This window comes from Eublepharis macularius, chromosome 5 (assembly GCF_028583425.1).
Source record: "Eublepharis macularius isolate TG4126 chromosome 5, MPM_Emac_v1.0, whole genome shotgun sequence".
NCBI classification, from domain to species: Eukaryota; Metazoa; Chordata; class Lepidosauria; order Squamata; family Eublepharidae; genus Eublepharis; species Eublepharis macularius.
The window spans coordinates 110,196,760-110,340,938 of NC_072794.1; the positions used below are offsets into that span (position 1 = coordinate 110,196,760).

A 144,179-nucleotide genomic window follows, 5' to 3' on the forward strand; every position below is an offset into this window, starting at 1 on the left:
AATTATTGCCATTTAGCACAAGTTTACAAATCGCACTTAGATGCCAGTTGGAAAAAGGACAAGAAATCATCATCATTAACTATCAATTGATCTAAAGTAGAAATTCACTTATCTGTCCAAGCCTTCCATAAGAAAGACTTTTTCTCAATTTTTATATCTGGATTTGACCATAATGTTAGGTTAGGATGTGAGAATGGGTCAAATTGATATTGTTGTGATGTTATGTATCATACTTCTCTAGCTGCAGAAATTGTTGGAGGAACAAAATCCATTTTAACACAAGTAGACCCTAATACATTCCACTTTAAAAAGCCTCCAAAATGAGGCCTCCAAAAGAGCACAAGATGGATACTCCAAGTCAGGGGAGGGATCTCAATAATTTGTACATGCTAACAAAAACGCTACTTAGTACTAAGGTCCAGAAAACCAAATCCTCCTTCATTAATTGAAAGTTGCATTCCCTTTAAAGAAATCGTGGGTGGTGTTGAACTCTACATAAATTTCTGGGGAAAAGTATTCATTTTATTAATATATCAGCAAGGTCTATAAAAAGGGATTGCATGCATAACATGCAATCGAGGTGTAATATTCATTTTGAGTGTATTTACTTTACCCCATAATGACAGGTTTAGGCTTGTCCATCTATCCAAATACAAGGATATATCCGAGATCGATTTATTAAAATTCAATGAAATCATATCCTTAATAATTGATAGCATCTAGGCACCATCAAAAATGTCTCAAGAATTACACTCTGATATATTTTCTCCCAATGGCATCAAATCTGATTTTACCCAGTTAACTGAATAACCAGACAGATCACCAAAATTATTAATCATTAATTCAGGAATGGAAGACTGAGGTTCTGAAATAAATAATAAAAGATCATCTACATATAATATTATTTTAAATTCTAAATAAATATGTATAAAGCCATGCATATTGTTACTTATAGCACATACCAGAGGTTCCAAACATAAATAAAAAATGAGAAGAGAAAGAGGACAACCTTGCCTAGTACCTCTTTCAAGAGGAAATGGTACAGAAAAAATACCATTGGTCAGTACCCTAGATTAGGGAATGAATACAGAATTCTAACTCATTTCAAAAATTCATGAGGGAAGCCAAATGTAATCACTGTAGAGAAAATAAATTTCCAATATATTTTGTCAAAAGCTTTTTCAGTGTCAAGTGAAAGAATAGCAACTTGATCAGATTGCTTTCTATTTAATGCGATCAAATCAGCTACCAATCTAAGATTATCAGATCCTTGCCTACTTTACACAAATTCTACCTGGTCTACATGCACCAAGGTTCTAATAACCTTTTGAAGTCTGTTAGCAAGAATAGCAGTTAATACCTTAGTGTCCACATTCATCAAAGAAATAGGTCAAAAATTTGCACATTGAGTGTGGTCTTTGCCCGGCTTTGGAATGACAGTAATATAAGCATCCTGCGGTGATGCTGAAATACACCAGATTCAAAAATCTCATTGTATAACTGATATAATTTTGGAATAATTTTTTTTGAAAAGGTTTTGTACCTTGCCTATAGGGAACCTTGTACCTATAGGGAACCCATCCAGTCCTGGAGATTCACCAGTGCTCATTCATTATCACAGCCTTAATTTCATACATATGCAAAGGCTCAGCGAGTAGCTGTTGCTGAGCCATATCTAAATATGAAAGATTAAGATGAGAGAAAAATGTTTCCAAGTCTTCTTCTGATAGTTCTTTCCCCTTACTATACAATTTAAAACTTTTGAAATAGCAAATTTAGTTCAGTTGAGGTAGTATTCATGCATTACATTCAACTCATCCTCAATCATAGGAATATAATTCTTGTTCTTTCACTGCCTTAAATGATGGATCAATAATCTGCTAGCTCGCTCTCCTTGTTCCCAATATGACTTTTGGAAGCATGTCAAAGTATGCTCTGCTTTCATTGACAATATAATATTTAACTTTTGCAACTCTCAATGGAGATCTGGATCAGGACAAGAGATGTAGCAAACTGAGTTAACAAGTATATTAACCTATTTTAAGGCCATTCCTTCCCTTTCTCTAAGCTTGTTCTTGTGAGATGCATATGCAATAATCCTTCCTCTGATAAAAGCTTTACAAGTTTCCCATTCAATAGTATGAGTATTCGCAATTCCTTGGTTAATATACTCTGCAAGCTCAGCTATCATCTGTGTTTCAAAAGTTTTGTCATTGAGCAAAGAAACATTAAGATGCCATAAGCTTGGTTGTCTAACCCAATCAGGAAAATGAAGAACTAATGAAATAGGAGGATAATCAGACATAACAATTACATCTATATCACATGCTTTAATCTGCAGCTGGAAGAAGAAAATAATCTAGTCAAAAATGTTATGATGTACAGAAGAAATAAAGTCTCTGTCCTTTGGGTGTAACTCATGCCAAAGATCAATCAAACCTAGTTCAACAATAAAGGCTTTAAGTGTAGATCTTACCAATGAACGTTCCTTATGTGGGGGGATACTGTGATGTAAAGATGTATTTAGTATTTCATTAAAATCTCCCCCCACTAACAAATAATCATATCTAAGATCTAACCAGACATGAATTCTTGTATTTTACTTTACTTGTACTTTAGAAAGTTACAAATTGTGTTATTGTTATATTTCATTATGTATTGTTTATTGTTATATATCTTTATCTTATTGTAATTTTGAGTGTTATAAAGTTTCAATAAAATTTTAAAAAATTAAGATCTACCGACATACTGGAACTTTGATGAAACATATCTGGAGAATCCACATTTGGACCATATACATTAATCATAACCATAACAGAATAAAAGCTTTTCACTACCAAAATAATAAAGCAACCCCTTTTATTGAAGATATAGTTCAGGGCTTGAAACCACAAGGGTGGAGATCTGGATGTTTTGCAACCCCTCAGGATCTAAAAAGGGAGTAGGGTCGTGCAGTGCTGGGACATCTGAATTTTTTGTTTAGCTTTCCTGTGGGATTCTAGGCAAAACAAATAATAAGACAGATTATGAATCAGGATCTACTGCTAGAGGACAGCAATAAATGCCGTGTTGGGACAAGAGCCTTTATGGGTACATCCACTTGGAGATTCTAAAAAACAACAGACAGTAATATTCTAAGGAGTGCATTCTGAACTGCCTTAACCCCTAATCCACAATGCAGAGAATGGCAGCTACAGGTTCACTTGGTATGATGTGACGTCCAAGACTGGATTAATCATCATGCTTTATACACTGTGGAGTTGGGCTCCCAAATATGATGACAAAATTAGCTGGAAATTTCTTAGAATCAGAAAGATTCCCCCCCCCTTTTATTAAACTCCCTTCAAGAATGCTGTTCTCTTAACCGAACACATGGAAAAGACAGCCACTTTTTGAAGTGAAGGAGAAGCATGGTATCCATATGAGGAGGAGGACTTCTGTGTGCTTCAGAGGATTTTAGGGGCAGCTGTGGTACTTGTCTAGCATCAGCAGCCAACTTTCTTCCTTTAAGAATCCATATTCCACACAGACTCAACTCCCAGGGAACCCCAGCACCCTTCAGTGACTGGGGTGGGGGGCATGTTCTGGGTCTTACAATACAGTGTCCATGTGGAGTGATGGACACATGAGGAAGGGGTCATGGGTATTTTAACAGAACCATCACAGAATAATTAGTCCACATTAGGAAATGTCAACATTGAGCCAATAATATAACAAAAAAAAGGCCAGCAAGTAGCCACAATAGTATGCTTTGATGTACTGATTACTCCAGTGATCAAAATCGTTTCCATTCTTCATTTCCCTAACCTTTATTCTCACCTTGATAATTTAGTGCCATCCTACATGAACGTATCTACTGTTACCATGAACCCCCTTCCTAGACATGTGCCCCTGATTCCATTTTAGCTAAACTCACACCTCAGTAGCCATTTTAGGAGCTAGCAATGCCTCATTATAGAGAAGGAGAGGCCAGGGGTCTCTTTAGTCTGGCTATGCTAACAAGTGGCCAACACCTTGGCTCACTGATGGGATATCTGCATGTCTACTCATCACTGCAAGGACCTGCAAAGCCAAGTGCCCACCTCGGGCTATCAATGCCATTTTGTCAGCAAATGCAAGCCCTCTTGAGTGCAAAATCTAGTCACTATTGAGCCACCAAGAGGGTTTGATAACGCTTGCTGACTTTGTCTGAATTTCTCCTACCAACCTACCTTGTGCATGGGTGAAGCCTCTACCCTGCCAGGCCTTTTTGACCACCCAGGATATTTTCTTGCATGGATACAATCACCTTTTGTTGCCCTTCTAGGAAGACACCCCCCCCCATGCGTACATTATTCAAAATCCAGTAAAGCCATATCAATATACTCACTGTTTCAATTCATTTCTAGGCATAGAACTAGTCTGGAGCCAATGTATCGACAATTCTCTCTGGATGCTCCCTAAGTGTTTCCTGATCCTATATTGGTGCCTATGCATCCTTTCCTCTGTTAACTGTTATGTTCTTAAAGGAAACATGACAAATCCCATTCACCATTCAGACCCATAGGTTCTCTACTGTTCAAATAAAAAATCCAAAACATTTCTCTTTGAAGTAGCTGATTAGCCATAAACAACCCCTCCTTATTTCTAACCACCTCCAGTACTGAGAATTTAAAATCTAGTTCTTTATGTTGTGCCTGTAGAAAATGGGCCGTTAGAGGTGCTTCCAAGTTACGTCTTCTAATTTTAGACTGATGTTCTTGAATGCGTATTCTCAGCGCACGGGAGGTACTCCCTATGTAATATTTCTTGCATGGGCATTCAATTATATATATTACCCCTTGAGTATTACATGTCGAAAAGTGTTTCAATTCGATACTATCGTATTGAACTATCAGATTACTGCTAGGATAATGTATTTGTGAGCAGCCCCCATCTCCCAAAATAACCCTATACATACATTGTGTACATAACAATGTGTTTGCTGCAGTCATTGGGCACTAACAATTTCTATACATAACCCAGGACAAGCTGGTTATTTTGTGTACGAAGGACCCAAGGTGAGCCACTTTCATATCTTAAAAAATGCAAAGAAATGCCCCCCCCCCAAATATTCAACAGGATCTCATGCCTATCTTATGACAAGTTATTAATCTTCAGTATGACTTGCCCTATCATGTAACTGGGATAGTAAATAAAACAAAGGTCGTGCTAGTACAAATAATAATTTGTTGTGTTTCATGTAATTGTAAAGTTGCAGCAAGCATAAGTGTTTGAAGGAATAAGTTACAGACTCTTCTCCCCCACCTTCCTTTCCAACTTCAGCCAAATCTTTTCTTCACACTGGGCCAAGCTACAAGTGATGAATGACACAGGTTGGACACTTGTCAGCTTCCCTCAAGTTTTGATGGGAAATGTAGTCATCCTGGTCTTGCAGCTTGACTCTCCAACTGGTGTCCAATTGTCTTTTCAACTGTCACTTGTCCAACATTCTGCCAAGCTGCCTACATTTCCCATCAAAACTTGAGGGAAGCTGACAAATGTCCAACCTGTCATTCATCACTTGTAGTTTGGCCCTATCATAAGTTCAGCAGCATCTAAGGGTCACTGCAGAAGTACATTCCACTCTAAGCCTATTTTGCGAGCACAGCCCCACCCCCAACTTCAAGGAGAAGTCATCTGGAGATATGAACTGAAATGTCATCAGCATCCTAGGGACAACTGGCTTTGTTTCTTCTTTTCAGCTGAGTCAGGCGAAACTGTGGATGTTCTGAATCATTTTTTGGAGGCAGTAACAGGCTGGATGAGGACCACTAAATCAAAGCTCAACCCAGACAAAATTTAGGTGCTGTCAGTCAATTGTAATACTGACGAAGTTGAAGAAGACAATGAATTCTCAATGGGGTTGCACGCCCCTTGAAGGCGCAGAATTTAATAGCAATCCAGGGATGCTATTAGACCTGGGTCTACAGATGAAAGTTCAAGAATCCTCTTGTCTTTGCTTAACTTTACCAGCTGTGGCCATTTCTTAATTGACAAGATTTTGGTACAGTTCTTCATCTTTTGATTACATCGAGATTAGATTTGCAATACGCTGTATGTGTAACTACCTCTGAAGACTCAGAGCCAAGCTACAAGTGATGCCTGACACAGGTTGGACACTTGTCAGCTTCCCTCAAGTTTTGATGGGAAATGTAGGCATCCTGGTCTCGCAGCTTGGCTCTCCATTTAATTGAAGTTTACAGAGTGGCAGTCTATGGGAGGGAGAACTTGCGGTTGGGAGGGGAGTGCAGGCATTGGGCTCTCGCTGGGTGCCTCCCTTCCCCTCTGCTGTGTGTGTGTGTGGGGGGGGGGTCTGTAAACTTCAATTAAATGGAGAGCCAAGCTGTAAGACCAGGACACCTACATTTCCCATCAAAACTTGAGGTAAGCTGACAAGTGCCCAACCTGTGTCAGGCGTCACTTGTAGCTTGGCTCTTAGAGGCATAGAATAGATTTAGAATACACTACACTTCTGACAGACATACCTGCCCAGTATTAAAAGAGCCATACTGGTTACCTATTCATGAACAGACTCAACTGAAAGATTAATTGCCTTTAGAGTTCTAAATGGTATGGGATCAGAGTACATAAGGACCACTATCCCTTATACATGCCTACCCAGGAACTTAGGTAACCTGCCAAGGCTCTTCTGTGTGTACCCACCCCCAATCATAAGTAGATGGGTGGTCACCAGCAAAAGGGCCTTTTTCTGTAGTGACTACTTGCTTATGTAATAACCCCTGTCTGTGCCAGTTAAAGTTCTTCTTGGGCAATGTGTATCTATGGGTCCATCTCAATGTGACAAGCATCCCCAAGTTTGCCCCAGGGACACCCTCCCGAAAAAGTGAGTCCCTTTAAACTGCACCATGGGAGCCCAATACTGGTTGGGACTACTTTGGGGGGGGGGAGAGGAGGGGATCCTGCCACCCCCCTGTACCATTTCTGCTCCTAGAAATGGTGCCTGTGGGAATTATTTGCTCACATGTTCCCCACAGTGCTATTTTGGGGAGAGAAAATGGTGCAGGGGGAATGCAGGACTGGCCCCCATGGCCCCCATGGTACAGTTTAAACAAATTCCTGTCTTAGACCTCACTTTTTAAAATGGCAGTGTGGCTCCCAGGGTGAACCTGGGGATGCCTGTTACATAGATGGGTCCTATGAGGAACCAAATCTCTCACTTCAATCTGAGATATAAGAAGAATCTTCTCTCCAGCAGTTCAGGGCATGGCTGCTCGGCAGTCAATCTAGTTCAGCTCTGCATTTTGTCTTCTTCTCCCACCCAGTGCCCTTGTTGATCATTCATAACAGGTACAAGCACGGTCACCAGCAAGGTTTTTTCTGGCACCCCTGGTATCACTGAGACACACTAAAAAAATCGTCTAGGTCTGTATGTATGCTGTAAACCACTTCAAGCACTAAATGTGGTGGAGAGGCGGTATATAATTAAATAAAATAATTAAATTAAATAAGGCCAAGCCAGCTTTGTAGCCCCTCTCTTTTTCCGCTTTGGCTTACCTGTCTTGTTTGGCCTAGTCTCATTTAGACTACTGCAACTCACTCTATGTAGGGCTACCCTTAAAGACATTCAGGAGATTTCATGCAGTGCAGAATGTGGCTGTTAAATTGCTGACCAAGTCACTATGGTCAGCTTATATAACAACGATTTTGTAGCAGTTGCCATGTTACCAATTAGCCTCTGGATCCAATTCAAGGTATTGGTCCTCACCCGTGATGGACTGCATGTTTTGAAGAAGCCTGGTTGATTACACACACATTCACAGAACTATTAAATTAATCCCTCTCAGAATCAGAGAGCTGTGAGTGACAGGCTGCTCCAGGGACACTGATTGGGTAGCTGAGCTGAGAGAGGAGGGTTGAGCCCTGGCACAGATAGGGAGATTGGAGTATGTGAAGGAGTAGAGAGACAGAGTGCTCAGGTAAAGCAGTTCAGCACTGGCAGGAGAACTGGGGAAGTTGGCAGGAGGTTTGGGTAGCAAGTACAGACTCCCAATCACACTAAAAAGAAAGGGGTAGATCTTCTGAGGGAGAGGAGATGTTCCCTTCCCAGTTGAATCAAGGAGACAGCTCTTGAGAGAGGAGAAACCCCTGCTCAGATGCGGTGGATAACTTCCTGAGGAGACTTCCCGATGCAGTTGACGACTGTGTGCAGAGAGGGGGCTTGAGGTACTAAAAAGAGGGTACCAACCTTCCTAATCCCAGAAGTGAAGGAGATTACTAAAAAGGAAGTATATTCAAGTGCTTAGAGGAAGAAACAAAGGAAACAAAGACTAACAACAGAAGCCTTAAGTAACAGTGAAAAACCTAAAAAAACTGATGCCTGTGCATGTTCTGAATGTTAACACAGTGATCTAGATGTTGAATTTTATCTCAGCTTCAATTCCTGACTTCACCTAACCTTTCCTCATTAATGTAAATAAACTCCTTAATTATGTTTCAGTTTTTAAAATGCCTCTGGTGCCATTTCTGTGGTTTAAGGGCAAGGAAACATCATATCACCTTTAAAGCCCTTCACAGTCTGGGACCTTCATACCTTCGAGTCAGTCTCTCCCATTATGATACCCACCCCCCCAAGCCTACATCGTTCATCTTCTTCACAGGGCTTGCTGGTGGTCCCTGGGCCTGGGGTGGCACAACTTTCTTCAACCAGGAAGACAGCCTTTATGATTATGGTAATGCACAGTCCTTTGTAATGCACAGTCAGAAGGCATTCATGCTCAGCAGGACCTGTTGATGTTTTCGAAATTCTGTTATCAGAACTACTCCCGTGCCCCTTGGCTATCTAATATTCTTTTGTGAAGCAGAGCACATTCCTGTGCATTTTATCTACTTGCAATGTTTATGTTATTTGCAAGATTTTGTAGGCTGGGGTTGAGACTAGAGTGGTTTTTAATTATCTGTATTAGGCTGTTGTTTTATTGTGATTTTATTGGATATTATATTTTTCTATTGGTTTTAACTGTTGTAATTGTTGTGAACCACTTCAAAATCTTAATTAAAGAGAACCGGTATAAAAATTAAATAAATAAATAAATAAGCCGGGGGTGTCATAACAGAAAATAATCCATTATGTAGAATAAAGGCAAATGTTCAAACTTTGCATAAATACATTGCACAATCCAATTTTTCTTGGTGCAGAGTCTTTATTTATTTTGCAGTACTTAGACAGCCCTGGCCATGATAGACAAGACTCTCCAGTTCTTTGAAGACTGTTCAGCCAAATAGTTACCTAGGAAAGAAATGAGTCACAGGATCACACACTTTAATTCTCTTTCATAGAGCCTAGGTAACTGGGCAATGATCTCTTCCATGCTCCACATCATCTTTTGGCTTTCACAATTCAGACCTTTCACTGCAGGGTGAACTGAGTCCAGTATGAATGAAAGAAGACTTTCTTTGTGTTGAGATTCTGCCTGAGGAACTCAGTACCACTGGAAATCTATTCGTGGCTCTGAGCACAATCTTCAGATATGGTACCAATCTACTTTTAGGTGAAACTAATAACTTCTGAAATTTATTTGTGATTTTAAATTGCCTAAACAGCTCTAAGTTTACAATGCACTCTGCCCCATGGTGCTCAAGAGCTCTACATACATTTAGAAACAGCATATGTGATTCCTAGTTCTCAATTGTTAACATTTTGGAGTTGCCCTTCTGTGCATACATGTGAATTGGTAGACTAGGATAATGATTGCCTTTAGTTTATGGAACAACCCTGAATAGTTACAGTTGTAATCCTATACTCATTTACTTGGGAGTAAGCCTTCTTGAACAAAGTGGTACTTCTGAGTAAACATGAAGAGGCTTGTACTGATTGTATTACAAAGCAAGTAATTTGGATAATCACAGAATGGACCCTGTACTAAATTCCCAGCCTTCCCAATGATTTCACACCTGACCTTGGACAGCCCACTTAGTTCTCCTGTGTTACCCATCTATAAACCTTGACTGACTGACAGCTGTGCCCTCCCTTGCAGTGGGGCCAGGAGGCTTAATTAGTGGCGCTAGAAACTCAGATAAAAGATGCTCTCTCATCATTTTAAGCAAAAATGACTTAAAAACACCCACTTTACTTTCAGCATAAATAAAGAACCATCAGGCAAAAGGGGAGGGAAGAAGGGGAAACCCTATCACACCTGCCTGGGAGCATGAATCTTAATGGGGAGATGAAAGAGATGAGCAGGCATTTCATCATCAAAGAACCAGCTTTCCTTCTTGTGGACCTGGGCCACCTCCTGTCTGCAGAGAGCGACCAAGGAGCGGGTGGCAAGGTGGGTGGGGTGAAAAGGTCAGCATTCCCAGATGAGTGCCAGAAAGATAAATGGGGGATCTGGGCTGTGATGTGTTTTTATGAAACTGACCTCCTCCGCATACAATCCACACTTCCCATCTGTGGAATCTGTGTGTTTTTTTTTGGGGGGGGGCAGACAGATACAAAAAATCACATCAGCTACACAGGGCCAATAAGTAAGCAAACAAGAAGTAGAAGCTGCCAAAGTGGCTGTACTGACATGTTTTGAGGGTGATTCACAGCCACACTGCCTAGTAGTCAGGAAATCCAAGGCACGCCCAGTGAGACATACTTGCAGCCAGGCTCACTAGGTGTCACAAGTCATGCCAGCTTTTCTGTCATAGTTGGTCAATGAGGCCTTGTGAAAAAACTGGCAGGGACTTTTTGGTGGCCTTGATGGACTGGAGAAGCTCAGTGGCAGATGAACACCGGCTCTGTCTCTCAAAGCAAAGTGGTGGGAATTTCCAAAGTCAGTTCCCTTACAAGCCCAGGGGGAGGGGAGAACCCTATAAAGCCAGTGAACTTGAAACCACAGAATGCACATAGACCGAAGTACTGAGTGGGTTGAAATAAAGTCACTGACTAGACTCTTTGCTCTTCCTTATGCCTGTTACCAACCCCCCACCCTCCATTCTCCTAGGTAGACTGACTCCACTGTGCAGTCATTCACAGCCCCAGGATCAGCCCCTTTCCTTCATTCTCTGATTTGTTGTTCTTTTGAGAGTATACCATCAGTGAGGTCAGTTACACAAACAACAGAAACATCACAAAAACACTTCAAATCATGAATGAACAGTAAAGTGTTGCCCTTTAAAAATTAAGCATTAACTAATTTAGAGCTTATTTAGGGGAAAAAATTATGCCACTTCTCCAGGAAACCTGCCCTAATGCATCATATTGTTACACAACATAAACATCTTCAAAGGTTTGCTCTGAACAGGTGGTGCCACTGTTGTAACAAATCATTCCCATTATGAATAATTTGTTTCGTAATTGCCCAAACTGCTTCTTCATACTTGTTTTATGCCAGCTCCTCAGCTGTTCTGAATGTGTATGGTTGTTTCTTCTGTAATTGCATATATATGACCTATTGTCATTTATTTACTGATTGCAATCTTTTGGAACGATTCTCCTAATGGTCCTTTTGCTAGCTGTACTTCATTTTTCCTTGTTTAACCTGTAGAGAGGGGTGATGTATAGAGGATCTTGTCATATGTCAAAAGAGAGGCCTGTTCTTACATCTTTATATTTCTATAATCTGGTCTGTAAGTACTGAACATGCTGAGAAAGAGATGGGGTAGTCTTCCCTGAAATATCATGAACTTGCCACATATTGCAAGCTGTTTTCCATCAGTTGCATTGCCACTTTATGGTAGCCCTAATTCTGTCATTCACTTTACAGTTCTATGTGACAGTCATCCAGGTATCAAAAACTTTGCTGAGGAAATATACCTTGTCAAAGATGAAAATCAGACTGTTTGGAAATACTTGCTGTTCACAAATTGCATTCACATTGACTATTAGATATTCCTGTAGATGCTTTTCAGTTACTTGGTTTATGATTTAATACCTTCCTATGGGAAGAATCTTAAGTGGATATAATTACCTGTTTTCTGACTCACTGGAACATCTCCAGCTTTATACTGCTACAGATGACTGCTGTTGGGGCAAAAAAGAATGCAATTTTCAGCGTGCATATTGATGTGAATTTAGAATTAGTGGATGCCAGAACCTGGGTAACTAACACTGAAATGATCATCTTTTCTTCTCAGATTTAGAATGATGGTATAGTACAAACAAACATCTTTGAGGGAAGCATCCCCAATAGCAACCTGTGGTCACATCCCCCCCCCTTTTGCTTGTGTGTGTGTATTATGTGCAGTCAAGTCACTAATGACTTACCATGACCCTATGAATTAACAACTTCCAAAACATCCTGACATCCTTGCTCAGGTCTTGCAAACTGAAGACCATGGCCTTGGTTGAGTCAAACTATCTCATGTTGGGTCTTCCTCTTTCCCTACTGCCTTCAACTTTTCCTAGCGTTATATTGCTATCTTTTCTAGTGAGTTTTGTCTTCTCATGATTTGACCAATGTACAATAGCCTCAGTTTAATCATTTTAATTTCTAGAGAGAATTCAGTCTTGATGTGGTCTAGAACCCACTTTTTTGTCTTTTTGGCAGTCCGTAGTATCTCTCCTCCAACACCACATTGCAAATGGATCAATTTTCTTCCTGTCTGCCTTCTTCATTGCCCAGTTTTTACATCCATACATAGTAATGGAGAACGCCATAGTGTCCATTAGTTTGATCTTGGTCCCCAGTGACACTTCCTTATCCTTAAAGCTCATTTTCTACCAAGTCTCCATCTCCTTCTGATTTTTTTGGTTGCAGTCATCCTTTTGGTTGATGATTGAGCCAAGGAATAGAAAATCTTTAATCATTTCAATTTCTTTAATCATTTCTATTTCATTAACATTGTATAATTCCCTTTTGCATGACTAGTGCCTAGAAGAGTTGTACAGTGGTTAGCATGTCAGACTAGGATCTGGGAAACCTAGGTTCGAACCCCCACTTTACCACAGGAGCTTGCTTGATAACCTTGGGCCTGTCACACACTCTCAGCCTAACCTACCTTACAAGTTTGTTCTGATGAGAAAATGAAGGAGAAGAGCATAGTGCAATCTACTTTGAGTCCCCATTGGGGGAAAAGGGAGGGTATAAATGAAGTAAATAAATAAATAGTTGTCCAGCTTCATTTAGCAGTCAAGAGAATACAGGATCAGTGTTGTACTGGGGTAGGAGACAATTTATGCATTTTGCATGCTGCAGCTAGGGCTACCACGATGTGCCCAGTTTTATACTAACCCATTCATGGGGAGGGAGGATAGAACCAGATCTGTTTTCAGTAGTGAAGCACTGCCTAGAATGCAACATTTAACACTGAGAAGTTACCCATAGTGAATAGCAATAATAAAAATCTTCCAACCATTTTCTGACAGTTGTCATGAGTCCTCAGCAGGCATACTTTCCCATCACCATCTCATAACTTAAAACATGTCAACTTGTAAGTAAAGATCCGAGAACCCAGTGCTCAATAGCTTTTCAAGCACTTTCCTCAAGGCAATAAACATGTGAATTCACTTGGAAAGAGTTATTGTTTCAGCAAAGAGTAACTTATACTTCACTTGAAACATCATGATTTATCAGTGAAGTCAAATTCCTTCTACATACAAGCTACAGTCGGGTTAGAACGGATAAAAGGAAGTACTTCTTCCCCCAAAGGGTGATTAACACATGGAATTCGCTGCCTCAGGAGGTGGTGGCAGCTTCAAGCATAGACAGCTTCAAGAGGGGACTGGATAAACATATGGAGCAGAGGTCCATCAGTGGCTATTAGCCACAAGGTATAGATGGAACTCTCTGTCTAGGGCAGTGATGCTCTGTATTCTTGGTGTTTGGGGGGGGGGTGCAATCAAAGGGAAGGCTTCTAGTGTCCCTTCCCCACTAGCAGACCTTCTGAGGACACCTGGGTTTTGGCCACTGTGTGACACAGAGGGTTGGACTGGATGGGCCATTGGCCTGATCCAACATGGCTTCTCTTATGTTCTTATGTACACAAATTCTAAAATTCTGCAGTATTATATCTCCTGCCACTGTTGTTTCTCTCAAAAACCATTTTTGCAAAAAATTGAGTGAATTATGAGAGCCTGTGTATTATAATGGTTATAATGTCAGACTAGGACTAGGGAGCTCAGAGTTTAGCCATGTTGAAGCTCACTGATAGTGCAATCCTAAGAACACTTTCCAGGGAATAAGCCACATTGCACAGACCTGAGGGGGGTTCTGAACAAACCTGCTTCGAATGGCTCTGTGAGCTGCCTTGGCCCAGTCCTGGTTATTGTAAGCCCAATCTACCTCACAGGGGTTTTGTGAAGGAATAATCCGCTGGAGATCCGGGCCCTGCAGGACCTGTTACAGTTCCGCAGGGGCTGTGAAATGGAGATGTTCTGCCGGGCCTTCAGCTGAGTGCCAGCGGGCGTCCTCCTTCTTCCATCTAAGACCACCACTTGTTCTGGGGCTGCCCTCAGCCTTCTGCTATGCTCATATACGGACTCCCAATATTTGTTCAAATAGCCTGCTCCTGGACTATTTTAATGATTTTTAAAAAAATTATTATTGATTTTATGTTTTTGTGATTTTAATGTATTTTTTAATGTTGTTAGCCGCCCTGAGCCCATCTGTGGGGAGGGCGGGGTATAAATTGAATAAAATAAATAAATAAATAAATAAATAATAAACCATGTATGCAGCCCGGAACTCCTTGGAGGAAGGCCAGGATAAAATGAAAAGACAAACAATGTTGGCATAAAACGTTACTGTTAAGACCTGCCACAAGTAAATGTGAATTATATTTATGGCACTCCGATGGTTGGGAATCAGCTCCCCACCACTTTGCCCCACCCCCAATCCCCTGTTCTCCTGTCCCTTTTCTGTTTTAAAATGGGGTCGGAGGGGTGTTGGGGTTTTTTCATCGCTTGTTTATTTTGCTGCTTTTTAAAACCTCAGCACCAAGCAACTTATTATAGATGAGCTCCAAATATCTCTTGCTTGAAGGAAACTGAGTAATCAAGGCCGAATGCAATTTCCTGTGTAAGAGGCTGGAGGCAGTGTTCTTGAGAGGGGGGGGGCAGAAACATCCATAGAAACTTGCCCATTTGGACTCAACATTACAATAAAGGAGAAGCTGCAGCAGCGACGCGCGTTTTGCCTCTTCCCTTCCCCCTTAATACGGTAAACTTTATGGTGTCTATGTACATAGAAGTGGGGGAGGCGGCTAAAGTTTTCTTCGTTGAAAAAGTCCGGTCTAGAGAGTGCTGTAGACGAGGCGGGCGGAGACAGAGCGGCGGGAGAGAACTTCTCATGGAGGAGACAATGAGATGACACTCCGCTTGTGGGAGCGTCGTTAAAGACTCGCCAAAAAGTAAGTTCCCTTGGCAAATCTCTTCTCTGCTGGGCAGGGCGAGGGCGGGGGGGAGAGGGCTGAATCGGGCAGGGGCGGAAAGGTGCCTGGCTCGGGCGTTCGTTCGTGCTGGAATGTCTTGACGAGGGGAACGACCTTTGGGGCGAGAGGCTCCAGAGAGCCCTGGCTGCTTGGCGCGCTGCGGTTTCTCCACCTCAGACCGCCTGATTCATCCCCAGGGGAGAGCGCCTGGTGGCCCAGCCGGGGAGGGCGCGTCGCCTTCAATGAGTCTCTCTCTCTTTCTTTGCGTGTGGCGTCTCCCGCAGGGCTCAGTCCGATGTCCCAGGTGAGAAACGAGCTCCCCAGCCGCTCAGACACGCTCCATGGAGACCCCCAGGTGGACCCGGCACCCTTTCCAGCCCCTAGCACAGGTAAGCACCCAGAGCGCCTGCTCCCGAAACTTCAAGACGCTTCTGAAGTCTCTCTTCCTCTCTCTCTCTTTTTCATCCTTAAAAAAATAAATCGCTCGTTCTTCGGTTTTGAAAGAGAAATGCGGACCTGCGTTTGTGTGGGAGAGCGAGTTGTAGTAGTGGCGGCCAGATTCGCATCGGCTTTAAACGCGCTCAGCTCTGGCGAGGAGAGGTTGAATTCCCCCCGCCGTGGCTCTGTTGCTTTCCCCCCACTCCTTCTCGGTCGAGACTTCGCGTGTATGTATGAAGTTTTAAACGCTACTGGGATCGACGCTGTCGCCAGCTGTCCCCCGTTGTTCGTATGGTAGATGAAGAGTCTGGCGCGGCAGATCCACACCGCGCCCCCCCCAGCATAATTACCGCGGAAAGGTCGCTTCGAGCCCCCCCCCCTCCCCCAGGTGTTGGCCTTGCATTTGTGCTTCTGAGCCTCTCTTTTGCAAAGCCGTGTAACTTTTGGACTAGACGACTGCACGTACAAGATCGGGTACCTTCTCTGCTCTGTTGGGCTAGGAGGCTCTCTCCTGGAAAACTGACCCTGCACCTTTGTTTTGTGGATTGTAAGGCTCTCTTTTTCTAAGATTAAACCCACCATTTGCTTTTCTCTCCAAAGCCATTTTCTTGTGTACCACTCCCACCCCCCACCCAAGGTTCTGCTTTGCAGGCAGCAAACACTGCACAAGGGAGAAGGGGGCTTGTATTTCTTGCTGCCTCTGCTTTGTTGCAAACTTTTTAGAGCGGGGAGGGGGACCAGTTGCTCAACCAGAACTTTATGACATGGTGTGTTCTTGAGCCTGGGCCAACTCCTTGTGGGATTCAGCCTCCTTCTCCACCCCCACCCCTGCTCCCTGCTGGGTCTTGAGTATATTTAATAACATCCTCTAGACCTCGTTGCATCCAGGAAAGAGTTTTCTTCTTTGTTCCATCTAATCCTTTCCACAGATCTAGCTTCAGGCACTCTGTAGCTGGGGGTGGGGGTGGGTGGGGCTGTACTATGAAGTTAAGACTGTGCATTCCAGCATCCATGCAGCAGCCTTGGCAACATATACTCATTTGGATTTGGAGAGGAAACTGGAGAGATGCTCCTTGCTGGTGTAGACACGTTAACTTGCAGCCAATGGACATGACCCTAGAACCTGGTATTTTTAAAAAAGAGTGTGGGTTGAGATTAGGCACATGCTGAACAATTAATTCTATATGCAGCAACCAAATTCCACTTTTTTCAAGGGTAGGAGGAGGTTATTTTTATAGAACCTGCTGATGTGCAGTTCTCAGGAGTTACAATACTTGCAGTACAAACTTATACACAGTTACTCCATCCGGTCCAAACCCATTAATTTTGGTGCATTTACACTGCAGTAACTCTTCATAGTGCTCTTAGTAGTACTCTTAGTAACTTTTCAAGTGCACAAAGCACTTAATGAACATTATCTTTGAAATCCATAGAAGAACCTCATAAAACTGGTCACCCCCAATTTACTAACAGGAGGCTGTGAAAGTGGCTTGTGTAATGTGCTCAGGGACTTCCTAGAAGCACAGTTTGCATTCTTAACCACTACAGTACACCAGCTCTGTGGTATGTATGGCAAAACATCAGCATTTGTTGAAGCATTGGGGTTTGAATGTTTGGAGAAGTGATAACACCATCTTTTCAAACCACATCCCCACCTGCTTTTAGTGTCTTACACGGATCAGAGTATGTGGTCAGCCAGCTTGTAGTTGTCCTTCCCCCTCTGTTCTCATGACTACCAGGTTGTTTGATTCTGATAAGAGCTAGTAGTTTTTCTGTACCATCACAGACCACCAGGACATGCTTATTGCGAACAGCAAGCCAAATTGGCTAAGGAAAAAAATATTGACTATGAACACACTGGTCATGTGAATTGGCACTGAAGGACCTTCTGGAGTCCTGTGGGTGGACAATGATGGCCCTGTGATCACTGCAGTGTGGACAGACAAACCTTTCTGCAGATCAAACCTTGCAGATGTCAGATTTACCGGAAGAATATTCCCAAGGAATCACTTGCCCAGATTCACTTTGAGGTGACCTCTGAAGAACATCCAGTGAACATTAGTTTCATCTTTGTGTTCAGATTTACACTGTATTCAAATTTCTACAACCCATACCGTGTTTTTATTTGTTCATTGAATGTTTTGTCTGTTGCTTTCATTGGCCATTTCCACACTACTCACCTTCATCCGGAATGGGGCGCAACGTCGTGAAAAAAACGCAGAAGATAGTATCTTCTCGCGTGAATTTTGCACAACGTCACATAAAACTCGCGCGAGAAGACACTATCTTCCACATTTTTTTTTTGCGATGTTGTGCCCCGTTCCAGATGAAGGTGAGTAGCGTGGAAACGGCCATTGACTTTTACTATGTAATCCACCTTGGGTCTCAGTGAGAAAAGGGGATTATTTAATAAATAAATAATATCACATGTGTCTGTGAGTAATACCAAATTTGATCTTAAGGATTACAATCCTGTGCTCATATATTGGAGAGTAAACCCCACTGAACATAGTGGTATTTGCTTCATGGCAAGCAAGCAGTGCAGTCCTAGCTGTGTTTATATGTAAGTTGTATTAAACCTTCAGGTGCAGTTCCACTGTATCTCAGTGGAACTTCCAAATAAACATGACTTTGAAGGGTTCTTTCAAAATATGTACTGTAGTCCTAAACGAATAATCATGTCACATGCAGTCCATAGGATGAGTTTTGTGCAGCACCAGTCTTGAAGGCAGGCAGTGGTGGATTTTGCTTACCATCCCTCCTCTAGTAAGCATGAAAATGAAAGAGCAAAGGAAGCTTATAGTATGAGGAAAATAGTAAAGAGTCCAGTAGCACCTTTTAGACTAACCAACTTAACTGTAGCATAAGCTTTCGAGAATGACAGTTCTGTTCATCAGATGACGAAGCTTATGCTTCGTCAAAAGCTTATGCTACAGTTAAATTGGTTAGTCTTAAAGGTGCTACTGGACTCTTTACTATTTTGCTGCTACAGACTAACACGGCTAACTCCTGGATTTATAGTATGAGGGAATCAAAGGAACTGCCCTTCAGTTTACTGTGTTTCTGCCGAGTCTGTTTATCCCCGTGGTAAATGTTACTGTTTCAAATAGCATGGTTTAAGAGGACATGTAGATTTACATGGCATGTTCAGACTTCATATGAATACCTGCCATCCCTTCACATAAACAGTACACACACAAAAATCCTCACAGGCAACTTAAGTGTTAGATATGAACCCATTCATACAGTTGGCGGGTTAGTGTGTTGCAATGTGGCAGCAGCTTTTCTTGGAATGTCATTGTGGGCATAGAGAAAATTGACTGGACCAGCTTGCTAAATGACCGCAGGCTAGATATTAGGTATTGTAAATGTAAAAAGCATGTTTCTGACTTATTCTCACCAGCAGCTTAACATTGGAGGGAGCCCAAGGCTTCACCTTGGTTGAGTGTTGCATCTGAACCAAGCTAATGGGAGGATAATGATTTTCACTACAGGTTTATTGTAGAGAGTGCTCAGATAAAACAGCACACAGAACATTCATAGGACGAGATATTTGCCAAGCTTGTGGTGGTCTAAGAGATTAACTTCATGAGTTGATGTATGTGATTGGCTCTCCCGATCATCTTTATTGATCATGGGACTTTCCAGTGAGACTGCAAGATGGGCCTGTTTAAAGAGTTTACAAGGCAGTTTGAGGGCTAAAGACATGGGCTGTGGCTTATCTGTTTTAATGATTTTACTGGACTTTTATTTTTGTATTGCATTTATTGTGGTTATCCACCCTGAGTCCTGTTTGTGTTGGGAGAAACATGGAGTATATTTAAATACTCTAAATAAATAGATGGCTGCTAGAAGTAGTGGGAGAGAGTGGGTCCTTGACTGAATTTGGGTCATGCCATGTGGGATGGATTAACCTTTTCCTGCCCCATGCTATTGAACACCCCTTCCCACAAGAGGTGCTATTTGTTCTGTTGGGGAAATACATAGGAAACATGTTTCTCTCAACAGGGCAAACAACAGCTTCAAGGGGGCATTTGATGGAAAAAAAATTATGTATGTGAGGGAGAAAATGGCTGCTTTGGAGGGTAGATTCTGTGGCATTCTACCCCACAGAGGTCCCTCCCCTCTCCAGGTTCCACCCCCCAAATGTCAGGAATTTCCCAACCTGCAGCTGACAACCCTGCTGTTCATGAAGATGAACAATATATGGAATTTATATGCTTTTGTGAATGGTGTTATTTATCAAGGGTAAGGTTGGAGATTCCTGACTGGAATGTTTGGGGCTTTGGAAAGCTGTAGAGAATGTATATGTAGGATAACGGGTCAATGGATGATTTTCATTTGTGAATGCCAAGATGGAGGCTATCACATCATTTAGGTGGGCCAATTAAAGAAGCATGGTCAGTGTTGTCCTCTGTCTGCTCTGAAGAATGTTTAGGGGGTAAAGGAATGGATGGTTATAAAAGCCTCCATATCACAATGGTTTTAAACTACCATAATCCTAAAGAGCTTTGGCAGACTTACTGCAGACTTTGGCAAACTCAAGATCATCTCTGGAATACCAAGGAAGACTTTTTGTTTCCTGTTTTTTGGTACAGAATTTCGGTGCAGTCTAGAGATCCTTTCTTCTGCAGCATCCATTGGCAAGAATTTGTTCATCTGATGTCTGGTGTTTGTTTCTTCACATTTGAGAAAGTTGTCAGTTTTTACACTTGCTTTGGGCAATTACAGAAACTTTTTATAAAATATCTTTGGTGAGCAAATGAGTTGGCAGGTTGGTTGATTTTTTATTTATTTACATTATTTATAGTCCATTTTTCTCACTGAGACTCAAGGCGGTTTACACAGCACGAGTCAATGCGATCAATGGCTCAGAAATTGTGTGTACCTACTGGTAGCTTCTGCATAATTTAATATGCCAAGCAATTAGATTAAATGACACAGGAGCTATCAAGTAGGTACAAAGTAATGTAGTCCACAGCTCCAGTCCCTTAGCCAAAATCTCTCTGAACCATTTACTTATAGTACAGACCTCCAACCTGTGTTAAAAAAAGCTCTCCTGAATAATACAGTTTTGAATAGTTTGTGGAAAGCTAGGAGAGTGGGAGCCATTCTAACCTCATCAGGTATAATGTGGGTGTCTTGACAGAGAATGCACATGTATGGACAGCTGTTGATTGTGCCCATTTGCAAGGTGGCAGCTGCAGAAGACCCAGTTCAAATGAGTGAAGCTGCTGTGATGGAGTATAGGGAAAGAGGTGAACCTGCAGATATGAGGGACCAAGGTCATGAAGGGTTTTGTATGTGATAGCCAATACCTCGAATTGATCCTGGTAACTGTTAGATAGCCAGTGGAGTGACTGCAGAATGGGAATATTATGCATGCTCCACCTAGCTCCTGATAATGACCAAGCTGCGGCGTTCTGTACCAATTGGAGTCTCTGAACTGACTTCAAGAGGAGATCTATGCAAAGTGCATTACAGTAGTCTAGTCTTGACATTAACGTGGTGTAGATCCAGGTGGCTAGATCTGCTGTGTCAAAGTAGAGGGCCATCTTCCAAACTAGACTGTGTTGGAAGAAGGCCATTCTTCAGCTGCATTAACTTGCTTATCTGGCAGTAGTGCTGGACCCAGTATAACTGAAAGGCTCTTAACCAAGTCAGCAAGGGTCAACAGAACCTCAAGTGAGGAATATGATGTCCTTCAATATATCCACCTTCCCAACCAGCATCACTTCTGCCTTGTTTGGTTCAGTTTCAGTTTGTTTGGAGCTATTTGACCACAGCTGTCAGTGACCAATGATCTCTAATGTATCACCCAGTGATTTGATAGAGCTGGGTGTCATCTGTATATTGAGGACATTCAATTCCATAGCTGCAAATGATTTCCTCTAAAGGTTTTACATAGAGGTTGAATTACATGGAGATATGAGATTGCACCCAGTGGAACCCCACAAGGTAATTTCCATGCTGAAGACTGCTGATCCCCAACAGCAACTTGAGTCCATTTGATGTGGAACTGTTGAAACAGTGCAAGACACATCCCAGGATAATAGAGTTGCCAGGTCCTCCTGGCAACTGCCGGGAGGTTGATAGTGCAGGTGGGACAGGCACCTACTTTACCCTGTCATTCTCATGTGCGCAGAGTGATGACACTACTTCTGATTGCACTAGAAGGAATATTGTTGCACCTAATATTTTGAGATTTATTCTTAAAGAATTGGTCTTCATATGATTCGGTCGCTTCTGGTATAACTGAAAGTGACATCATCATATCATCATGCAGCACATTGGAGTGTGAACAGGCAGCCATTTGCCCGGGCTTCTTACCCATGGTGGGTGATCTTTGGGCGGCCTGCCTCCTCCTGGTGATCACCAGCAATATGCAGGGAGAGAGGCAAATTAACAGGAATTTGTCTACCACCAGTGGGCATGTGGCAAGCCTACCTACTTCTGCCTCTAAACACCTCAACAGGATGGCATGGTCTGCTCTATCAAAGGCTGCAGATAGATCCAGGAGGAGCAACAAGGAAGCATGCCCCTTGTCTACATTCAGATGGAGGTCATCAACTAAAGCCCCCAGAGCCATCTCCATCCCATATCCTAGTCTGAAACCAGACTGAAAAGGGCCCAGAGCACCTGAGTTATCCAAGAAGATCAGACATTGATCCACTACTGCTTTCTCAATCATTTTGCCTAGAAAGGGAAAATTACAGTGAAGTAATGGCAAAATGGCTCCAGCAGACATAGCCGGGCAGAGAGGTTGTTTGGATGTAAAATCTGCTCCTTTCCCTGCTCAGTAGATTCCACAATGTCTTTTTACCCATGACAAAATACTCAGGGGGCGAACTACACTTACTGAAGATCAGCATTCTTGTCTCCCCCCTCCCCCTTCCTGAATAGATTTAATGTGCACAGTATGGGTAAAGACACTACTGAATGTCATACTCTTTTAAAAGTAAAGTCCTAGATGCACATTCACAGTTTTTCCTTTGAACTACATGAGCTAAACACTATTTAAAACAAGGCCTAGAGTAAGCCAAGTAGGCCAAATCCTGGATCCACTGCAGAGCAGTGTATGGATCATTCTTTGCTCAAATGTTTTCATCCTTAATATTTTTCTTGCACACCACCATCATCTCTCTCTCCCCCTCCTGTTTCCAGTCCCTCACTTTCATCTGCTCCCTTTCCCTCCCAGTGCCACTTTTGCATTCTGTAGAACTCAAAAAAAAGAAGCTAAACTGTAAAGTGCACATTCTTCACAAGCAACCATGCTGTTTTGCCCATGGTGCTTTACTCTTTTGACTGCCTTCTTGCTCCTGTTTCTTTAATTTGCTCTACCATAGAGCCAAAAGGCACAATGGTTTCTTCACTCTGCTTTTGTAGAGAAGAGCAGGGAGCACAATCTTGTTGCAGTCATACACAGCAGCATTCTAAATGTTCCCACCAAGTTTGCCCTGAAGTATAATGTGGGATTGAAAGCTGTTCTGTTTCCAGGTCCTGGCTTAGCTGTGCTGCACCACATACCCCAGCCCCTTAGGTGGTTTCAAACAAAGCATCTTTCACAAGGGAGCTCAACTGATGCTTTGCTGAGAACTCAACCTATCCAGCCAGTAGAGTGCTGCAGTTGGCCTCCCTGCCATCCATTGTACTTCCTAAATGCTCAGGCCTTTCCATCTGGAGACATTTCTATAATATATGAAATCCATACTTCCATGTGTCACTAATTTGCCTCTCAATTTTGGCCCAACTTTTGAGACCCACTTTCTGATCTAGTGGCGGATAAAGTTGGAAAACATGAACCAAGGAAGAAAGAGTGGTTGGGTTTATTTTGTTTTTCCTCAGAGACCAAGATTGTTGTTGTCCATGAGGGAAACGTTTTCTCTTGTACTGAAGACAGCTTCTGATCAAAGTGTTGTGCCAGTGCAAACAGAGGCTTTGCCTATTTGTGGGCTTTATGTTGGAGCTGGAGTTTATGTAGCCCCTCAGGGTACATGAGAATTGAGGGGGAGGGAAAAGTCAAGATTTCAGGGCCAAAACAAATCCAGTGCAGGATACCTGTGATCAAATCACATGAAATTTTGATTTTTTAAAAACTTAAAAAGTAGCTAGGGGCTGCAAATTAGAATGGGCAGTAGTGCTGGTGGAGCAGGAATTTAGCTTTTCTCCTGTGTATCATTTTCCAAATCCAAATTGACTTCCTGAATTTGCTGCTCTTTGTGCTGGAGAAAAAGATTCCTGTATTTTCCCCCCAGCAGGGCAATTGAGATTAGGGAGAAAGTTGAAACACATACCTTAACACTGCTGCTCCAATATAATCTGCAGCCCCAGTGACTGACTTTAAGAAAAATAAAATAGAAGTGATGATCCAATCACAATTCTTCCATAACACAATATGTTTTGGCCCTCTCTGCCTGCTTCCAGATTGGTGTATGAATATGCACTGCCACCACAGCTGCAAGTAGGAGAGGAATGGCATCCCCATTCCCCATTCCTGAGCTACTCACTCTGCTGTTGCCCCACCCCCTGCTTCTTCCTGTTGTGCCTGTGCTTACCCACAACAGCACAAACTTGGCCTTCTCTGTATGTAAAACTTAATTACTAGGACTAGAGTTAAAGGTAAACCATAGAATTGCAAGGTCCAACAGGAACTTAGTCTTATTTTGGTCTATTTTATTCCAGGAAGAGGAAATGTGCTTTAATCAGAACTAAGCCATGCAAAAATTGTCAAGTAGTTATGGCAATCCACTCATGCTGGTCAAGATGACTTCTTCATAGAAATCTGGAATGTCATTGATGCACGGCTGATTGGCAATTACAGATTTATACTTCAGCAAATGAATAATTGTTCTTGAATACATCACTAAATGGTGCACATAAAAAGAAACCCATTAAAATGACTGGTTTTCATATGTCCTTTGACAACAACTGTTTTCTCTTTTTTGTCCTAAGATAAAACCAAAAAGCTCTTTTTTAGCATTATTTCATTCATTCTTCAGATTTTTTCTTTTTTAAAAAAATGGTTAATTTACTTACTAAGAGTGTGTGACTGGCCCAAGGTCACCCAGCAAGCTTCCATGAGAGAGTGGGAATTCAAACTTGGTTCTTCCAGATCCCTGGTCTGACACTCTAACCACTACACTGCCTCTCTAGTTTCACAATGGAGACAAACATATACACTGGATCTTTTTCATATGAATTCATAATAATGTGTTAACTTTGTCTGATAGAATTGGGTGGCTCTATCATGCAGAGCAAAAAATCTTCAAAGGGGAGCAACACTCAGGGCAAGGTAGAGGTTGCTGCAAGGGAGGGAACCCTTGGGTTTTCAGAAAAGACCTGAAACTTTTTTTAAATGTAGGAGGGTTAGAAATCCTTCAGAGTGGGACCAGTGATGTCTATGCATGTGCAGACATTGTGGGCATCCCAAATGTTGCCATACATTGCCTTGCTGGACTCTTCTGCAGTGGGTCTGAAAGTTCACAGGATGTACTTTCAGACTAAGCTACCACTGATGACTTGGCTGGTGGGCCCCGGCATCATGGGGCAAGTAGGTTGAAGGGAGAATAGGATGCCCCTTCCCTTATGGGCCCTGACCTGGATAGCCCAGTCAAGGCCAATTTTGGCCTTGGTTAGCAATTGGATGAGAACCCTCCAAGAAGACCAGGATTGCTATGTGGAGGCAGACAATGGCAAACCACCTCTGCTAGTTCCTTGCCTTGAAAACCTCAGCAAGGGTTGCTGCGATGTGATGGTACTTTCTATCACAAGATCCCTTGCAGGTATCCACTTGTAAATTGTATGTCCAATGACTGAAATCTGTATAGTCATATGATATTCACATACACTTTTTCTCAAATATCAGTTGATCCATTTTTGAATGGAACACAATCCTACTCTGAAAAATTCAAATTCTTTATAATTCTGTTTCTCCATCAAATGTCCCTATCATGAGTATTGCTTTTCTTTTCATATAGTAGAAAGGCAGCATATCAATGGCCTAAATAAATAAAAATGTCGTACTTTATATGCGTGCATTTCGTTCTGTCAACAACAAATATCAGTGTTTTGATCAACCTAAAGGAATGTTTTCATTAGAATTTATTGAAAGAGATAGTATAAACTGGCTCTACTTATTGTAATAATGCCTTCTGTTATTTACTACTCATCCTTTCATCAAATATTACCTTTTAAACTAGTCTGTTGATTCAGTTTTCTATTCACTAGCTAATCCTTGCTATAGTATTTAATAGGTTAACGTTTCTTCATTTTTTTTTGTACTTGTTACATTTTGTTAGGTTCTTTTTATATCTTTGTACCTCTTTCCATTTTTCCATAAAAAAAAGTATATGCCTGAATAAAACCTTATTGGAGGCAGAAGTAGCAATCAGATATAATGACAAACCTGGCACTTATCCTTCTTAAATTACATCTTATTCAGATCCACCCACTTTTCCAGTGTGTTCAGATTTCATTGACTTTTATCTCTATCTTTAAGGGTGTTTGCTACTCCTCCCAGTTTTGTGTCATCTGCAGATTTAATGAATAATCCCTTCACACCCTCTTCCAGATCACTTAAAAATACTTAAATAGACTAGGCCCAGAACTGAGCCCTGTTGTACTCCACTGGACACCTCCCTCCGATCAGACGTGATGTCATTGATAATTACTCTTTGGGTGCAGTTATCTAGCCAGTTACCTATCCATCTAATCAACCTAGAGTCCAGTCCTCAGTCCTCCAGTTTATCCATTAGAACTTTATGAGGTATGAAAAAGGGGGGAGGGAAAGGGTGGGGGGAAATGATATTGAGATGTTATTTGAAAGTTGTATGTATTAATATTCTCACCTAATAAAAAAAAATTCAAAAAAAGAAGAAGAAGAACTTTATGAGGTATCTTGCCAAAAGCCTTTGTGAAATCCAGATAAACTACATTGGCAGCACTCCTGCAATCCAGTAAACCTGTCACTGATCCCAAAGGACTTTCAAGATGTTTCTGCATAACAACAAATACAGTTTGTCATGGCATTTGAATAGACTCTTAAATAATGGGTATGAAGATACATCTCAATGTTTACTACTAGAGATGGGCACGGACCGGCATTTGCCTATGGACCGCCAGTTCGGGGTTCATGGGCTTCCACGGACCACAGTCCACGAACTTTTAACGGACTAGGCCCGATTCGAGAACCGGTTCGAGTCAGAAAAGGCCTTGGTTTTCCCACAGATTTTCACTTCAGTCGACTTTCCCCACCAAAGGTTCTCGTGTAACGCTCCTTGATTATCACTTTTCCAAAGAGACAAACAACAACTTCCCCTCCCCTATTCTGACTGACCCTTACCCACCCTTGGGGGAAGGAGAGAGACTTGTGCTCCTGTCCAGGAGAGGTGGCTGCCAACAAAACCCACCTACATGGGGCTGCATCAACAAGAGATGCCCTCCCCGGGGGCAGGGAGACCAACTCTCCATGATGGGAAATGAATGGATGTAATTGAGTGAAAGCCAACTCCGCAACAGGATCATGTAGCAATTCAAAGGCCCCTTGCTGGAATGGAAGGCACGGGAGGGATGGAAAGGATGTCTTCCACACCTTGAGGGAAGGAAACTTATGCTACCCTGTTCAGAGGGAGCCTCTTTGGGCAGTGGACAATGAGTCCCACCTTAGTGACATGGTGTGTCAGCTTGCTTGCTATCAAGCTGACCTGGGCCACTGTCCTACTTCTCACTGGACTTTGGGGATTGATCCTCAGAGGGGCCCTTGCGCTCGCAAGAGCAGGACGGTCGCCAACAAAACCCACTTCACCGAACGTGATGCAGTCCATCAAGGAAGCTCATCATGTGCCTTAGACTGTTTTGTCAGCATACAAATCATATCAAGAAAAAGAGGAGGTACTTAGAAGGTGCCAGGGAAAGGGCTTGTTGTCGGGAGGAGGATAATATATGTTTGTAAAGCTCAGTCATCATGTGCCTTACACTGTTTCGTCAATATACAAATACAAATCCACTATTTAGGGAGTGAAAAAGGCTTAGAAAGAAGTGAAGCAGACAGAGCCCCCCAAAACCTGCTGCCAGTGGTCCTAGGGTGGGTGTTTCACAGAGGCCAGTAGCAGTCTTCCCCCTGCACCTCAAAAGCCAGGCTGGAAATGCCCTCCAAGTCACCCACTATTTAAGGAGTGAAAAAGGCTTAGAAAGAAGTGAAGCAGACAGAGCCCCCCAAAACCTGCTGCCAGTGGTTCTAGGGTGGGTGTTTCACAGAGGCCAGTAGCAGTCCTCCCCCTGCACCTCAAAAGCCAGGCTGGAAATATCCCCCCAAGTCACCACTATTTAGGGAGTGAAAAAGGCTTAGAAAGAAGTGAAGCAGACAGAGCCCCCCAAAACCTGATGCCAGTGGTTCTAGGGTGAGTGTTTCACAGAGGCCAATAGCAGTCTTCCACCTGCACTTCAAAAGCCAGGCTGGAAATGCCCCCCAAGTCACCCACTATTTAGGGAGTGAAAAAGGCTTTGAAAGAAGTGAAGCAGACAGAGCCCCCCAAAACCTGCTGCCAGTGGTCCTAGGGTGGGTGTTTCACAGAGGACAGTAGCAGTCTTCCACCTGCAGCTCAAAAGCCAGGCTGGAAATATCCCCCCAAGTCACCCACTATTTAGGGAGTGAAAAAGGCTTAGAAAGAAGTGAAGCAGACAGCGCCCCCCAAAACCTGCTGCCAGTGGTTCTAGGGTGGGTGTTTCACAGAGGCCAGTAGCAGTCTTCCACCTGCACCTCAAAAGCCAGGCTGGAAATATCCCCCCAAGTCACCCACTATTTAGGGAGTGAAAAGGCTTAGAAAGAAGTGAAGCAGACAGAGCCCCCCAAAACCTGCTGCCGGTCATCAGAGAGTAGGTGTTTCACAGAGCCTAATAGCACTCTCCCTCCGCTTGCATCTCATCAGCAGCCAAGAAAGAACGTGGGGGAAAGAAGGCAAGAACTCAGGCAGACAACGCCCAAAGCTGCCTTGCACCCACTGTGGGTCTGTGCGTGGGGTGGCGTCAGATAGAACCCACCGGCAACCCAGAAAAAAAGAAGGGGGGAGGGGGGATTAAGCCCGAGAAGAACCCAAGGACTCAAAACACAGAAAGAAATCAGAGTAACCTGATAGTGCGGTAAAAGGATTTTTTTAAAAGTGCTCTCAAGAAAACTAGAATAGAAAGTTGAAAAAAATTAAACAGGAATGGAGAAAAGAGTAAGCTCTCTTGCAACTGAAGCCCCAAAGCCCCAAGGCACAAGCCGCACTCTCACAAAAAAAAAAACAGCAAAAGGGCTAGTCCAGCCCCATAACTAGATAGGCCACAAACAGTTGATAGGCCTAGAATAAACAAACCTTGGAGAAGGGCATAAAGCAATAATTACACAGTTGTATTGCCATGTGTAGATTAGAAGAGCCATCTAACCCCTACTAATGCATACAATGTACCAAGGCCTAGGTGCAGGGAGTATCTGAGAATGGCAGGAATGTCTAACTTCATAGAGGCGATATAACATTATTCGAGGATAGTTACGTTGGTGGAGGGCCCAAAGATATTCAGATGTATGAGAAACTTGTAATCACTAATTTTACATAGACTTTGTTAATACAAAAAGTAGCAAGAATGAACTAACTATTGTTACATATTTCAAGAAGATGTTTCAAATATGGATAATCTTGTATGTGTATGAAATCATAAAGATAATAGCCAAGAATTTGAGTCTCTGAAGCAGCTATTGTAAGAAAAGGTCTGAAGCCCTATAAATATGACAAGCTAAATTAATCACAAACTTCCTCTTTGGAGAGGCTCCTTGCCTGTGACCTTCGTATCTTTGGGTAAGATACTTTTTTTGGCTCATATAATTGCTCTCCTTTAATGATCTATGTAGTTATAATGGAGGGTATGATTTTCTGTTGATTGAGTTAATATCAAGAATACTGAATAATTATTTTGTAATATTAAAGGCTTAAAATGGAAGCAGAGATTCTGTAATTGTATTACTTGTGAACAATACCTGGAAACAAACCTAAAATGTTATCTGTGGTGTACCTCTTGCCAGGAGTTAAACGATTTGATACAGGAAAGCTAACTAGACACCCAGAGCTTCTTAAGTTTGTGCCTGTCTCTAAATCAGGCCTGACCAGAGCCATCCAATACAAGTATAACTACTCTTACTAGAAACTGAGATGAGGTAGAAAATTTTATTTCCTCCCCGCAGTCATTACTCCTTTGAATTTTAACCCTTTAATTTTTTTACTTACCACTTGCTTCTGCTTGTAACAAAACAAATTTTCTATAGGAGGTCTTTTGGAGAATTCAACAAAAGCTTTTCAAAAGTTAAGTCAGAAGTTATGTTCCTGTCCATTCTATGTTGTCTTTTGTGCTCAACTAATGCCAATGGCCTGATCTGTTTGTGCTGCTACTGGAGAGGAGCAGCATTTCAAGACTTGAGAGTGAAGAAGAGCCACTCACTCCCTAGACACAGCTCTACAGGGACTGCTGTGCCCAAGACTCAGTTCTACTTCTCCCCCCTCTCATTGTGCTCTGTAACCACTCTTTAACAAATATCAAGCCTGCAGAAATGGTTTTGCCCTGCTTTGGTTTTTGTTTTGTAATTTTTATTTCATTTGGACTGTTTCTAAATTCCTCCAAAGTATTATACTCAGGGCTTTTTTTTCAGCAGGAACGTGGTGGAACGGAGTTCTGGAACCTCTTGAAAATGGTCACATGGCTGGTGGCCCCGCCCCCTGATCTCCAGACAGACGGGAGTTTAGATTGCCTTCTGCACCGCTCAGCGGCGCAGAGGGCAATCTCAATTCCCCTCTGTCTGGAGATCAGGGGATGGGGCCACCAGCCATGTGACCATTTTCGCCGAGGGCAACCCACTGAGTTCCACCACCTTTTCCCAGAAAAAAAGCCCTGATTATATTTGTTAAATTTCAGCCCTTTGGTGACTGAATTATTTGCATTTGAGGGGGGAAAAATCTACTGTAAGCCATTTGGCATCCACGGGATAAAATGGGATATGAGTTTACTATCATGAACTCAAAGATTTCACCATTTTGAAGTATACTTCCATCTGGGGAAAATGTTCTTATTAACACACCTTTTCCAGAATTTCAACTTATTGGTTAATATCCTGATCAAATAGTTTCAGGTAGGTAGCCATGTTGGTCTGCAGGAGTACTGCAGGATTTGAGTCCAGCGGCACCTTAGAGACCAACAAAATTTTCGGGGTATAATCTTTTGAGAGTTAAAGCTCCCCAAAATCTTGTTGATCTCTAAGATGTCACTGAACTCAAATCCTGCTGTCCTTATTTTGTGACATTTCTCAAGTCAAGTAAATTTCAAGTCAAGTGACATTTCTCAAGTCAAGTCAATTTCTGTTCCCCTGTGTACCCCCCTCCCTAGTTCAGTAATTGTCATCTTTACCAATGGATTCTTGCCAGCCCTTTTACCATAAAAAGACATGGAATGGCACGTGTTTCTCTTGGTTTTACTGCAACTTGTGACATTTCTGCATATGTTTAAAATAATAATAAACTGAAGAAAGAAAAAAAAGGAACAAGCAGCTCTTTTCAAAGGTCTCTGTTTTAAAGAAAAACAAATAAATTTTCCTTCTGGGATCTGTTCTCTGCTGCTTAAGCATTGTATTCTTGCACTAATTTCTAATTGAATGTCTTTTGAACTTGCCTGACTAGATTCTATTAGTTGCAGAAACCAAACAGCTTCCCATTTGGGTATTCTTAAATTTCTTCTCATTTCTTATTCTTTCCCAGAACTGTAAAGCCACATGCATGCCAAGCTTTAATCTTTCCATCAACATGCTCCTTAACCTGATCCATGCTGATAGCTCTAAACCTAAGGTAGTCATTATTCCACCAAATGGAGAATTCCTTATTCTTTGACCATTGCTTGGATTTTGTGTCTGATTTGCTCTATAATTGGTTTCACACAATGAGGGAATGATGAAGTAAGCAAATTAGCCTGTTTTTAAAAGAAAAATTAAAACGTAGCTTGGGAGAACCGTCACAGTTTCTGACAGGGTTTGTGAATTTGGTTGCTTTTTAGTTTAAACAAAGATTTATTTTTTGTATAAATCAAGATGCCTTTAAAAGGTGCTTGGAGGTCAGGATTCTTCAAATCCTGCTGTTTTGGAAAGAAACTGTGTTTATCTGTTTTAAAAAAACACTTACTATTCCTGAGCCTCACTTATGCCATCTTCAAACCAGGTGAACTGTCTGTTTTATTCTCTTTACCATTGGCTACCTCATCTTTATTGTTCTAAATATATAGTGAGATGAGAGAACAATGTAAAACACGGTGTAGGTTTTTATGATACTCACTGCAATGGGCCCCTGGTTTTGGTTTATCCCACTCATAGTACAATCAGTATTAAAACTAGAGACTTCTGATTTACAGCTGTTCTACACTAAGAAAACACTTTACAGAGATCCAAAATATTCAGATACTCTAGATGTTTATATTAAAATTATCCGTGCTTCTTTCTGGGTGGGTCTAGAGTAGGGTCCAAAATAAAGATCCTGAATCTAATTATAAAACTATGCATGCTCAGGGGTGGTCAAAACTCTAAAGATTAACAAACAGATTATACTTGGATTTCTGATACCTTATTGGCTTTATAAATAGTCAAGCAAATTCCTGACACCAAGATAAAATTGGATCATTTGGTACCTTCAGTTGTTGGGTGTCCTGAATTACCTTTCTGTTTTGTTTTTGCATTTCAGAAATTTGTTATAATATTTTCAGTTACCTTTTTTCTGTTAATTTTTTTTCTCAACTAAAGGGGAAACACATCTCAAACGTGTTGTTTTATTATTCAACTGCCTGCAGTATCCAGCAGTGGACAACAAGGGATGAAAGGGTGGGGGGGGAGGGGTCAACTCAGAAGCATTCTGGTCTTAAAGTAAAACAGTTTTACAGTGTTGAAAGACATGGAAGATGACAAACAAAAACCTGGTCAAAGTTTATTCCTCTCTTTGAGGGAAGGGAAAGATAAAGGAGCCACTGGCTGACCTGGGCCCAATTCTTTTGTAATTGTTCTTAGATAAATTGACCTTTTCTTTAGTTTTCCTTCCCCTCAAGGTTTGCTCAGAGCACCTGGGTCATATCTTGGCAACACAGTTTGAGTTAGGAATTTTTATTGCTCTCTCAAGAAGAGTTGTCCATATCAATCAGCCTTGTAAATTCTAAGTAAACTGTAATGTATATCTCCTTGGACAAGAAGGGTCAAGATTTAAAAGCACGTGACATCAGAAGAAGTTGTGAGATGCAGGATTTGATGCTTGCATTAACCTTTGGAAAAATTACATTGTGTGAATTTTTATTTTGTGCCTGAGTCTGTAAGGGTTAGTAGTAATTAGGCCTTTGTCTGTGTAGTTTTTATGCTGATATGGAGTCTCTTGCCAGCATATTGCATTTTGCTTTCTAATTAGGACAGTGTGGAAATAAATAATCTAATTAATGGAAGAACACTAAGGATAAGGACTTGCAGGGGGCATCTCATTTTACCTCCCTCACTACTTCTTCTTTCCCTTTCCTGAAAGCTCCCATAGCCCCCCTTTGCTCCCTCTCCCAGCTTCCTTCTCTCTTTCCCTTCCACCCACAAAGCTACCTTCTCCTCTGTTTTGAGCTTCCCGCACTCAGCAGAATCTCCCCAAGAAAACTCTGGCCAAGTTGTGCGAGGCCAGCCAGGTCAGGCTGCAGGAATTGTAGATGGCTCATTGTTTTCCTCTGTATCCCCTTCCCTGTACAATTTCCTCTTTCCCTCTTCCTGGCAGCCCCAGGTCCTCTCCTCTTTCCTTGCTTTCTTCTCTCCTTCCCAGCAACCAACAAAGCAACCAGCCTAACTTTTATCTTCAACTATTTTTGTTATTTATTTCATTTATATGCTGACTTTTTCCACAATGGGGACCCAAAGCAGCTTACATCATTTTCCTCTTCTTTGGTTTATCCTAACAACCACCTTGTGAGCTAGGTTAGGCTGAGTGTGTGTGATTGGCCCAAAATCACCCAGGGAGTTTTCACAGCACAGTGGGGATTCAAACCTGTCTCTCCCAGATCCTACTATGAACTCCATATGATTTTTCAGATTTTTTTACAAACCTGGGCCTTCTCTAGTTTGAGGAAGATTGGTCTTATCTGTCCCTTTCCCCACTCTCTGGATTTAAGTTTCCATAGATAGAGCCATGTTGAGAATTAGATCCTAGAGAGGTGGAAATCCTCAATGACTTGTGGGGGGCATCTTATTTTCCCCTCCCATGTCCTCTTTCCCTTTCCTGCCCCCATAGCTTCTCCCCCTGTTCTGCTTCTACCTTTGTCCCTAGTTTTCATCTTTCCCCCTCTCCCCGGCAGTCTCCACCCTGTGGCCCAGTTGTGTGATGCTGACTGAGCCAAGCCCAATTACATGGGGAACCTGCAAAGTCTTGTGGGGGGGAGTGGGGGGGTACTTTGCTTTCCCCTGTGTCTCCTTCCCCACACTTTTTTTCTCTTTCCCTCCTGGCAGCTTCCATATACTTATCTTTCTTTACATCCTTCTCTCCATCAAACCCTCTAAACAACTTACCTTTTATCTTTACTTATATTTCTTTATTTACTTCATTTATATACTGCTTTTCTCTACAATGGGGACCCAAAGCAGCTTACATCATTCTCTTTGCCTCTATGTTATCCTGAGAGGTAAGTTAGGCTGAGTGTGTATGCTTGGATAAAAATCACCCAGTGATCTTCCACAGCAGAGTGGTGATTAGAACCTGGGTCTTCCAGATCCTACTCTGAAACTGGCTTTTTGTGGGGGAAAGGCTACTTTTGAACAGTAGGAAGCAGCCAGACCTGGGGTCAGTCATGCAAGTTATGAGATATCAAGTTGTCTGGTGGTTGTTTCTGGGCATGGTCTCAATAAGTTCTTGTTCAAAGGCCAAAAGAGACCTGGAAAGGGCCCTGCCCCTTCCTCCTGCCTTTTCCTGACAGAAAACAAGCCTGGAACACTGGCTAAATTTTTATGGTTGCCTAGCAACAGCCCCTCCTGAGGGCATCTGGTTAAAATTACAGGCTCTCCTTTTATCATTTTGGGTCTGTTTACCCCCCCCCCCCTTTTGTTTTTGTTTAGATTTCAGATTTTTTTCTGAAAACCTGGGACATTTTTCAGGTATATAGGAAGTTCTGTCTTGTCCGTTCATGACTCCAGATTTAAGTGTCTTCTGTATATAAGATGCTACTGTAAATCCGATTTTTGTGCTAGGATTTTTGGGTGTCTGGCAGAAATTTGACCCATTTCAAACTACACCTTCCAAGTCTGTGTTTGAAATGACTGGGTCTTCCAGACAGTCACACCAGGGCATTCAGGCCTTGAACTCTGTTGTGGCTTTCATGGCATGAACTGGACCCTCCTACCTATTTCCTTTGCTTCTGATAGGGTTGCCAACTCATTTGGGAAATACCTGGAGATTTAGGGGTGAAGTTTTGAGAGGGTAGGGTTTGGTGTGCGGAGGGACTTCAGCAGAGTACCAAGTCCACCCTCCAAAGCAGCCATTTTCTCCAGGGGATCTCTGTAGTCTGGAGATCAGTTGTAATTCTGAGAGATCTCTAGCCCCCACGTTGAGGCTGGTAACCCTAGCTTCTGGTAAGTATTGTTAGTGGCGTGGGAAAGGTCAGGTGAAGTCTGATCCATGTCATAGAGGCCAATGTAAAGTCTAAAACCTCCAGATGCATTTATAACAACTTACTTAGTAAAGCAATTAGGGGCAGTTTACCAATCCTCTAATTTAGACCATTTAGATTAAAAATTGGTAATGTCTCTAGACCTATAACTTGGATGGGGTTTACCTATTAGATGAAAATATACATAAATTTATTTATTTATTTATTTTAATTTGATTTGATTTGTATTCTGCTCTTCCTGCAAGGAGGCTCAGAGCAGATGATGTAATAAATATATATAATATATATAATAAAACATACAATAAAACATTAATTACACCAAATAAATACATAAACATAAAACATATCAGAGCAGCGCACAATGCATTCCACATCTCAGGTCTCAAGTATCTTCAGGGTCCATGGGGCAAGATGGCTAATTATTACGGGGTCAGAGTCCCCCCCCACCTCCCATTGCAGGAGGCCAGTTAGGTGATCTACCAACCTTAACATCTCTGTCTTACAGACCCGGCAAAATGATGACAAATCCTGCTGAGTTTTTATGATGTCTGTTACTGGGGTATCCTGTGTTTTATTGCTACTTCTCAACATCATAGACACAGGATGGATAGGTTGCTCACTCCTTTATTTCTCATTATTTATAGTCCACTGTTCTACTATGACTAAAGGTGGATTATACAACGTAAATCAATGCAATCAATATAATAATATATCTAATAAGCAAAGTGATAGGACTAGGATTACAGAAATTTGAAACAAGCTGTCAACTGAAAAAAGCATAAGTATTAAACAACGCAGAACATGTATTGTTGAAGGCTTTCACGGCTGGAGAAAGAACATGGTACATTAGCAGAACATGGTACATTAGCAGAAACACAATGCATTTTCCTGGAGTAACTGGTTACTATGTAGTCCGATTTCCTTTATAAAAATGCCCTTCTGAACAATTAAAATTTGTGAAAACCCCGGAGCATAGGAACCTTCTTTTTCTCTTTGGGAAGGCCATTCCATAAAGTGGGAGCCACTACAGAGAAGGCACATGCACAAGCAGTTGTTGATCTAGTCTGTTTGCAAGGTGGCAACTGCAGAAGACCCTGCTCCAGTGAATGAAGTTGTCATGGTGAGAGACAGGTGGAGAGGCAGTTTTGCAGATACAAGAGTCCAAGGACATGAAGGGCTTTGAATTTTTACACAACTGGGAGAGCTGTATTGTAGGGTGATGATCTCAAAGAGATGCTTCACTAACGAGTTAGGGACCATAGACTTCACCACTATGTTGCCGTACGTACTATCTATTGCTTTAAGTATGTGCTCCTATGTACTACCTGTTGCTTTAAGTATGACCCTACTGGGTAGCTCTAGGTTGTCTAATGTCATTCCTAGAATTGCTTATGCTCTGTTTCAGCATTTCTTCAACTTTGAATTGGATTTTTGTTAATGTTATGTCTTTGTAAACTTGCATTTATTTATCCTATGTCTATTGAAATGTCCTCGACATTGACTGTGCTAATCTCAATATATGTCTGTCATACATACATACATACATACATACATACATACATACATACATACATACATACATAAAATTGAGCTCCGTGGGCAACCAGTGGAGTGATTGCAGAATGCATGTAATATGCATGATCCACTTAGCTCCTAATAATAATCGAGCTGCTGCACTCTGTCCGTCTAGAGTCACCAGGCTGAGTTTGAGGGGAGAACCTATGTAGAGTGCATTACAGCAGTCTCGTCTTGATGTTACAATGGCATGGATCTAGTTGGCCAGATTGCCAAGTCCAGGTGGAGGCCATCTTCCTGGTTAAGGTAACTTGGTAAAAAGTGTGGGTTTCTTGCAACTGCATTAACTTGCTTCTCTCCTAGTAATGCTGGGTCCAGTAAACCCCCTAGGTCTAAAGTGAGTCAGCAAGGGTCATCTGAACCCCATCAAAAGTGGGAAGCACATGGTTATTGAAGTCCTTAGGCTTCATAATCAGCATTACCTCTGTCCTGTCTGGATTCAGTTTCAGTTTGTACATGTTCAGCCATTTAACCACACAAGACCTCTACCACATCACCAGAAGATCTGGATAGAGAAATATAGAACTGGGTGATATCTGCATATTGATGACATCAAATTTGAAAGCTATGAATGATTTCTCATAAGGACTTTGCATAGCGGTTGAACAGCATGGGAGATAAGATTGCACCCTGTGGAATCCCACAGGACGAATTCCATACTGAAGTTAACTGGTTTTCAGTGACAACTTTCTGAGTGATCCATGAGGAATGATTTAAGGCACATCTTACGGTACCTACTTCTACATTCAAATGCCTCAACAGGATAGCATGATCAGTTTATCAAAAGCCGCAGATAAATCCAGTAGGAATGACAAGGAAGCATGGTCCTTGTCCACCTTCAGATACCATGCCTTTCTCCCCATAGAGACCAAAGAGAGACCAAAATCAGTTTCTCATTCTCCTCTCCTCCATTTTCCCTCACAGCAACCCTGTGAAATAGGTTTAATTGAGAATGTGTTACTGGCCTGAGCTCACCTAGCAGGTTACCATAACAGAATGGGAATTTGAAGCGGAGTCTCCCAGATCCTAGTCTAATACTCTAACGATTGCACCTCATAATGGTTCTAAGATTAGGAAGTTCAATAATGTACTTCAAAGACATTCCCCAGCATTCACTTAAGGGTGAGGAAGACTTTTGTTTAACTTCAGATCTTGCCTACAGGATTCTGAGAACTAGTTGACACAAAGAGAGAAATCTTGCTTTCTTGGCTTCTCATTCTCTGAAGCCATTGTGCCCTACTTGGACACACACAGCCTAGCATCACACATTTTCCATTACGCCTTACTTATGCAAACATTACTAGATCATTGTTTCAAGCTGAGCCATGTTTAGAAGCAACTGAAAAATGTGAAATGACAGCCTCTTAATAGTCTCCATGTGTCCACTTTTTTTTCTTTTACTTGTTGTAGTTAATCATTGAAATCGATAATATTTCTGGAGAATGACATTTTCTTTAGAAGTTCAAGATGAAGGTACATTGTTGATATAGGTGAAGGCTGATTTGCAGTTTACTCACCAGACATGGTTTCTGAAGCAAATACCATAGAATATCTTGTCTCTTCAAGATGCAGCGGACACTAACAAGGAGCCATGGCTAATCATGCCTCCCACATCCACCATGTGGAGTTGTGTTTCTTTATACATACTTCGACTTTAAGGGACTCAATGAAAGACATGTTGTCTATACACAACAAACCTATCCATCTCATAAAGTTTGAATTGGGATATGATGCTGAATCTTGACTGTCTGTGAAAGTCCCAGAAAGCTTCAGGCTGCTGTGCTCTCCAACCAGTTTGTTTCACCAAGCAGGTTTGCCCTGTTCAGCAACTATAATTGCAACACTTACAGTCTTCCACAAAGTTCTTTTTGAAAAGGTGGTCATTTGAATTTTGGCTATCCCCATGGGATGGAATTTGCATTGCCCACAGGCTTTGTGACTGGTCTACCTTGCAGCCAATACATCAACAACATTGCACAGTTTGTGGTTAACCACAAAGTTATCCAGATGACAAATTTATTTCATGAAGATCATGATGACATAGATTAAGAAGTGTTGCAGTCTGGGTTCATTTAACTAAATTGTGCACTGTATGCAAATATATGTTTCATTTGTTTTTTAATCTTTTTCTGAGGTTGTCAGGAGAACATTTGGATGTGTGTTGATGGAAGACTTTCTTGTATTTTATTTATTTATTTATTTAATTCAATTTTTATACTGCTTCTCTTCAGTTAAGATCTTGAAGTGGTTCACAACAATTACAACAGTTAAAAACAATATAAAAATAGAATATTCAATAGAATCACAATAAAACACCCTAATACAATAATTAACTAGTCCCAGTCCCAGCCTACAGAACATTGTGAATAACATAAAAATTGCAGGCAGATAAAAATGCATAGCAATTTGCTCTGCCTCATAAAACAATATTAGATAGCAAAGGCACACTGGAATGGTTCTGCCTTACAGAGTTTCTAAACAACAATATGTCCTGCTGAGCACAAGTGTCTTCCGACAGTGCAGTCCAAAGGGAGGGTGCCACAATCATAAAGGCCCTCTTCCTGGTGAAAGAAAGTTCTGCCACTCCAGGCCCAGGAACCACCAGCAAGTCCTGCAAAAATGAATGAAGCAGGTGAGGGGGGGTGGGTTCATAATGGAAGAGACGGACCCGAAAGTATAAGGGGCCCAGATCGTAAAGGGCTTTAAATGTGTGATAACCAACACCTTGAATTAGATCCAGAGGCTAATTGGCAATTAGTGCAACTGCTTCAAAATTGTGGTTGTATGAGCTGACCATGACGACTTGTTCAGCAACCTAGTAGCTGCATTCTGTACTACCTAAAGTCTTCGGAGCGTCTTCAAGGATAGTCCTATGTAGAACTATTTGCCGTAGTCTTAATGAGAGGTGAGTGTTGCATGGATCATTGTGGCAAGGTCCGATTGAGATACATATGGGGAAAGTGGTTGGGCCTGGCAGAGGTGGAAGAATGCTGTTCTAGGCACCATGGGCACCTGTTTGTCCATGGAAAGCTTAGAATCAAGCCAAATCCCTAAATTGTCGAAGGCTTTCACGGCCGGAGAACGATGGTTGTTGTGGATTTTCCGGGCTATATCGCCATGGTCTTGGCATTGTAGTTCCTGATGTTTTGCCAGCAGCTGTGACTGGCATCTTCAGAGGTGTAGCACCAAAAGAGATCTCTCAGTGTCAAACTGAGAGATCTCCGGAAAATCCACAACAACCAAATCCCTAAACTCTTCATGAAGTCCGCAGCGAAAAGCTGGGCTCTGTTGAATAATGGGAGTGACAAATTCCCTACAGCTGAAGTCCTTCTCAGCTTCAGGACTTCAGTTGTCAAAGGATTTAACCTCAGCCAGCTACTCGTCAGCCACTCCACTACAACTTCCAGGCATTGGGCCAAGGAAGAGATATTTGCTTCTAGTTGCTTATCAAGTAGAGGGTAAAGTTGGGTATTAGCATACTGGTGGCATCCAACCCGAAACCTCCTAACAACATCCATTAAAGGGTACATATATATATTAAAAAGCGTCGGGGACAACACTGATCCCTGCAGGACCCCACAGCATAGTTCCCATCGGGATGATCCCCAATGACCACCCTCATTGAGTGTCCCTGGAGGAAAGAGGCAAACCATTGTAAGATGGTAGGTTTTACCCACAGTGAGGCTAGGCGGTTGACCAGGACCAAATGGTCAACTTTGTCAAACACTGCTGACAGATATAATAAAATCAGCAATGCACAACCACCCTTGTGTAGCTAAAGCCAGATGCCATCAATCAGAGCTATTAAAGCAGCTTCAGTTCTAAAGCCCAGCCGATAGGCAGACTGGAATGGATCAAGAGCTGATGTATCATTCAAAAACCCCTGAATTACATCTCAATGACCTTACCCAGGAAAGGCAAATTTGATACTGGGCAGTAATTTGCTAGCTCCCCTTTGTCCACGGAAGGCTTTTTCAACAGAGGTCTCACTATGTCTCCTTCAGGGAGCTAGGAAATTGGCCTGACATGAGAGAAGAGAATAATTGCTTGCAAGGAGCTTCCCACCATATCACAGCAAGATTTAATTAGCCAAGACGGGTAGGGGTCCAACGAGCAGGTAGTAGGCCTTAAAGCCATCAGGGTTCTGTCATCATTTGTGGGGGTAAGTAGACTGAAGGAGTCTAAGAATGGACCCAACAATGTAGATGGAGCCTCTAGTATGCTACTAGCAACAAACTTGGCAGCCAGGTCAGCACAAAGCATAGACTTCATCCATAAAATAAGTTGCAAATAAGTCATAGCTAAAAATTGAATCATCTACCACTTTAAACTCCATAGAAGGAGTATTGCCAAATCAATCTAAACAATTGAGCTGGACGCATACAAGCAGATACAATGGAGATAGGGTTGCCAGCCTCCAGGTGGTGGCTGGAGATCTGGAATTACAACTGATCTCCAGGTCATAAAGATCAGTTTTCCTAGAGAAAAATGGCTGCTTTGGAAGGTGATACATTATACCCTGCTGAAGTTCCACTCCTCCCCAAACCCCACCTTCTCCAGGCCCCACCCCCATATCTCCAGGAATTATCCAACCTGGAGCTGGCAACCCTAGATCGAGGTGAAAAAGTAATTCCTCTTTGTTGCCTTCACCACCACTTCATAAGCCTTCAACTGAGCCCTATAATGTGTTCTCATAGTCTCATCATGAGTCTGGTATTATTTATGTTTTAGCCAGCTTAATGACTTCTTAGCCTCTCTTAGCTTTTCATTGTACCATGGAACCACCAAGGGTGAAGAGGATGTCAGGAAGCAACTCTGTCGATGGCCTCGTGAAGACCCTTATTCCAGGACTCAGTAAGCCCATTGAGCGAGCTGCCAGCAGATCCAGAAAAATCTCATAAAGCATTCTGGAATTGGAGTTACCAGCTCCAAGTTGGAAAATTCTTGGAGTTGCCAGCTCCAAGTTGGAAAATTCCTGGAGATTTGGGTGTGTGTGTGTGAAACCTGGAGAAGGCAGAGTTTGGGGAACGAAATGACCCCAGCATAGTATAATTCCATACAATCCACCCTCCAAACAGCCATTTTCTCCAGGTGAACTGATCTCTGTGGCCTGGAGATCAGTTGCAATTCTGGGAGATCTCCAGCTACCACCTGGAAGCTGGTAACCTTATCTGGAATCTATTAGGATCGATAAGTCTCCACAAATGATCATAAATCAGCTTGTTGCCTAAGTGGGAGGGGGCAGCTAATTTCAATCCTACCCAAATGAGGAAATGACCATGGTGGCAGTTCACAGACAACTGTGAACTCCAGATCAGCCCCTGCACAAAAGATCAAATCTAGAGTGTGGCTAGCTTCATGCATGGGACCCAACACAACCTGGGAGGAAGACATAAAGTCCAAGGCGGCCCCTGACAAGACAGTTTCTGCATGGGTGTTGATGTCTCCCAGGTCCACTGACCTGGAGAACAGCAGCACCCAATCAACAACAGCCTCTGACAGCCTCAGCAGGGTGTCAGCTGGTGAGCTGGGCAGTCAGAACTAGAAATGGGCACGAACAGAAAAAACCCCCGAACATGATGTTTGTTGTTTGTTGCCATCCACAAACAGGGACTCACGAACAACCATGAACATGGCCCTGTTCACGAACATGTTCGTGGTTGGCTGTTCGTGGGGGCCAGCAGGTTCTCCTCCAGCCATCATCCAAGTCAAGATCCCTACTGCACCACTCCCAGAAACCTGACCTGAGCAGGTACCAGGAAAGTTACCAATAATAAATAATAGCTTGGTCCCAGAGCCTGGCAGCAGCCCTGGAACTTGAAGGGGTAGATCCCTAGCCCAACACACACAAAGAAAATTCAAGCTCCAATGCACTCTATCAAAATGCCAACAGCAACTGTCTCTGTCCCTCTCCACTTTCTGGAAAGTCAGCGCTGGGAGCCCCCCTCCCCCCTGGTCTTCGCTCCCTTGTTGTAACAAATTTGGAGCTCCACACTTGAAAGGAAGACCTGCCTATCAAGCTAAATTGGGCTTAGATTTGGGTTTCCAAGGCAACAGCAGGAGTTCAGACAGAGTTCAGACAATCCCTGCCTAAATTGCCAAGGGAATTCTTTGCAGGTGCCAGACTGTCTGGCTTGATGAACAGCAACGAACGAGGCTTGCAATGACCACCTGTTCGTTTAGAATGGGACCTCACGAACAGCTTGTTAGCGAACAGAAGATTAGGCTGTTCATGGCTTTTTTTTGTTCGTATTGCTGTTTGTGCCCATCTCTAGTCAGAACACCCATTCTCTCCCCAGCTTCCCACACCAGGCCTACACATTCAGTGCCAGAATATCTTTAGCGCAGGGACCCCTAGGAAGGGGAAAATATCTCAGATTAATATATATTGATATATATAGTTGTGGGATGAGTTGGAAGCTAAAACTACTGGTCTAATCTGATATTATCTCTGACTGTCCTAAACAGATTTGAAAAGACATTGAAGCGCAAAAGAGGGTTGTGGGAACAAATTGGCTAGAGCAAAGATATTGTTGAATTAATCTGGAATCTCAGGCTGTCTTATTTTTCCACATGGAGCATTATGCAGTGATATCTGGGTGCTAAAAGATTTATATCAAGATCATATACACCATCCTTAGATCTTAACTGGGATAGTGTCCATGCAATTGAGTTCTTGGAAGCTTCTATGGATGAGAACTCAAGCATGCAAATTATTACAGAGATCTTGTGTTGTAACTGGACCAGATGATACTGTTAAGTTTTATTCAAAGCAAGGGATGAGCATGTCTTATAGTGAAAGAGTTGGATAAGTTCAAATTATAATTCTCATTAATAATAATGTCCACTAGCTCCCATATATCTAATCTTCAATTAACTTCTCAAAAGATCTCTTAACAGGTTAGAGAAGCACAATTTCCCCCTTGAAGAACCTGTGCTGGTTTGACCTAAGAAGGTTATACAATTACTGTACCAGCATGTCCTTAATTAGATGCTCCATAATTTTCCTTGGCATGACTGTCTATGTGAAAGGTCTGCAGTTTCCAGTACCTCTTGAAGATGATATGTACCATATTATCTTTCTCCCAGCCCTCAAGCTCATCTTGGTGTTAATAATTTTTTTAAAAAAAATATGGGAAAGTGCTACACTTCCATTTCGGTGAGCTATTTTTTCCTTAAGGAACAGGAACTACCATTTTTAACCAAATTAATACCCATCCAGTAATTAAAGCATTTTAAAGATATCATGTAGAGACCCTGGAAAATCTTGCTCTCCTTCAATAAGCTGAGCCATGATGTCCCATGGCAATGGACTCCTCTGTCACCAATCACTGCCCTTTATCTAAGTATGTTCTGAATCTGAAATGTTCTGGGGCTTTAATTTCATATTCAATCTAAATAATTCGTTTAGAAAACAAAATCCCAGACAAGAATTGTCAGTGTTGTTGCCCCAGTGGCCAATGATGTTTCAACTCTTTGCTGCTCCATGGTGCTTTTAATTAGATAAGTAATCTTTAAATCCATATCTTTGCTTAATCTTTGCTTAAAGCTTGGCAATGCATATCTTGCTGAAGTAAATTTATATCAAGAACTTTTCACATAGAATCTGCAAGTAGGAAAAATATTTTAATGGACAACTTGTCCATCTGGGGCAAAATATATATCAGGAAACCAAAACATGCAACATTAAGTGATCCTTTTATTCGTGGCCAAAATATTGCACCACACAATGGCAAGATGACATACAAGTATAATAAATAAATATAATTTCGCCTAACACTGATATAATTTCCTTATATAATAGAGTATTGGTATGTGTCAACTGTATGCAAGATTGCCTCTGTGGAGTTATAAAGCTAAGGTTTTGCTTTATAAAGCCTAAATGTCTATCCAAAGGCATTATAACTTTGAAGAAAATTCATAGAGTTCGTCTGCCACCAAAACACATCCTCCCAATTGTGGGTTTCTGTCTGCAACCAAAGCTATTTTTATGTCTTTCTCTGAAAGAACGATGCAAAATCTCAGTGAACTGGGGAAAGGTTCACAGCGGACACATTCTGAGGTCTCCGTTTACAAACACAAACTGTTGAGCCCCCCCCCCCACACACCTTGCCACTTTTCCCTTCCTACACAAGAGAACCACTACATCTGTAGTCAAAATTATCGGCTAACTAATCTACACTTCAGATACCTAAACAAATGAGTCTACAAGGTCATTTTAAAAGCCACAAGGATCCTCCTGAGTCCTATGAACTACATAGCCAAAAGCTGATACCATAATCTGTTGGCTGTGACAGAAAATGCTCATACTGTTGTATGCTCATACCAGTTGAATATGAGCAAGCAGCACCACCCAGTAGTTGTCTGAAGCTCATCTCAGCAAGGAAGGAATGTACAAGAGAAGGTGCTCCCTGAAGCATCCCAGAGTCAAGGCCATATATTGTTTTAAAGGTTAAAAAACAGCACTTTTATAGCTAGTGGAGCTCACACGAAAAAGATGATATATGTTCCCTGATTCTAAGACTTAACGCAAAAGAACAATCTGACTGCTGCAATCTTTGTTGATTCTGCACAAGTCTCTTATGGTGCAATTGGCATTCAATTGTACAGGCAGTTATAATGATAATTCCAGATGATATTGGCAATAATCTGCAGTTCTCCTATTCTGTCACCCTGTGCACCTGGTTTCCCCTGAAGCCAATTTGTTGTGATCCCCCCCCAATTATGGAATAGATGAGCAATTTCTTTGTTTTGGATGGTCCCTGTACAACTGATCTGTTGATCCATCAGCTTCCTGACCTGTAACATTCAAGCAGTGTAGCAACATTTGCCGTTTTTAAAATTGGTGCTATAATGGCATTAAGAATTAGCACAATTTCTTCGTGTATGATTTCCAAAAGGGAAATTTGAAAGGGAGGGCTTGGAGTTTCTGGTTAGAGTTCACTGAAACATGGGTGCAGCTTTATTGGGGTGGTGGTGATGTGTTGCACACATTTTTCCTTGGCATTGGATGTAGGGTTAGTAGATTTGCTTCTTAATAGCACTGTGGGAACAGTAGAGTAGTGAAGTGGTGCCAAAAGTAATAAAGCAAATTAAGATTTAAAACCAAAAAAGTAATAGAAATATGATGTTGGTTAATGGGGGAGGGGCACGGTCATGGTCAGAACAGAGCCATCCCTTTGTGAGGATGGGAAAATCCAGGAGGTGAAAGACTTCAGTAGCAAAGTATCCAATAATATGTGGCTCCCTCGTACTTTGGCATGCAGCTGAGAGATGAAAAGAAACAATTGAGAAGCGCAAAAAGGTGTGGAACCATCCCTGAACCAAGTGTAGTTTCTGAAGTGCCTTTGAGGGCACCCCCATTAGAATATATTGTTGTAATACAACTGTGAGCTTAGTGGAACATGTAGTGGAACATATATAGTGACTAGACATGGGCATGAACAGCAATACGAATGAAAAAAACCATGAACAGCCTGTTCATCTGTTCGTGAACGGAACGTTCATGAGTTCCCATTCCAAATGAACAGGTGATCGTTGCAAGCCTTGTTTGTTGTGTTCAGCCACTGTTCCGGAAGCCAGAGACTCAGGAGCCTTGAATCAATTCCCCTGGCAATGGCAAGGACTGAACTCTGTCTGAACTCCTTCTGGCTTTCCTTCTGGCTTTAACCCTTCAGCTTCCAGCAGACAGTCCAGTTTTTGCCACTCAGAAGAGAAATAGCAACGGGGGGGGCATGGATCATACCTTTCTTGGGCTGCAATCTCTCTGAAACTTGGGGGGTCTTCAGAGGACAGTGAGGACTATTTCCCCTGCAAATTTGGTGGGTATTGGACATTGGGAAGGTCAGTTTTGTAACCCCTCAAAGTAGCTTCCAACAGGCAGTACAGTTTTTGCCACTGTGAAGAGAAAATGACAGCAAAGGGGGTGGCACCGGCTCTCCCGGTGCAAGAGGGATGGAGAGAATCTCTCCGTACCACTGGCACTGGGAAGGAGCAGCCCCGTGGCATCGGCTCTGCCCACTGTCAGAGGGACAAGGAGATTCCCCTCATCTCTCTGACAGCAGGCTGAAGCGGCCCCATGGCGGCACCGGCTCTGCCTGCTGTCAGAGGGACCAGGGGAGTCTCTCTTCGTCCCTCTGACAGTGGGCAGAAGCAGCCCTGCGGCAGCACCGGCTCTGCCCACTTTCAGAGGGACCAGGGGAGTCTCTCCTTGTCCCTCTGACAGCAGGCAGAAGCAGCCCTGCGGCAGCACCGGCTCTGCCCACTGTCGGAGGGACCAGGGTGTCTCTCCTCGTCCCTCTGACAACGGGCAGAAGTGGTTTCACAGCGGCACCGGCTCTGCCCACTATCAGAGGGACCAGGAGATTCTCCTTGTCCCTCTGACAGCGGGCAGAAGCGGCCCTGTGGTGGCACCAGCTCTGCCCACTGTCAGAGGGATGTGAGCCTCCTCGTCCCTCTGATTGTGGGCAGAAGTGGCCCACGGCACCGGCTCTGTCCGTTGTCAGAAGGATGGAGAGAATCTCTCCATCCCTCTTGCACCCGGCAGCAGCAGCCCAGCGGCGCAGGGATGGAGTAGGGGGGCGGGGGCTGAGGGTTGTGGGGTGTTTAAAGGGCCCTGCCCCTTGCACATAGGTGGAAAGGGCCCTTTAAACTATCAGCAGGCAGGTGGCAATGGGGAATCCCCCCCTGCCACATGCCAGCTGATAGTTTAAAGAGATCTTTAAAGGGCCACGAACACAAACACCGAACATATTCCTTAAGGGGACATGTTCTGTTCTGTTCGTTGTTCGTTGTTCGTGGATGACAATGGACAACGAATAGGGTGTTCGGAATTTTTTCCCCATTCGTGCCCATGTCTAATAGTGACGAACTAAAAGTGCTGGTGTCAACAGAAGTGCCAGTGCCTGAAGTAACACTAGATGGTGTAGGCCAAAATGGGTATAATGTAGGAGATCTCTGACTGGCTCTCCTGAATCCATTTAAAGCTATTTTAAAATAGATGTGGGTAGGGAAGTGGTGGTGGTCTGATTTTCATGAAGGAAGTGGTAAGGGATGGTCTAATTTTATTGAGTGAAGTAGGCCCGCCTTTCATTTTTTCTAATCTAAATGCCTCCCCAGCTGCTGGATGGGGAAGGGTAGTGCAGACACTCAAAACTGCTGGTAAAGCCACTTTGGGAGTACTCTGTTAGACATGAAAATTCAAAGAACTTGACAAACTAGAAAGGAATTGGTGTAAAATTATGAGCATGAAGGAAAGACTCACTGATAACACTTATAGTAACAGTAAGCTGGGTATATTTACCTCACTAGCTCCAGAGCAGAATGTAGAGAGTGGTACTTTCTCACAGGATCTGTCCAGAGAACAGTGCAGCCTCAAGAGCATCAACACCAGCCAGCAAATGCAGCTGAGCATGATCAACACCCAACCTATTTAGGCTGAGGCTAGAGAAGAATGTGTTTCTGTATCCTGACTTTGTTTTCTACTGTGTTTGGGAGAGGTAGTAAATACAGTAGAAGACAGAACAGAAGACAGCTACAAGTGACGCCGGACATGAGGCAGACACGAGTCAGGTTCCCGAAAGTTTTGATGAGAAGTGTTGGCGTCTTTTCTAACTACCGCAGCTCAGCTCCTTCCCAGCCACTGGGGGTTGGAGTTTACCAAAGGAATTCTCATAGTTACAACATAACACCCATCCAACTTGCAGAGTTGAAGGCAGAGTGCCTGCATAGAGATTGCTAGTATTTACAATATATGTTTATTACAAGCAAAGCCTGCCCGTGGCAGGGTGCAGGGAGCTCACTTTCTGCCAGCCCAAGGGAGCCCCTGGTAGTTGCTGCCGCTCCAAGCTCCCTTACGCCGTTTCACACACAAACACCTGACCTGAGCAGGCAAGACAGGTGCACACACACACACAAAAGAAATAGTAATCAAATCAAAGAGAGAACAAGGTGAGTCCTCAGTCGAGGTGCCCAGTTAACTTGGCCCCAGAGCCTAGCAGTGGCCCTGAGACTGGGGGGGGGGGAGTAGAGCCCTACTGCCCCACACACAGAGACCTCACCTGAGCAGGCAGGACAGGTGCACACACAAAGGAGAGAGTAATCAAATCAAAAAGAAAGAACAAGGTGAGCCCTCAGCTGAGGTGCCCAGTTAGCTTGTCCCCAGAGCCTAACAGTGGCCCTGAGATTGGGGGGGGAGCCCTACCCCACTTCACACAGACACCTGACCTGAGCAGGCAGACAGGTGCACAAAATAGATAATTAATAATTAAACCCAGAAGGAATAAGGAGAAAGAAAGAAAATCCCAGGAAAAAAAGGTAGGCTTCAGTTAAGCTAGGCCCCAGGCCAGAGCCAGGCAGTGGCCCTGGAACTGGTTGGGGTGGGATGGGGTGGAGGAAAGAAGGCACTGTTCCCAGCAATGCCAAGACTGAAGCTGCAGAGACTTTTCAGTCTCTCTCTTCAACCAGCACCAGCCAAGCTCACTATCCACTCTCCCTCTCTCTCCCTCCAATTCCAGCAACAGTCCTCACTCTCCCACTGTCTGCTGAAACTGAAAGCAGGAGGCGGAAAGCTGTGCCTTATATAACAAACGCTCTCATAGAACAGAACAGGAGCTCTCTAGTTGGCAGTCAGACATGCCTAACAGGGTTTGGAGGGACGAGATTGGAGTTCCCGTGGTTACAGAAGGCCCGTCTTCCCCCTGCTTCTTGGCTCCCATGTAACAGAATGGGAGCTCCACGATTGGAAGGGAGACTTGCCTATCAAGGTTAGGTGGGCTAAGATTGGGGTTTCCATGGCAACAAAAGGTCTGCAGACATTCTGGGCCTACGTTGTCTAGGAAATCAATTGAGCGGCACCAACCTGTCTGGGGTCACAAACTGCTCACAACTCTCACGAACCAGGCCCAAAAAGTCATGGAGTTCATGAAAAACATGGCCCCACGAACCGTGATTTTATGAACCACTAATTGGCCCAGTTCGTGCGTTTTTTTGGTTCATATTGTAATTCATGCCCACCTCTAGTTTTGATTCACTTGCTGAAAGGAAAATTGCTAATCTGCTAAAACATTTCCCATCTAGACAGTCATAGTAATAACAGCATAAGCTGAAAGGTAAGTTAATTTTGGTTTGGTGAGAAGCAAGTTACCCTCTGACAGAACAATTTTCCTTGGTGTTACAGAAAGGTAAGAGTCTTGCAGATGTGAATCCTTAATTCCAACTATTTGGTGAAGAGAGTGTATGTGTTATGTGCCATCAAGTCACCTCTAACCCCTCCAAAATGTTCTATCATTAACAGACTTGCTCAAATCCTGCAAACTGGAGGACATGGTTTCTTTTATTGAGTCAAGCCTAGAGATAGGCACAAATTGAATTACAAAAAAACACACGAACCATGCCGGTTCGTGGTTCGTGAACCAGTGGTTCGTGGAAGCTCATTTCCACGAACTGCCATGAACTGGTCTACTGGTTCATTTGGGTCATGAAGGGGACCCCCCCCCCCCGCTGCCTGCCAGCTGATAGTTTAAAGGGACCTGCTGCTTGCAAGGCAGGCAAGGGCCCTTTAAACTGTCAAATGCTCCTTTCCCTGCTGCTGCTAAGCAGCCGGAAAGGGGCATTTAAACCCTACCAACCACGAACTGGTTCGTAAACTTGCCCCAGTTCATGCCAGTTTGTGGTTCCTGGTTTGTGAAAACCCACGAACCACGAACCTCATGGTTTGGTTTTTTTGTGGTTCGTGCCCATCTCTCAAGCCATCTCATTTTAAGTCTTCCTCTTTTTGATTGATTGATTACATTTGTAGCCCACCCTCCCCACTAGCTGGCTCAGGGTGGCTTACAGCAATTAGTAAATTACAGCAAATAATACAATAAAATCACTTCTCACCACAGTAGCATAAATTTCAGTATCCCAGATGGGGCCCCCTTCCCCTTTTTCCTGCACATCATATACAAGGGAAGAAAAAGATGGCTGTGTGAGCTGGTAACTCTAACTCCCCAAACATGGGGTGGCAGATGGACCATATGCCCCCCCCCATTGTTCGGAGACCAGCAGAGAGGCTAATTAAATGGATCCAGTGCTGGCCTCAACCATATGCCTGTCGGAACATCTCTGTCTTACAGGCCTACCGAAAAGATATGAGATCTTGGTGGGCCTGTGCATGTCTTCCGACAGACAGTTCCACTAGGTCAGGGCCAGGACAGAAAACACCCTGGCCCTTGTTGAGGCCAGCTGAGCCTCCCCGGGGCCGGGGACCACCAGTAGGTATTTACCTGCAGATCTAAGCACTCTCTGGGGTACATATGAGGAGAGGCGGTCCCCTAAGGTATGCTGGTCCCAGTCCGTTTAGGGCTTTATGGGTCAAGACTAAAACCTTGAACCTGATCCGGAATTCCATGGGGAGCCAATGCAGCTGCTGCAGAGTTGGAGTCACATGTGCTCTGTTCCTACTGCCGTTTGCTATTCTACTTTTCCTAGCGTTACTGACTTTTTCAGAGAATCTTGTCTTCTCATGATGTGACCAAAGTATGATAGCCTCAGTGTTGTCATTTTAGCTTCTAGGGAGAATTCAGGCTTGATTTGATCTAGTACCCACTTATTTGTCTTTTTAGTCATCCATGGTATCCACAAAACTCTCCTCCATCACCACATTTCAAATGAATCAATTTTCTTCCTGTCAACTTTCTTCACTGTCTACCATTCATATCCGTACACAACAATAGCTGCTCTTCCAAGTCTCAGTCTTCTGATTTCTTCATTGCAGTTTCCCTTTTGGTTGATGATTGAACCAAAAGATAGAAAATCTTGGTGAAGAGTGCTAGTCAGATACTTAGCAGATCCTTTATTATACCCAAAATCTGCTGCAGCGTTGTAACCACATTCTTCTGGTCAAGCCAGAAGTGACTGAAGTAATTCATGGTATATGACTATCCTCTCCTTATAGGAGAGGATGTGGGGATATGACAGAAGATTAACCTGCCATTTGCGTTGTTTAATATTATAATTCCCATACATTCCCAAATTATTCACCTTTCATAAATAGTTAATTAAATAGTTAATAAAATTGTTTTGGACCTTTTTTCAGATTATATATATTTTTAAAAAATAAATCAAGGAGACATTTTGCTGATAAACTCTATCACATAGAGACATTTTGTTCTAGAGTAGTTCCAGTATTGAAAACAAAAATAGTAGGCCAAACCAATATTTATTTTCCTGATTTTTTGACACAAGACTGCTGTGAGTGTCTGAATGTGCATCTGAGAGTGCTTTTTAATAACTCCTTCCAACATGGGCCAGTCTGACACTGCAGACTGTGGAGGGAGCCATCCATACTGCCTGGAGCGCAGTTCCTTGAGCACAGCTGAACTGGGTTAGGAAAAGTGCAGTGCACTCTTAATGCTTCTGTCCTATGGAAACTGTAAGCCTGTCATATCTTTTCCTTACCACAAGGGCTAGGAGTTGGCAAGCCACCTCTGGATGTCTCTTGCCTTGAAAACTCTACAGGGTCTCTATAAGCTGGCTGTGATTTGATGACCCTTTCTACCACCACCTTATACTGAGTCAGGTCCTGTGTCCTTCTGGCTCAGTACTCTCTGCTCTGACCAACAGGAGTTGGTCTTTCCCAGCCCTTCCAAGGCTTAAATTTTGTGGCATTCTCCATGAAAAATGTTTGCTTGGTAACAGAGCCACAGCCGCTTCCCCCACTCATAATGTGAAACTGATACAGTTAGTCATCTTAGGATGGCTACAATTTTTGCAAATTCATTGTCCATTGGTCCTAATACTGTTATAAGAAAACAGTTATAAAACTTAATGGATGACTCTGGACTCTGGCCTCAACATGAATCCACTACATGCAAGAATTGTTTTGTGCCACTGCTTGTGGCCTGGAATGATAAACTGACACAATAAGAAAATTACCTTTTGCGCTTAAGTGGAATGTGTTGTCCTGAACAACAGAGGAACCTATATATGCCATCTTGTAGTGTCTTGTCTCTTTTCTCCATGGTCAGGGACAGAGAGTGACGCTGGGGGAGAGTTTATCAGCACACCAATCCTTGGTGTGCGGCATCCCACAGGGAGCGTTACACTCCCAATTGTTGTTTAATCTCTACGTGTGCCCTCTCATTCAGCTGGCATGGAGTTTCGGACTGGGTTGCCATTAATATGCGGATGACACCTAGTTGTACCTGTTGATGGATGGTCGGCCTGGCTCTGCTCCCAAGGCCCTAATTAGAGCATTGGGGGCCGTGTCTGGATGGGTAAAGCAGAGCAGACTGAAGTTGAACCCCATGAAGACGGAGATCCTGTACTTGGGCCGGGGGGGGGGTAGATATGGGGATCCAGCTCCCAGCCTTTGAGGGGGCACCACTTGTGCCTGTTCCATCAGTCAGAAGCCTTGGCGTGACACTGGATTCCTCCTTGTCAATGGAGGCCCATGTCAAGGCAGCTGCCTGTACTGCCTTTTTCCATCTTTGGCAAGCCAGGCGGCTTGCCCCCTCTCTCTCAACCCATGACCTAACAACAGTGATCCATGCAATGGTCACCTCCAGAATAGATTACTGTAACTCGGTCTACGCAGGTCTTCCCTTGGGTCTGACCCGGAAACTGCAGCAGGTCCAAAATGCTCGTGTCCTGACAGAAATTCCATTCAGGGCACATGTGACTGCAACTCTGTGGCAGCTGCATTGGCTCCCCATGGAGTTCCGGATCAGGTTCATGATTTTGGTTCTGATCTACAAAGCTTTAAATGGACTGGAACCAGCATACCTGAGGGACTGCCTCTCCCCGTATATACCTTGGAGAGCTCTTAGGTCTGCAGGTAAACACCTACTGGTGGTCCCTGGCCCCAGGGAGGCTTGGCTGGCCTCAACCAGGGCCAGGGCATTTTCTGTCCTGGCCCCAACCTGGCCCTAGTGGAACTCTCTGTTTAAAGACACTCAAGCCCACCAAGATCTTATATCTTTTCGGCGGGCCTGTAAGACAGAGATGTTCCAACAGGCATATAGTTGAGGCCAGCATAGGATCCATCTAATTAGCCTCCCTGCCAATCTGACCACCAATGTGGGGTGGGGCGTATGGTTCATCTACCTGTCTCCCCATGCTATACTTGGGGAGTGAGAGTTTCACCAACCCACACCTCCACCCTTTTCTTCCTTGGTGTATGGTGGGCAGGGAAATGGGGAAGGGTGCCTCATCTGGAATACTGACATTCATGTTTGTACTGAGATGTTATTTTATTGTTTTTATCCCTTGTAATTTATTTATGATTGTAACCCGCCCTGAGCCTGCTTGCGGGGAGGGCAGGCTAAAAAAATCAATCAATCAATCTTGTATGCTTAGATCATTTAAGAGAACAAGTACCACAGCCTTTGGAGGCTAGGCTGGCAGATATAGGGAGCAGGTTTTTTTTGGTGGTGGTACCAATCCTTTAAAATTTGTTCCTTATTCAAGCCTATCAGGCTCATGCACTGCTGGCTTTTGGATAAAAAGTGAAGACTTTTGTTTCAAAACATTTATTTTGAATGCATTGTTGTAGAGCTGTTTGACTATTGTTTTGGTGTGTTTTTATCACCTGACTGCTATTTTGCTGGTTGTTATTAGCTATTACTGTGTTTTAGTCTGTATTGTATTTTATTGTGAGATACCTAGGGGCCTAGTATGACTATAAGTGATTAAGGGTGAATTATAGTTAAATAAAAATAAACAGAATTTCCTGTTACACTTCTGATTATAATGCACTTCAAGGCTGAATTCCAGCATTTTTTTAAAAAAATGAGTAAGTAAACAAATAATAGAAAAAAACTAAGCAAGCACTGGATTTGTGTAGCTGCTTTGCAGCATAATTGCCTAGAATAAAACAGATCCTTTGTGGGTCTTATTGTTTTCCCCTATGCTGCTTTTTCTCTCTTAACTGTTAGTTTTACCTTTCCTTGGTAAGCTTGATATATTTTATTGACTGTATATGTGGAGCATATTGGCTAAGATGCCACTGGGCCAGCAACCCATAATCTACGTGCTTTTCTGGGTTGATGATTCTGAAGCCTATACAAAGTTGCCTATAACTGCAATAGCCTTTGGATCCAGCCTATTCTCCCCATGTGGGGCTCCTTGTTTTAGTCAGTATAATTATATATGTGAGGTCTGTCTCCTTTCCTCCCTGTCTCCCTGCATGTAGGACCTCTTGTTTTATTTAATAAAATTATGGGCCCAAGGTCTCTTGCTTCCTGTCCTCTGCCCCCTGCCTAGCTGTGAGTAGGCCTTGTTGTTACCGTCAGTGTAATTATGGGTGTTTGGTCTCACTCTTTTTGCCTAAGGTGTAATTTAGTTTAAATAAAGTGTGGTTCCTTCCTCCCTCCCAGCTGCTGTGCTCCAGTTGCTCATCTTGTATAAATTGTTGCTATTCTGAGTGCCAAGCAGGAGCAGGAAGGAGCTCTGAGGGAGGGCAGAAGACGGTGAAACAGGTCTACTGGTGATATTGGGGGGGGGCTCAAGTAGGAAAGAAGGATGTGTCCGTCAGCCTTCCCAGAGTCTCAGTGACATCTCAGTGGCATTCGGTGAATCTAAGGTTATGTTTCCTTTTAACAGATCCACTGAAGATCCGTTTTAACCCACTGAAATTCCTCAGTTGAGTCAAGTTTTGTCCAAATACTGCCTTCATGTGCATTTATTTATTTAGCTATTTATACCCTGCTTTTCTCCCCAATGGGGATCCAAAGTGACAATATCATTTTCTGCTTCTCCAATTTGATCTTCACAACAACACCATGAAGTAGGTTAAATTGAGACTGAGAGAGCCCAAGGTCACTCAGCAAACTTCCATGGCATATGAATCACAACTTTAGTACTATGGTTACCAATGCAGCTGGCAATCAGCCAGGAAGATTTGAGGGTAGGATTGCCTGGCCGAGCCTGGCAAGCAATGGGAGGGTTTGGGGGCAGGGATATGGAGGGTGTGTGTGATGTCAGCAATGCTGCTGATGTCATTATAATTATGTCTAGGAATCACCATAAATCTATGGTAAAACCCTATGATGGAAGTGACATGCCAGTGACTAGGCCAGAGCCTTCTCCTTCCCTTTATTTTTCCCCTCTGCCCTTCGGAGCAGCAGTGGGCAACAGGGGAGCAAACTCCTGGGGAGTTTGCTCACCTTAAGCAGGCAAATGGTAAGCCTGTTTGAGGCAAAATCTGGAAGTGATGTCAAGGCAATGCTCTAGGATTTGGCCAAAACTCATCACTTCCAGTTTCCATCGGAAATGATGTCACACACTATCTCTGTTGCCCCCTGTCAGCCTCTGCCATACTAGTAGAGAAGAGGGGGGGATCTCCGGGAGTACACTATTGTGTGCATGGAAGTGTCTCAGTGAAAATTTGGGGCGTTTTTCTCCAGAACACCCCTCAACAGGTTGTCTTTGCCAGCCATGTGCAGTGACATAGGCCTGTGTGTATTAAAGCAGCGTTCATAGCTTGATTTAGGGAATAGAAACACTGAGATTGAAGTCAATAATCTGTGGAAGCATACCTCCTTTTAAAAAAGTAATTTGCAGTGTGCAGGTAGCAGTTGTCTGCCAAGCTGCGTTCAAGCATCACACACAAAAAAATCTTTATTTGTTCCTAGCATTTGTTGCACCTGAATCATGATTGAAGACCTTTCTGGTTTTGGAAACTTTTTGACCATGATGTACACAAGCAGGCAGGCACCTGTGATAAACAGATGTCTTTTTATGATGTCTGAATTGATAACCATTTAGATATAACAGGCTTTAAACATTGCTTCTGTTGTTTCATCCATTTACCAGACATGCTTGTAGAAGCTTTAAAGGAATGCCTCCCCACAAAATGCAATCTATTAAGCTTAGGATGCATTTGAGAATTCAGGCAGCTTCCTCTTCTCACTTGTGATAGGTTCTGACTGTAAATAAAGGAGAGTTGTTTTATACAGCTCATTTCACACTGAGGATGAAATTCAAGATCCTAGATTCCTCAGATAGGCGCTTTAAAAAGTAGCACACAGCAAATAGGAATCAAGCCTAAGAAGTTGACTGATGGCCATTAGCCACAAGGGTCTCATTGACTATATGCCCGGGCTCTGTGTATCTTATGCATATGTTCTAAATATACCTATACTATATAAATAAAGTTAACTTGTCTGTTTTTTTATGTCCCAGTTTTTTACTTGTTATGAGCCTGTTTGCCACCTCAGATCCTCCCAGAGTTTTTGTCTTTTTGTCTTTTTAAATTTAACTGTCACCTGTGAGTTGGGGTGGGAGTTTGTTTTGTGAGCAGCCTTAAGCCATGGTTGGGAGGGAAAGATGGAATATTTTTTAAAAAATAAATACATGGGAGGGTATTCAGTAATCTGAGAACCACAGTTTAGAGGTGGAGCTGCTACTTTTTTGTGGCAAGGCTCCTCCTGTGCCTTTGATTGTATGACTTGCAGAAATTCTGCGGCTTCACTGAACACGTGGGAGGTGCAGCTATGAGGATTCCTGCTTCCTTAGCAGCGGCATACTGTGTGGAAAAATAAAAGCAGCAATTGTTATTGGACTTTGCTCACAAGAGAATTTAATTCTGAACTTTCTTGTAATATTAGCATTCTAGTTTCTCCATGACATGTATTTCTGCCTTTTTCTTGAAATATGGAGAGTTGTGAATAAGTAATAGATTACTGAAGAATAACCCTATTTTTTTAAATAATAAACATGCCTAATGTTAATGAGAAGAAGATGCCAACTCCGAACTGTTTTCTTCACTTTCAAACCAAATTGCAGGAAGGTTGAAGTGCTTAATTCAGATTCGTTTAATCATGTGAACATGCCTGCAGACTATTTACTGTCTGGTGAAGGTGGAAGCACTCCACACATTGCTTAATTAATTCCAGAATATCAACTCCCCCAACACCCTCCCCTCCCCCCCCATTAGCAAGTAAGTCTACTGTCTTAAAGATAAATACGATGTTCATATTAGACCCTTCTCATCTCTTCCAGGTCAGGATGCAAACTCGAGCCCTTCTACCGTGCCGAATTTGGAGGTAGCACCACCTACTTCAAGATGCCCTGTGCCTTCTCAAAGTAATTCTTCAACCGTGGAGCAAGAAAATGCGTCACAAGAACATTCAGTATCTCATCAATCCTTGGTAAATGGAACTTCCAAGGCAAAATTGAATGGTGACTTTTCTGTAGCTGCAGAAGCCGTGACATGTAAGTTTGTCCTCCCTTCTCATCTCCTGCTCCTCTTTTCTTTTTAATGCAAATTTTATTGAAATTATATATATATATATAAGTAGGGGACCTGCAAGGACTTTGTGCGGCTCCCTAGCAAACCCCACAACAGCCACTGCAGAGGGCATTTATTTCTTAAAAGTACAGATGCTGCTTCTATTTGGGGGGGGGGTTAACCCCCCCCATGCACACACATGCACGCTTCAGATTTTTCTGAAACCCGGAGCTTTTCATAGATCTGTCCTTCTACAAACATGGGTCCAGTATCCACAAATGGGGCCATGCTGAGAATGAAATATGTAGACCAGCAGGGAACCTGCAAGGACTTACAGGAGCATTTGATTTTCTCCTTCCCCACTATTCCCTCTTTCCCTTCCCTTAAAGCCCTCAAAGCCCTTCTTCCCACCCACCAGCCAATCTACCTTTATCTGCCTCACTGTCTTCAGCTTTCCCTCGTTCCCTCCTGCTAGCAGCCTCTACCCAGGAAAACTGTGGCCAGTTGTATGGTGCTGGCCACTGGGCACAGTTGTGTGTGTGGAGGATATATAAGGACTTGCAGGGGACACCTCAGTTTCCCCTGAATTTCCCATCCAACATATTTTCTTCTTCCCTTCTCCTGGCAAACTCCATATCCTTGTGGTTGCAGCCAGGCCTGGTCCTCTCTCAAAGTCCAAAACAACCCCTCCCCCTACCTTTTACCAAGAAAAACCAATGCTTGAAGATGGGCAATACTGTTGTGGGATCTCCAGTTTCTCTCAATTTCTGGTGATAACTATTTTTCTTGCTGTGAGTAAATTCTTTGGTAGAGATTTTTTTTTTCATTCTGACACCCCACCCCCCGCTCCTCCGATTCCTAACATTCAAGGTAATGCAGAACATTTTGAACTGCAACCACTGTGTAAGCTTGTAAATCAGAATAACCAATGTGTAGACAGCTTGTAGTGGGAGGGGAGCTAAGACACTGGGTGATGTGAATTGCTCTGCAGATGGAACTAATGTTACATTAATACACTGTTGTGGAAAGCACTGACCTGCTACTACTAAGGAGAGCTTCTGTATATGTGATTGTGTGGGCATGTGTTGGGGAACAAGGGGCCAGGCACTGCTGATACCAACAAGATGCACCTGATAGTAACTTCTAGCATTCTGTACAAGCACAAACCAACTGTAATTGTAACTGAAGGAGACACCATAGTGACGTTCATAAGACTTGCCTAGCCTACCCTTTCTCCTCCACTGCCATCCTGTGGCACCAGCTGGTATGTAGATGACTGGGTGGAATAGGACTGAAGTGAGCAGAGAAGGGATGGAAAAGGAATAAAAGAGATACTGGGTTTATGATGAAGCTGTGGATAAAAGCAAGAAACAGAATGCATTTTGCAAGTTTTTGGTATATGACATCTCTCTTCTTCCAGAGGACCTTTTATTGTTTTTTTTAAATTCTGTATTACACACACGCAAGCAAGCCTTTATTAGCATATATAAAAATATAAGATTTAAATACAGAAATGAGTCCATACAGAATGAGATTAAAATTACAGATAGGAACAGGGCAGCAGTACAGCAAAATCAGTATAGAATATTACTTGACAGGGCGTATAGCCATGGCACTGTAGAGAAACTTTGCTACTGTTTCAGTTATCTCCACATCTGGGTTGTCAAGCAGAAACTGAACCTTAAAATCATCAGAAAACTCTGAAAGTTGGGCTAATATAGGATGTAGAAGATCCCAGTGTGGCGCCAGATAAAAAGAGCACTGGAGAAGAACATGGGAGACAGATTCAACACAGTCCATCAAACAAGGACAACACCTGCTATAATAAGGAATCCCATGAAATCTGCCAGATAAAATGGCTGAAGGAAGAACATTAAATCTGGCCAGAGAAAAGGTTCTACGTAAATTGGGAGCCAGGAGTTGGTAAAGGTATACTGCTGGGATACTTACATTAGGGACAATCCCCAAGTTTAGGGGAGAACAAGTTCTATTAGAAGAACTATAGAGAGTTTGTAACTCTAATCCCAAAAGACTGGATTTTATTTTTGAGAAGGCCTCAAACTCAGATAGCAGGGATAAAGATTCTATAGACAAGTTCAAGGAACTTATTTTAGCTTCAATACAGGCTGACTAACTAGAGTTGACAAATTCAGATAATAAATGAAACGTATAACTCGGGGGGTCAGAATTAAAATGGAGTTGCAACCAATATTTGATAGTGTGAAGCCATGCCTTGGTGGCCAACAGATTCAGACCGCACTCTAAGCATAAGGCAGCATATGGAACACACATAGGAATCCCCATGATCTTACGCAGAAAATTAGAGTGAACACATTCAACTGAATTGTCAATAGCATCAATCCAGAGTGGGGCCCTGTACAATAACTGAGCTCCAATTTTAGCAATGAAAGCTTTAAGAGCAGCAGGCACATATTGGTTAACTCGGTCAGAAAAATAAAAGTGAGATATTGCTGCAGCATTAACTTTGGTTGCATTAATAGCCGTCCTACGGTGGAAGGTCCAAGTAGCATTAGATTGGAAATAAACACCCAGGTATTTAAAGTGCTTAACTTGTTCAAGTCTATTACCATTGACCATATACAGTTTCTGGGAATTGGGAAGAACCAATACCTTAGATTTTTCATAGTTCAACTCCAGTCAGTTGGTCACACAGTATTCAAGGCAACAGGTCAATAAATGATTCAATCCAACATGGGAAGAAGACAGAAGAACCGCATCATCCGCATATAATAACAAAAGGATAGAAACGGAGCCAAGTCTAGGACTGTGACCATCAACCAGTGACAAAAAAGGGGGCAAGATTATTTTTAAAAAGATTAAACAAATGGGGGGCTAAAATGCACCCCTGCTTAACCCTCTTCTTAATAAAGATCCTGGGTGAAAGTCTCCCAAGGGAAGAACACCTGACCTGGCAAGACATTGATGAATAAAGTCTTCTGATAAGAGATAATAACATTTTATCTAGTGACATCCCCTCGAGCTTTGCCCAGAAAAGTTCTCTTGAGACAGAGTCAAAGGCTCCCTTAAGGTCCAGAAAGGCAATGTACAGTTTAGATCTTTTCCTACTTGTGTATTTATTAATCAAATGAGCGAGGACTAAACAATTATCCAAAGCTGACTTCCCCTGACAAAACTCCACCTGTTCTGGACCTAATATTTTGCTAGATGACGTCCAAGTGCTGAGCTTAATTTGCAAGAATTTAGTGTATAGTTTCCCAATAACGGATAGAAGGCTGATTGGTCTGAAGTTAGAGGGGTTAAGATGACAACCCTTTTTATAAATGGGAACAATTATCGCATTGGTCCAGGCAGCTGTAATTCTGTATAGATTTTACAGTTGATAGGATGCTGATCTTATGCTTTTTGTGGTTACATGGCTCAATATTGAATGGGTCTGTTTTGTTGTTGATTTATGAGTTGTTTTTATTAGTTTTAACTGTTGTTTTTATTAGTTGTAACTGTTGTTTGCCCTGACCTGGGTAGCCCAGGCAAGCCTGATCTCGTTAGATCTTGGAAGCTACTTTACCAGGGTTAAACTTGGTAAGTAATTGGATGGGGGATCTACAACGAAGACGAAGGTTGCATAGGATAGTGATGGCAAACTACTTCTATTAGTCTCTGGCCATGAAAACTAGGGGTCACTATAAATCAGCTATGACTTGATGGCACTCTCCACTACCAACTGTTGTTTGCTGCTGCCATTGTTTTATTAACTTTATTTTATTTAAAACATTTTATTTTATTTAAAACACTTATCAGCTTGCCTTTTTTCAGATAACTGGGACCCAAGGCAGGTAACAACAAAAAGTCAATACAAGATAACATAATTCTGTAAACAATATAATTAACCCCATAAGCATATATTTAAAATTAGGATTCTATTTCTTCAAATATTCATCACCTTATACTTACCCATGTTGAACTTCATTTGCCATATTTATTTGTCTGTTTGTGTCATTTATAGTCCGCCTTTCTCACTGAGACTCAAGGCGGATTACATTGTGTGAGATTAGTACAATCAGTAGCAAGGACAAGGGCAGGCATTTCCATACAGTATCAAGGACATTTCCATAAACAACATCATAGGGTAAATAAATACAAGTTTACAAAGACATAGCATTAGCAAGGATCCCTTAACCACATGCTTGCAAACCTGCACAAAGAACTCCAAGAGGCTGGTGAGGCAGGACTACTCTTTGCAAAAGCCAGGGTGATTTTACCTCAGCAGACTTTATTCCTCCATGTATTTAATATTTCTTTCTTTAATAATAGTTTCAACTAATTTACCTGGAACAGATGTTAGGTTAAGTGGCCTGTAATTTCTGCAACTCAAAGGGCTAGAGACTTACTCGTATAAAATGAAAGCTTAGAATTAGTACATTGTTGCAATAGGTCATGATAACATTTAAAGAATATAGCTATTATAGCTATTTATAAGCCCTCCAGTGGAGGGAAGAAATGGCCACTGCAGGGAATGAGGTAAGAAAAGTGACAACAACATGGGCAGGATCTGAAAAAATGTACACCTTCCTGTCTCTTCTCCTTTTCCAACTGCAACATGCTAGAGCAACTATTCCAATGAGAAGGGGCTTTGGGGCTACCACTACACGTATGTGTATATATGTGTATTGTGGCATTAAGTATACTGGCTTCCTGATGTGTGGTAGAAGGGCCTCTAAAGCCATGCCAGGGATCTTCCCTTTGGGAAGGAGAGGAGCAGGGAGAGTTTGAATTATGTCTGCAAACTGCCTGTTGTGCAGTCAGATGTGTAGATCAAAAGGTGACTAGAGAAAGGGTACAAGAAATGCCATTGCAATGAAACTTTGTGCAACTTTGAGACCACATGCCTGACAGCATCTGGTACTGGGCTGCCTGCCTGTTGACATTCTGCACCTATGAGTCACTCTGCAGTCATGCTGCACCCTCTGTGCAGAGAGAGCTTTTAGCAGCTATGCTCCCAGATGTTGCATTGCCTCCTCTCTCTGCTGTAAGTTTACACATATTCTCTATTAGCCCTTATGTCTCCGGCAGTTTAATCTCTGGTAGGGAAAAAAAGACAAGTACCTATATTGTACCTCCTCCTCTTAATGCAGCTGGAATGAGGAGCAAACACAACATTTTCCATTGGTGAAATGGCACAGAGTCAAAGAGTTATTCTTCTCTTTCTCCAGTATTATTGCCCAATCCAGACTGGACCGCCTTTGGTTTCTCTTCAGATTGCATAAATCTTTCACCTTTTACAGACTGGACCTCCTGTGTCAGCTTTTTGTAGCCAAACTGCATGCTAGGTGCACTGTCTCATGCAGGTTGACCCTAAGAGAAAGGCTAAGATGAGCTGGTGCTTTAATGGTGATTACAGTTAATGGTAATGTCTGTAATCTGGAGATCAGTTGTCATTCCTAGAGATCTCTGTCCCACCTGGAGATTGGCAACCCTAATTTCATCTTGTGAGTTTGCAACCTGCTCACATTTATTTATCCCCTGAAACACTGAAGTCTTTAGAAGCAAGCTACACTGTGATTGCTGCACTGGGTGTTGGCTGGGTTTGGTACTGAAGAGTATTTACAGGGGGAAATGTAATAAAAGGCTGAGTATGAAGTTCTTATCATCAGCAGAGTTCCCACCTGTAATTATCTGATTAGGGGATTCACCACTCTATAATTTCATTCCCCAAATAATGATGATTATAATAGTTCACTCATGCCACTGCAGTTAGGGTTATATCAGTGTGAACCCATATTCTCAAGGGTTTCTTTTGAACTCAGATGATGAAATTGATTCTTAGCTGAATTTGAAGACTAGAGGGAAATATATATAGCAAGGGTCTGTCTGTCTCCTCTCAGAAAAGGTTAAGTACAGGAATTCATCCTCTCTCCTCAGTTCTATATATATAAAGACAAGTGTCCTGACTGGCTCATGAACGCCTAGCCCAAACCCCTGGACCTAGAAACGTGAAATTTGGGCAGGACATTCCTTTTGTGTTGTAGGGGCTCACTAAGAAGGGATTTTAAGAAATTCACCCCCTAAGGGAGTAAAAAGGGATAAAATGTGTTTCCCCATAGGGATACAGCTTCCCTGTGTGGCTGGCAAGGTCCTCCCCCCCACCCCTCGCCTCCAGCTGCCACTCTTCCCTGAGTGCATATGTGGCTTTGATTGGTCGTCTCATCAACATTCTAACAAGTATATGCTTGCTATTCAGGTAAAAATACACCTCCCAGTCTATGGTTGCCAAACTCCCTGTGGGGTCTGGCTTTCCTGTGTGACTGGCAGGCTGATGGGTCAGCTGTGGAACTCTGTGTTCTGAGGTTAAAAATTAGATAAAGGAAATTGCAGACGTTGAAGAAAGACAGTACAAGACTCCTGAAAAGGGCACTTGAGTTTTTAAATGTTCATGGGGAGATGGTGCATGACCTTTCTAGGGGCCATTTCAATGTGAACCTCTCACATGAACCTGCCGAAGTGCCCACCACACCATCCCTCCCTCAGTCCAACTCCACCTCACACCTCTTGCAGCCATCATCTCTTACTGCCCCCAAGAAGCCTCCTGGCAGATGATGTGCAAGATATACCAATGCTAAAAGGAAGAAGCAACTTAGAGATGCAGCAAAGAAATATGCACATCGTACTCCTGCGGTGCACTGAGCAGCAGTGGGCAAGTACCAGCAAGTCCCGAGTCCAAGGGAAAGGTGACCATCCCTACAGGCCTGGGCACAGTAGTGACAACCCTAGCAGACCTAACAGCCACGATATACCCTGATATCACCACTATCAGGGAGTAGTCCATGGACTGGCTGTGCAAGCGTGCCATTCTGACCCACAAGAACAACAAGGCTGCCATCATTAATGAAACACAACTTAACTCCCTTGAAGGGGCAGAAATTGAGTACAGATCTGTGGACTCAGTGGTGCAAATGGATGATGTGGTCCACTACCCTGGGGAGTTCCTCAACATGCTCAACCCTCCTGGCTTCCCAGCCCACAAGCTTCTCCTCCAAGTGGGGGCTCCAGTGATGCTGCTGCAGAACCTCAGCCCACCTAAACGCTGCAATGGCACCAGACTATGACTGAAAGCCCTCCACAGGAACATCATTGAGGCCACATTGTTCACCAGCAGTGCTCGGGGGGTGGGGGGAGAGAGACTCGGTGTTCATACCACGCATACCATTCATACCATCAGATAACCTTTTCGAGTTCAAGAGACTGTAGTTCCCCCCTCAAGGTCTGCTTTGCTGTGATGATCAACAAGTCCCAGGGGCAGATACTGAAGGTGGCAGGAATTGACTTGAGGGAGGACTGCTTCTCATATGGGCAGTTCTATGTGGCCTGCTCCAGAGTGAGCTCACCCAGCAGCCTGGTGATCCTGAAGAGAAAATCACCAATATGGTCTACAAAGAGGTTCTTCAGTAGAAAATAAAGGTTGTACGTATTTTTCACTTTATTTATTGCACTACAATCTTTTCCTTTTCAAAATCTCTTCAATAAATGTTACATTTCAAAATTCACTTCATCAGTTTTAGGCATCAACATGCTTCGCTTTATTCAAACACTTTTGTGAAGCTCAGGTACTATGCTATTATACTACAAAACCAACTCAACGCCCCCCACCCAACCAAAAAATATTACATACCCATAAGTATTATAACTGGATTTAAAGTAGTTAAATACTGTAACGAAGCACGAGCATCAAGCTAGTTCAGAGATAAGGAGACCAAGTAGGTATACTTGGAAATTTCAAGCCATTCGCATTAAGTAAGAGACTTTCATGTGGCCACCACATCCCATTAACATACTAATGTATAGTTTCAGGGGTCAAAGGGTATGGGAGAAACTTCGGAACTGGCACTGAAGCAGACTGAAAACCTGAGTAGAAAGTGGGTTTGTACCTAAGGTCAGAGAATGTTTCAAAATAAGACATGCTATTTGACAAAGTCCAGGTCAGGAGGCAGTCAGTTCAAGGAAACAGCAGTTGCATTTCTCAGTACCCACCGCTATTTTCCTCTGTCCTTTGAGACCATGTGAATCAAAATAGAATCCTGTGCAAACTTAACTTTTGCTGGGGTACCCTCACTATGAGTGTCTCTGTACAAGACGTTTTACACAAGGATGCTGAAGTGTAGGGAGACTCAATGTTAGCCTGGAAGCATAGTTACAGTTTCACCTCTCTACAGGAGGGTAGTTTAAAAAGACAGAGTGGTAGAGATTGCTTCTCAGCGGGTTTAATTTAATCTTCAGCTCTGTTTTTTTAAACTACGCTTCACGGCTAACATTTTATCTTCCTAACTTGAGTGTCCTCATGTAAGAGGTCTCGTGTAGAGAGACTCTAAGATTACGTTGTCACTAGCTGTTGTGCATTCCCTAATGCCCCACTCTCCTGAGGAAAAAAGTAGGCTGTGTTTAGAGGACGTATATGATGTTTTCAGCATAATTCAATACTGACCCTATCCATCCCAGAGGTCTTAAAATCCTGTCCAGCCAACTCTCCAAAGAAAATACAGCTTCTGTTTCCCAGATTGGCTCAAGGTACTTTCTGCTCTAAAACCTTTCTGCTGAATCATTGCTTGCTAATGGATCAGAGAGGGAACAGGAGAGAGATTTACAGTCTAGCAGGGGAAAACACCCCTCCTAATGGGGGGGAGGGGTATTTGTTTGCTTTGTGGCCTTTTCAGAACTCTGTCCTGGTATAGACTTCGCTGAATTAATTGGCTGGAAACTACAAGATTTCAAAGGGTGGATTCTGTGTATAAATCCCTCCCCAATATCTCCCCTGATCAGGGCCGGATCGAGGGGGGGCAGGGGGGTAGTCTGCCCCCGGCGCCACCAGGGAGGGGGTGCTGGGAGCAGCTACCAGCTGCCGGGAGCACACGGGCGGCAGCGCAGGCAGCCTCACAGCCTCCCGCGCTGCCTTTTGCCTGCCCCACAGGACAGGGGGCGGCCAGCTTGCCTGCGCCATTCACCTGCCCCACAGGACAGGGGGTGGCCGCCCGCCCCCTGTCCTGCAGGGAAGGCAAAAGGTAGCACAGCCGCCTGCGCCATTCGCCTTCCCCTCAGGACAGGGGGCATTATCGAAATGACATCACGCAGCGCCGGGAGCGCGCGTGCACACAGCAGGTCAGACTAGGGTTGTCCTGGGCGCCGGCAACCCTAGATCCGGCCCTACCCCTGATGAAGATAATTCTCTAGGCAGGATCCAGAGAACCATAAGTTGAGTTCAGTTTGCAGAAAAGATCTTTTCTGCCACCATCTTTTGGCTGCAGCTCTCGGTTATTCCCCCAAAAGCCATTTCTGAGAGTGAGAGCCTTTTAAAGTAACATGGGATACATCATTGGTAGCCCTCAGAATTTAAGTTTGTATCATGCATCTGACGAAGAGAACTTGATTCTCGAAAGCTTATGCTGCAATAAAATTGGTTAGTCTTAAAGGTGCTACTGGACTCTTTCAGAAATTAAGGGAAATTGCAGACTCTGTTACATGAACAGCAGTGCCATCACTTGGCACAGCAGTGGGGAGAAGGAGAGTTCTTGGATCTAACTATTGTGTTTGTAAACCTGGCAAGTGCCACACTGTGGTTGTGATCTCTAGCACATGAGATAGCTTTTCAAATGCCCCTTTACTACATAAATATCCATTGTCCAGCATACCTACAGGACCACCTCTCTCTTTATGTCCCTTGATGGCAGCTTTTCTCACCTGAACAGGGGCTCCTGCAGGTGCCACCCTGCATATGGGTGAAATCTACAGCTGCTCATACGTGTGCATTCTCTGTGGTGGTCCCTGTCCTATGGAATGGCCTGCCTGAGGCCACTCTCCTGCCTACAAACGATGCAAAACTGAATTATTCAAAAGGGTTTTTTACATAGATAGGAGGGCTGTATTGTAGAGAGATGATCTCAAAGAGATGCTTCACTAATGAGTTAGGGACCATATATTTCACTACTATGTTGCCATACATACTATCTATGGCTTTAAGTATGTATCCCTATGTACTACCTGTTGCTACAGGGTAGTTCTGTGTTGTCTAAGGTCAGTCGTAGATTTGCTTATGTTCTGTTTCAGCATTTCTTCAACTTTGTATTGGATTTTTGCCAATGTTATATCTTTGTAAATGTGTTTATTTATCCTATGGCATTGTTTATTAAAATGTCCTTGATATTGACTGTGCTAATCTCTATGTAATCAGTGAGAAAGGCAAGCTATAAATGACATACATACATACATACATACATACATACACACACACACACACACACACAAAATGTGTATGTGTGTGTGTGTGTGTGTGTACCTTTGTATATAAAGCACGCCTGCATACCTGTATTTTACCACACATATACATAGTAAAGTGTATAATCCTGGCAGGCTGAAGGTGATGCTGGCTGGGAAGGCCGAGAATTTGTCTGGTGTTAATCTACCAGACTGAGATGAGGTTAAGCTCCTTTTAATAGATCAAGTTAAAGTTTGGGGATGCTCTTGGACCCAGCCTTCTTGATAGATAAACAAGTTGGTGCTGTTCCTCAGAGGAATGTATTTTCATTACAAGTAGCTCATAAGATGGCCCTTTATTTAGACTCTGCCACACTGTTGTAACCTACAGATTGGGTTACTGTAATGTGCTTGTCAGGGGGCTGCCTTTGAAAACGTTTTGGAAGCTTCAACTGGTACAAAAGGCAGCAGCAAGACTCCTGTCCTGTCTGGGGTCAGTCACTTGAAACATAGAACTTCAGTGCTGCCTTAACTGCGCTACTTACCTCTTTGTTTCCAAGCTCTTGTGCTGGTATTACCTATAGCCTTTAATGGCCTATGCCTTGTGTTTAGCAAACTGCATCTCCTGGTATACTCCCATATACCAGCTACATTATTCAGAGATCCTTGTGTTTGTGGTACTCCCTCTCGGGATAGTCAGTGTGGCAACAGTTAAGTTACAGACCGTTTTTGTGGTATGTCCAGTCCTCTGGAATGGCCTATGAGTATAGTTGCCAATCTCCAAGTGGGGCCCAGAGATCTCTAGGAATTGCAACTGATTTCCAGAATACAGAGATCTGTTCCCCTGGAGAAAATGGCTGTTTTGGAGGGTTGACTGTATGGTATTATACCTTACTAAGTTTTCTCCCCTACCAAAACCCCACCCTCTCCAGGCTCCACCTCCCAAATCTCTAGGAATTTCCCAACCAAGGGTTGGCAACCTTACCTATGAGAATGGGTGCAGAGGGCGCTTTCACTCAGTGCATATAGGAAGGCATCTAGGATTATGTTATTTCAGAGGGCGTTTTGTGGAAAGCGATTTGTTTTGGCACATGTGGGTGCATTTTTAATCTATATAGTTTTTAAAAAATCTGTGAATTGTTCTTAACTTAATGGTTTGTTATATTGTTTTGTGCCCTTATAACTCGCCATGTCATTATCCGTCTTGAGTCTAAGGAGATAAAGTGGGATAAAATGATTTTAAATCACTATCCAAGTGTGGCTTTTTACTACATGGACATGCAACAAATATATTTGTATATACGCTGAACATACTTGTTCATACATACGTTTAATATCCATGTAGGAAAAACATGTGGTCATACATTTAAAAGTACAGTTTGATTTAGTTGGTAGATTGGTTAGTTAAACGTAAAGTATATGAGCAAGTTTTAACCTGTGGACCTGAAAGCTAAAGAAAAAAATAATCCTGGATTTACTGTAATCAAAGAGAATATGTGAAAGATGGTCTTTGTTTCTAGTTATGATGTTTCTTGTTTGTTTCAATATAAGCTATCTCAAGTTGTTTCTACCTGGAGATTTTGTTCTGGCTTGCCACCCAAATCTGAAAGAATTCTTTTGGAATAGCCACATGATGTTGTCCCCTGAACATCCACTTTCTGGGTTTTCCCCCGCTTTGTTATAATTATGCCCAAACTTGATTTGATAAGATTATAGTTCCAAGCACCTTTGCATGCCATAGGGCCCACTCATACTGGCACTATGTTCCTTGCCTTGCCCCCTATGGTGGTCATTTCCCTTGTGCCATCTGAATTTTTTTTTAAAATGAGCACTTGTTAGATTTCTATAGCACAATAATGTGCTGTCCACAAAAATGGGGACTAGAGCCTTTTTAAAAATGGAAACTGGGGATTTATAGGAGCTAGTATACTGTGGCCATCAATTATTATAACATAATTGTGCTATTCTATTTCATTTCTCTTCATTTATGCTATGCTTTTCTCCACAAAGCAGCTTACATTGTTTTCCCCTTTGCCTTTTTATCTTCACAACTACCCTGTGAGGTAGGTTAGTCTAAGAGTGTGTGACTGGCCCAAGGTCACTCAGGAAGCTTTCATCGCAGTGTGGGGATTCAAATTGGATCTCCGAGATCTAGTCCAACACGCTAATCAGTGCACTACATTGGCTATAGCAATGACTATTTTTTCCTATATGCCCCCCTCAAGCCATTTAGTGTTAGAGGGGTGGGGGAGTGGCAGCTGCAGGGAGCTGAGGCAAAGAAAGTACAGGAGAAAGTGCAATGTTCAGACTTGATTGCCACTCCATTTGCAGCAGCAATAAGAACTACACAGAGTCCTCGCTGTATGGAAGTAGCCTCAAACTTTATTTCAAAAAGGTATATTTAATGAAATGTCGGCAATATACAAATAGGTTTAATTTAAAAATTCTAAGGTAGATGATTAACTAAACATTTTCCGGTTTTCAATCTTTTTATTATTTGATGTTTGCCTTCTCTTTCTAATCATGAGGGTTTGAATTCTGCATATTTCTGAGTTGGGATTCTTGGGATGCTACACAAAAATGGCTTGTGTCCACACAAATCTTCAGTCTCAAAATTGCTATGAGATGTAGCTGGGATGAGCTTTATTTCCTGTGGTGGAAATAAAACCAGAAGGCTCTTTGGTCAACATAGTTTAGCACTGGGGTGAGAGAAAGGTCTACCCTCCCGCCACTATTTTTTAGCACTCATAGGGTTCATGCATTGAAGTGGTGATGAGAGGCATGAAAGCAAATCACCTTCTGGACATGCCTTGTTTCTTTGATAGGGCCACAACTGAAAAGGCCCTGAGCACAGTTCTAATAAAGTTTAACCTTTGATTGGAAAGGACCTTGCATTGGAGACAACTTCTTTATTGGTGTCACAGCTGCTGGTGCCCAGGGTAGCTGTCTGTAGGCTGCCACCATTCTGGTACAGGTTTCCGAAAGAAGGGCCCAGAGCACCCCACTAACACCTTTTGTTGATTCTTTCCCAGTAGGTTTGATTTAGTACATGACCAAATGAGGCATGAGGACCCAGGCAGAATAATAAAGAACTTTATTTAAAAGGTTTATTAATAACGGTTCTTAAACTTGGTAGATTAAAGAAAATAGTAAAGGTTGGTGAACAAACAAAAATAAAATACCCTAACGCATCTAACTAGACTGCTCTTAACTGCCCTCTGGTTACTGGCTTCCAACTGTCTCACCCCTTTTGGATGAGGGAACACTCCGTCTGCAGCAGCCTCTCCTCAGCTCTGCTCCCTAGAAGTGAACACCCTCCCCCTGTGATGAGGCCTTTTATCTCTTCTCTCAGGAACCATCTCCCTCCTTTCCTATTGGTGCAATTTTCCCCTCAGAATCCCCTCTTACCCAATCACAGGGGCCAAAGGGAACCTGGGAAATGTAGGCCTTGCAGTAACTTGAGTGCAGGCTTCCCCAGAGCCACTACGCCTCACTAGGCCGAGGCTCATAACAGTTGGTTAGTGGGAAGAGGACTGGAAAACTTAGAGAGCTGCTTACAAAAATAGAAAAAAATCAAGTGTGCACAAAACTTGAACTTCCAGAATTCAATTGAAAGCTGCCTTAGGCTACTACTGTTTGTGAATGCAGAATATTGTCTTTGGCCGTTTCCACACTGCTTACCTTGTTCTGGAAAACAGCCAAATCTCGCAAGAAATCTCACAAGACGACGCTGTTATCACGCGAAATCACGCGATGACAGTATCTTCTCATGAGCAAGACACAAATAACAAAATATTTTGATATTATAATTGAAGATTTATTGGGTTCCTAGGGCGTTTGCCCGTAGCAGAGTTAGTAATGTTCTGAGGTGGGCAGCTCTGAGCTCCATCCCTTTGAAAAAGGAGGAATCTGATTATTACCCTGAGGTAGAGAATTCTCACCCCCGTTCCTAGAAAATGAGGCCAAATTAGGTCTGAATGCTTTCCCCACAGCCATGAAGTAGCCATGAGGAATGTCTTTTTTAAAGCCTCCCAAATGGGTCCCTGGGTCCATTTTAGCTCAGGAAAGTGGCACAGGGAAGAGGCAGGAACCCCTCTTCCCCAAACAGCAAATCAGCTGCTGTGTGGCTACATGGAAAGCAAGAGTAAGCAAGTTCCCCAAGAACAGACAAGTTTCCAAGACCCAACTTGTTAGAAAATTTATCATATAATTCATCCCTGAGAGGGCTTCTATTAATGTTAGCTGGATTGGTGTTAGACGTCTTGCTCTCTGTGCTTGCACAGTAACCTTGCCATAGTCCCCGGATCCTGGTTTGAGAAATGAAGGCATAGATCACTTTTTCAGAGGTGGTGGGGTTGATTCTTTACACACCTTTTGTTTCTTTCCGGTAGTTGGTCAAAATCAATCTTCTGTTCAGTGATGGACAAATTTCATACTCGGAAGTAAGCACACAGCTGTGTGAAAATTTCTGGCTTGGGACCAAAATGTGTTGTTGGACCAGCCTACTGTCTTTGGCTGTTTTCACACTGCTTACCAGCCACAGAACATCTCACCAAGCTCCCAGATCAATAGCATCTTCCTGGCACGATTTCATGTGTGAACTGCGCACCAGAAAGACACTGTCGTTCCGGGAGCTTGGTGCGATATTCCATGGCTGGTAAGCAGTGTGAAAACGGCCTTTTTCTAGCTAGCCTTTGGAGCAGTTTATATACAATAGCTTGTGCAAATACCTATACACATCTCTGTACAATTTTAAACTAGTTTTAAGTCATAAAACTCAGGATGGAGGAGGCAGCAAATGCGCTTGGCTACACAGCACACACATTATGTGCCTGATCATTAAGGTTCTGAATCTGAAATATGCTGCATTTATCTTTGCTAATTCACTGTTTTCTTCATAAAAATCGGTAGCTAAAACAACATATGGAGTGACAAGTGGTTGTAAATCCAAACAAGGTTCTCAAAGGGAACGAACATAAAGGAGTTTCACATTTTTAACTGGCAAAATTTCAATCCACCTTGAGTATTGTCACCTGGATGCACTGTGTGACAATTGTGCTTAGTGTGCTTCTCCCTGTCCCCAACAGGCCAGCCCCAGAGCCGAGTAACCATCCAGGCTCATCCATCTACAGCTTATACCCCTCTTCTGCAAAATGGCGCTGGGCATGTGCCAGACCTTGGCAGTTCTAATGGCGAGGCTGGGAATGGTGTCTTGTGTTCCGAACTCAGCTCATTGTCAAGCTCCCAGAAACCTCATCGGAAGCTCCAGTCACATCATTCCATCAACAGCCAGATCAGCAAAAAGAGCAAAGGCAGCTCCAAATCTGCGTCATCTCAGATCCCCACTGAAGCACAGGAAGGTACCTCTCCCCATAGTTTCCTATTCTGTGGTCTAAAACAAGGGGAGGTCAGGAGTTCAAATTCCATGGCTGCTGCTTATGGCTCCTTTACACATTTTCATCTTTTCTTCCAACAGAAATGTTTTAACTGCTACCATCTCATTTATATTTTTACATAGTGATTATATGATGTGCATGCAAGTATGTGAATGCTGAACCCGTCCCCACAGAAAGCAAGTTAGAAGACAGGGCACAACAGGGAAAGAGCTGAGAAGAAGAATATGAAGATGTGCAAGCAAATGATCACTAGGTGTAATGTTTATGGGAAGTTTAAGATGTTTGTTGAAAAATAATTGATCCAAGATTTTAAGCAGACCAAGGGATAGTGTCTTACAGCCACTCACTATCCTTTTGGCAGTTGTAGTAGTACTGGCTGCTCTTCCCTCAAAGAGTAGACTGTGAGGAGAAATTGCTCTCTGACATCTGTGTAAAGAACTTTGCTGTCTGTCCTTTTTTAAACCTATGATGGGATCTAGGGGCGGGGTACCACGTTTAGTTTTAAGTATGTTCAGAAGGAAGGTTATGGCTTTAATCCTATGGCTGTGTCATACCCCAGTTCCTCAATGGACAAGACTTCTTACTCATAACTGCCAGGTAATTAGATACTTTTCTCCCAGCTGTAGCTTCCTAGGCCTTCACACACCCATTCACTTCCTTAATATGTCATCTGGTCCAATTATGATCAGTGACAGGACTATTCAGAAGCTCTTTTCTCCAACGTATGCAATAGCTTTGAGTACTATCACCAAGCTGGTCCCCAAAGCCTTAGGATAGTAGAGTGTAGGTGGCTATTTTCAAATATTAATGTTATTCTTGGTGTCAGTAGAATTTTTGATCAAGACCTTTTAACTCCAGAAATGCCTTTGCAGATTCTCTCTCTTACTACACACAATTTCTTCTTGCCCTTCCATAGTGGCCCAATGACTCATCTTCCTTTTTCTATGCCATCTCCCATGCTCACCTACCTTTTGCTTGCTCCTTGATACTTGTTTCTTTCTGCTTCCAGATTGCTGTGTCCACTGCATCCTCTCCTGCCTCTTCTGTGAGTTCCTGACCCTCTGCAACATCATGCTGGACTGTGCCACTTGTGGTTCCTGCAGCTCTGAAGATTCTTGCATCTGCTGCTGCTGCTGCGGCTCTGGGGAATGTGCTGACTGTGACCTGCCCTGTGACATGGACTGTGGCATCATTGATGCATGCTGCGAGTCAGCTGACTGCCTGGAGATCTGCATGGAGTGCTGCGGCCTGTGCTTCTCTTCCTGAAACCTGGAGCCAAATCTTATTCCCTGGATAGGAGCTCTAAGGGGAGACCTTAGGGAAAGACCTTGACAATGAGGTCTCCATTGTCTCCCACTATCAAATAATCAAAAGATGCTAAGGTTTGAAAAAGGAGATGAGTCCACAGTAGGCGACACCTTTTAAGCCTGCTGGAACCAGTACTGTGTGCTCAAAAACTGCTTGAGAAACAGGCAGCTCTCTTCCCAAAAGATTTGCAGGATTCTTGAAGGACTAAGGGAAGTGGAGGGATGGGCTGTCTCTCTCTCCCCTTCTTCCAGACTCCTCATAATGGAAGCTGGGGAAGAGCAGTGTTCCTGCTGCCTGAGCCAAGAGCAGGAGCAGAAGAGGTGCACAGCCAGCCTTGGTGTTTGGCATAGACCTGGAGCAGCCATACAGGGCCAAAGATCTCAGGCACTCTTGGCTAGGTGTGTCTGGTGGGTGTGCCAGTAAGCTGTGCCAGCTGCTGGCCTGTGGATCCTGCTGCTATCTGTCTGTTGGGATTTTTTTTCTTGTGCTGGTGCTTATTGTTTGGCAAAAGTGCCTCGGCTGTGCAGGTGCCAAGTAGTTGGCAGTCTTGCTGTTTCCAGGCTGGCTACTGAACATCTCAGGCATCCAAGGAAATGGCAGCCTGCCTATTGTACCAAGAAAAAATATGTTCCTGCAGCTGCTCTGGGCCAACCCCTGAAGCTGTAGCGGTGGCTGGATTCTGCCAGTGGCATGATGAAGGGAAGCCAGAGCCCCAGAGTAGTCCCTAATCCAGTGAGAAATGGGCTTTTGAACACACTTTCTACATTTGTCAGCAATTAAAGGCTGATCAATTCTGTGAACTCTTTGATGGAAACCATATTCTATCCTGCCTTGTACCCCTATCCCCCCTCGTCCTTTCACTGTGGGTGTGTTAGTGTTGAGACTTAGTAGTCCAATGTGACCAGAACTCACAACTTTCTACTACCCATATGCTCGTTCCATAGCTCTGGTGTCCGACAAAGATAGTTTAAATAGGTTTCTTTATAAACTGGGAACAAGTTATAGTTGCAAAAGAGAAGCTAAGTTTTCATTCCTTTTCCTGCAACAAACAAACACTAGACCTAACACAAAGACACAGGCTGACTGGTATGCTATAAAAGGAATATTAGTCACTGACATAACAGCCTCCTCAGTGAGCCATCACATTGGCAACACACCTTGGGCCCACAGGGTGGAGTGGGTCATGTAGCTAGAACCACTCCACATACAGGCAGCTCCTGCCTTACTAAGTTCCAGATTCCTTTTATTGTTGGGTGGGTTTATATTTTGTCTGTTTGTTACTGTAAATAAAAAAAACACAACATTTTCCACTTCTGATCCAGAGAATGGTTCAGTGTTTCATCCTGGCCTTAGAGGTGAAACCACCTCTTGTAAGGCAGATCTTCTCATCAGCCATTTCCAGTGAAATGTTTTTGTACATGACTATGATATCCAAATACAAAATGTGCATGCCACGTATCTTATTGAACTATACAGGGTGTATTTTTCGCTGCCTGTCCCTTTTAAAATGTGGTAGGTAATCCATTGATACACTTGCATACATCATACACAGATACAAAAAGTTCTAGTTGAACTAGTATCTAAAGACAGAATTGATCCAAGTAGAGCTATTGTCTGTCTGCCTGCCTGCCTGCCTGTCTGTCTGAAGCTGCGTTATAACGAGTCAGACCCTTGGTCCATCAAGGTCAGTATTGTCTACTCTGACTGGCAGCAGCTCTCCGAGGTCTCAGAGTCTACTTTTACATCACCTACTACCTGATCCTTTTAACTGGAGATGCCAGGGATGAAACATGACATCTGTACACAAAGCAGATGCTCTGTCACTTAGCAATAGTTACCCTCCCCTTTTCCCACAACGTGAGAAATGGTGGAGAGACTATTTTCTTCAATGTGTCCAGCAATTTGTCTCCATGTGGTTTTGATGAATTAAGGCCTGGTTCAAACCTGCAGCTCTTGCCTTTTGTTCTCTAAACCTTTATGTCCCCCTCCCTTAATTCCTTATTTGAGGCTCTTCTCAAACTAAGAACTAAGAAACTTTTCAGCAGCTGAATTTCTTAAAAGCATTGCAACTTACAAATACAATCATCATCTAGTTTCTTTGCCAATTTACATGTTTTGTATGGTTTATTCTGCTGGATCTGATTTCAGGAAGGTCATGGAGAAACAATAAATAGACACATGGAAAGATTAGCTTGTTTGCATGCAGAAGCCTGGAATTAATCACCTTTGTCTCCAGCCCTATTTAGTCTATTTCCTTGGGGCATAGCATACCCTTGCTCGGAACACTGGGGCCTCTACCCTGTGCACTGCTGTAGCAAATACTACTGATATTTTATTTAAAGGGAAAGTAAAACAACAAGAAACGGGTGGGTGTAAAGGGAATTCTAAAGTTATACTTAATTAGCGCATTTGGAAATAGGCTGCACTGTGCCAGTTAATAAAATGATGCTTCGCAAAAAGGCTAGTAATGGCAACCATGAATCTTACAAAAAGTGGTGTCTCCAGCAGTGAAACATCCCTGGACTTTAAATGCCCTTGATCATTAACAGCTTGAACCAGGATTGCCTCCTACTAAACCAGACTCAGCCATAGAAACCGCCTCTCTTGATCACAGATCAAATGATATTGAAAATAACATAGGGTTGAAATGTCCTTCAGCTCTTAGCCTGAGGGTCGGGCCTAGAGCTGCACAGTAGAGTGGGGAGAGGAGACATGCTTGACCATCAAAAGCCTCTCCACCCTTCGTTTGTTTCTTCCTTTGTACATTGTTAACTGCTTTGGGTCCCCTCTTGGGGGGAAAAGTGGAATATAAATATGCTAAAATAAAAATATGCATCATGTTAGGGAATCTGTGATCAGCTGTCTTGGACTGCTTCCACACCAAGGTGATTTTCTATGGGTAATCTCATTGCTGATGGAATTCTGTGTGAAATCGCCTTTGCAATAGAGACTCTAGACAGGCCAGGGTAATCCATTTTCTCTCTATTTTTAGCTGTGGTTTCCTTTTCATGCCTGATGTGCAGTGAAACTCCCCCTCCCCACCTGTGTTCTCACATGACAGTCAAGATTATCTGCCTACCATAATTTAATTTTTGTTTATTTTGAGGAGCATGGGTAACACTGCGCAGAAGTAACACAATATCTTTTTAAAAAACTTTTTAAAAACCTGCCATGTATTTCCAAATACCTTCTTTGATCTCCTCCCCCTTCCCTAAAAGGTAGATTGAGCTGTAGGTGATTCTCTTACTGTTTTTTTTTTAATTAAAGAAACCTATAACCATGAGTAACTCTGGATAGGAATAATACAATACCTTTATCAATTTTTTAAACCCTCCTATTTGCAGAGACTTCAAGGATCCTCTCTTCTCTGTCTAAAAGGCAGACAATTCTCTTCTGTTATGTTAATTTTTGCTGGAGAAATTTCTGCTCCTTGCCATCATCAAGACATTGATAGAGTAACTGATGAGTGCTTTGCTGAATCCTTCAGTTATGCTGTTTTCCCTTCAAACATGAGAAACTGCTCATGCTGATAGGGTCCTGCCCTAGCCTGGGCTGAGGTGGACTGGGAAGTTAAGCTGCTTCATGAGCTAGTCAGGCTCAGTGGCCCCAGTAGTGATACAGGAGGAGACAATGTCTGAGCCCATCTTTGGTGCCCCTGGCTAGCTCTGAACTGAGCAGCTTCTACTACACTGGCTGAGAGACGAAACAGACGTGACGAGATACCTAGGTTCAACTCATGTTCTCTTACCTCAAGGTTTGTCGGGAAGTGTAGGCGTCCTTGCAGGTTAAAGTTTATGCAGCTCTGAGCTGCACGGCTTCAGGTGGGGGCCAGGCGAGCAAGGGGGAAGATGCAGCGATGCCATCGCCCAGCCCCTGCATAGTGACGCCAGGCTGCACGGGGAGGAAAGGCTCCCAGAGCACTGCTGCATCTCCCCCCCCCCGCTCACCTGGCCCCCACCTGAAGCTGCGCGGCTTGGAGCTGCATAGCTCGCCGTCGCTCTGTGGGGGTTGGGCAAGGGGTGGGTGGAGCGACAGTCTGTGCGATCAGGGTAAAGGCAGAGCACGCCGGGCTATGCAGCTCTGAGCCATGTGGCTTTGGGAAGGGGCCAGGCGAGCGAGGGGGAGAGATGCTCTGTGCTCCTTTCCTCCCAGCTCTCCCGGTGCAGCTAGGTGTCGCTCTGCAGGGGCCAGGCCGGGTGAGGGGGGGGGAGATGAAGCTATACTCCATGTAAGTGGGGAAGGGAAAATGCCGCGATGCACCTTGAGAGCGGGAGGAAAGGCGCCCCACACCTGCACTTCCCTCCCTGCTGCTCTGTAAATGCTAAACTTTAAGCTGCAAGGACGCCTACACTTCCCAACAAACCTTGAGGTAAGAGAACACGAGTTGAACCTAGGTATCTCGTCACATCTGTTTCAGCTCTGAGATACTGGGCTTGGATCTGCTTGCTTCTAGCTGCAAGACCAGCAGCCTTCCAGAAACTTTTCCTGCAAGTTAAATGGCCACGCCTTCCCTCATCCTGAGGGTATCTGAATTTAGACTGCCAAACTGGGCAGGGAGGGAGGGTTAACTCTTTCCCCCCCATTTGGTTACCTTAAGAGAAACTGGGCAAAGGGGGCAGTCACTTGTGTTGTGTAACTGTCTTCCCCTCTACAATTTGGTTCATTACAGCTCTGGAAAAGGGGGGTAATTTTTTGCAAGAAAATGGTATGGTGGAAGAATTAACACACACACCCCGACACACTCTCTCTCTCTCTCTCTCTCTCTCTCTCTCTCTCTCTCTCTCTCTCTGAATCAGGTGACTTGATACAGAAAAACTTAATTCCTCTCCAGTGCTGCTGTAGCTCTGACTCAATGTGGGTCCTTTGTGGCTATGTTGCCACCCCATGTCTCCTGCTGGTTGCCAGGCCAGGCAACTCTGTATGAATCATCTGAGTTGATTAGCTTCTTGGAAACAAATCGCCTGTTTTCAAGCCTATTTCAGCTCTGAACCCTAACATTTCAACATTTTAGAACTACTGCATTTCTTAAAATTTATTGTGAAATAGCAGGAATGACAAAAGACACTAAAGTCCCCTGTGACTTGGAGCCTTCCAGTGGATTTTTCTGCCTTCCTAACTCTGTAATAAGCATCTCCAATATCTCTCTTGGATACAACTCATTTTGTTCAGTGCCATGAGAAATGCTATGAATAGAAACCTAAGCAGATAAAAGGACCTCATTGAAATCAATGACAAACATTTTTACATATTTATTGGATCAAATCTTAACTCAGACAATCCACATTTTTGGTAGGGAGATTAATTTCCTCCTCAGCCACCAGCAACAGGCCTCACTTAGGGTGCTAAGTAGCCATTGCTGGCAGCTTTGGAGTGCTTGCTCCATCCATGCCAGGTATTTAACAAACTCTCTAGGTGACAGTAATGGGGAGCAGATTCCTCCATCTGAGCCAAGACTCACAGTAAAGAAACACAACATGCACATTGGTGCAAGCATTGGGAACAGTACAGTGCATTCCCCCTACCTTTCAATGTTAATATTTCCTCATTTGTGTTTCGGAAGAAAAAGTGTACCAGAAAGGAAATGGCCTCAGATGTCAATATAATATTGTAACTGAGTGAATTCACATAGAGAATACTGTTATGTGGACAGTTTCCCTTCCTGAATATTGTCCACCACTAGCACACTCTAGTGAACATTCAGGGTATGTAGAATGTTCTACAGCTGAAGTGCCATTGATTTCATGGCCCCAAAGGAAGTGCTTCATTACATACACAGACACTGAGAAGAGGCGGATAAATGGCATATTCAGTAGTTTCAAATCGAAGAGAAAAGGGTAAATGATTCCACTGAAATAGGACAGGGCATTGTAAAGAAGGAGAAGGATTGATTCCTCAGGCCTGCCCATTGCGTATTTTCCACGCCTTTCCCAACCATTCTCTGTATAGTAATAGCATGAATTTCTTTGTGGCCCATTTCTCTTATGCAAAATAATGCACTTTCTGCTTTCCCTCCGTTATCAGGTTCCTGCATACAACAGTGGCTCCATCTCCCTACCATCTGGCCTAGTAAAGAATAAATTGCATCCACTTCATAAAATATGAAATAGGTTGGCTAACTAATTGCATGAATTGTAACATATCCCTAATTTACTTTCAAGGATTTCATCTTTTTCAATAATACAATTACAAATTGTTAAACATAAATATATAGTTTTCAGTTATCAGGTCTGTAGGACTAAGAAAATTTCAAGGTGGGCAGTGCTATCCTGAGGTCCATGGCAGCAGTGCTGTCCATGTGGCAGTGAAACTACAGCGCTGCCCATAGGCTCCCTAAGGACTTTAGCAGAAGAGCTGCACCAGCAGCTAAACCTGGCAAGGTGTGGTGCAGCCACTGACGAGAGTGCTGCCCCACTCTTCCTCTGGCAACCCCGCCAGCATTTGCCAATGGCCATGCCACCCACATGACAGGCATGCGAGTGACAAGCACCCACATTCGGTGCTCAGCTGGGGGTGGCTGCCCAGTTGAACAGCAGGTGGGGTGTGGGTTCCCCTCCTTGAAGGTGCAGCACGGGGACTCTGCAGCAATCATCTCACCGGAGGGCAGGGACCCACCAGGGGGGCCAACTGGGAGCAGCTGGGAAGTGCAACCCCCTGGGTGACAGGGAGGGGCTGTGGCCTGTGGGGGGTGAGTCCAGCACAGCACAGCCAAGTGCAATGCTCCCTAGAATCCATCAATTGCTGGGTGGCTGCAGTTAACAGCACCATGAGTGGCAGGGGAAGATATAGCCTGTCCACAGGCCAGGCCATGTCCGCTGTTGTCAGCTACCAATGCAACTCCCCCACCCTGCAGAGAGCGGGCGCACAGGGAAGAAAGACACGATTGGGCTTGCCAAACCCCAGCAGAGGCACCTGCCTCGAGAGGAGCCCTGCCCCATGGGGGGGAGGCACACCAAAGGTGCAGACAGGACACCCACTCACCCAACCCCTATGTCAGTCAAGGGCCAGATGAGCAGCTGAAGCACTGCCCACTTTCAAACTCCTCCCCCCTTCGCTGCCACTCCAAGAAGCATGCACCCCCTCTATGAAAAATTAGACCAGAAAGTCTCGGAGAGGAAGCTCCTTAGAGGCAAGTGGGGGGCATAGTCTGAAACAAATGACAATGCCCATTGGAAACAACGGGACAGGCCAGAAGGCCCATTGGATATGATGGTAGCCACTAATCCCCATCAATGTGTAGTGACTCTGTTGAAATACATTGCTGCATCGGAAAGATGTGAGGGAAATGCAGGGTGGACCCCGAGAGCCATGCTCGTGCTGGGATTATAGCCCCCCCCCCAAAGTGGGATGGCATCCTCCAGAACTTGGGAAACTGCTCTAAATTAGGCTGTTAGTACTTCAGCGGCATGAGAGACCCGAGGTCCACCCTGTCTCTGCAAACAGCAAAAGGGAGTGTGGCCTGGCTGTGCAGGGGAGGAGCCCCAGAAATCCCAGGACATTGCTCCACCTGCCCCACCCCAGCATTAGCCTCGCCCTCCACATGTAGCAGTCTTCTAGCTGATTTATCAGATGCCAGCAGTGCTGCTGGAGAATGAAAGTCTTCTGTAGTGCTACCTGCCCCACCAGACATGCAAAGGCATCTTGCTGCCTGCAGGGTGGAGGGAAGATGGGCAGGGCTGGAGCCTCCAAAGTGCCACTGGATGCCTTCTCTTGTTGGCAGCAGAGCTACATAAAGGCACAGAGGAACCTGGAGCCTCTTCGGGGTCACCCCATCCATACCAGCCAAGAAATAGAGACCACCCTCTAGGATGTATGAAAGGGCAGCCCTACAGGGGAAGTGAGTGGGAGGACTACTGTCATTTGCAGGCAAGCAAACAGACAGGGAGGGAGTTGTTGTTCGACACACTTTATTGAACTTCCAAAAGTAAGGAGGAATTCTGGATCCATGTTGCCAACTTCCCTCAACTGGAAAGGGAGCTGAGCATGTTTGAGCCACAGTTGGAACCTCAAGATCAGTCCCCGTGGCACCTTCTTAGGGGCAAGGTGGAGATGCACGCTGCCTGGGGAACTGCTCCTGGGCTTGAATGGCAGTCGAGGAGGATCACTGGGAGCTGGAACAGCCATGCTCCTTGGGCTCCCTGACAGGTCACGACCTGTCTGAAAGGGGGAAAAGCCATGTGTGGCAGTCTGCCCCATCCTGGGAGGCTGTCCATGGCTCGGGACAGTGGCTGAGGCTCCATTGTTGGAGGTGCTGCCAGCAACCAGATGACAGCTGCCCCTCCACTAGGGAAGTACTCCTCATTTGCAGCTGGAGACTCTGTCCCCGGGGTTGCTTGCAGTCTGATCCTGTGAGGGAGACAGTCAAGTGGTTGTGTGCCTGCCATTAAAAAGGAGTTAATAGCAGAGGACGGCATTTGGGGGGACATGGGCAAGGGGAGAGGGGAGGCCAATGTGAATGAGCAAGCTGGGGCAGCCGCCTCCCCAGCTCCTTACTTGTTGGTGTGCCCTCAGCCCTCCCCAGGCTAGGAGTCAGGAACCCTGCAAGGCAATGTTGGTGTTAATTATTAGACATTCTGGACTTAGTTCTCCTCCCCTGAGTGAGTGCAAAGTGCTCCCCAGAGTTCACTATGTTCCCCCTGTGCACTCTTGCCCTGCCATTGTTAGCACTCTCTTCCTCCTCTTGCTCTAAGTCCCCACAATAGGGAGCTCTCAGGTGCCTATGGGCTATGCTGTCATTTTTTGCAGCTTGACTTTCTGCTGCAGTGGGGGGGGGGGTGCATTCCTGGGCCCAAAACAGTTTAGGGAGCCAAATAACTCACACTCTGTCTCCCTGGTCACCAGCACAGGGACTTATGCCACATTTATTGTGGAGCTTAGCAGCCACAGCCAAACACCAGCAGAGAGCAATGGTGAAGCAGCGCTCTGGCTGGCTGCCTCTGTAGGGGGAGTTACGCTGAGCGCTTCCCCCCCCTCAAGATTGCGCTGTCAGTTTCCAAGTTTATAGATAAGAGTCAGTTTGACCAGTTATCCTGCAATTCTAAGCCCTGAATTGTCTTCAGTTTTACAGTTCTCAAAAGTGAATCAAAGAACTTAAGTGATTTGAAAGAGAATCATTTACTCTTGGCAAGCTCAAAAGCTGTCACTTTTGCACCACTGTAAGCAAGGCAGAGTAAGCAAAGAGAACTAGTGAAGCAGGGGGGAATAGCTGGGTCAGAAAAAAACAACTGCATCCTCTTTTGCTTGTTTGGACATTTTAAAGGTACCATCCAGATCTCCAGAGATTGACAACTGGTAATTCCAGGAAAGTAAACCATACAAGGAATGTTCAGATGTCAGGAGAAGCAGTTTGCCATGGATGATTCAAGAGAATGTGAGGTGATGTTGCTGAGACAGCCTACAATACTGTGTTTGTTTAAGACAGTGGCCATAACCTGAGGACAACACTTAACTAAGGCTGCAATCTTAAACACATTTCCCTGAATAAAATGGGACCTGTTTAGGATTGCTCCCTAAATCATTGGCTGAACTAAACCAAATATAGTTTAGTGACCCTCTATTCCAGATGGGATACATATCAGTGCATTTCTTCCCCAACAAGCTGTCTGCTTTGATGAGGCAGAAAAGTGTTCGCTAGTCCTTTGCTCAGCCTTCCAAGCCCTTATCTGTACTTCTCATCTCTTAAAAACTCTTAAGTGATTTTCCATCTACATTCTTTTTACACCATCTCTGTTAAAATGTCTCTTCTATAGGAAAGCTTTTTCCACCCCTGAAACCACACTCCTTCTTTTTACATTTTTCCTGCATCTCTTGTATGCATGGTACCTACAACTGGTTCTTGCTTCAGGTCAGTTGGGAGGAACACTGGCTAGTGGAAGGGTTCCTAGTTAAACTAGAACATGTGGCAACCCTGTGCCAACATTTTCATCTGATCAGTTTGGTGAGAGCCAGTTTGGTGTAGTGGTTAAGAGCACGGGACTCTAATCTGGAGAGCCGGGTTTGATTCCTCACTCCTCCACAAAGCCAGCTGGGTGACCTTGGGCGAGTCACAGTTCTCTTGAGCTCTCTTAGCCCCACCCACCTCACAGGGTGATTGTTGTGGGGTAATAATAATAACACTTTGTAAACCGCTCTGAGTGGGCATTAAGTTGTCCTGAAGGGCGGTATATAAATCGAATGTTATTGTTATTATTATTATCACTAAAAATCCATTCTTGCAGCACTAATGTATCTACCACATAGCTCTGCCTCATCCCTTCCATCTTTCAAGGAACACAAACTCACTCTAACATAGAGGATAATGGAGTAGTGACAGAAAGGCCAACAACCCCCCCCCCCCAGTCCTCATCTGTTACAGTGCCTTTAACAGTTCAAAATTATCCTGCAAAGTTCTTCCTAGCATAATGATAAACATTAAAAACCTTTTAATGATTATAATGCCCTGACCTGGATAGCCCAAGTGACCCTGATCTCAGAAGCTGAGCAGGGTCGGCCTTGGTTAGTAATTGGATGGGAGACCTCCAATGAAGACCAGAGTTGTAGAGGCAGGTAGTGGTAAACCACCTGTTAGTCTCTTGCCATGAAAATTCCATCAGGGGTCACCATAAGTCAGCTGTGTCTTGAGGGTACCACACACACAATGATTATATCAAACTGTTTTTAAAGGGTTTTTTTCCAGCAAAGGCAAGTGGGAAAGTTAGCACTGTTATTGGGCAGGGATGGAATGGAGTTCTTTTTTAAAAGAACAAAACAAAAACACTTTCACCATTGAGCTGAAAGTGTATGTCATATTATGAGAAATCTGATGAAAACTGTAAATCCTTTTAAATTACTATAAGGATCTAATTGTGCCCTGAGCTAGGTAGCCCAAATAAGCGATCTCATCAGCTCTTGGAAGCTAAGCAAGGTTGGCCTTGGTTAATAATTGAAGGGGAGACCTCCAAGGAAGGCCATGGTTGATATGCAGAGGCAGGCAATGGCAAACCGGCTCTGTTAAGTCTCTTGCCTTGAAAACCCCAGCAGAGAGGGTCACAAATCAAGCTACAACTTGATAAAACTTTCCACCACAACCAAGGTTCTAATTACCAGGCAGTAGAGGAAAAGGAGTCAGTTTTTAGTATATCCAGCATGGCAGTGAAAGAATAATCCATGACGGGTTCCACAGTGTTTTTTTTTAAAAAAAAATAATTGTCCGGAAGTGAGCTGTCCGCATCCCTTGGACTTACTACAGCCGCAACACCTGATGCCTGCGAAAGGTGTGCTGCCGTCACAGCGGGTAGAGTGGTGGGATGTCATTCCCCGGGGGAGCCCCAGAGGTGCAAGAAGGCAGCTGGTGGACTCCGGGATACCTGGGAGCAGCCCCAGATAAGCGCCAGACACCTCCCTGGGCGCTAGGCACTGAGGGGCAAAACACACAGGCTGGAGATACCTCGCACACACTGGGTGGGGCCGGCAAGCCAGGCGTCAGGCCGACAGAAATGCCACCTGCCCCAGGGATCTGCCTAGCCACAAGGATGCCCAGGGAGAAATGGCTACCAGGCCATCTTGCCTGGAAAGGCCCTGCCAGCCCCATCCTCAAGTAGGAAATAAGGGGAAAGGGATAGAGCTGGAGAGAGGCACCAGGAAGCCTCTCCAGCTGGCCCAGATCAGGAGCAAACAACCCACAAGAGGAAGGATGGAGAGCAGGGCAGGAAGCCCTATATAAGCAGGCTCAGTTGGGAATCAAGGGGTGGAGAGTGTAGGAGCTGATGGTGAGTTGTGTGGCGGTCACTTGGTGAAGGATGGATGTTAATTTCCTCTTTGCCTCTGGAAGACTCTGTCAGTTTCACCTCCTCTTCTAGGAGGCAAAGAGGAAATTAAATCCTATGAAGAGCCATCCTCCTTGGCTCTGTAGAGAGGGGAAATTGACAAAGACTTTCAATCTCTTTTAAAACTCAGCTTCCTGGCTAACATTGTGACTCCCTTCACGTGCATGTCCTTGTGTAATTTGTCTCTTGTAGCTTGGCTCTGAGTTACATCTTTTGCCACTATAAAGGGTAACTAGAAGCAATAGAAGATGAGGGGCTTGTAGTTTTACTAGTTACTTAGCTGAAGAAATTTCAGCAGGTGCAGCTTGTCACATAGTGCTATTGGGGGGGAGGCTGAAAAAAGTTGTAAATGTTGAACATCTATAGTGCTTGAAAACACACAAAAGCTTTATTTTCTTTTTATCTGATAACTTGTACTCTATACATATTCACATGTAGACAGCCTGAATCTTGGTAGGAGTTTGAGATCATAGACTTTGAAACCTGCAGGCACAGCAGGCAAAGGAAGAGTTAACTAGTCTTCTGGGGAATTAATTAACAACATATGTCTCCTGTTTCAATTAATTAATCTCCTGTCACACTTGATTTTTACAGTTCCCTTGGAAGCCTCTCCAAAATGAGGAGCTGTCCAGATGCCAAAGAAAGCTGTATGCCTACAGGCCCAGTGGATCACATGGTGCCCGTGTAGCTTGAATGGGCTGGGATAGGGAGTAAATGGGCTTCTTGTTCTCTCATTTGCACTGTGCCAGCTGGCCAGACAAACACACTTCCCCTGACGTTGGCAGCTGGACGCATTGCACGTCATGCTTCTCAGACAACTTCCCAGGGGTTTGTGGGTCATTGCCCAAGAATTGCTGCCACCTGGCACTGCCTGCTCAGGGGGACTTTGAAAAGCAGTCCAGATTAGGTAAAGATGTGAATTGAGATCTGTTAACTGATGAATGGAGAGCATTTATGTTGGATTTTTGATATTTTAAAAAACAATGCTTTGGTCTATTTTACCTTAAGTTTGCTTGTACGAAATATTAATCAGCAATATCCCTTCCTACAGAGTTGCCAGGGAGATTGTCATGGCTAGATCTTTGGGAGTCTTCTGTACCTTTGGTGGTGAAGAGTGCCCTCAAGTCATAGCAGACGTACATCATTGCATAAAGGGATGATAACTTCATCATATTGTGGCAGTTACAGTAGACGTCATACCTTGAAGCAAAACTCTCTTACTGTCTGGAGTTGGCAATGTAAACTCTCAGATTTTTCTAGCCATGGGCACAAGCCCAAGAAATAGGAGCTAATGTCTTTGTTGTAGAGGTGCCATCCTTCAGGTGGGGTCTGGAGATCTCTCATCTCCTGACTACAGAGATCAGTTCTCTTGGAGAAAATTATGGCTTCGGAGGATGGGCTCCATAATATCCCCCTTGAGTCCCCTCCCCGTGCTCCATCCCCAGATATCCAGGAATTTCCCAACCCACTATTGGCAACCTTAGTTTGGTGGATTCCTCCTCCCCTGCAGTGACTTGCTATTTTTTGAGGAACAGGTTACAGTGGAGCAATTATTTTTTTTATTAAACTATTTCCACTGAAAAGGGCCTGTTTTGTTTTCCACCCACCCTAGGTCAGAGAGGCAGGACCTGTGAAATATTTAATAATGATGATGACAATAACAATCACAACAATAACTACAGTGTTTGACATATATATTCAGGACAACTGAATGCCCACTCAGAGCAGTTTACAAAGTGTGTTGTTATTATCTTCACAACAGTCACCCTGTGAGGTGGGTGGGGCTGAGAGAGCTCTGAGAGACTGACCCAAGGTCACCCAGCTGGCTTCAAGCAGAGGAGTGGGGAATCAGACTCAGTTATCCAGATTAGAGGCATATCACTCGTAACCACTACACCAAATTAGTGTAGTGCAAGGACTTCCGTTCTCCACGCCTTTTTGTCTCTGCACAAGAAGCAGCAGGGGAATCGTCCCTGCTGCCAAAAGGATACTGCGGAAAAGAGAATTTGCCACAGAGGATGCACACCAAAGTGCACACATTCTCAGAGTCCAGTTCTCCACATCCTTTAAGGCCCAAGCTGAAGGTAAAACAAGTAGTGGACCACTTACTGCTTCCCAGCTGCCCACATTCCTACCTCTGACCTTCTAAAAATTAGCAGCTTCATGCAACTCTCCTCCAGGGATATTCCGTGGGGAAATGGTGGCATGCATCATGCCCAGTCTTCACTGTGGATTCATGTGGGAGAAGAGGCAGATGGTTGTTCCAACTTACAGTTATTTTCCAGATGCCTCCTGCCCTGCCCTTATTTATGTCCCTTGGATGGACATCCCAATTCACAAATACAGTGACAGAATCAGATAGGATTAGCCTGATTTGTTGCTAGCACCTAAACTAGCCACAGAGGATACACACCAAAGAACAAACATTCTTATATAAACACAAATTTTTCTTCTCCCTCTTGAGGACAGATAAAGGCCATTTATTTATGTTTGTTAGGGCAGTTGTGAACCTTTATTCTACAAGCTCCTAATTCAGTCACTGGGCAGCTCCATTTTCACCCCTTGTAATGCCTGGGATTGTTCTTTTTATAGGATCCTCAATACAGGAAAATCCCCTTCTAACATCTTGGTATTTGGATGGTCCCTGAAGTGCTTCTGAAGCCTATATGAGCAAAGTCCAGGCCATCCTAACTATAAATCCATTTTCTGGAACGCCAAACCAATCAATTAAGCAATAAGAGAGAGAGGCTTAGTGCAACGGCTTTTCCAGTGAATTTCATCCAGAGGGCCCCTTTGACTGATTGCATATAGGAGAGGTTTAATTTTCATCAGCCTCTCCACCAGCAATTTATTATGGAACATATTAATAATGGAAGTTTATTGTCTAATTGCTAATTGACTGTGAGGGAACTACATTCCCTGCACTCTGCCATTGCTGCACAGCTTGGGGAAAAACATTAAGGTGCAGGGTTCATTCAGCTTTCTGTCTCTGCATGGGAATTGCTTTTGGAAATGTGCTTCATTCTTTTTATTAACAGTTGAGGTTTGGCTGAAGTCCTGGCCCAGGGAAAGTGTCCAGCCAGATGGAGACAAAGTCTGTTGACCCTGAACATAATGGATGGAGAAGAAGCACAACAGCCACTGTGCTGAAAGAAATCTTGATTAGTAGGTCAACAGCCTTCGCCTCAGTCCTGTTGACTTATGTGGGGGGCTACTTCCTTGTATCTACCCAACTCACCAGCCAATAATACCTGAACCTCATTGGGCCACCTATCCTGTTACTTAACTATTTCTACTCTGAAATGGTTTCATGCGAACACAGCTTTTACATACCTAGACAAGGACTAGTGAAGTAAAGCAGAATTATTAAAACAAGGCAGTCTAATAAATATAAGCACTGGGCATGGCTCTGGTCGTACATCAACTAGACTCAGCATGTGTTGCCCTGGGCAAGTAACTGTCTTTCTCAACCTTAGTTCCTCATCTGTAAGACAGGAATAAGAGACACACACAACACAAAGTTGGTGTGAGAATGAAATGAAACAAATGCGAGAAGATTAGTCTGTGATCTTCAAAGATACACAAAGCTGTGTTATTGGACTTATAAAACCAAAATGTTTAGTGCAAATTGGCCTCTTTCACAGACTGTGACATTCAGTTTGTGTTGCTGCTTAAAGCATGGTTGGAACATCCAGGATCAGGTCTTGAGCCAAATGCTGTCCCACCAGCCTAGCCGAGTTCAGTAGCAGCAATCACGACATCTCCCAAGAGAATTAATATTTTTTCATCAGACCAGGTGGCTTCCAGGCTCCTGTTCTCTGCTCAGTCTAGCAAGCAGCTTCATGTGCAAGAAAGAACTCCAGGAAACCTTTTTATTTTGTTTTTTTTTAAATTTATTTATTATTTACTTTTTTTGTATATCCCATCTTTTCTCCCCAGTGGGGACCCAAAGCAGCTTACATCATTCTCTTCTCCGTTTTATCCTCACAAACACCCTGTGAGGCAGGTTAGACTCAGAGAGTGTGACTGGACCAAGGTCATGCAGCAAGCTTCCATAGCCCAGCAGGGGTTTGAACCTGGGTCTCCCAGATCCTAATCCAACACTCTAACCACTACACAACACTGTTTTTCCCCACTGAGGCATCCTCAGATTCACAGTACCAAGCCAGGCATGTAGACTGCACGTCTCAGTCTGTGTCCTGCTCAGCTTTGTGGGAAGGTGAGGGGCCAGCATGAGCCAAGATACTCTGTGTCAAGAAAGCTGAAAAGTTCTTCTTGAATTGTTTTTGTGTAACTCTAGCTATGTGAGAAAGAGGGCTTTTAATTGCGGAGATGCTATTTGTCTGTATGGATGGCTGCTGTGGAGTTCCATTGACCCTTTTCTCCATAAGAGGCGAAAAGGAAGGCCAGGGAATTCCAGTAGCCTTCCATCCAGACAAACAGAGCACCTTGTCCATTTAAAATCCTGTTCCTCATGAGGTCAGAGTCCTCCATGGTTGTGTTGAAGGGAAAATGCCAGGGCTGTGATTCTCCTTTGCTTCATTATAGAAAGGGGTCAGTAGCATTAGCTGTTGTCAGTGATAAGATATTATAGTAGTGTAATCAGTGCTCTGGTTCAGTTAGGTACTTTCCTAGCTGCACTTATGGTAACCATTGCTTTCAAGCACATGTGCTATTTCTAGCCACATTAAAAAATCAATAAAACACCGATTGGGTTTTTTTTTCTTCATTGCAAAGACTTTCTTCATCCTGTTTCCTGTCTGGCTGTATCCCAAACTGGCACATGCTGCAGAGTGCTGTGAAATGGCTTCCAAGACCAGTCACCTGACTTCATTCTCATTGTAAAGTGCCCTTATTGGTTGCCTTCCTCTTGCAGAAATGGTTTCCTCCCCTTTAACAAGCTGAAAATTTAAAGGGGAGGGGAACACATGGCACTGCAGTGAGCCCAGCCAAAAAGAAAAATAAATCCGTGGGAGCCGAGGACTTTGGTATAATCATTGGTTTGTGCTTTGCTGCCTCTGCTATAGGGAGCCAGTGAAGGGATGGGTGCAAGCAGAGAAGGCTGCAGTCTATTAAACTTTCTTTGAGAGCCTGCCAGACTGACAACAGCTGGAAGAAATTAACATTTCAGATCCATCAGCCAACTTGCTGCTTTTCCCTCCAGAAAACAAATGGCTTGACAGTTGCAGTCTCAGAAACTTCACCTTGTCCTACGCGCCTCAGACAATTGCTGGCTTGATTTTGCATGTGCTGCGTCCCCCCCACCCCCACCAGCCCCGGTTCCCTTTCAACCTGCAAAGAAAATAAGTACTCAGAAAAGTAAAGAACCTACTAGACAAGTTATACTGTGTTTCAAGAAAGCTTGTGGGCTCTGCCTTGACAAGGAAGCGTTCAACAAACCTAACAAGGCCAAACTGTAGGGTTAACAGCTCTGGACTGGGAAATTCCAGGAGATTTTGGTAGTGGAGCCTGGAGAAGGTAGGGTTTGAGGAGAGCAGGGCCTTATTAGGGCTGTCAGTCCCCTGGTGGGGGTGGAACATCTCTCGCTGCCAGCCTCTGCCCCCCCCCCCCGGCTGGTGGGGAGAAGGACCCAGGGAACAGGTCCAGGAGGCAAAAAACCTCCAGAGCCAGTGCACAACAGGCTCACTCCCCCGGGGCACAACAACGTCACTTCCTCAAGAGATGTTATTGTACCTGGCAGCAGGTATGCTCCCACGCTTCACAGGAGCTGTGAAGTAGAGGAGCATGCATGCTGCCAGGCACAATGATGTCACTTCTGAAAGTGATGTTATCACACCCGGTGGGAGCAAGCACACACTTCTCATGCATATGAAGAGATCACCAAAGGGTGATCACCCACCAGGAGGGTAAGGGGACCTGGCAACTCAAGCCCTCATCAGGGTATAATGTCATAGAGTCTATCCTCCAAAGCAGCCATTTTCATGAGGGGAACTGACCTCCTTAGTCTGGAGACCAGTTGTAATTCCAGGAGATCTCCAGCTACCACATGGAGACTAGTAACCCTACCAAACTGGTATTCTGGGAGATCTACTGCAGTACAGGCCTAGCATGAAAAAATGGTTTTTTCCATTTTTCCCTGCTAGGCCTGAGTACTTCAGTGCACCAAAGTCCATTGAAACAGCACATTATCATGATTCAACCATTCTGAAAATGGCCCATGAATTGGTCCTAAAATGCATCGGAACTGTTCGTATTGCTATTTCAAGCTGCCTGAAGGTTGTATCTGCTACCTCTCCATCCATTTGTATTCCAGAGGGATGAGAAACTGTTGGCTTTTGGGTTACATCTGGCCACTTGGCTCATCAACCCAACTCTCCTTGATAGAACCAAAAGATCTAGGCTGCAAGAAGAAGAGAGGGATAAAGCCAAATGATATAACGCAGCATTTCCCCTTGCTTTCTCAAAATGGTCCCTGTGGCAACATTACCTGCTGACTAAGAATCTATTTATTTACTAGCTACATTGTAACCCTGCCCATGGTATTATGTGAGGTAGACTAGGTTAAAGGAGAATGGCTTGCTTAAAGCCATCAAGCACATTTGTCCTGCATTGTGATTACAGCATAAGCTTCTGAAAAGGAGAGTGGAAGTTTATGCTCCTGAGAGCTACTTAAATTTTTTAAAGATCATTTTTTTAGAGTTAACAGCCTCAAAATGGCAGCTTGGTGGATGGAGTCAGTCATAAAATGACAGCTCAGTGGGTGCAGCCAATCACAAAATGGATGCTTGTACAAAAATTATAGCCTTTTAAAGCAAATTTGCAGTGCTTGGATGGAGAACATTTCCCCTACTGTTTTACCAAGGCAACCCCCTCCCCCCATAACTTGCCTTGCAGGCCTCATGATGATCACGGAATAAGAACATGGGGTGGGTGGGGTGTCCAGACCTGGAAGAGATGCCACTTCCAGGTGACTCTCTAGAACCCTCCCCACCCCCAACCCCAATCTCTGGAAAAGATGATTGAAATTTGAGGGGATTCCAAATCATTGCCTGTCAAATGCCCCTCCATTTCTCCTGCTGCAATGATCAGCATTGGTGGGTGAGTGGATTAGTGGGCTGAGGTCGACAGATGGCAACCCTACCCGAAGGGGAAAATATATAGCTACCTCTGTGTTTTGAATGGAAGAGGCAAATAGCAGCTTTGATACAGAGAGGAAGAGTTGATAGGATGGAAGAGGGGAAGGAAGAGGGGAAGAGGCAGATGGGAAAGGCTGCTGCTGTTGTTTTCCCATCCAGAGCAAAGGTGCATGTGTATGCTTTCTTCTGCTTCACACGAAAGAGGGAGAGGAGAGGAGCCACTGTGGTTGCTTTAAAGGGAAGGGCAAAGACGTGTTTACAGTAGCATTGGAGGAGGTGTGGTGGTGGTGAGCTACTTTTGTTTGGAGAGTGACTTGTCAGTCCAGATGACCTTCTGCCCATCCCGGTTCTAGAAGGCAAGAGTAGAGAACTGAACTTGAACTTAGGTTTACATCCTATCTCTGCCACAAGTGAATCACTCACAGCCTCAGTTTCCCATCATTTAAGGGCTTTTCTGCACAAGCAACTTATTCCTGTTTCTCTTAGCAGTTGATCTCCAGGCATTGGAATTGCTTTGGGGACAGTTCTTCCTCATATCTGCCCTCCATTCGCATTTTTACAGCTGTGGAGTTGGCTTATTTTGTTTTGTACATGCCATAAATAATCAGGATTTTGAAGCGAGGGTGCCTCCGTCATCAGGGTCATCATTGGTGACATCACAGCACCACCCCCTTTTTATTTTTTGCATGTTTAGATCAATACATCAATATAGGGGTTGATTTTTTAAATAAAGATTGAAAATGAACATATGAGGAAGTCTTTGCATGGGGAAACCTATCTACCACCCATACCTAGGTTTTCTTCCCATCCAAACCAGAGAGCCCTGCCTGGGCTGTCCCAGATCCAGGAGGCAGAGGCCATCACCGAAGGCGCAAACCAACCTCTCTTGGGAGTCTTGGGACAGAGCCAGAGCAGCAGCAGCTATGAATTTTTCAAACTGTGCTGCTTTTTCTAGCAACAGATGTGGCCGCCACCACCCCTCCCAGGGCCACCAGGGCTTTTGCTCGTTTTAAAAAAACTATCAGTTTCATATTGATAGTTCTACCCACCATCGTAATAAAAGATGCAGCAGGTTCTCTGAATGCCCAGCTTTCATTTTTTTAAAAAAATAAGTCTCTATTCTCTAACTCCTGCCTTTGGCAGAGATATAAGGGGGAAAGCATATCTCCAGAAGGGAAGGGGCTAGAAACGTACTTTTAAAAAAAATGAAAACTAGGAATTTAGAAAATCTTCTGCACCAATTATTACAATGGTTGATCTGTTGATACGATGTTGATGATTTTAAAAGAAAAGCAGGAAGGGGGGAAGGAAGGCGTGGGAGGAACGTTTTGACAGCAACAAATGTCAAATCAACAAAAAGTGGGTTGGAGATGGGTGGAAATGGATGGGACAAACAAAACCAAAGGATGGATCGAGCTGGGTAGCTGTCTTAGCCTGTCTATAGCAGGAGAAAAGAGAAAGAGTCCAGTAGCAACAATAAGACTAACAAAATTTGTAGTAGGCTCTCTACTGGACTCTTGCACTTTTCTAAAACCCAAAGAAACATTTAACACTGAAACAATCAACTCAAAATTGGCCTCCAAAAAAAGATTGGGGTAAAAGTGGTCTAAAAAGAGCCAAGAAAAAAAGGGGGGAAATGCATGCAGACCTCAGGGGATAAATTGAAAAAGTATGGGACCAGAACTGAAAAAGGTGTGCAGAAAATCCCTCAGAAAATCCCTCAGAAAAATGTGTGCAGAAAAACCATTATCCCTCAGTGTGAGGGATAATGGTGAATTTACCTTGCATTGCTTTTACCACCAACAGACAGACACAAGACCTTCAGGGTAAGGCAATAGCATTTAGTGTACATGAACAAGGCCTCAAATCCAATCCCTGACATCTCCAATTTAAAAAGGATCAGATAGTAGGTGTTGCAAAAGACCTCTACACAGTGCTTTTTTTCTTTAAAAAAAAAAAAAGCAGTGCCGACATTCATGATGTTTGCTACCTTGGGGCTGCAAGCCCAATGGCCAAAAGAGATGTTGGTACTGCGGGAAGAGTGCCAGTACAGTATACCAGCACATACTGCCACCACCGGCAGCGGCACACAGCTGCAGGACAGGCGTGGTAAGCGGCTGGGGCGGCGTGTGGAGCAACTGAGCTGGAGGGAGGATGCACGTGCGCCACCCTGGCCACCTGCTGCGCCTGGCCTGCAGCTGCTGCACCCAGCCAGGATCGCATGCTGGCGGCAGCAGCTTGGGGCAGCTGAGCAGGCAGCATCCCAGCCCTCCCACTCAGTTGCTCTGTGCTGCCGCCGCCGCCGCCACTGCTGACACACAGCTGTGGGCCAGGCGCGGCAGGCAGCCAGGGCAGCGTGGGGCAACTGAACAGGAGGGCTGGGAGGCCACCTCTGCACTGCCCTGTTCCACGTGATGACATCACACGCAGTGACATCATCACGCAGTCCAGGTGCATATGCACACAAACCTCACGTGCACCGACACCCCTGAAGCTGCCTCAGGCACCAGAAATGCTGGCACCGGCCCTGGCTACATGTACACATAGTAAATTGCTCCTGTGCAGGATTGCTACACACAGGATGATCCATGTGCAAGATTCATGTAAAATCCTACACAGGAATTGTTTCCATGCAGCAACTTGGGCAAGTATCAAGTGACCCTCATGTGTTGCTGTCAAGTTTTAGCAGGGCCCTTCCACCCTCTCTCCACATTTGGACAAACAGGTCCATCCCTACGCAAAAGAATAAATGGATATAAATTGGACATTAGAAATCACAACATTCTGAAACCAGTGGGAGAATATTGTAACCTTCCAGGACATTCCATTGCTCACCTTAAAAGTGGCTGTCCTCAAACAGAAGCTTCATGAGGAAATTACAATGTGAGATTGCTGAAATTAAGTTTATTCACAAATTCAGAACCATGGACCCCCACTCCACCCCGAGGCTGAGACTTAGGATTCTTATCTCACTACAGATGCTAATTTCTGCTCTAATCAAGCTGCATTGTACCTTTACATCCTGATGCCCTCCCTTGTAACACCCGACCCACCTTTAACTGGAGTATAAAGGCTCAAGGATCTCCATTCCTACTTGTGTCTGAAGAAGGGAGCTCTGACTCTCAAAAACTTACACTCTAAAATGTGCCACTGGACAAAAATCCTGCTGCTTATGTGCAATGAGGCAATGCAGTCCCAGACACCCCTAAACCTCCTCTTTAGACTTTTCAGGTCTTCATGAAATGCGATTTGCTTAGAGAATTTAAACAAGCAAAGCAGACACAGTAGAGAAAATGTTCTCATCCCCATTTCCTAAGAAGTCCAGTAAGATTCAAGTCTTGTTTACACAAAGACTTTGCTCCAGTTTGGGAACTGCTTTTCTTTAGTACACTTAACCCGCATCAGTTTCCTCCTATAAAAAAGTGGCACCATAATTGTGCCATATTAGCAAATGTTTCCTATCTTTCTATTTGCTTTTATGATCACCTTTCAAGCCCGAGCTGTGTGTGCTCATGTGAATCTGCATGTACACACACATTCACACACGGGTCCACTTTTACTTCACTGTTCACATTTCCAAGAAATCTGTAAAAAAACCTGACTTCATCAAATTCCATCCTTTTTCTCACCCCAGCTACTAAACTTCATCAGATCCCCAGCTGGATACAGCTGTGTGAAAATGGGTGAACAGGCAGCCTCTGTTTTTATGTTGACATGCCAGCTTAGAATTCCAGACTAGACTGAACAGTACAGCAGTTGGTGGCTGTAATGCCTTTCCTTTGGCTCCTGAATACACTGCAGTGAATAGGGCAGGAGATGATTAAGCTACATGCACTCCAATTCTACTGATTTCACTCAGCCCTGTAAATTGCTTAGTTGCCACTGGCAAGCAAGAATGAGGCCAAAGTTATACATGCATTCACAATGCTCACTTGGGAATTGTGCCTGGCTTCAGTTAACATGCATTATCACTAGCGACAAGTTACGCAAATCCAGCTTTTCAGTGTCACCACATCTTCTCTAGTCAGCCAGCCAAAAGGCAAAAGGAAAAGTTTCATGTAAACATTCCAATAAATGGATGCTTTGGTAGATAAGTTGTCTTTGGCCATTTTCACACAGATTATTTGCCCTGGATTCAGTGCTGTGGGGAAGAAGGTTCTTTCCCATTCACCTCTCAGGCTTCCCTGGATTTTCTCCAATCTCTTCCAAAACCAATTTGCTGCAAAGTAGGGTTGTCAGTCATCTACTGGCATCTCCTGGGAGCTTTTTAGGGCAGGGCAAGGTGATGGCATGGCACATGATCAACCCACTCTTTGGGGAGGAGATTGACAGGACCCTGCAATCAGTTAGGCCCACCACATGTCCCTTGGACCCATGCCCAACGTGGCTGGTAAAGGCCAGTGCTGAGAGGCTGCGGTCCTCACTGGACGCCATTGTTAACCTATCCTTAAGCTATGGGGGTTTTCCTGGGCCATTAAAGGAAGCCGTGGTGAGACCTCTTTTGAAGAAACCATCGCTGGACCCCACTGACCTGGTCAATTACCACCCGGTTTCAAACCTGCCATTTCTGGGAAAGGTGATTGAGCAGGCGGTGATGGAACAGCTACAGGGCTTCCTGAAGGATGACTCAGCCCTAGACCCCTTCCAGTCTAGGTTCTGTCTGGGACATGGGACGGAGATGTTGCTGGTCGCCCTCACAGACAATCTTCATAGACATCTGGATCGAGGCGGCTCAGCACTGCTGATATTATTGGATCTGTCAGCAGCATTCGATACAGTCGATTACGATCTTTTGACTCACCGCCTTGCCGATGTGGGGATACGAGGGACTGCCTTACAGTGGCTTGTTTCTTTTCTCCATGGTCGGGGACAGAGGATGGCGCTTGGGGAGAAATTGTCATCCTGCCACCCTTTGGTATGTGGGGTCCCACAAGGAGCAATACTCTCCCCATTATTGTTTAACATCTATATGCACCCCCTTGCCCAGTTGGTGCAAAGTTTTGGACTTGGGTGTCATCAATATGTAGATGACACCCAGTTGTATCTGATGATGGACAGATGGCTTGACTCAGCCCCAGATGTCCTGGAACATGCTTTTGCAGCTGTGACTGGTTAGTTGAAGCAGAGTCATCTGAAACTGAACCCAACGAAGATGGAGGTCCTGTACTTGAGCCACGGGAGATTAGGTTCGGGACCCCGGCTCCCGGCCCTCGATGGGACACCATTAGTGCCAGTTCTGAGGGTTAAGAGCCTGGGGGTGATCTTGGATGCATCCCTGAAAATGGAGGCACAGGTCACAGCAGTTGTCAGGTCCTCTTTTTTCCATCTGTGGCAGACCAGGCAACTTGTCCCTTACCTATCAACCCGTGACTTAACTACAGTGATCCAAGCAACGGTCTTCTCTAGGCTAGATTACTGTAACTCACTCTACACGGGGCTGCCCTTGAGCCTGACCTGGAGATTACAGCTGGTACAAAATGCAGCGGTGCATGTTATTATGAGAGTGCCAAATAAGGCGCATATAACACCGTTCTTACGCGAGCTGCATTGGTTGCCAGTGGAGTACCGGATCAGATTCAAGGTTCTGGTATTGACCTATAAGGCCCTGTGCGGACTGGGACCAGTGTATCTACGGGACTGTCTCTCCCCATATATTCCCCAGAGGATACTTCAATCATGGGACAAATGGCTGTCGGTGGTCCCTAGCCCCAAGGAGGCCCACCTAGCCTCAACTAGAGCCTGGGCCTTTTTGGTCCTGGCTCCCACCTGGTGGAACGCTCTGTCTGCTGAAATCAGGGCCCAACAGGACCTACTATCTTTTCGCTGAGCCTGCAAGACAGAGTTGTTTCACCAAGCATATGGCTGAGGCTGAGCCTCTGCCAGCCCGGAAAAAATATAAATCTTAACCCTCCCTGTGAAGGCTGTCCACCATCGTGTTTTAAATGTGTTGTTTTTAATGTACATGAATTTTTAATTGTATTTTTAATATGTTACCTGCTGAGCCCGCTCGTGGGGAGGGTGGAATACAAATCTGAAATAAATAAAATAAAATAAATAAATGATGCCACAACTTCACTTTGAGTTATGTACTCAGAAGTGACATCACAGAGTCATATCAACACTCTAGGAATTTCAAAAATCTTTATGGTAACCACATTAAGATATGGGAAATCTAGGGTTTTTTTCTTCATTTTGATGCTTTTCCCCCTTCATTTTGCTGCTGCTGCTCAACCAAACAGCATCAGCTGCCCAACATAGCAGAAGCCTGGGGATGGGACTGGAAAGGGCTGCCCTATTGTGAAGTGTTGGGAAAGATCATAGCAAACGCTGGATAGCTGCCATGTGTAGAAATGGCTCAAGTGGTTGTTGTGGTAAAGAAAAAGGGTGTGTGTTGCATCAACCCCGGTCTTGTAAAGAAACTCAGGCCATGGTTGTAATAAAGAGTCACTAAGAAAAGAGGTTAGAATGTGGAAGAAAGCATTCCAGAATTTGCGCAACACTATAAAAAAATGGTTGCTGGATTAAAAATATGCTTCAGACAGAATGCATCTGTTCAGAGGTAACAAAAATAGATGATGAAATGCAATCCACCTTCCTGCATGGTTATCAATTGATATGCAGTGCAATCCAATGCAGTTGATTTCAATGGGCTTAGAACGGAGCAACGCTGCATAGTATTGCACTGTCAATGACCTGTTTGAGTCTATACCACTCTCAGGCAACCAGGCAAGGAAGCTTTGTACAACTTGACCCTTTTTTAAAATCTTTGGTCCAAAATTATTAGAATAGAAGTATTCTATTGCACAACGTCATTTCCAGCAAAAATTGGAGGTGATATCATTATGTCGTAGGAGATGCCTTTGTCACAATGCTGGCATGACCCCTCCTTCCCCCCATTTCTCTCCAGCTATAGCAGGAGACCTAAGAGGCAAAAGAAGGGTGGGGGAAGAAATCCCCCACGGGAAACTGCAAACACTTCAGTCAATAAATTACTATGTCAAAGTGTACTTTAAAGTGCAAGTGCTACATATCATTTCTCACAGTCCTACATGAATTCATATTTCATAATAATACAGAAATACAGAAATATTTATAAGAGTATTGTTCCCAGTGATTCATACATATAAGAGCATTCACAATAGTACTCTCTACAAATGCAACACTCAAAGAAAATCGAGTGCTATAACAATCCGGGTGTAATAAAGTCCATTTTAAACAGAAATCCTTATAGTCGTGTCTTTCTCCTTTGTTTCATTTATTTCCTCCAAATGAGCATGGGTGTAACAAAGCAGATGGAAGGCTCTCCATCACGCCCGGTCTGGGGCTGGCTACAACCAAGAGGTTTCGTGCCCACTTCCTCAGGAGCGTGCTCACTGTTACAAATATAGTTTAGTAAGCTATTTTTTAACATAACATATACTATAAAAAGCTTATATTTGCCCACCAAGCCAGAGGAAAATGATCTCAATCCCTTATACTCGCACTACATTCAAGAGAAAAGTTCACAGCTCATACACTCCGGAACGGCAGCGGCTGCGGCTTTTTTTCACGCGCCAAAGAGACCGGACGCTTACCTTTAATCCATATCCTCATTAGTAGCTAACAACCCTCTTAAAGGGACAACTCCCAATTCCCCTTGGCCACAGGTACAGATCTCCTCACAGGTAACAACTTAAGGACAGCTCACTATTGAGCTGTCGGTTTTACACAATCAAATTTAAAAATCCAAAAGGCTTCCCGGCGCAGAAGCCATGTTTGTACCATCTCGCCGCTGCCTTTATTATGTGTTATTTCCAAAATAACAGCCTTAAGTGCATTTTTTGGATGACCTTTTTCCTTAAAGTGCTGAGTTAGAGGCGCTTCTTGCACGTTATTATGGACGCGAGAAATATGTTCAAGCATCCGTACTTTAAAGGGTCTTAAGGTACATCCAACATAAAGCAACTTGGATGCTCACGGGAAAAGCCATTACCCTTACCTAGACATAGCAGGAGACCTGGCACCCCTACTGCTAACCCCAACAAAATCCTGCAATTCTGTACGGAATTCTAAAACCCACTACATTGTACCAATTTTTCTCATTGGTTGTTATAGTTGAAAGGGAAAGTTTAATATAAAAGATAATAATCCCAGGCCTCATTGGCCAGAAATGTAGTCTCACTGAACTCAGCTTCCAATTACTGTTTACTTAGAGGAAAGGGCAGCAAGGTTGCTAGATTTTGAACAATCCCCATAACTGCCCCCATAACATCTATGAGCTGCAGCAATTAGCAGACAATAATATTTATCTCCACACCATAAAAACTTTCTCCTGTTTATTTCTACACAACAATCGTCTGTTAAAGAGACAGAAATAAACAGGGCTGGATTTTTTGGCCAATCAGCAGGCGTCTTTGACAAGTATTGTCATATATGTGAAGAAAGTATCCTTTCTAAAATGTAAATAACTCTCATGTCTCTTTTGAGATAGTACCTCTCATATAAGATTTGATTAATGACACAGTATTTAAAGTTTGGTGTAGTGGTTAAGAGCACGGGACTCTAATCTGGAGAGCCAGGTTTGATTCCCCACTCCTCCACGAAGCCAGCTGGGTGACCTTGGGAGAGTCACAGTTCTCTGGAGCTCTCTCAGCCCCACCCACCTCACAGGGTGATTGTTGTGGGGTAATAATAACACTTTGTAAACCGCTCTGAGTGGGCATTAAGTCGTCCTGAAGGGCAGTATATAAATCAAATGTTATTATTATTATTATTATTATTATTAGTTTTTGATCTCTGTTTATCTGTTAATTTTTAATGTAGTTGTAAGTCTCTCTCTTTTTTTTTGCAGTATTGTTTTTCTCCTTTCTCCTAGTGCCATGAACCATTTTTCTGGGGTTTTGGGGTGGGGATGTGGATTTAATTTTAATATGTTCTTATGTTATCCCTGGCTGAGTTAGGCAAGCTTTGTGTTTTTCTATGTTTGAAATACTAGAGTAAAAAAAAAAATTCTGTGTCAAGTGCCTCTGCCAGGCTATGTTTACACAGACATTGCATTCTGCACTTGGACTATATTTTGCGTTTCCTCTTAATTCCTGGTCCCTACTTCTGCATTTAGCCTCTCCTCAGCCCCTTCTTCTCCAGTTATGGTGAAGCCTAACAAGAAAATAAAGGGCCTCCCTCCTCTTTTCCAAGCCCACCCGAGCCTTTTCCGAGATGAGTTGTGCTGGGAACAGAGCAGCTGTGGGATACTAACCCAGTAAATCTAGCAAAGGCTTTTCAGTGAGGGCTGTCAGGAAGAGGTACCTCATAAAGCCAAATAGTGATTTCCTGCTGCAGCCGGCAGGAGTTGTTTTCTTTACAACACGCTGCTGAAATTGGAGAGGAGATGGTGTTTAAATATCTCAGTCCTGGAGGAGTTGCTCTGTGCTTAAGACAGAGCCAGCAGCCAAAGTGCACAAGGAAAGGACAGATGCCAGCATTTGAAAGCTATTAGCCAAGAATATTTTGGGAGGATAATTAAGGGACATACCTTTAACCCACTTTCAAAGGCACTGAATGGGCTTATGTCTCCATGAGTTATAGAATGAAAATATGGCAACTTTTTTTTGCCAAAAAGAATAGTCTGCTGGCATTCCTCATGCAACTCAGGCAGGTTGTTTATACACACACACATTTGGAGCCCTGGATTGGTTAAGAGAGACATGCTGGAGCTTGGACATGTCTTCTGTCTTGGTTGTGGAAACTGTCTTCATAATCCCATCCCAGTAATGTAAAGAAGAAAAAGTATAAACCACTAGTGAAGTAAACGCACGCTGCATGTACCCAGATATACTCTTATCTTTATTATTATGTTGCAAGTTCTGAAGCTGAGCCCTAAAGTTCCCAGGCATGGCCTGTCAAATGTGTACAACAGGAAAAAAGAAGTGAATAAGGCACAACCGTAGGTGTACTTATGAGTTACATATATTCATAAGACATAAATGCAAAGTCCGTGATCAATATATTGATGGCGTTCGAGATGGAGCTATGGATGCGGAATAGGGATTGAATTGAATCAATTTACTTCTGGATACTTTGTGGCCTGAGGAAAGACACTTTGGTCTGAAACGAGCGAAGAGAAACTGCCGGCTCGTACTCGTTGCCACTTACCTGCTTTTGGGTGCTGTCTCCCTCGACAACGCGTTCCACTACGGCTTGAATCTCGTATAACTGCATATTTACCCATTGTACTAGTGTATGATCACAATACAGCTGGAGCTCGAACGCCATCAATATATTGATCACGGACTTTGCATTTATGTCTTATGAATATATGTAACTCATAAGTACACCTACGGTTGTGCCTTATTCACTTCTTTTTTTCCTGTTGTACACTTTATGTGGAAGTGAAACACACACACCCCTCTTTTTTCTTGCATGGCCTGTCAAATGGCAGGAGATGGGAGGAAATTATGGAGTGTGATCAGCAGCCCTGGCATGATGACATCACTATAGGTGTGACCCGGAATTAACATCATCATGCTGACGCTTGCTCTAGCATTTGCCCCAAACTCTATGGTTTATCCATAGATTTGAGGTGTATGCTACAGCATCACCTAATATGATGGTGTCACTTCAGGATCATGCCAAAAGTGATGTCATCATGCCAGGGACACCAATTGTGCACCCATTTCACATGTCATTCTTTTCCTATTGCCCAGCTGAGCAAGAACACTGGGGGTGGGAGGTCCCTCACTGCCAGTAAGAAGCTGGCAACACTACCTGGCCCTGAAAACTGAAGTTTCATTTATAGCAGATCACCTTTCCATTTGTCTCCCTTTCCATATTTAGCCTGTGGATTTTTGTCTGGATGCAGGCTTTGTTGCATACCCATTTTGCTATATAAGGAAAAACCTTTATATTGATGCAGTGATAAGCAAATAATAGGTTTAGAACTGAACCCCAGGAGCCCAGTTGCATGGTCTTCCCTCAGATGGATAAGCAAATAACAGGAGGAGCTATTGAGGGTTTCACTTCCAGTGTCCTTTTCGTACTTGGACTTTAAAGCATTTCAGTATCTGTTCTGCTTCCCATGTTTGCAGGAGTTTCACAATTGCAAGGTAGTCATGGGACGCAGTACCGATGTTTGTCGGCAGCATCCAATTTTTCCCCCTACGGACACACCTCGATTTTATTTTGAAGCTGCTGCCAAGTCAAATCTGCCCCAATTAATGTCAATGTGAACTCTATACTCTCCTTCTGCTTCTCTTCTCCCCCTTCTCCTTTTCCCTGGGAACTGATTGGTCTGTGTAAAATTAACCACTCTCACGCTCCTCAGCTCTCTGAACTCCTTTTCTGCCATTTTTATCAGTACAGCGAGGTAAGGGTCATAAGGCTGCTTCTCCGTTGGCTTCCTTCCTCCTGGGTATGCAAGCCCTCTTCCCCCGTCCCCCAAAGCCAGGAATGATTCCTAATATTGCTGTCTGTTCCCTGCTTGCTTTAAAATCCAGGAAAGGGTTAAAGGGCTGCTTTTCCCTCCCTCCTGGTGTCTTCTGCTAATGTCTTTGCAAAACAAAGTGGCAGGGAGGGAGGGGATGAAGCTGCAGCATTTTAACCCTTTCCTGGCTTGGCTTTTTAAAAATTGAGAGTGGAATAAACACAAAAAGTATGTTATCCCCCCAAACTCTGCCACCAGTTGCCTCTCCAGTGGGCATGGGACACCCCAATCAGCAAATACAGGGGGGATGGGCTCCAACATTGCAACATTACTACGTCTGCTCAAATTTTTTTTTAAAAAAGTATGATATGAATTGCAAAGCCCCGAAAGCCCAAAACTGCACTGAGGCTTCAAAGCCCACCTAAAATGAAAAGCAAGACGCCAAATTGAAACTGCCTTGGACAGTGTGGAATGTGGGGGTGCCATGCTGAAGCCATTGCAATCACAGCAAATGCTCATAAATTGCATTAAATGCTCAGAAACCCTGCCTTCTTCAGGCTCCACACCCAAATCCTCAGGAATTGCCCAAGCTGGAGCTGGCAACCATATGACTAGGCCTGGAATGAAGGCCCCTAGAATGAAACGACAATTCCTGGGAACAGCTAAATTGCTCTGGGTCTGGAATGGGAATCGATCAAAGGGAGTGAGTAAAAGTTGGATCCAGATGATTTTAAACAGATCCTCAGGAATTCATAAGATTTTTATATTGAAGCAAAACAAAAAGGCTGTCATATTATATATCATGTCCTAGTCTACAGAACACTGAAACAATCACGCACCCACTGATCCATGTCACCACCACAGCACAAAAACATGCTTCAAAAGCACGGATCCTCATGGGTCCTCTTGATTTTTATATGGGGCCACCCAAAATCCATCACACAATCCCACATCATGTCTATTGCCACAAACTGCACCCAAAAAACGATGCACTCATCACTTCGTTGCACCACCATGGCGCAAAAACATGCTTCAAAACCACAGATCCTCATGGTCTAGTGGCAAGGAATTCCCATGGGGAAGGAGGTTAAAATTCCCCTTGTGTGTGTGTGTGTGTGTGCATGCACTTGCACTTGGCAAGGACAGGGGGTGGTCCAGAGCCCTGACCCACCCAGGCACCTTCCCAGCCGGGACAAGTGCTCTAAATAATAATGAAAATGTTAATAAGTATAATATATAAAAGTATTCTGTCAGTCCTCACAGGCTTAGTCCCTGAACCTGGCTGTGGAACAGAAGCAGCCAGAATCTCAAGTAAAAGCTTCAAATACCTCCCTCTGTGACTGAAAAATCCACCCTGCAGTTTCTCCTGGTCTTACTGCCGGCTGGAAACTGAAACCACTTGCCTGAGAGGTAGGGGGGTGGAATTTACTCCTTCTGCTCTCATAGAGAAGAATGAGAGCTTTCCGACAGCCAGAGACGGTCTGCGGACGTCCACTCCATTACCTAGGGAACTGATTGCTCAGTGCTGGGATGTCTGGTTTCATGGACCGACAGACCAACGAACCGGCCCAAAAGTCGTCGCGACCATGAAAACCGTGCATCTCACAACCCGCCTGTTCACAAATGCTGAACCGGGCCAGTCTGTGTCAAATTTTGGTCCGTTTTTTGGTCTATGCCCATCTCTAATCTGGGTCACAATGTCCCCAGGTCTCACTCATGGCCTAGGTGCTGAAATCCTCTGGCAATTCTGAGCAGAGATCCGTAGGGTCAGGGGTGGCAGAGAAATGTTCAGATATGATCTGAAATCCTGCCAAGTGGCTGAACCAGGGGAGTGTTTGTTTACAGTTGGATGGTCTACCAGAGGCTGTTTCCTCTTTAAATAATTGGTTGTTCTTCTTATCTCTTCAGTTAACATTTGTCAATGGGATTGCTCTAAGAAGCTGGATTATTTAGAAACCACCCCCTGCCAAGGGATGGATTTTAAACACTACCCCAGATGCAGATCATATCCCAACACAAACAAACCATTAGATTATCTTCAACCCTATGTTGGTCCTGTCCCCAGTAAAAGGTGAGTTTTATTGCTGCAGAAAGATTTAATACAGCAGTTTTATAGTAGGACCGTTTCAAGCTCTGTCTCTGTGTAGACCTTGGTAAAATTTGGATTTCTGTTACACTACAAGGAATGTGGCAGAAACACAAAGTTTCTCAGCAGCTATAGCAATTATTGGTTCTGTTATATTTTAATACAATTTCTGGGACACATTGAACACACTAGAATACTAGTGACTGTTATCAATTCTTGTTCCAATTCACCCACTACTAAAAATAAAACTAAGTGGATAGTACCAGTTATACCAATTGTGCCACTAATTCAACAAACTTAAATCTACTCTGTGCTGCTTAAGCTACCAGATACATTTTAGAAAGTCAAAAGATACTAGGCTGTCCCAAACCTGTGCTTGCTTGATTCCTTTTCACATCACACTTGCATTCTAGCCTAAACAGGCCCAGTTTAGCCAAATGAATGTTACCTTTTTTACAAGTTTGCCATGGAGCCAGTGGCCTTTAAAAAAAAAAAAAAGAGCGCCCAACTGGGCTCAGAACACCACTGCTGGGGAGGGCTTCTACCTTCCCTTTCAAGACATTTTCCTGTATGAAAACCGTGCAAGGGAGAGATATTTCTCATTTGCTGCTGCTCCACGTGGAGTATTCTGTGGAGCAGCAGAAACAGGAAATCTCTCCACACAAACCCTGCACTGTTATTGCACAGTAAAACAGCTGTGGGGGGAGCCCTTTCTCCCTCTGTAGCTGTGTTCCGAGTCCATTTGTGCTCTCCTTTTTAAAAAAAGAAGTCATTCCTTGCAGCCACTGTGTGGCTGCATGGAGCATGAGTTAGCTTCATGGTGAACTCATAAAAAGGTAACGTTTAGGCCTCTTCAGGGATTTGTTTTCTAAACCCTTTATCATCATTCTCCTGCTGTTTAAGGAAGTGACACCTGTAGCCAGGAGTGCCTTTTACCAGCTTTGATTGGTTAGCCGGCTGCAGCCTATCCTCAGAAGAAATGATCTGGCCACTCTGGTGCCTACTCTCCTTATATCTAGATTAATTAGATTACTGCAGTGTGCTGAACACAGGGCCATCCTTGAGAAGTATTCAGAAACTTTAATTGGTGCAGAATACTCCTGCTGTTGACTGGAGTCGGTTGTATGGACTATATTAGACATGGGCACGAACCAAAAAAAAAATGAACTGGTGGTTCGGTGCTGACAATGAACCCGAACCGGCAAACCGTAATGAACATTTCTCGTTACCGAACTGGTTCGCAGTTCATGGTTCATGGGTGTCAGAACGGCCCGCTTGCACTTAGAGAGTGACTGTTTAGCAGGCTCTCCTCCAGCCAGCACCCAAGTTTGGTCAAGATTGCAATAGGGATCTTGGAGTTATACCCTCTCCAATCCGAGGCCCCCAGGCAACTCCCACTTGATACAATTAGAGGCACCAGTTGATGTTGGCCCAGTGTACAAGGGGTTGGCCGTCAGAATTGCCTATCAGAGATTGCAGGGATGAGATTGGAGTGCCCATGGCTACAGAACACCCCCCTTCCCCCTCCCTCCCCCAGGTGTCTTCTCCCATGTAACCAATTGTAACCAATTTGCAGCTCCATGGTTGGAAGGAAGACCTGCCGATCAAGATAAGCTGGGCTTCAATTCAGGTTTCCAGGGCGACAGAAGGAGTGCAGACAGAGTACAGGCATTCCCCCAGCTCCATTTCCAAGGGAATTGATTGATGGTGCCTGACTGTCTGGCTTCACGAACCGCAGGCAAACACAACGAACCGGGCTTCCAACGAACACTGATTCATTGGCCATGGACCCTCACGAACCGCTGGATCGCGAACCGAAGGCCAGGCAGTTCATGGAGTTTTTTGGTTCGTAATGCGGTTCGTGCCTATGTCTAGACTATATCACTCCAGTTTTGTTCCATCTACACTGGCTCCCACTTTATTTCTGGACATAATTTGAGGGTCTGGTGTTGACCTTTAAACCCCTGGGGGGCTGCTACCCTACAGAGCCATCCATGAACAAATAAATGGAGCCAAGCCTTAGAAGTTCTGCTACTGTTCTAGGAGCAGCAAGGCTTAGACCTTGAGCAGCAACAATTGGTGTCAGCTCACTCATTGCCTCCTTCTGCATTGCTGCTAGTCAATGGCACCGCTGATTGGCACCGCTAAGTCAGGTTTGAGCTGAGGTGGCCTGTACAGTATTAACTTAAAGCACCACAGGAACTTTTCACCTTGGTTTGCCCCTTAGTCATTTTAACTCCCCACTCCATCCCTCACTGAATTTACCCAGTAAACTATTTCGTGAATGCCCTCTGTGCATCCATTTCTTCTTTTCTCTTCAGCTCAAGTCCAGGACTCTCTTACTTTTTTTTTGGGGGGGGGGGTGATTTTTACTTAAGTCTTGACACTTTTTGGAGACTGGAGATGGTTTTTTGGAGATGGTTTTGGAGGTGGTTTTAAAGAGACTCTGTGACCCTCCCCTATTAGAAAAAACTGGTTTTGGGGTGGAATGCAGACAGGACTTGTTCAGAGAGGAAGAACATTGAGGAGTAGCTGTGTATTCAGCTGTTTCTGAGGTTAGGATAGTTTTTGTAATTAACTAAGACCATATCTTGCTTATTCAAGGCAACTGGCCAAATTCTGCTTTTATTTGCTCTCTTAACCACACAGGTTCAAAATGGGCTTGCATGGGTATAAGTGAGGGGAAGAGTTAGCCTGCTGTGTGGTACAAATAGCCAGTTACTTTATGTGGTTCTTTTAAATAACATTTTAATCTGTCTTTAACTCTTGCTTTGTTGACACCACAATAAACTGGTTAGCAGTGTGTGTGTGTGTGTGTGTGTGTGTGAGAGAGAGAGAGAGAGAGAGAGAGAGAGAGAGAGAGCATTGCCCTCTGGTGGAGGGAATGAGAAGGCTGGCAGACAGAGGCAGACCCATTCAGGAAAAGTCTTCCACAGGTACTCTGGCAGATCTTGAGAAAAGCTTCTTGAGGTCTCAGTTCCAGATCTCCAAAACAAAGATACTGCCAAAACATTTCTTTTCCTCAATATGGAGCTGGAAGATTTTTAACACAGTGGGATCATCACTATTATGAAATGTTTGGAAAACGTTTTTCCTTATTTTTAAAATGTATATCCTTTTAACCTTCACATTTGTTCATCTATCACAATCGTAATGAATCTACAGAACTGGAAACATTAACATTTCAGAAAATGTTTTGAAACGAAAAATATTTATGCTGAATTGCCACATGTCTCCTTCAAGCACTTTCCATCTCTTTTCCAACTGTTGGCATGCACATGTGAAAAATTGGATAGCCACTGAACATGGGGTGCTGCCTGGCAAAAGAGGGAAATGCTTCAGATCAAGCTGCAAATGACAGTTGTGTGTTGCCCCCTCAATGTTCAAAATAAGCTCTGTGTTTAATATGTTATTGTTTTTACTTGGGCCAGAGGCTGCTGAAGCTTCCTTAATGCTGCATTTAGTACTTGGAGGATGGATCTGGATTTCATTTGCTGTGTACTTGGTTTCATATGTGTATTATAGAACATGGTGTCCTCTTGGAACTGAGAAATATTCCTGAGGGAATTATCTCCCATGACCAGAACGGGGCCTGTTGTGCTTCACAAAATTTAAAAGGCGTATTGTCTACCTAACATGCAGTTGGTATTAACTGTTTGTCTTTGGCACTTTCTGCTACAAAAGGGATCAATGGCCTTGTCATCAAGACAAAATACCTCGGTTTGTGAAGGGGCAGAACTTCAGCACTCAGAGTTGCTATATATATTTTCAGTGTGTACACCTAAAAATGTTAAGTGTGAATGTGCTAAATGCATGAATCATACAGGTAGGTATACTCACGGGGGAGCTGTAGTGAGTTGGCAAGCCTAGGCTTGTCCCTGTGTAATAGTTGAAATGTCTCAGAGTCTCTCTACACGAGATGCCTGGGCGCGTGTTCATCAAGTGCCACGATTTTCTCACAGCCTTCCATTGCCTCTGGCATGCTGGACTGTCTCCCCTTCCAGAGTCTTTGCCCTGCCACCTTCACTGCTTAAAACTTTGAATTAACCAAGCCTCAGCAGAGCAAAGATTCCGGAAGGAGAAGCAGTCCAGCATGTCAAAAGCAGCGGAGTGCTGTGAGAGTATCTGCAGCAATCTCCGCTGGCTCTGTCTTTTAAAACTACAGTTCCTAGCTAACATTGCATCTCCTGACACGTGAAGAATATGTATCACAAGTCTTGTATAGAGAGACTCCCCATTGATTGGTTGTCAGATATAATAAAGGCAGGACTCCTGCATTTTAGTTGGATGAATTTCAGGTACACCCTTTCTCGCTTGGGTAATACTGTGCTGTGACAAGATGAACCTGCCACGATTCCTTCTTCTGTACAATTATTAAAGGTACAGGAAGCTCTATTGCTTATCACATCTGTCATCTTATAGGCTACAAATCTGTTTAGCTCCTCTGTTCTTCTTCCATGTAGTCCTTCCTTTATGCTATCTAGATATGCAAAAGAAAAAATTGCCAAATCATTGATTTGGACAGAATTAGCAGTTATTTTGGTTGTCTGTCTTCCCTAACCTGTAAGCTCTCCTGACATATTAAGAGTGACTTCCCTGTCATATTGTATTCTGACTAAGAAGAATCCATTGTCAGACAAGGAAATCCATGGAGGCTGACATATTATTATTAACAATAAAAAGAAATTTTTGTCCTACCCCCTACTGAAGGCACCTCCTTTATTTTATGTTTTATGAGTGGGCCCCTGTACAAAAATCATCCTAACTACTTTACAAATCCTGCACCTTAGTCTGACTGTGAATATTGTTCATAAATGGTTTCCAGATGTTATCAAATAATCAACTCTCTCCTGCTGTCTCCATGCTATTCTTCCATGTCCCATTGATGTCAGCAACTCTTTCAGTTCCTCCTCAGCTGTAAGAAGGCTGCTGTCCTTTCCGACAGTAAAAAGATGGCCTCTGTTCCATGTCTGATTATTAATTCAATCCTTCTTTATCCAGAGGGCAAACGAGTGACCCTACCATTTAAAACATGACCTTCAGTTGCCAATAATAGCCTCCACATGTAGCCAAGAAATCATATCGCAGACCTATGTGATGAGTTGACTCTTGGGGAAATGGTAAGTGAAATTTTGGGTCAGGTCCTTCTCAGTTGGTATAAAACACTCATCTGTGCTGAATTCCAGAACAACTTGTATTTATGGCAGCTGGAGATCAAACCAATTCCAGACAATAACAGATGGACTGAAGCAAGAGCAGATACTCTTTTAACTTGAGAGTTATATTCTAACATTTTTGTATGATTGAGAGCCATACACCAAACCCCTATCTTATTCCACTTTCTTCTATATAGCGGACATTAGACTCTTTCTTAAACTCACACCAAAACTCTGTAACCACCCAGCAACTTATTTTCAGGTATTCTTTACCCTTTGTTGGGAGTTATATGACAGCCATAATATGCTTTTCTCCTCTGCCCTACCGCATGTACAATTGCCTACCTCCAGGTGAGCCTGGAGATCTCCAGGATTTACAACTGATCTCCAGCTGACAAAAATCAGTTCCTTTGGGGAAAATGACTGCTTCAGAGGGTAGACTATATGGCATTATACCCTGCTGAGGTCCCTGCCTACCCTAGGATCCACCCCGTCTCCAGGAATTTCCAGATATGGAGCTGGCAGCCCTATCACATGTGGTAGAGAAAAAGGAATGGGAACCTCTTTGCCACTTTTTGAAAGCTGTATGAAACTTATGTGATTCATCAATCATTGTATTCAAGTGTGAGATATATTCGTAAGTAGCAGTGGAAGCCTTGAAGCTAAGGTTGCCCTTACCCTCCTGGCAGGAGGCTGGAGACCCGGCACCTACCCGAGCTGCTGCTTTTGTGTGCACACGAAGCATGCGCTCCCAGCCTACATGATGACATCATTTCCAGGAAATGACATCATTGTGCAGGCCACATGCTGCCCTGGAAGCACTCCTGCATTCTGTGGGGGACTGAATTGGGCCCAATCCAGCCTGAATTGGGCTGCTGTGGTGCATGGAAGTGCTGCTGCGCTCCATAGTGGTCCAATTCAGGCTTAATTCATCCTGATTTGGCCTGAATCCAGCCTGATTCAGGACCAAATTGAGCTGTTGCAGCATGCTGGAGTGCGCCACGTACCCTGCGAGTGCGCCCCAGGAGGTGCATTTCCCCCTCACCAGCCAGGTAAGCGGGGCCAGGAGGTGAAGAGTGGGAGCAGGGGATCCCTTGCCCCCAGCAGGGACCCGGCAATGCTGCTTGAAGCTTAGCCATGTTAAATCCATTTTTAAAAACACTTATTTGCAGCAAATATTTTAAAACCTATTCAAATGCTTTTTAGAAAATCTGTTTCTGTATAACTTAAAAAAAGTCCATCAATAATCCAGAGGGTCTTTACAAAAGCTAACAATCACCACAGATTACCTGCCCAACCTAAATGTTCAATGTACTATATGTGAGCTCTGCATGTGCAGTTAGGGTCTTTTCAAAATCAGGGATCCTGATGGTACAGACAAGTCTACACACAGCTGTACACCTACAACTTTGTGTTGTACTAGGCTGAACAAATTTTGCAGGGGGTGGGGGTGTTGCCCCTGCAATCCTGTCTCCTACCCACTCCCATCTGCATTCAGTCTACTTAGACCAAATGCATTAATATGCTAATACTACCAGGCAAAAGGTGATTCCTTTTGATGACACCAAGGTTGTTGAGTAGAGTGATTTTGAAAGCACTGGTTATAAGCATATAGAAACACTAGGTGCTTGACATTCAGTTCCTGTCTTCTCATAATAGTAACAACAACAACATTCAATTTATATACTGTTCTTCAGGATAACTTAACGCCCACTCAGAGCAGTTTACAAAGTGTTATTATCTTCACGACTAGGGGTGTGCAAGGAAAAAACTTTCGGCTTTCTTGTTTCGGGATTACCCGAAACAAGATTCTCTACCGTTAAAGCCGAAAGCCGAAACAAGAATCTCTTTCGGCTTTCGGGATTCGGGATTCTTTCGGCATTCTTTCGGCATTCTTTCGGCTTTTTTCTATGGGAAAATGCCTCCATCTTTCAGGACGCCTGGAGGAGGCATTTTCCCACCGAATAAGCCCAAAATTGGTGGGGACCTTCCTCTAACCCTTCTCTAACAACCACCCAAGTTTCAGACCGATTGGACTTTGGGGGCCATGTTATGGCCCCCCAAAGCAGGTCCCCCCATCCTCCCATAAGAAAGCAAAGGAGCAGCATATTGTTAGCATGCTGCTGCTAATCTTTCTTCATTATTTCCTATGGGGAAAAAATGAAGAGGCAGGCTTCCTTTGCCAGGGGTGGCATTTTGCATGCAAAATGCCCCCCAGCCCTCAGGGGCCCTTCTCCCACCCCTCCTCCCACCCCCCACCAAGGCTCAGCCTGCTCCCACTTGGGGGGGCCATTTCATAGCCTCCCCAAGTAGGTGCTCTAATCTCTACCACTGACAGCTGGGGGAGGCTTCCTTTGCCAGGGGTGGCATTTTGCATGCAAAATGCCCCCCTACCCTCAGGGGCCCTTCTCCCACCCCTCCTCCCACCCCCCACCAAGGCTCAGCCTGCTCCCACTTGGGGGGGCCATTTCATGGCCTCCCCAAGTAGGTCCCCTCAGCCCCCAAAGTCCACCCCTCACAGCCCCACACAAACCCAATTCCCCCCCAGCTGCCACACACAGACCCAAATCCCCCCAGTAGCCCCTCACAGACCCAAATCAACCCCCACCTGCCCCACACCCACCATAACCCCAGGAACAGGCTGGCCTGCCCTCCCCTTTTGGGAACCCCTAAACTCTCTTTCCCAGGGCAGTTCCGCACAGACAAGGGGTGCCACAATGGTGGCAGTGCCAAATCGTCCCTGGGAAAGAGCACCTGCCCTGGCACACAGCCAACCACCCCCCTGAGCCCCCCACCACCTGCAGAGAAGGCTGGCCAGCCTGCCCCATTGTTCCCTATGCTGGGAACCAACCTCCCATCAAAGAAGGGAACACAGACACACAATGATTAAGTTTAAAAAACCTTTATTTTATCATTTTCAAATTACAAGTGGTCAACAAATCACAACATATTACACTTATTGTCCCTCACAGCACAACACAACACAATTAACTACACATCAGAGAATCTTTACAACAATTTTTCTTTTGAAATGGACAATCTGTAAAGTTTTGAACATTACAACAGGTTACATAGTAAGCGGGCACAACAGGGCATGGAAACAGAAGCCCACACTAGACAAGATGATCATAATAACTACCAGCCTAATACAACTCTCCCTCCATAACATGACTTAATGGGGGGGAACCACTGCAACAAAATCCCCCCCAACCCTCTGGGGCCCTTCTCCCACCCTTCCTCCCACCCACCCCCACCAAGGCTCAGCCTGCTCCCACTTGGGGGGGGGCATTTCATGGCCTCCCCAAGTAGGTGCTCTGCTCTCATCTCTACCACTGACAGCTGGGGGAGGCTTGTCTTGCCAGGGGTGGCATTTTGCATGCCAAATGCCACCCTTACCCTCAGGGGCCCTTCTCCCACCCTTCCTACCACCCCCCACCACATGCATTCCTTGACAATCAAGAAATCTGGAGTTAAATATAATGTGCATGTAAGTCCCTCAAAGACAGAAGCAATATGGAGGTAATGACCCATTTGATTTCCACAACCTCAGACACAATTAGGGATCCGTTTCCCCTTGGTGGGGGATCCCCCACTCTCACCTATCACCCCCTGTCACTGCTTACCTGGCTGGAAGGGGGAAAGTCAGGGAATGAGCCTTCAAGGTACGCTCCAGGGGCTGCTGCCGTGATGTCACTGATGTCATCTGGCTGCCCTGAGAGTATTCCTGTGCTTTGCAGTGGGCTGATTTGGGCCCTACAGGCCAAAGCAGGATCCCTTGTGGCCCAAATCTGCCTGCTGTGAATTGTGCGTGCTCCCCAGCCTTGTGTGATGATCACATCACTTCCTAGAACAGACATCATCATGCCAGAGCATTGCCATGAAATGATCATGCGTGTGTGAACAGACCCTAAGTATCCTGTAGGCTTCAGTGATGGTATAGTAATGTTTTCACTCACATTATAGAGAGAGAGAGAGACAGAGAAGGGGGGGAGGCACTGAACCTAGATTATTTCTTCTATTTTACTGTCCCCTTCCAAAGCCAGGGTGGCATTGGCACAATGCCCCCCTCCCCCCGGCCAGAGCCTTAGTAACAGTATGCATTGACAGGCCCATGCATCATAGTCCTTTTTGAGACCCAGCCAAGTTGTGTGCCTTTTGGAGAAAAATGTTCAAGTTGCTGGTGGGGGTATGAACAATTTTTAGATATCCACTGTAGTGCAATGGCTAGAGAGTTGGTCTAGAATCTGGCAGACTCTGATTCTGTGCCTTGTAGGCTTGATGGATGTTCTTGGCTCAGCCTAAGTAAACAATTGTGTTGTGTTTTCCAGAGGCAGTCTAGGTGATTTTGGGGCCCTGGACAAATGTTCTGGACGGGGCCCCAGAACCAGTGCCGCCCCACCACTGGCTCCTTGCCAAGGCCAAGCAATTTGGTCACCTAGGCCCCAGATAGAGTGGGCAGGAGTGCGTTGTTTCCTTCCTCCCCCCCCCTCCACCCCCTCATACAACTAAGAAGGCCATCGGTGGATGTAGTCACTCCAATGTGAGGCATGGAGCAGCTGTCTATTGTTAGCCTGGTTGTGATGAGGGTGAAACAAATCAAGGGAGAACAGCAATGTGTAAACCACTCTAGGTTCCCATGGGGGAGAAAACCGGGGCATAAGATAAACCTTTAATTTGGTGGGGAGGGGGTATATACATTTTATGTGTATGTGTCTGTATGTTTTATGCATTCAAATCACTTATGTTGTACTTTAGAATTATATTGAGCTCCAAAATATCCCAAAAACCTTGTCCATGTATTGCAAACCGAAGTCAATCTACCACATCTAGGGTATTCTTCTTTTCCCTACTGCCTTCAATTTTTCCTAGCATTATTGTCTTTTCTAGTGAACCTTGTCTTCTCATGATGTGACATAAGCACTATCATCAATTGATATCTTCAAGGGAGAAAGCAGGCCTGATTTGGTCTGGATGCCACTTACATGTCTTTTTCGGAGTCCATGGTACATGTAAATTAAAACTTTCTTCCCACTTGACAGTATGAATGCGTTTTCTTCCTATGAGCTTTGTCTAAATTTTACTGTACTGATACTGCTCATTTGGCTAAAAGGCCTGCCCTTGAGCAATGCCACATTAAATACTTCATAATAAAAATATGTTTTTAGAACCATTTAAAAGTGTCTTTAAGTGCCATACGCTGATTTAAAAAAACATAAGCTAAATGTTTGGGAACACAACCAGATATGTGAATGACTGAAATGCAGCCCAATCCCACTGCTACTTAAAATCCATTTTTGATGGAGGTCTGGATTGTCTTACATTGGTGTAATTGGGCTTGGAATCAGGAACCTGGAAGTGTTCCATGGGGGCTACAACTTTCATGCCAAGGCTAAGAGGGTGGGAACGGGATCTCTCTGGGGTGGCAAACTCTGGCCTTGGAAGTTACTGGCAATTTGGGGGTGGGACTTGTGGAAAGGGAAATCTGAGTAGGGATCTCCCCCAGAATCCATGGTCCGCATTTGCCCTCTAAAGAGATTGCCCTTGGAAGCAGCCAGTTTCTCTGTAGGGAACTACTCTCTCTAACCTGAACTCAAGCCCAACCAGGAGTTTGGCAGCCCTAGGAAAATTTCTGAAAAAGATGGCAAAGGAGGGCCAGCAACTGATAGAGGCATGGAAGCCCACACCAGGACAGTAGCAGGGGCCTACTTGGGCACAAAGGACAACCAGTGCTCTCATCCCCCATAGTCCACTCCTTACAGCCCCACACAAACCCAGTTCCCCCACCCCAGCTGCCACACACAGACCCAAATCCTCCACTCAGCCCCTCTCAGAACCAAAACCACCCTCAGCTGCCCCACACCCAGTACCCCAGGAACAGGCTGGCCAGCCTGCCCCATTGTTCCCTATGCTGGGAACCAACCTCCCATCAAAGAAGGGAACACAGACACACAATCATTAAGTTTAAAAAAAACTTTATTTTATCATTTTCAAATTACAAGTGGTCAACAAATCACACAACATATTACACTTATTGTCCCTCACAGCACAACACAACACAATTAACTACACATCAGAGAATCTTTGCAACAATTTTTCTTTTGAAATGGACAAACTGTAAAGTTTTGAACATTTCCACAGGTTACATAGTGAGCGGGCACAACAGGGCATGGAAACAGAAGATGATCATAACTACCAGCCTAATACAACTCTCCCTCCATAAAACGACTTAATGGGGGGGAACCACTGCAACAGGGTCCAGCAGAACCTATGTCATTTCCTGTGGCTGTGCTTTCAGTTCAGACACACAAAGCTGAACTGGGCACTTCCAAGGCACTGGACAATGGTATTTCTGGAGCAGTACTGCAGAGGTCTCCCCCCACCCCCACACCAGCCTCAGAATTTACCTGGGAACATCTGCGAGAGATCATCATTGGCCGGTGCCCACCCACCACTCTTCCCGCATCCCCCAACCATGCAAACCCAACATTAACATCATCAATTTTTTTTGGTTTTTTTTTTAAACATTAACATTCAATCAACTTTTAAAAAACATAATCACAACTTTTTTTTGGTTTTTTTCTTTTTTTTACATGAACATTCAATCAACTTTTAAAAAACATAATCACAACATTTTTTGGGGTTTTTTCTCTTTTTTTACATGAACATTCAATCAACTTTTAAAAAACATAATCACAACATTTTGGGTTTTTTTTTTCTTTTTTTTACACGAACAGAACATCAACTTTCAAAAAACAGTACAACAATTCTTCTTCAATTTTTTTTTACAAGGATTTCATCTGATAAAAACACCTAAGCAATCCCTATCTAACCTGTTTCTCCCTCCAGTAGCAATCCATGTTTCTGGGGCATTATTTTTCATAATAAATTTGGTCCCACAGGGTCTGTCTCAGTGATGGGAGATGTTTTGAATACCCTGGGGGGGGGGCTTTCAAATCGCTGGGTGCTTTCCCTTTGCCACTGGTTCCTAACCACCCTCCCTCTACTGGCCAGTTTTAACTGTATATACAGGGTTTTATACAGGGGAGAGTGCGATTCCAAAGGATTGGACTCATAGAGGATGCAGGCCACAAGTTGGGCTCACCTCAGTCACTCTGGAAGTCCAGTCCTGAGAAATCGAAGAGGCGAGAGTTGACCTTCAGGAAGGTCAACTGCTCCACTCTCCATGGGAGAAGGCGAGTGCGATGTGGGCCGACAATGTCGCCTGCATGTGAAAAGATGCGCTCGCTCTCCACGCTCGTCAGAGGGCATGAGAGCAGCCACTGCGCCTCGAGGGAGAGGTCCGGCCAGACCGACTCCTTCCTGGCCCAGTAGCTGAGCGGATCGGTGGAGAGCGACTTGCAGGGCTCCGCGAGGTAGTCCCTGACCATCGCCTCCGCCGGATCCTCTCTCACGGTCCTCACGACCCCAGAGGGGACGAGGGCCCACCGGAGCATCTCCATCTCCATCGGCACTCCGGTGGTGGCCTCGGGGGGGGCCTGCGCAGAGGGGGCGTCAGAGGGACCCGCACGGCAGGGCCCCTCTTGCGTCCCCCCTGTCGACAGGCGTCCCCTCTTGGCCTGCCTGCGCCTCACCCAAGAGCAGAGCCCGTCTCTGGCTTGGGTGAGGTTCCCGTCCCGCTCGGCGAAAGTGCCCTTTATGCGCAGGTCACACATGGTTGCCAACATGTATGACTCTTCCTTAGTGAGAGGAGTTAGCCTGGCAGCTATGCCCTGCTGCAGCCTTCTCACTAATGTGCGCACCGCTGGAACAAGGTCAGCACGGGGCGCGACCCGGTCTGCAAGGGTGGCCAGATTCCTCTGGAGCGTGTGCACCAGGGGAATGACCAGACCGAGGGTCGCCGTGTCTGACGAGACCGCCACAGTGAAGTCCTTGAAGGGCTTCAGGACCTCCACTGTCTGGGTGATGGTGAGCCAATCCTCCCGGCTGAACTCACCCACCTGACTCGCACCGCGGTTCTCGGAGAGCCACGCATGGAGTGCGGCCTTCTGCTCCACCAAGCGCTCAAGCATGGCGCAGGTGGAGTTCCAGCGAGTGCTGACGTCAGTGATCAGAGCGTGCTCTGGCACACCTGTCCTGACCTGTGTCTGGCGCAGTTCGTGCGTGGCCTTCACGCTGCGTGAGAAGTGACCCGTGAGCCTCCGACATTTCTGGACAAGTAACTGGAGTTCACGGGTCCGGGTATCCACGGGTTCCTTCGAGGAGCCCAACCCCAGCGCATCTCTCACCACTAGGTGAAGCTTCTGAGCGGCACAGTAGACGCTCTCTCGGCTCACTAGATGCGCCGCTGCCCTCATGTTCTTGCCACCGTCCGTCACCATGCATCCCACGGTGGCGGGTCCCTGGCCTATCCACTCGTCCAACTGTCTCCTTAAGGTGGCAGCGATGTTCTCCGCCGTGTGGGACACGTCGAGCACCTCGGCGTGAAGCAAGGCCTTGCAGTAGCCGGCCTGGCCATCTCGCATCCTTCCCTGTCTAGCTGTGCTAGGCACCTCCCCCCGGCCCCCACCCAGAACCGACTCGGGTTCCCACCAGTGAGCAGTAAGCGAGAGGTACGCTTGCTGCACACTTGGGCAGGTCCAGATGTCCAATGTGAAGTGCACAGTTCTCCCGGCAACCCGGGACAGCTGTGCCTTCACATGATCCCTGGCAGCCCTGTAAAACGAGGGCACCACCGATCTGCTCAACGACGTGCGAGCAGGGACGGCGTACCAGGGAAAGCAATCTTGGAGCAGCCCTGAGAAGCCGAAGTCTTCAACTATGGAATACGGTTGCCCATCCACTCCTATCATGTTGACGATGTGGCGCGTGATGCGCCTGCTCGCCCTCCGGATCCCCTCTCTGGGCACACTAGCGCCCTGCATACCAAGCATCTCCGGGAGAGAGGCTTGGCGTCCCTTTCCTGCAGGTACCCTTAGGGGGAGAGCACCAGAGGAGCCTGCCTCCTTCTGGCTAGCTGGCGGCCGTGCGGCGCCACTCGAACCCTCCTCCCGAAGAAGCACCGCCTGGTGGTGCCTCTTCATATGGTACCTCATCCCAGACGTGGAGAGATGCCACACATCTTTGCCACGGCTGACGCGCTGCCTACAATGCAGGCACAGGGCTGCTCGGGGATCCTCCGCTGTCTGGAAGTGCTTCCAGATTTCGGAGGAAAAGGGCAACCCACGCTTCCCAGGAGAAGCGCTTTCCGGATCACCCTGAGGCACCTCCTGTGAGGTGCTCTGGCCGGACACACCGTGTCCCACTCTCGGCCGGGCAGGTGGGGATGGACGAGGCTGAAGGGGCAGAGATGTGGGCTCTTCCATCACAGTCTCTGCCTCTTCCTCCCGCATCCTCTCCTCCTGCACAGCCGCGAGAGGCCTGCTGCTGGCCTCAGAGGAAACTGGGGTGGACCGCCCCAGGGGGGGTCTCACGGGCAGTTCCTCCAACATCCTCTGGGTTCCTGGGGTGAGTGGGAGCGCAGGGAAAGTCATGTGCTCCGCGCCCATCCCAGGAGACACCACATGCTGCCCCTCCTCCAGCAGCTGGCTCGCAACCACTGGAGGAGGAGGAGCCTCAGCAGCAGGCCCCCGCCCAGTGCCAGCCCCTGCCTCACGCACCCGGGTTGGGGGTGGCCCTCCAGCAGCTGCCTCAGGAAAGAGAGTCTTGCGAACCCTCTTCCTGTCACCAGAAGCCAGGCTGGTGAACGGCAGCAGCGCAGGGGAGGGCCTCCTCCGCTCAGATGGGGGGGCTGCCGCAGCAGTCCCCCTCCCCCTCCCCTCCTCCCCTCTAGATTTCTCCCTAGCCTTTCCCCCGGGGCCCCTCTCTGCTTTCCTCTCTGACATACTTTCCCCTCCCAAATTCTACCCTAACTAATCAGAAAAGATTTGGAAAACAAAGGTCAACTTTGTTTTCAAGACCTAACTAACCTGCTCTAAATCTGTGCTTCTAGTGGTTCTGTGACTTGGAGATGAACAATCAAGTGCCTTTTTAAGCAACCCTATTTATGTCAGGGAACCTGAGCCTGCCAATCAGCTGAATTCCTCTGGAATTGAGCTGGCCCTAAACTCCAATAACAGGTGACAAAGCCTTAAACACTCACACACTAGTATGCCCGGGCCGGCCTGGCACCATCACGGGTGCCAGAGATGGGCAGTGGAACCCTAGTTATGGGGGCACTAATGGGAAGCCTATTGACAGCTATTACAAATTTTTATATATATATATATATATAATTCAAACCTAACACTCACTCACTAATGCTTTCCCTGCTGAGTCCCTATTTAGTTTTTTAAAAAAAACTAGGCTTGGTTTCCCTAATAATTATGTTGAGGGCAATTATCCACTGATCACCTACCAACTGGCCTACCTACCTAAGAGACACTATTTAGCGGGACCAATGTATCTGTGGTATGTCGGTGTGGGGTGTGGATGAGGTGTTTTGAAGATGAGCCTCCCCCCCTCCCAAGCTAGCAAGAACCCACCCCCAAGCCCACCCAAATGTGAACCCGGGCTCGCTCACACTAACACCAGTCCTGCAGTCCAGCGATGTTCAGGCGGTCTTGCAGCTGGTCCTCCTCTCCTCCGCGATGCTGTCAAGAAAATTGGAAATGTTAACAGAGTCAACACCACACGCCGCACACGCAACCCCCAAAATTCAAGGCCCCGTTGCACAAGCCAAGTCAGCCCCCCCCCTGAAAGGCTAGGGCCAACCAGCAGCAAAACAAAACACATCCACCCAGCAGAGCTTCTGGCCTTTGCAGGCCAAAAGCTGGCACACTCATTTTTTAGTCCTGTGAAACAGTAGTTCAAGCCCACCCCACACTCAAACTTGAAAAATGAAACATGAAAGAAAGCAGGCACTGCAATCAATGCTGGCCCCCCCTAACCCCCAAACAATATCCTCTTGCCCAACCAGAAAATGCCCCCCCCCCAGCCCAAGCCATAAAGACAGAGCCAAAGCATATGCTCGCAGGTAGGCACAGCAGCAGACATAAGCTCAAAAAACAAATTTTACAACAACCCTACCAGTCCACCACTGCAGATGTCCAGCAATGTTGATCCTCCACGCAGAGATCTGCAGGCCGATGTCCACCAAGTGCAGTCCAGTCCAGAAGAGGTCCACCAACGATAAACAACCTGAATGTGAAGCAAAACAGTGAGTGCCAGGCCAGCAATCGGGAAGGGTTACCAAAGCCGGAGCAGCAGGCCTGTGTGTGGGCCGAAGGCTGGCACAGTTGTTCAGGACGGAGCCTGTTGGGAATCCTTGCAAGCAGGGGACCAGACACAGAAAAATAAGCCACACCATTCCAGATTGTGAAGCACAACTGTGAGTGCCAGGCCAGCAACCAAAAAGGGTTACCTTAGCCAAAGCAGCATACCTGTGTGTGGCCCACAGGCTGGCACAGTTGATCAGGACGGAGCCTGTTGGGAATCCTTGCAAGCAGGGGACCAAACACAGAAAAACAAGCCACACCATTCCAGATTGTGAAGCACAACTGTGAGAGCCAGCCAGAAGAAAGGCTTCTGGCCTGTGTAGGCCCAAAGCTGGCACACTCTTGTTTTAATCTTAAAACAGTAGATCAAGCTTAAAGAAGGCAAGCACAACAACCAATGCTGAACCCCCCCCCACCATCAAACATTGTCTGCCCAACCTGTCCCCCAGGCCATGCCAAGAATAAACTGCAACACCTTTTTGCAGAGGCAGGCCACAGCAGCACATTGCCCAGCATCAAAAAAATTTACAAAAATTTTAAAAAGGCCTACCAGGTCTCCTCTCAGGACGTCCAGCACAGATGATCCTCCAGGCAGATGTCCTCCAGATGCAGTCTCTCTCCTCCTCTCTCAGGCAGCAGCAGCAACAGAAGTGTTCCAGACCAGTCTTGCTCCAAATTTAAACCCCCTGCTGCAGCCTCAGCCAAAGATTTAAATCTATTGGCTGGCATGAAAATACAGCAGAGGGATTGGTGACTCCTAAAGTCCCCCCTCCCCTGCCTTTCCCCACCCACACTCCAAGAGCCACCCTCCTCCTGCTCCCCCTCCCCTATCTGTTAGTTTTGGCGGGAATCTCTGCTGCTTTGCAAATGCAAAGTGCAATGCAATGCTTGCACCTTGCATTTGCAAGGCAAAGCAGGATTCCCTATCCTCCTTTGCAAGAGGGGTGGGGGGTGACAGAAGGAGTGAGTGATTCACTCCTTCTCCCCCCCCCTCCCCTCTTCTAAGAGCCTGCAGGAAGCCTTTGCTTCCAGCAGGATTTTGCTAGCCGCTTGCTAAGGCAAACGGCTAGCAAAAACAAAATGGCGATTCTCTAATGCCGAAAGAATGCCGAAAGAATCCCGAAACGTTTCGGCTTTTTCTTTCAGCTATCCCGAAACGTTTCGGCATTCCCCGAAACGTTTCGGGATTCCTGAAGAATGCCGAAACACTTTTGTTTCGGCATTCTTTCGGCATTCTGAATGCCGAAACGCACATCCCTATTCACGACAATCACCCTGTGAGGTGGGTCGGGCTGAGTGAACTCCAAGAAACTATGACTGACCCAAGGTCACCTAGCTGGGTTCAAGCAGAGGAGTGAGGAATTAAACCCGGTTCTCCAGATTAGAGTCCTGCCGCTCTTAACCACAACACCAAACTGGCTCAGGCAGGCTGATTTAATGTCATTCCCTCTCTTTAGGGAACCTTCCTTGGAACTTGAAATGTCCTTAGCCCTGGTTTTTATAGAATTACAATGCCCTCGCCAAACTGCAATTCCTACATTATATAGTTGCTCTAATTTGCTTTGAGGACCTGAATTATATAAATTTAGATATAGAAAAGAGCAGGAGTCCAGTAGCACCTATAAGATTTTTAAAATTCGTGATAAGGTATGAGCTTTCGTGAATCACAGCTCAGTTCTTCAGATACAGCTAGAATGTGAGCCCATCTGTCCTTATATCTTGGAGAGTGGAGTGATTTCAGATGCCAAATGACAATAGCAGGTGCATGACAATAGCAGGTGTGATAGGATAGGGTGGGGTACGCAGAGGGGAAGTGGGTGTGGAAAAATCAGCATTTGTAAAGAGACAGGATGCCTAGGTCTCAGTTCAGTCCAGGTGGATATATTGTCTTGAGCTTCGTTATCAGTTGCAATTCACTGAGCTTCATTATCTTGAGCTTCATTATCAGTTGCGATTCAATCCACCACAGGCAAACTAATACAGCTACCCATCTTTTCCACAGTGCTGTCCTCTGTTCCTGAACATGTTCCTTTGGCACTAGATGCATTCTGTAAGAGCCTACCACAAAGGAAACAGCTGAGAAAACCTCAGCAACAGGAGACAGCACTGTGGAAATGGAAGAAGGCATTAGGGTCCAAGCTGTATTGCAGTTCCACTACTACTTCCTGAAGGAAGATTACAAACCTAATCCAGAACCACAATTCACCCAGAATGTTCAGATTCACATTGGTTTAAAACTAGGGGGTGAGGGTGGGGACACAGTTTGAAGGAGAAAGAGCTGACCTGGCAAGATTGTGTGATTGTGCTATACCCATGAATTCACGTAAGAAGCATCAAGTTATCAAGGGCTATAAGCAGGAAATTCAGAAATGCTCAGAGTCACCTAGCTGAAGGTGGAACAACTTCTTGGGAAGTAAATGAACTGCATATGAACTGTATTAAGACACTGGCCAGTTATTCAACAGGTATAGCTCCAATGAAGTCCTGCTGTTTCACATTACTAAACTTGCCCAGGGTGGTGTTCCAGAGCTGAATCCTGTGACTGCCAGCAGCCAAGTGCAATGTTTCATCATTGGATGCACTGAAACAAAAGCTGCTTCAGAATATCCTTATCCCACAGCTTCCTTTGAGAGGTGCAAAGCATTTATGTTCTGGGTGAATGTGAAAGCCCTTTCCAGAGGACATTTTGTTTTTCTTGTTACAGTAGACTGCCTTGGCATCTGTGTGACTTGTATGAGATTCATGCTGTAACATCCAAAACTAACTTTCCCAGGCAAAATCTTTTTGCTATAATGCTTTCGTCCATGGGCCCTTGATGACTTTTCAGTACAAAGATATTCCAATTGCATTGCCTCTGTAGTATGCCAGGAATTGATGACCCACAATGGTTTGTCAAGATTATGTTGAGATTGGAAGGAGAGGGGCTCCTGGGGTGGGTGGGTAGAAACAGAACTGAAGATTCCTGCCATTTCTCTGCAGTGAGCTTTTATCATTCTGCTGAGCTATATAGTTAACAGAAACTATGAGCTGTCTTACCTGTAAGATGAATATTGGAGCCAAAGAACCAGCTTTCACTGGGTTTGTACTCATCATGAGCCACGTAAAACAAGAGAGGGAAGTTCAGCTTGGAAGATGCTTCACAAAATCCCGATGAATTGTTAAGTTCTTCTGTGCTCACTTTTCCCCATCACTGTTTCAAAACATTGACTGCTTTGTGTGCAACGTGAAAGAGGCAGCTGTTGCAGAAATCCCATCAGCCTGTACTTGACATTCAGCAGCAATTAATGACCAGACTTGAAGAAGAGTAGTACCTGAAACTTCCGCCAAACTTGGGCCATAGTCCAGCATTAAAACTTGTGGTGTGTCACTAGCTGCAATCATACATAAGGAACAACAATAGTTCGTTCTTTATGAGAAAAAGATTCTGAAGTCCTTGGGCTCACGTTTCTTCCTTCCCTTCCCTCATGCACGGTTAGTGAAGTTTTCTGGATTTCTGAGGAACTAAAGTTTGTCATGTTATCTGAAATGAACAAAACACGGTGTGGTCTGTTCTCTGGTATACACACTTGAGTTTCTAAATGAGGATTAAATCATGGTTTGGAAACTTAGTTTGTGTTAGAAATAACAATGTCTGGTGTACTGCAGCAGCAAGAAGTAAGAAGAGCCTACCATGCAGGGGGCAGCAAGGATCACTTAGTTAGGACAGTGAGAGTAGCACCTCTCTTGTTTCCTGGGGGTCATTTCCTTGTCTTGTCTCCTATTGGGCTAAACAGGGCAATATCCTGCTTCTTCTCTCTCCTGCCACACTTCTTCTCTGTCTCTGCAAGATGTAGTCAGATAGCTAGGATCTATCTCTCTTCCCTTTCCCTCAAGTATGTAACTTCCTCAAATAAAGCTTTTGCCTCTCTGACCAGCTCGGCGTTTAATTCCGCAGCGTAGTTTAACACTCGCTCTAACAAGGGTAATGGGCCACAGAGGCAATTAACGCAAGCTGAAGTTAAGAGAGAGCAATAAAAGTTCTGCCGTAGCCGCAGGCTAAAGCACAGAGGGCAGATAATAGAGGAAAGATGGCGGACTCCTGGGGAGCACAGCAGGGGTTCCAGATCGACCGACTAGGCGACGGGAGGAACTATGATCTTTGGGCAGAAAGAATAAAAGCCCATCTTATTCAACTGGACGTCTGGTCTGCAGTAACAGATGAAAAACCGACTGGAGATCCTCAGAAGGAAGTCAAATGGGTCAAGCACGACAATAAGGCAAGATCTATTATCATTAATGCTTTAAGTGATAAACAATTGATAAGAGTAATTCATGAGCCCACTTCTAGACAAATGTGGACGTCTCTTCTAGAAATAAACCGTCAAGAATCAATTAAAACTAAAATTTTGCTAATGAGGCAATTGTATCGGATTGAGATGAAGCCTCAGGAACAACTGAAAGATCATATTGCAAATTTCATGGAATTAACACAGAAATTAAGATCCCTTGGAAAGGAGATCCAGGATGAGGATCTAGCTATAATTTTGCTGTCTAGTCTTCCTCAATCTTATACAAACATAGTACATGTTTTGGAAATGAGAGAAAATTTAAGCTTAAACTATGTACTTGCAAGACTGCAAGAGGAAAGTTTTAGCAAACTGGATCATATAAGTGAGCCAAGAGAGCTAGCTTTAAGAGTCAGTTCAAGAAGGGATTTCTCCTGCAGCGTCTGCAGAAAGAAAGGGCATTTAAAGGAAGACTGTTGGTTTCGTGATTCACAGAGAGTTAGCAAGCAACCGCCACGATGGATGGGAACAAAGGGCTTTAGGAATGCTAATGCAGCCATTAAGTCACCTAATGCCGATGGTCAAAGGAAAAGCAGATCTGATAAGAATTGTTTAAATGTTGGTAAAAATGATCAAAGCATATGCAAATGGGCAATTGACAGTGCGTGTACTAACCATCTTTGCAACAACGAGAAGTTTTTTAATGAGATGAATGAAAGCCACGATAAATTGTATACAGCAAATGGAGAGGCTTTAACGGCTCAGGGACAAGGGACCGTATCTGCATGTTGTGCACTACCCAGTGGCCAAACTAGAGAAGTGCAGATCACTGATTGTCTATACGTACCTGAACTTAAATCTAATTTAATATCGGTTTCTGCTATGGCCAAAAGAGGAATTGAGACTGTATTCAAAGGAGAGAAATGTTTTATTAGCAATGATGGTGAATTAATTGCACAAGGCACATTAGAAGATGGCCTGTATATGCTGGATTGCTCTGAAGGCGCAGTGAATTTAATTGAAAAGTGCACTCACAAGAATTGTACTAGTCTTATCCATAGAAGGCTTGGACATGCTAATATGGATTATATATATCAGCTTGAAAGGCAGAATCTGACTAATGATTTGCAAATGAGAAAATGTCCTGATGCAGAGAAATGTGTTTGCTGTATTCAAGCCAAAGGCACAAGACCTTCTTTCACCAAACAGAGTGAGAAGCAGACGACAAGACCACTGGAGCTGATTCACAGTGATGTCTGTGGACCCATGGGAACAGAAACACCCAGTGGAAGTAAGTACTTTCTGACTTTTACTGATGATTTTTCAAGATTTACTGTGATTTACCTGCTCAAGGAAAAGAGCCAAGTACCGGAAAAATTCAAGATGTACCTAGCAATGGTGCAGAACAGATTCCAGAGAAAACCAATGGCTATCCGCACAGACAATGGAGGCGAGTACGTGGGGAAGGAGATGACAAGCTTCCTAGCAGATGAAGGAATAGAGCATCACCTGACCGTGCCATACACCCCCGAACTCAACGGGATAGCAGAGAGGAAAAATCGTTCTCTCACAGAAATGTGCAGGAGCATGCTGCAAGAAGCACAGCTACCTCAAAAATATTGGGGAGAAGCTATCAACACTGCTGCCTGTCTGCAGAACATGCTACCTACAAAGGGTGCAAGCAGCACACCATTTGAACTGTGGTACAACCGCAAGCCCAATGTAAGGCATCTGAGAGTGTTTGGATCAAAAGCCTACACTTATGTTCCGAAGGAAAAGAGGTCTAAGATGGATCCCAGAACAGAAGCAGGCATATTTGTTGGATATGCACTGGGATGCAAGGGATATCGAATCCTGAACCCAGAGACAGACACGGTGAAGATCCGCCATGTGGTGTACATTGATGAAGAAGAGAAGGCAAGCAAGCCTGACACCAGAGAGTCTACACCAAATGAAGCTGATGCAGCACAGCAGCCAGAAATTGTGCAACTCTGGGACCTGACTGAGACGCAAGAGACACCTGCAGAGCCCACAGAAAGAGAAGGGGAAGCAGAGCCAAGTGTCAGACGCTCAGACAGGACAAACAAAGGAGTTCCACCACTGAAATTCTCTTACCTGGCAAAAACAGAAGCTGTACCAGAACCTTCTAGCTGGGAAGACATAGAAGGAATGCCAGCAAGAGAAGCAGAGAAATGGAGAAAAGCTGCAAAAGAAGAAATTGACTCTCTGATCCAGAACAAGACATGGATTCTCACAGAACTACCACCTGGAAAAAGGACAGTAAGATGCAAATGGATTTTCAAAACCAAACGTGATGCAGATGGAGAAGTACAAAAGTACAAAGCAAGACTAGTTGCAAAGGGATATTCCCAGAAGTATGGAGAAGACTATGATGAAACCTTCGCACCAGTAGTGAAACACACTTCAGTAAGAACACTACTGAGCATAGCAGCCGCACGGAAGATGCATGTGGAGCATCTGGATGTGAAAACTGCTTTTCTCCATGGAGAGCTGGAAGAAGACGTGTATATGACACAGCCTCCTGGATTTGAACAGTCCAAAGACAGAGGACTTGTATGCAAACTGCAGAAGAGCATTTATGGACTAAAACAGGCTGCAAGAGCCTGGAACCAGAAACTGAACCAAATGCTCATCAAAGAAGGATTCAAGCAAGGCGGGGCAGAACGCTGCCTGTACTCAAGAAAGAAAGACAACAAATGGACTTTTATCCTGATTTATGTAGATGATATTCTTCTTTGTTATGAGGATCAACAAGATTGTGATGAAATAATTCAGCACCTGAACCAAGAGGTTGAAGTAAAGCGTCTTGGAAATGTCAGCTTTTACCTTGGAGTTCAAATAGAGCGAGAGGAAGATGGAAGCTATCTTCTCAATCAAAAGCAAAAGATCATGGATTTCCTAGACTACATGGACATGAAAGATGGAAAACCAACATGTACTCCAATGGAAACAGATTTCCTGAAACAAAATGGAAACAATGAACCTCTGAGAAACATCAAAGTGTACAGAGAAGCAATTGGAAAACTGCTCTATATAAGTACAGTGACCAGACCTGACATAGCAGCAGCAGTTGGAATACTGTGCAGGAAAAGTGCATCACCAAGTGTGAATGACTGGCAAGCAGTCAAAAGACTGGCAAGATACCTGAGAGGTACTGCACAACTGAAGCTCAAGCTACCAGCAAGCGACAATCCCAGACTAGTGGGATTCATGGATGCTGACTGGGCAGAAGACATCACAGACAGAAAGTCTACCAGTGGACGAGTATTCTTTTATGGTGGAGGAGCAATCAGTTGGACAAGCAGAAAGCAAGACCTAGTAGCGGCATCAACTACAGAAGCTGAATACATATCAGCAGCAGAAGCATGCCAAGAACTCAAGTGGATTCTACAACTATTAAAAGACTTTGGGATAAATGAACCCAAACCTATACAACTCTTTGAAGATAATCAATCTTGCATAAAGCTTGCAAATACAGAAAGAATTGGATCAAGAACCAAGCACATTGACATAAAGAATCACATTGTGAGAAATATGCAAGAAGATGAACTTGTTGAGCTACAGTACTGCCCTACAGAAGAAATGATAGCAGACATCCTCACCAAGCCACTTGCCAAAGAGAAATTTCAAAGTCTACGAGAAAGACTGAACTTTGTGGACTTTGTACACTAGACATTGAGAAGGGGTGTTAGAAATAACAATGTCTGGTGTACTGCAGCAGCAAGAAGTAAGAAGAGCCTACCATGCAGGGGGCAGCAAGGATCACTTAGTTAGGACAGTGAGAGTAGCACCTCTCTTGTTTTCTGGGGGTCATTTCCTTGTCTTGTCTCCTATTGGGCTAAACAGGGCAATATCCTGCTTCTTCTCTCTCCTGCCACACTTCTTCTCTGTCTCTGCAAGATGTAGTCAGATAGCTAGGATCTATCTCTCTTCCCTTTCCCTCAAGTATGTAACTTCCTCAAATAAAGTTTTTGCCTCTCTGACCAGCTCGGCGTTTAATTCCGCAGCGTAGTTTAACACTCGCTCTAACAGTTTGTAGGGTCTTGTTTGGTGCAAATGCCACAGCTAATTATAGTTTCTCAGGAACTCAGCAACCTTCAGTATCCAACACATACAGGATGAAAGAACGAGAGGGATGCATACACTTCAGAGGTTCACAACAAAGGAACAGTGGTTTGCAATGTACATTCTGTCTGAAGATTCCCACTCAGGGCTTACAGTAAATAGAGGCCCTTGCTATTTAAAAGTTATTTAAAGAAAAGAAAATAGAATACAGTAAGAAAAGAAAATAGAGTAAAGTAAGTGCATAATATAAAAGTTATGCAGACTCTAAATTAGACAATAAATGTCTCTGGCCATTTCTGTTCAGAAAAAAGGCAGCAGGGGGAGACAGGAGCCCTTCCTCTCTTTGCATCGCTGTGGTCCCAGTCAGAATTGCCCCCGTCCCGGTGCTCTTAAATTGCATACCTCATCTACAAAATGGAGACACATGCCCAGAGCAAACCTGGGGGTGGCATCTTGTCTTGTTTTGCCCTTAGAGAGTGGAGATTCCAGGCAGGTTTGAGTTCAGAGTCTCTTGCTTTTTAACAAGCTGAATCCTGAGATAACCTGTAGCAGTATCTTATGCTGACAAAATGGTATGATTTCAGAAAAATTCATTTTTGCAATTGGAACTTAGGAACTTGAAAGACAGCTATTTGTTTTTGTTTTTTTAAACCATGAAAAGATTTCCGGCTGATCAAGTGAACTGATAGGCCTTGATATGACAACATTTGTTCATTCCTCCTGAGCAGGACAGCAGTTAAATATCTTAAACAGTATGAATATTTCTAAATATTTTTTGGAATTTCACTTGCAAATATGAATCCCTTTCACAACATGTGTAATTGCTAAGAAGACTGTTGGTTTTACATTTTAATTAATATTCAACTGTGGCATACTTTTAATTTAAAATTAAAGTGGCCCACCAGGCTACCTCATTATTAGCATTCAGGCTCAGATTAAAGACTCTTTTATTCTCTTAGGCATTTTAAATGAATCATAATGCTTGCTGTTGCTACCTGCATTTTATATTACTGTTTTTATCACTACTTGTAGGCTACAATCCATCACAGAATTAAGCACACTTCAGGCCATTGAACTTGATGGGTTTAAGCACAATTACATTTATGCTGGATAAGTATATAGACCAGTTTTACTGTTTGTAAGTCTCCTTGAGTGCCTCATAGCAAAAAGATGATTAACAAATGTTATAAAATGAATTAATGCAGATTAGATTTTGGGATGACTGGTTGTCATTATCTGCTATATGCTCTTCAAAGATGAAGTATTAAAGAAAGGATGAAGAGGCTTTGTTGTGTACCCAAAGGAGAGGTTTTGGGTATTTCCTCCCAATGTTGTTGGTTATCTTAGGAAGCAGCATGCCAAACACATAAAGGCAGGGCTTTTTTCTGGGAAAAGAGGTGGTGGAACTCAGTGAGTTGCCAGCACAGGGGGCAACTCTTGGTGGGAGATGGTGCCCCGGTACCACATGAGCATGCGCAAAGTGCACACATGCTCCCAGGGCCGATGACATCACTTTGGGTCAGCTGGAACAAGGGGGGAGTTTTTAAAAGTTTAAATCACCCTTGGCGAAAATGGTCACATGGCTGGTGGCCCTGCCCCCTGATCTCCAGACAGAGGAAAGTTTAGATTGCCCTCCGCGCCGCTCCAATGGAGTGGAGGGCAATCTAAACACCTCTCTGTGTGGAGATCAGGGGGTGGGGCCACCAGCCATGTGACTATTTTCAAGAGGTTCCGGAACTCCGTTCCACTGTGTTCCAGCTGAAAAAAAGCCCTGCATAAAGGTAATGCTTTGTGCTAATACTCCTTGATGGAGTTTGGTCTTTGAGACATCACAGCCAGTGTGCTTTAGGGGAAACTAGAGTTACATAAGTATTTCTCCCCAATAGACAAAGGCTGTTTTAAGAACAAGTGCATGTCCTTCTGCCCAGACACCTGGAATGCAGAAGTAACACCCAATTTCTCAAAGTCACTTCCAGCTGCAGGTGAGTGTTAGGCAAAAATGGCGTTTATTTAGTATATGTGAAAGGTTTAAAGGGGAGATAGAATGGCCAGACCTGGGCTGTGTTGGGCTACTTGGGTCTGACATTGGTACTAACCACATTTGCACTTGCAGCTTGACTCCTTATAACTCTTCTGAACAAACTGGGGTCTACCAAGATAGCATAAGATGCTTGTTCTCCCTCCTACAAATAAACTGTATTGCATGTACAAAAGACAGCCTGGAAACATCCTTGCATAGGCATGATACATACAGGAAGACAGAGATCAACTCCTATTTTCCCACCATGCTGATTTTCTCTGAAAAGCTTTCTAGACAAGCCACAACGGAGTGACTGGTTGATCAGCACATTTGAAGCACATGGCTTTACAGTGGTATTTAAATGGGAACCAAGTCCTTGAAAACTGATTTTGAGGCCTTTTGAAACTCTCTTCTGGAATGCTCCAGGATGAGTCCTGGTCTCTGATTGAAAAGGCACCCAGAGGAGAGGTTTGTACTGTTGAATAGAAACAGTAGGGGGTGTGGGGGGGGGGGAGCCAGCGGTTACAGTTCTTCTTTTTGCCAGCATTGCTGAGTATAAAAGGAAAACCCTTGTCCTTTTGTCCCTACACTCGCCCTCTACAGATGCACATGCAAAATCTAATTAAAATTTAGCAGAAGAGGGGGAAAAACCTGACATGGGTTTTTTAGCTTTAAAAAAAAAGCAATGAACGAGAGAGAGATCTTTAACAAAGGCCATAATATTAACGGGGCCGATTCGTCAGCCGCTACCTGATAATATAGAGTCGGGAAAGCTTTATTAACGTTGGAAGCCTGGGTTCTTTGTTAATTACGGTCTTTGCTAATGATTTGGAATATTGGCCAGTTCCGGGGGATGTTGATGAATAGAGACCTCGCTAAGATTTATTCCTAATTATCTCATTTGTCTCCCTCCATTACATTTTATGGCTGAAATTTATGGAGCTATTACTGAGGACATTGCTGCAGCTCAGAGATGATTTGGGAGAAGAGAGATGTTTAATAATAATAACAATAATAATAATAATAACACAAGATTAATAGGAAACCGATTATGCTACGATGGCAGACGGGACTTTTGTGCTCTCCCCTATCCTGCTTCACCCCTACCACCCCCACCACCTCACTATCTCTTGGCTCATGCTTAAAGAGAAGTCATGTCCTTGCTGAAAACACAGAGTAGATGTTGAAAAAGCTGTCTGGAAATTTCTTCCGTCATTTCCTCCAGTCCCTTCCATGTCCCTCTGGCTCACTTGTTCCAGTGAAGTCAGAAGAAATCCGTCGTGCTTTTACAATTTTGCCTCCCTGTCATCCCCACTGCTGCCTTTATTAATGCTTCCTACTGCTCTCTCTACATGGAGGTAGCACACTCTGTAGTGATTTTTTTTGACAGGTTGGATCAATGCATCTACTGGATGGTGGAAATGTCAGAACTGGTTGGAACAGTACCATCCGTTAGTCACTGAAGTCCTTAGAAGGATCCAAGTATAGATAAAGGATGGATTAAAATCTGTTTCATTATAGCTAATCCATGCTGGAAATCTAAAATAGATCATCTCCCTACAAATAGTTTGCTTTGCCTATTCTACACAGTGCACATTGGCTAAGTTTCCAAATTCATGCACATGTAATGCTTGTGAGCTCACTGGTTTCCAGGTTAAAACAATAAAAAGATGAGAATCTTCATGAAATTCTACTGCCTGTTGTTTGCAAAAAGGCATCTTGCAATTGGGAAAAATAGGCTGCTTCCACACGTTCCCACTTTTTCAGGTTTTCCCTGTCTCAAAGCCACATCTTCCTGATCAGCTTCAAGAACTCACCTTTCACATGCATTGTCCTCATGCATGTTTTGTGGATGTTTGTCGCAGAAAAAAAGGTCTCAAACCAGAAAATGAATTCTTTATCTGCACTTTTTTTTTGAGCACATGCGGAATTGCACTATACTGTTGCCCCGTCTTTCAGCTTCTGCAAAAACTAGGCATGCGTAGTACTCCATTCTCTACCATTGATTTCCCGCTCAAAGTTTTAAATGCAAAAGTGTTTAATAAATATGCGAACAGTAGAGTAGCGCAATCGCGTGATACCATATCCTACTATATAAAAGGATATGTTCCCCACCATTCATTCCTTATTCCCTCAGAGGCACAGTATGCACGGATAAGAAGCAAGTGGGGGGCAAAACAGTTTGCTTCCCCACTGCCTTCGTGGGGCCTCCAGAGGCCCAGAAGGGCCTAGCGCGGCTGCAGAAAGGCTCATTGCAGCATCAAGGCCCTCACAAGGTCCCACAGCACTGAGGGTGGGGCTCTCCACTGCTTCCGAGAGGGCTTGGGAGGGCTGCTCACAAGCCAAGTGGCAGCCAAGGGGTTGAAGAGGAGGGAGCCCCCTCTCTCTTCCCTGATCTTCCCCCATTGACTGATGCCATGGGGGAGGCACAGGGGGAAGTGCTGCTAGGGCCCGTTGTATTTTCCCAAACAACATGCCCTATTGCTAGTTTAAAATAAAATCAGAAATGGTATTCCATTCTCGTTGTTTCTAGACTGATAGTCTGATCCAATGTAGCAAGCACTTCAGTATGATTTCCTTTGTATACATAGATATTGTAATAGCACAAGGACCATTAAAAAAGTAAAAAAAGTAGGGGAGTATACAATCGCGTATGCGAGCCAGACGCATGTGTGGGAGGGGTAATGGTGAGAGGAGGGGTTGGAGATTTGTGGGAGGGCACTTCAAAAGCACAAAAAAGCCTCTACATGCATTGATACAGTAGATAATCTTGTGGGGAAAAGCAGCATCAAAAATAAAGATGGACCAAAACAAGTCTCACAAAAAATGCTTAAAAACTGGGATCATCATGACCTGCTTGTGCATGGGACACGATAACCTGTGTAATGAGTGAGATAACCCGCTAGAGTTCCCTTGGCGGGCCGTCCCATTAAGGACGTGTGGAAGCGACGATAGTCATGTGGATCCTGCTCAATATTAGCACGCTATCAATTGATATTTCATGCAGAGAAATAATGGGATGCCCCTGTGGCCCCAAGGGTGCATTATAAAGTGGGAGATGTAAGCATTCAATTCAGTGTACCAAAAAAGAATGTGTCTTGCCATACATTTTAGAAAACATCTGCCTCACAATCCCATTGGCACATTAAAAACTCAAGATGAGAAGATTTGCAAAAATCCAACAGGTAACAAAGCAGTCATGCTTTTGCTTTACTACATGTCTACATGTCAACACAAACTTACAGTGCCGATGTAGATCCATTTATGCGTTCTCAGCATGCTGACTGGATCAGCTGGAACTGTGACTCTCATCATATCATAAGAGATATGCACATTATTGGAAAAAAGAGAAACATGATTCTCACTATCGCTATCATTAGGGTTCTCTTGCATTTTGAATTGGGCAATTTACTTTTATACATGACTGTACATCCTATTGTATGAAAATCCCAGCCCGAGAAAAAAAGGGATGGGCAGAAGATAGCAAAGCCTTTAAAAAACTGGGGTGGGGGGGACCCTTTAAAAATGAATTTTCAGAGAATAACACCTGGTGGCTCAGGACACTTTTATTCATGGAAAACAAGGAACAATTTGTGGTGCCCAGTTTGTTCAAAAATTGGCAGAAGCTTAGCTGGGGGGAGCAGGAGACAGTGATCTGTGTGAGAGTAAAGTACTACATGTGGAAGCCTGGATAACCCCCGATATTAGTGAACAGTTCCAGTTGTATGGACTCCACTTTGACGAGACTATTGCTTGCCATTTCCTCGCCCAGAAGTTGTATTCTTGGCACAAACATTGACAAGCTGACGCAGTAATGACTGAGCTATATAAATCAATGCCAGCAGCTCTGCTGGCATGTTACTGATCCTTCTCCTTGCCTTTGCCTGGCACATAGACAAATCCTTCCATTTTATTCCACTCAAGGGAACTGCACATTTTTCCTTCACTGAAATACACCCCCTGCCCAAACAAAGCTTCATTCATTGCTTTTCATAACAGAGGGGGCTTTAACAGCCACTAAAGAGATCTTGAGGGTATGGCTATGGACGGAACTGGGGAGCTGACACAATGCCATCCCACCAGGCAGTGGAGTTTGCACAAAAATGCTTCATTAGCCTGTAGTACTTGAATCAAGGGCATAGCTGAGTAGACAGAAGAATACCTGTCTTTTAAGGCTACATATGAACAATTATGCCTGCAGAGCAGTAATAGTGACTTCCTCCACCTTGCTACCAAGAGTCTTGATCCAGCATCTGTAGCTTGATGCCTCTGCAAGCATAAGGCGGAAGGTGACAGCTACATTGAAGTGGGGAATGAGTCCTCTAGGACCATACAACCCAAGGAAGTGGTGAATTTATAGTAGCCAAGATTTCAAGCAACTATCACTCTATTGAATTTCACTGTTGAAAAAAATTTCTTACAGAACTGCATAAATGACTGTATAGACAATAATTTTAAAACTCTGTCCCAAACTAGTTCCAAGATACTGCAGGCAGTGTTGAGGGGTGGATGGGCAGAGTGTGCTGTTTGTCATGGGTGTGTTCCAGTGAAAACGCAAAAAAGCCAAATACATACATACATGTCTATTATGACTGCAATGACTGTGGATCTAGCTTTGGTTCTTCCAGGGCAAAGTTTTACAGCTCCCCCCCCCCACACACACACATACACACAATGGTTTGACCGGTGGTCTTATGGGAAGGTGCACACACAAATAAAATGAAATAAAAATAAAAGGTAACATATACATGGTGAACAGTGTTTCCTCCATTTTTCTGTCAAGGTAGTTGTCCTTTGCAAGGCTGGTCATGAGACTGGAGCTCATGTCATTTGAGAAAGGGACCATTTCTACTTTTAATATCAAAGCAGCTCAGGCCATTCCACTTAAGCAGGTAGGAGTAACAACAATTCCCTTCTTTTCCATTCTAGGGACTGGGAGACACATTCTATTGATTTATTATATTTCTAACCCACTGTTTTTTTCCTTTCAGTGCTATTTAAATGACTGACTTTAAAAAGTGAGCCTAAAACTCAGGGCCCTGTGAAGAGAAGTCCTTCTAAGCCAGCCAGCTAACACAAGGGTTCCTGTCCTGAGTGCTGAGGGAGGGTTTTGCTAATGAAACCTGTCTGGGGTAATTATTTTAATCTGGGTTATTGGGATGGAAAGCAGCTCTTTCTGTGTCTGCAAATTTATAATAACACGAAAAACCCCTCCTCTCCATAAGAGCCTTGTTTCCTTTGATCCTTTGTGCAAGGCCTCTTATCGGCAGGCGAGTAGGTTTACATAGTGGAAGATAGAGGAATAATACTCAGCCGAGATAAGCTGCAGCCCTGTCTTGCCTTTGTGTAGCAAATTTGATAGCACTGGGAAAATGTTTACTGGGAGACTTTGGGAGGGAATTAGTCCCCAATGCAGCTGAGAAAAATAATTGCCTTGAATTATAATTCGAAGGGCATTGGGTGGGGTTTCTGCCACCATCTGTTTGAGCTCTTGTGTATTCATCCTGGTTGCCCCTCTTAGTGTACTCAGCTTCGGAGGAAGGATTTTAAACATCCTCCTTGTTTAAGAGTAACCATCTTTATTAGACTGAAAGCGGGCAACAGTTTTAGCTTCACTTCGAGTCTATAGTGGGAATAGGATTCTGTACTAATACTGCTCTTTAGGAAGGCAAGGGCCAAATGTTTCAAACTGCTTCTGAATAATGATGAAATCTATCACTGTTTCATCTTATCCTTCTTTCAAGGAATGTGGTGGTTTCTTAATTATCCCCCCGCTTCTATAGTGTCTTCAGAACAACCCTGTGAGGTTGGCTGGGCTGATGGAGCATGAACATCTGTTGTGTGCAATGTACATTTTAGTAGTAATGTTGAAATCTGTAATGCTGTAGTTGAGATCTATGAGTTACTCTAACTCACAGCCATGTTGTGTTGTTCATGTGAATGAATTTCTTCCATTAAGTGAGATGTGTCTCCAACATGTAAATCAGCCCTCATTTAAGAAGAGAAAGAACAGATAGCAGTAGAATGCACATCCCTAAAATAGTATTATTTCACATCAGCATGTATATACCATAGAAGCAACCACAATTATTGTTTATCTCTGCCTTTTTAGTATCTTGTTAGGTGCCTTGAATCTCAGGAAAGGGGTGGGGTAATAATCCCAGCATCTTAGAGGGCAGTAAAGCCGCTAGGCAAAAATTACTTGGTAGTTTCCTGGTATCTGAAAATCACTTTCCCTCATGGCAGATGAAGATTCCCCCCCCCCCACACACACACACATACATAATTTGGCTATCAGAAAGTCCCCACAGTAATGGGGAGCATCCAGATTACATCCTGCTCATATGGGTCCACCTTATCTGGCTTCTGTTTCTTCTCTCTTTACTCTGGAGAAAACAATGGAGTAGCTGCAGGAGAAGAATACATATGTAGCAACCATAGGGGGAGGAAGCTAAGCTCTACATTCAAAATGGTGGAGCAAACCTCTGCACACACACACACCCCATCTCAGACTTTTAAAGAACTTTTTATTTCTTTACAGTGTGACTGGAAAAAAGAGGGGGGGGCTTTCAAGGGGAATTGTGGGCTGTGGCTGGGCCTCAGTGCAATACCCATGTGCAACAGGGAGAATGGGGGTGGAGGCAACTGTAGAGTAAGTGGCATGGGACCAAGGTGTGTGAAAGCCACTCCTGTCCATGATGACCATGCTTTTTGCAATTGCTACTGCCACCCTGGCTGGGATGCATTTCCATACTAGCATCTGGAAGAATCCAAGCTTCTGTCCTCTAAGAGGCCTCCTCTTACTAAAGTCTAGTAACCCGAAGAAGCACAGCCTCTAAATCAGTATTCTAATTGATGAAATACTGGAAGAATAAGGACCCTAAAGTCGTTTAAATTATATACAGTTTGGAACGTATTCCTTATGAAGTTTTTATCCTCATGGGTAAGTGGCTCACTTGTGAGTCGTGACTCGTGACTCGTGAGTGAGGGTGATTTTCAGGTACTAATATATGGCTAAGTGATTCCCATTTTACAGATAGAAAATTGATATACACACACATTTTCAGGTTCCATGAAAAGCTGCCCATGGGAAGATTCTGAATGTCCACTTACTTTGATCCATGGGGAAAACTTACTTTTCCCCTTAAAATTTCCTGCCAAAATGGTTAGAAATTTCTGATTTTCTGGAGTGTTTGCATATATCCACTTCTGTATGGTGAATATTAGATACAATTTCAGATTTTGTATGTGCCAGAGATCTGTGACTATACTTTGGTTTTGTTGGGACACAGATATTAATGATGGATAGATAACAGAGATTTATAACCTTATAGAATTTTATTTTTAAAAAATTATTATCTACACATATCCTTATCCTGATTTAAGATATTTAGAAAAGTTATATGAGGCTCCCTGTCCAACAATCCATGCATCTTTTCTTTCAGTCTTGTGGACTGTAACCATTTTTATACCAGTTGAAGGTCCAACTCAATAAACATGCCTGTCAGACAAGGAAAGATCAAGTCTCAATGGAAAACTCCCCGTTTCCACCCCGCCACAGCATGTCAGCACAGATGGCAAAAGCTAAATGTTATGATAAGGTATTTCTCCCAAATTTCCTTTTTAATAGAATTACCAGCCTGTAATTACCGTAAAAGCCTGAAAAACTGCCAGAATCCCAATTAGGAATCTGAGGATATAATTGGCCCCTAATTAGAAAGATTTGTCAAATGCGAATAATTTTTCTTTGCTCCTTATTTTTCCCCTCCTCTTCCTATTGAAAAACCTCGATATTTTCTTTATTCCCATCACCTCATTCTTCAAGGGAGGGAGCATCCCCCCACCCCCCGCATGCAACTGCAGTCCTGTTCCAGCATTGCGTTCTTTTAGGTTCTTGTGAAAACTAAACTGTACTGCAGGTGTTGAGCCACTTTTATATTTCCTGGAAAAACCAGACTTTGAAAGAGGGAGAAGGTGTCAGAGAAAGAAAGACTTTCACAAACCTTTGCCTTGGGGTTTTGAGTCTTCAAAGGTTGTTGCTGCAGGACCAGAAGGGAAAGCAACTTCATCAGGGTGACGGTTGAGGCTGGCTTTTAGACAGCTGAGTGTGAAAGCGGGCTTTCCAAAGGCAGAAGCCAGTTCAGAGTGCATCGGAGAAACACAGAGAATTGTGGCACTCAGTTATGCATAGGTAAAATTACTTAGCTGCCACAAGATTCAATCTAACACATAGGCTGGTGTGTGTAAAATAGTGGGAGAAGAATAAGACTCTTGGCTTTCACATTCATGGACTTGGTCCTTCATAACCACGGGACTACTGCTTCCCCTATGCTCCTCCATGACAGCTTTGCTCATCTGAACTGAGCCTTCAGCAGGTGCCACATTGTTAATGGGCAAGATCAACACCTGCCTATACACATGCATTCTCTGTCGCTCTCACTTGTTAGAATGGCTTGGTTTATGGAATGGCCAGCCTGATGAGGTTAGGAGGGCTCCCACTTGCTTGGCATTCCACGAACTATGCAAAATGGAACTATTCAGGAGGACTTTTTAACACAAGCAATAGGTCTAATGGTTCAGAAAGACACTTTGGTAAAGGGACAGGGACTATGGACTAAACTATTGTGTACTGTCTGTTGCTGTAAGTATGATCCAACTATATAATCTCTGCATCATTAAACATGTCATGTTAATGCTTGTGCTTTGTCTCAACTCTGTATCAGATATCTGCTTGGTTCCAGATTTCTGCAATCCATATTCTATTTCATTGTTTATTGGATGTTCCACCCTGTTGATTGTATTGGCTTATACTGTGTAATCTGCCTTGAATCACAGTGAGAAAGATTGTAAATAAAGTAAACAAATAAAAATAAAAGGGCTTCACATATAACAAGAGGCAAAAGAATATTTTGAAGGGAGCTTCATCCAGTTCTCTGACATGTATGTATCTTTCAAAACAGATTTATCTCCCTTTAGCATGCATAAACTAAAAATCTACTATATGAAGCTGAACAAGCATTAAGCAATATACTGTGAATTGCTTGTTGAACAGAGAGTTATAAGTGAGGAATCTCCAATGACTTGTGGGGAACATCTCATTTTCTCCTCCCTTTTTATTTCCTCTTTCCCTTTCCTGAAAGCCCCTCCCCACTTTTTCCCTTTTCCTGCTTCCTGTTTTCCCTGTCTCTGACCTGAATAGCCCAGGTGAGCCAGATCTCAGAAGCTAAGCAGGGTCAGCCCCGGTTAGTAATTGGATGGGAGACCTCCAATGAAGACCACAGCTGCAGAGGCAGGCAATGGGAAACCACCTCTGTTAGTCTCTTGCCATGAAAACCCCACCAGGGGGGCCATAAGTCAACTCTGACTTGAGGGCACTCTCCATTCCACATTCTCTTTCTTACCCACCAGCCAACCTACTTTTATCTGCCTCCCACACCTTGCACTTTCCCTCCTTTCCTCCCCTTGGCAGCTTCTACTTGGGAAAACTATAGCCAAGTTGTAGGGTTGCCAATCCAGGGTTGAGATTTTCCTAGAGATTTGGAACAACATCTGGGGAAGGTAGAGTTTGGGGAGGGGGGCCTCAATGACGTATAATGCCCTAGAGTCCACCTGCCCAAGCAGCCATTTTCTACAAGGAAACTAGATTCCGTAGTCTGGAGATCAGTTATAATTCTGTGAGATCTCCAGGCCCCACCTGGAGGTTGGCAAACCTATGCAGTTGTGCAGTGCAGGGGGGGAACCCCCCCACTGTACTATGCCCAAGTGCATGGTGAGAGGCCCTCAAGGACTTTCAGGGGGCACCTCACTTTCTACTGTATCTCCCTCTTCACTCTATTTCCTCTTCCCCTCCTCTTGGCAGTCCTCATATCCTCATGTTTCCCTGCTTCCT

At 44.2% G+C, this 144,179-nt stretch overlaps 1 protein-coding gene across 1 annotated transcript; it reads left to right on the top strand.

The window, feature by feature from the left end:
* Positions 1-15,243: 15,243 nt before the first annotated feature.
* Positions 15,244-76,590, top strand: MDFI (MyoD family inhibitor). Its single transcript, XM_054981203.1, has 5 exons — positions 15,244-15,315; positions 15,621-15,725; positions 58,015-58,227; positions 73,552-73,824; positions 74,870-76,590. Exons 2-5 carry the CDS (start codon positions 15,632-15,634, stop codon positions 75,124-75,126), a joined length of 837 nt encoding a protein of 278 aa, XP_054837178.1. The 5' UTR covers positions 15,244-15,315; positions 15,621-15,631; the 3' UTR covers positions 75,127-76,590.
* Positions 76,591-144,179: the final 67,589 nt, after the last annotated feature.

Coding starts and splice junctions, on each gene's coding strand:
- MDFI (XM_054981203.1), top strand. CDS start 15,632: ATGTCCCAGGTGAGAAACGAGCTCCCCAGCCGCTCAGACACGCTCCAT. Junction 15,726..58,014: donor CTTTCCAGCCCCTAGCACAG/GTAAGCACCCAG, acceptor CATCTCTTCCAG/GTCAGGATGCAAACTCGAGC. Junction 73,825..74,869: donor CCCCACTGAAGCACAGGAAG/GTACCTCTCCCC, acceptor TTCTGCTTCCAG/ATTGCTGTGTCCACTGCATC.